This window comes from Bufo bufo, chromosome 4 (assembly GCF_905171765.1).
Source record: "Bufo bufo chromosome 4, aBufBuf1.1, whole genome shotgun sequence".
Lineage (NCBI taxonomy): Eukaryota > Metazoa > Chordata > Amphibia > Anura > Bufonidae > Bufo > Bufo bufo.
Genome location: NC_053392.1, coordinates 603,123,286 through 603,267,464, shown reverse-complemented (window position 1 = coordinate 603,267,464; position 144,179 = coordinate 603,123,286). Strand labels below are relative to the sequence as shown.

Genomic DNA, 144,179 nt, shown 5'->3' with positions numbered 1-144,179 from the left:
TCTGTATCGACCGGCTCTATAAAACTATCACATGACCTAACTCCTCAGGTGAACACTGTCAAAAAAATAAAATAAAAACTGATCCCTCTGTAATTATTTACGTGCCGTGGATGCTATTGACGGTGGCATCTAAGGAGTTAAACAGCCCAGATTGGCGCTTCTGATGGTCCAAGCCATTAGAGCAGCATAGGAAACCTGCGTAGCTCTTAGACTGGGCCACCGTAAGAATGAGGAGGCCCAGCCTAAGGCCCCTTAGTGACCACCGTAAAAAGGCGTATTTGTGGCCACTAATGGGTTAATACATAATAGACTCAAGCGCACAGACTCCAGGACAGCGATCCTCTGAGCCCTGTCAGATACAATATCGCAGAAGTGATTGAAGTCCTCAGCTTTGTGTGGAATGAAAAACACCGTCTCAGTGTGAGACGCCCAGCAGGGGCGATCATCAGATGGAGCAGAGCTGACTGCGCGCCGCTCACACTGCTCGTCTCAGAGCAGCAATTAGATCAGTAGCAGAACTTCTCCATGAAAACAAACACAGCTTGTGGCATGCGGCATGGATGGGGGGGCAAGAAGGGGTGACAAGGTTAAAGGGGTTGTCCCATCACAGACAATGGGGGTATATGTCTAGGATATGCCCCCATTGTCTGATGGGTGTGGATTCCACCTCTACACCGAGAACGGAGCGGGGAGACCGGTGGCTGGAGGACCCCGAGTTTCCTGGGTTCCGGCCACCGCCAAGCGTTCTCCCCATACAAGTGAATGGGAGCGCACCGCACTTGCCAGTGCTCGGCTATTTTCAGCGGCCCCATAGAAATAAATGGAGGGTGGCTGCGCATGCGCAGTGCACCCTCCACCACCTTTCCCCGCTGCGTTCTCGGTGTAGGTGCGGGTCCCCCATTGTCTATGATGGGAAAACCTCTTTTATGTTTTCCATACAGGCTTTTAGCAAGGACAGGCCAGATGACGAAACATGGAGGCCTATAGGTCTGCATAGGAGCTGTAGACACAAAACGGCAAATCATTTTTTACAGAGTTTCTTCACTATTTATTTTAAAAAATAATACAGTATCCAAAAATATGATCTTCTCCCAAATTTGGAGATTTGGAGTCTCGATATTGCGAGGAAATCGCATTCTTCAGTCAGTGGCATTACGTTATAGCAGACATGTCGCTTCCTCCTCCGTGGGCCACAACATCCTCCCCGCCCCCGTACCTTCTCATTATTTATCATTTATATGAGTAGTATTAATTAGGTCTCATGAAATATGTATGAAGTCCTATTATATATAATGAAGTATGAGTATGTGCACATTGATTATGCTAATCACCTAGCGCATGGTCCCGAGCAGCCTCATTTATTATGGATCTATTTGCTTGATATCACGGGCTTAACCCTCTGGAGTATGGCTGTAGCTCCGCCAACTATGTCACATTTTAATGTCAAATACCTACATTCCAATACTTATATGGCGGTCATTGAAGGGTCTTATTATGCAGTTTTTTTTGGGGACTCAAACAAACTGAGAACTGTTTATGGGGGCACTCTGACGGCCATTCTCTGGATGGCGCTATTTATGAGAATATATTACTGCTCTAGATGATCTTTCTGACTGGTACTGATAATATCGGGCACACTGCGGCGCTATTAATGAGGGTATTCTCTGGCTGAACACTAGGACAAAATTCTGTTAGTGATTTGGGATTTATTCCGTTTAAGGTGGGCACTATGGTGCCATAAAGGGTTGCGCCCCCTGTATGAAACTGTTTATAGGGGCACTCTCTGGGTGAACATGTTATGGGCATACCCCGGCACCGTTTAACGGATCTGACAACCTTATGAGGACAGTTTTTGGCTGCTGATACTGATTGTGGGGGCACTCTGAGGGCACTCTGACACTGTCAATGGGATTCTCTCGCTGTCGTCATGAGTCATGGCCATATTTGAGGGCGGGGCTCATGCTGAAAAAGAGCTTAGAACTAAAATCTTCCTGAATAAAGCCATTTTTGGAGTTGGCAACTAGTAAAGGTTGAATTTTTGTCCATGCAATGTTTTCTCCTAAAAAATTGTGTCACAAAAAAAAAATAAGTTAAATTACTGCTTTGGCATAATTAGTACACTAGTAGGATTACATGTACAATGCCGGAGCCTTTTTCCCCTGTAACAGCAGACATCCCTTAGACACTTTGGTATTGCCTTTCATCCTCTAGTGTTCGGAAACCTACTTTTTACGCATGCGTGTTCAGTCTCAGCGAATTGTAACGATCTCTCGGCTATTGTCACTAGAGGGCGCGGTGTGCTTTACAATTCTGTCCCCGGCATACGTCAGCAACGCTTCTTCACGTTAGCTAGTCACCCTGGGCAACCGAGAGAAGCGTCCTATTCACAACGGGCAGAACAGAGATGGAGGACGGCAGACGGTCTCCCTCCCTGCATCTTGACCTGACTAATTTCGAGGACTGTGGTGACAGCCGGTATGTACTCACCAGCCCCCGTTCCCTGGAAGCCTGTGCTCGGCTGGGAGTGCGGCCTGTGGATTTGCTCTACAAGTCCTATGGAGAGGTCAGGGAGGAGAAACCAGGGGCTTCCAGTCAGGAGGTCAGTGAGATGTATGAAGCCCATGAGATGGAGAGGCTGAGGAAGGTGAGGCGGTGCAGGGAGCTAAGGAAGACATTGCTGGATAGTGACTGTAACCCTGGAGGTCCCCGCTTCAACCTCCAGGACCATGCTAGGTCCTCCACTGCTTCTCAGAAGCCCTGGAACCACCGACACACCGCAATCTTCCAAGATCCCTGGGAATACTTGGACATCACAACATCCCCAAACCGTGCTACTTCTCCAAACCGTGGGGTCTCAGCAACCAAGGGCCACAGAGGTGAAGGAGAGGTGCTACGAAGAACCCTAAGTCATGGAAACCTGATTCGGCCAGAAGTACAAATCCACCATCTTACCCGTAAGGTGGAAAAAGAAATCAAGGTGTCCCTGCCCGATAGGGATAAGAAGATTGCAGCTCTGATGTTACTCAAGCACCAAGAGGAGGAAATGTCCAAGCAGAGGAAATTGCAGGCCCAACAAGCCTGGGAAGATCTCCGCAGCAAGGAGAAGGTAATCCGAGAAGCTCTGAGCAAGCACAACTGGACTGACCGAGCCCAAAACCGTAGACAAAGCCCTAAAAGCTCCAAATTTGAGTGGCAACTTGATGCCGTCCGTCATCTGACGGCTCAGAATAACAAAGAGTTGAAGACATTGACTCCTGAGCAGAGGATGCTTTTTAACAATGGCATGAAGAAGGTCCAAGAAAATCTACAGTCCAAGAGCCAATTCCAAGACTTGATGTCAAAAAGCCCCAGAGATGTGGGTGGTCGTCTTCTAGAGGAACGTATGCTGCAAGCCATCAAGGCCAAGATGATCAAAGATGTTCAGAACAAGAAAAACATCCAAAACAAGAACGAATATGAGAAGCTAAGACATTCCAGGCTCAAGGAGGAGGTGGACCACCATGTCAAAGCTGAGGAGCGCTCCAAGATGATCTCCATGCAACAGAAGGAGCACAGGTTCCAGGAGACTTATGAGCAGATCCATGAGGAACGTCTTAAGGAAATACAAGAGAAAGCTTCTAGGGAAGAGGAGATGACCATAATGGCAAAAATCCGAGCAGAACAACAGGAGAAAGAGCAAATTAGACACAAGAAAATGCTAGTTCAAGTAAGCAATCAAAAAATTCTTCAGGCAAAAGACTCTTTGGGAAAAAGTCTGCAGAGTAAAGCAGAGCGGACGCGAGAACTCAACTTCATCAAGGAGAAAGCCCACCAACTCTTAAAACAAAAGCTCCAGGAAGAAGAAGAAAACTACCGGAAACACGTAGCACATCTTATCAGAGTCAAAGATCGGAAAAGTGACAAGGTCCTCAAGGAGAAAGAAGCCACCATCGAGGTGGGGAAGAAGATCGCCAGGGCTTCCTTTCACATCCGAGATAAAATCAGAGAACAGACCAAGAGCAGAACGTTCGACCAGATGGCCCTGCAGGCCCAACTAAGTGCAAGCTTTATGAAAACCATCCCTTGAAGGAAAAGACCACCATGGGATGCAATAAATGGCAGATGAGATCATGTGCGGTAATGATGGTTATGACGTGTTTATTAGAATAGCAGACTATATGGAGCCGGTTAGAGCTCCCGAGAAGTAGCCAAGTCCAGATTCAGAGAACTTCTCTACACATGGAAGAACAAAACAGCTTTTTGGACTCAGTGTCAAAAGTTTAGGTATATCCTGACTTCTAGTGAAGAACCGGCCAAATACATGTCAGTAAATGGCTTTTTGGGGACTGTACGATATATGGCCTTCTCTGATCTGAGGGGATCCCTAGGTTTGGACTCCCAACCGTTCACACATTGAAAGCCATCAATCTTAGACATGTATGTTTTTGCCGCTGATCCAGCAAAGGATCACCAAAACGCATCCGATAAATAATACAACGCTCTGCATCCGTTCAGAACGGATCCGGTTGTATTATCTCTAAAATGAACAGTCGGGGAACTAAAACCATTGTAAGTCAATGGGAGCCGGATCCGTTTTTTTTTCGTGTCTGGATCCATCTTGATCAGTATCTCATGACGCGCACAAAAACGCTGCTTGCAGCCAGTTTTGTGTCCGGCATGGGAACGCAACAAACGGGAACGGAATGGATTCTGGTGCGTTCCATTCCGGTTTGTTCAGTTTTGTCCCCATTGACAATGAATGCGGACAAAACGGAAGCGTGTTCCTCCTCTGATGGATCTCAAAACCGGAATGGAAAAACTCGGATGTGAAAGTAGCCTTACATCCCGGAAAAAACTTTTTTAGGGCACATCCACATGGACTGTATTTTGCTGAGAAAAATCTGTGGCGGATTTTGCTGCAACGAGTCTGAGTAGAAATTTCTGCGCGGATTTCACCCTGTGCAATACAAAGGGTGAAATCAGTGGCGGATTTTTTTCGCAGTGCATTGATACTGTTCTGCGGATTCTCCACCCTTTGTTTCTCAAAAGAAATATCGCAGCATATACGCCCCATGTAGGTACACCCTTAGGGTCCATTCACACGTCCTTATTTGTTTTGCGGATACGCAAAACACGGACACCGGCAATGTGCGGACCGCACATCGCCGGCACTCTCATAGAAAATCCCTTTTCTTGTCCTCAATTGCGGACAAGAATAGGGCATGTTCTATTTTTTTTGTGGAACGGATGTGCGGACCCGCAAATGCGGAGGCAGACAGCACATTCCGGCCCCATTGAAAATGAATGGGTCCGCACCTGTCGACGAATGCGGACCCATTTTGCGGACATGTGAATGGACTCTCAGGGTATGGTTGCACATGGCGAATGCGCTGCTGTGGACTTTTTGCACCAGAGCTGTGTGTAAAAAATGGGTGACATTTAAAAAAAAAAAAAGATAAAAAATTCTCATCCGCACGCTGCGTAAAATTTCCGCAAACAGAATCTGCACCTGTAACTTGACCTGTGCACCTGTGGTGTGAATGTTAAACCTGCAGTGGGTTAATTTAAGGTGCATTCACACGACCGTATCCGCAAAGCGCGGATCTACAAAATACGGATGACGTCTGTGTTGCATCCGTTTTCTTTGCAGACCCATTGACTTCAATGAGTCCATGAACCGCGTTTTGCGGCCAAGTATAGGACACAATTCTTCTTTTCTTCATCTTTTGCGGAACAGACATACAGATGCGGAGGGCACGTGAATGTCTTCCGCGTGCTTTCTGCATCCGTATATCCGTTCCGCGGACCATAGAACATGTTCTGTTCTTGGCCGCAAATGTGGTCCACGGACCTATTGAAGTCAATGGGCCTGCAAAGAAAACGGATGCAACAAGGACGTTACCTGTATTTTGCGGATCCGCGTCTTGAGCGGTGGTGTGAATGCCCCCTTATTCGCGGATTTCATCCTTTGCCATGCAGAAGGTCAAATCTGCGGCAAATCCTCATGTAACCCCTTCAGATTCTGCCGTCTTCGGGGTTTTCTCTGCTCCAATACACGTCCCAATTCGAACGTATCCTGAAGAGGATTTCCAGTGCCGCAGACACTGCAGTACCTGGCATAGCGCCGCCCATGTCCTTGTGGCTACGTGTGGTACTGCAGCTCAGCCCCAGTTCTAAGTTGTAGTACCAGACACAACCACAAGGACGAGCATGGCGCTATCTCATGTGCTGCAGTGATGTGAGTTCTGGCGGTCTCTTTCTACTGATCGTGATGGTCCCAGGGGGTCGTACCCCTTAATGACCGGTCCAAGGACAGACCATCAATCTTACATCCAAGAATTCTTCGTCTATGAAATTTCCATCTAATTTTCCGCCTTCCCTCGTGGGGTGTTATTACATTCAGGCGCCGCTAGGGATCTGCTTTACGGAAAATAGCAAGCATCGCAAACCTTTCATGCCATTATGTTGTATTATTACGGCTCAGCCTGAGAACGGCATGCTGGGAGATTGCCTCCATGTAGCCTATCCATTTTCTGCGCCCACTATTACTAGTTTAAGTCACAGCGCTCTGCTCCAGTAGTGGCTGTGCCCGGTATTGCACCTCCGTCTTGGCCGTGCACATGACTCTCAGCAGAACCCATCAGCTATGGAAGCCTAAGGCGACTTTCACATCTGCGCTTTCCATTTCCGTAATCGAGATCCGTCATAGGATCTCAATAGCGGATGAAAACGCTTCCGTTTTGTCCCAATTCATTGTCAATGGGGACAAAACTGAACTGAACTGAACTAAACGGAGCGCTCCAGAATGCATCCCGTTCCGTTTGGTTGCGTCCCCATCGCGGACAGAATAATTCTGCAATGTGGTGCGGAGCAAGACGGATGCGTCCTGACACGCAATGTAAGTCAATGGGGACGGATCCGTTTTCTCTGAGACAATAAAAAAAACGGATCCGTCCCCCATTGACTTTTAACGGTGTTCATGGCTATTTTATAGATAATACAGCCGGATCCGTTCAGAACGGAAGCAGACGGTTGTATTATCGTGACGGAAGCGTTTTTGCTGATCCATGACGAATCCAGCAAAAACGCTAATGTGAAAGTAGCCTAAGGCCTCATGCACACGAACGTATTTTGTTTCCGTGTCCGTTCCGTTTTATCTGCGGATAGGATGCGGACCCATTCATTTCAATGGGTCGGCAAAAAAACGCGGACAGCATGCCGTGTGCTGTCCGCATCAGCATGTCCGTTCCGTTGCCCCGCAAAAAAAATAATGCATGTCCTATTTTTTTCTAGTTTGCGGACAAGGATAGGCATTATTACCATGGATCCGCGAAAAAAAAAAATGGATGCCATACGGACGTCATCCGTTTTTTTTTTTTTTGCGGACCGCAAAACACATACGGTCATGTGCATGTAGCCTTAAGGTGTACAGCCAGCTTAAGGCCTCATGCACACGAACGTATTTTGTTTCCGTGTCCGTTCAGTTTTTTTTGCAGATAGGATGCGGACCCATTCATTTCAATGGGTCCGCAAAAAATGCGGACAGCACACCGTGTGCTGTCCGCATCTGAATGTCCGTTCCGTAGCCCTACAGAAAAATAAAACGTCCTATTCTTGTCCGTTTTAGGCATTGTTACAACGGATCTCCCCCAAAAAACGGATGTCACGGTCGTGTGCATGTAGCCTAAAGGAGTTTTCTGAGACCGGAAACCAGGCAGGGTGCAAGGATTAAAGAAAAGAATAGACTCACCTGTCCCAGGACTCCGGCTCCAGGGTCACGCTCCCTTATCCACCACTTCGGGTCCCTGCTGAATCGGGAGTGTGACATGCCATCTGCACATTCGGACAGAGCGGTGACAGAGGGCTGCGCTTGCACACGTCACCGCTGAGGACGTTGCTTGGCCAGCAGCAGTGACGCACATAGACAGCACGGACTGGAAGTGGAGAAGAAGGGAGCATTGCACTGGAACCGGAGGCCCGGTGGCAGGTTAGTCTTTATTTTTTATATCAAGGGGGTTGGCGATCATGGAGAACCCCTTTAAATCAGGATCGATCACCTCTCCTGAGATATTTGTGTTTAGTAAGTAATTGCATCCTCCATGAAATAACAATTCTGGAGCATCCTTTCTGTGCCGTTCCCCTCTAATTCCTCCTAGAAATTTATAGCTCCATTTCCAGTCGGGTGTCCCCTGTCCGAGGAGGGACTCCGCACAGTGTAGCATTGTCCAATCAGTGCTGACAGTTTCCGACTCTGTAAAGACACTCCGCTTTGACAAGAGAAACAAAGACGCCCAGGTGTCATTTTATTCAGACATATTCAGGGGGAATTAAAGAGGAACAGCGCAACGCAGAATTAGGAGAGAAGATGGTTCAGGATTGGGATTTCATGGGGAATACAAAGTATTTGCTCTAATAGACATGTCTGAGTTGTAATACCAGGCACGGCCACTATCAATGCATGGCGCTGTGAAGGGGAAATGGCACCCAGGCAGCTGATCTTCCGGGCTGCTGAGAGCTGGACCCCTGTTAGGCCTTTTTTTCCATTTACGTTCCGTTTTTTTGCATTCCGTATACGGAACCATTCATTTTAACGGACCCGCCAAAAAAACGGAAGGTACTCCGTATGCCTTCCGTTTCCGTATTTCTGTTCCGTTCAAACATAGAACATGTCCTATTATTGGCCGCAAATCACGTTCCGTGGCTCCATTCAAGTCATTGGTTCCGCTAAAAAAAACTGAATGCATCAGTATGTCTTCAGTATCCGTTCCGTTTTTGCGGAACCATCTATTGAAAATTTTATGCCCAGCCCAATTTTCTTTATGTTCCGGAAACGGAAATACTACTGAAATAAAAAAAAATAAAAAAACGGATCAGTTTAAAACGGACCACAAAACCATACGGTCGTGTGAAAGGGGCCTTAATCTGATGATGATGAAGGCCATTTTTGGGGGTCCTGGAGAGAACCCCTTTAACGTTTAGAGTCTGTTAAAAGCCTGGCTTGTATTATAATGGCTTTTATGTTGCTCTTTACTGTAAAAGTCGCCATCGCCATCGATTTGTAGAAAGCTATTTTTCCACACAAGCAAAATGCAAGCCGGAGCCAAGAGTATTGACGAGCCTGAGACGTACATGGCGCTATGGACAGGCCTGTATCGTCGTGTTATTTCCTGGACACTGGCCTTTAGGATGAACCTTTGTGATAAAACATTACTCTCCTCCCGTCAGTGTGAAAACCTTCTTAGCGACTCTCTGTTTTTTTCCCTTCTTGTGATAATATGAGGATAATATTCAGCTTTACTACAGGCTGTAAAGTGAGGTGGCTCTCTACTATCAGCCTGCAGTCTAATACGCTGACATCTAGTGGACAATAATGAGCACTGCAATCACTGGATAATATGTTTTTTATATATGGATAAATTATGGCAAATAACAGTGTTCGAAAAACAGTTAGTCATTTTTATAAAATCACGTCAAAGAAATTGACTGAATAGAAGTGAAAGTGACGATAGGTTTTTGTTTGAATCTGCACTAAAATCATCAGTATTTCCATGGTACATAACCTGAAAAATAAAGGGCATCTGTCAGCAGTTTTGTCCCTATGACACTGGCTGACCTGTTACATGTGCACTTAGCAGCTGAAGACATCCGTGTTGCTCCCATGTACATATGTGCCCGCATTGCTGAGAGAAATGATGTTTTAATATACGCAAATTAGTCTCTAGGAGCAACGGGGGCGTTACCATTACACCTAGAGGCTCTGCTCTCTCTGCAACTGCCGAGTCCTCTGCACTTTGATTGACAGGACCAGGCAGTGAAAACATCATCATACCTGGTTCTGTCAATCATAGTGCAGAGGGAGCAGAGTCTCTAGGTGTAACGGTAACGCCCCCGTTGCTCCTAGAGGCTCATTTGCATATATTAAAACATCATTTTTCTCGACAGTGCGGCACATAGGACCATGGGACCAACACCAACGTCTTCAGTGCACATGGAACAGGTCAGCCGGTGTCATAGGGACAAAACTGCTGACAGATGCCCTCTGAAGTGTGATTGCAATGAACTCCAAATATCCAACTACCACACAACGATCCAGACAACTGAGATATGGGGTGCTGTTTGATGAGCTCCTCATATTGCCTGTGATGTGAAGGAAAAAGAGAATCTCAGGTGACCACAGCGTTTCCTCCATGTCACGGAGAGCACATGACAAATAACCGTGGAGCTCCAGTTATGGGTCTTTAACATTATAGAGATCGCCAGATCCACCATCGAGATCCCGCTCTGTTACAGACCAGTTACAGATGACACATGGACAGCTAAACCAGTTCTACCTCATCGGACAGCACCCCGTGTCTCAGCTTTGTGTGCTCCTGTGGGTGCCCTATAGGGCGAGGGTTATAGGGGTTAAGTGGAGTCACCGCTAAATGCTCAGGTTGTGCTGCAGGAAACCAGCAGGCCTCGTTCATACAGAGCAGATTTGCGGTGGCGCCCTCAGTGACCGTGTGATTTATTATATTATGATGCCTGATTGTGAATTGTTTTATATTAATATTAGATCAAATTATTTTAGAGGTTTATTTTTGTATGTTCGATACTTAACCAATAAATGTATTGTTATACTGCTGGTGTGAAGCTTGTCGTGTGTGCTGAATAAGAAGAGGGAAAAGGATTACAATGGAGCTGAGAGGATCTGACCTGGTAATCAGGAGCATCCATTGTAACCCCATCCAATTACCAAAAGTCTATGTCCACCTCTCAGCAGACAGAATTAACCTATAATCGTGAGTTACATCCTGTATTATACTCCAGAGCTGCACTCACTATTCTGCTGGTGGAGTCACTGTGTACATACATTACATTACTTATCCTGTACTGATACTGAGTTACATCCTGTATTATACTCCAGAGCTGCACTCACTATTCTGCTGGTGCAGTCACTGTGTACATACATTCCTTATCCTGTACTTATCCTGAGTTACATCCTGTATTATACTCCAGAGCTGCACTCACTATTCTGCTGGTGCAGTCACTGTGTACATACATTACTTATCCTGTACTGATCCTGAGTTACATCCTGTATTATACTCCAGAGCTGCACTCACTATTCTGCTGGTGCAGTCACTGTGTACATACATTACTTATCCTGTACTGATCCTGAGTTACATCCTGTATTATACTCCAGAGCTGTACTCACTATTCTGCTGTTAAAGTCACTTTGCTACTATGCCAAGTAGTTGTCATGGCAGCTTGGGGCCTCCGATGTTTGAGAACCTGTTGCACCCGGGTTAATAGACTGTAGGTAATTATCCCTTTATACTGTATTGTCTGTTTCACACTAACTGTAAAACAGATCCGGCTGGCTTGGCAAACATGCAGAGGAGCGGGCAGATGAAAACTGCTGCGTGCAGCGGTATTTGTCCGGCCGTTCCTCATCATATTTGCTGGGTTGCGGCTGGATCTCCGCCGGACCCCATTATAGTCAATGGGGCCAGATGGATTGCCAGCTGCGCCCAGCAAGGACGGATCCGACAGGCTGTTCCCGGCTGTGAAACAGCCCTAAAGCCTCTTTCTCACAGTCAGGCTACATGCACACGACCGTATGTGTTTTGCAATCCGCAAAAAAAAAAAAAAAACGGATGACATCCATATGCCATGCGTTTTTTTTTTTGCGGATCCATCGTAACAATGCCTAAAACCGACAAGAATAGGACATAAGGTGTGCTGTCCGCATTTTTTTGTGGGTCCGCATCCTATCCGCAAAAAAAACGGAATGGACACGGAAACAAACAACATTCGTGTACATGTAGCCTCAGTGTTTGGTCAGTGATTTCCATCAGTGATTGTGAGCCAAAGAGAGGATTGGGGCCTCCACACAGATAAGGTATAATATAAAGATCTGCACCACGTCTGTGCTTTTGACCTCCACCTGGCTTAGGCTACATTCACACGACCGTAAGTGTTTTGCGGTATGCAAATTGCGGATCTGAAAAATACTGACGCTGGCCATGTGCGGTTCGCATTTTGCAGACCACATGTGGCCGACGCTATATATAAAAAATGCCTAGATTGCGGACAAGAATTGGACATGCTCTATCTTTTTGCGGGGCCGCGGAACGGAACAACGGATGCGGACTCTTTCATGCATTCGTGTGAATGAACCCTTAGGCTCATAATCATGGAGATCACTGATCAAACACTGAGGGTGCTGCTGCCACATGTCACAGCTGTGTTTCTTCCAGCAAAGGGAAAGACATAGCAGACTGAGGCCTCTTGCACATGACCGCGGTCCGCAAAAAATACGGATGACATCCGTGTGCATTCCGTATTTTGCGGAACGGAACAGCTGGCCCCGAATAGAACAGTCCTATCCTTGTCCGTAATGTGGACAAGAATAGGACATGTTCTATATTTTTGCGGAACGGAAATACGGAAACGGAATGCACACGGAGTACCTTCCGTTTTTTTTTTTGCGGACCCATTGAAATGAATAGTTCCGTATACGGCCCGCAAAAAAAAAAAACGGACACAGAAAGAAAATACGTTTGTGTACAAGAGGCCTTAAATGGGGACTAGCTTTTCAAACAACTTCTTCTCGAAGGTCAGTTTACAACCTGAACAATTCTGCAATTCATTTTGATTTTGGGTTGTCATCCACCCTAAAAACATTATGGAATTTCCGCCACTTGGGGTCTCCCTTTTAGCAGTTTTCCACTCACTGTTGCAAGGTGTATCCAGCATAGACTGAAAGATATGGGTGTATCTTCCTTCTGTGGCTGGCTCCAGAGCTCAGTGCAGAGGCCCCTTCCCCATGCAGGGTTCAGAGCTCAGTGCAGAGGCCCCTTCCCCATGCAGGGTTCAGAATGCTCAGCATCTCAGCCTGTTGTTTTCTGTGCATAGACAGATGCGTCTTCCCTTCAGTACATAGTAAGTGCAGTTCTCACTCCAGTCTTCAGCGTCTCTACGTGTGTGGACTGACCCCCAATGCACGGGCAACATCCGTGTGGTTTCCGCAGACAGATGCAGGCCCATTCAACTTGAAGGGGTCCATGATCCGTCCGCACCGCAAAAAAAAAAATAGAACAAGTTCTACTTTTTTGCTGTGCGGAGGCACGGAGAGAAACACCACGATAGATAGATCCTTCTATCTACATTCAGCAGGACCTGCGCTGACGTCACCGCGCTCACCATGATGACATCAGAGAAGGTCCTTTTGCAGGTCCTTCAAGAAGAACAAAGAAGAGGATCCCGGCTGCGCGATCAAGTGGATGGGGTGAGTAATGTTTTTATTATTTTTTTTAACCCTCAATTGACATTGGACTTTGCATTCTGTATTAAAGAATGCTATTATTTTCCATTATAACCATGTTATAATAGAAAATAATACAGTAAATGGGGTCCCGGGGTTGCTCATCCCTCATCTCCTTAGCAACCATGCGTGAAAATCGCACCGCCTCTGCACTTGCTTGCGGATGCTTGTGATTTTCACGCAGCCCCATTCATTTCTATGGGGACGCAGACGGTTCACAGTCTCGGTCCCTCTTCTATCCCCAATTGCGGAGCTCACGCGAGGGGGACTGAATTCAATTGAGACCTCACAGCTCCTGCACTCTCCGGCTCTGGCGGTCACATGACCACATAGCGCTTCCTGCACTGTATACACAGCGTTCGGTGAGCGCTGTGTACAGTCGTGGCCAAATGTTTTGAGAATTACATAAATATTGGAAATTGGAAAAGTTGCTGCTTAAGTTTTTATAATAGCAATTTGCATATACTCCAGAATGTTATGAAGAGTGATCAGATGAATTGCATAGTCCTTCTTTGCCATGAAAATTAACTTAATCTCAAAAAATCCTTTCCACTGCATTTCATTGCTGTCATTAAAGGACCTGCTGAGATCATTTCAGTAATCGTCTTGTTAAGTCAGGTGAGAATGTTGACGAGCAGAAGGCTGGAGATCATTATGTCAGGCTGATTGGGTTAAAATGGCAGACTTGACATGTTAAAAGGAGGGTGATGCTTGAAATCATTGTTCTTCCATTGTTAACCATGGTGACCTGCAAAGAAACGCGTGCAGCCATCATTGCGTTGCATAAAAATGGCTTCACAGGCAAGGATATTGTGGCTACTAAGATTGCACCTCAATCAACAATTTATAGGATCATCAAGAACTTCAAGGAAAGAGGTTCAATTCTTGTTAAGAAGGCTTCAGGGCGTCCAAGAAAGTCCAGCAAGCGCCAGGATCGTCTCCTAAAGAGGATTCAGCTGCGGGATCGGAGTGCCACCAGTGCAGAGCTTGCTCAGGAATGGCAGCAGGCAGGTGTGAGCGCATCTGCACGCACAGTGAGGCGAAGACTTTTGGAAGACGGCCTGGTGTCAAGAAGGGCAGCAAAGAAGCCACTTCTCTCCAAAAAAAACATCAGGGACAGATTGATCTTCTGCAGAAAGTATGGTGAATGGACTGCTGAGGACTGGGGCAAAGTCATATTCTCCGATGAAGCCTCTTTCCGATTGTTTGGGGCATCTGGAAAAAGGCTTGTCCGGAGAAGAAAAGGTGAGCGCTACCATCAGTCCTGTGTCATGCCAACAGTAAAGCATCCTGAGACCATTCATGTGTGGGGTTGCTTCTCATCCAAGGGAGTGGGCTCACTCACAATTTTGCCCAAAAACACAGCCATGAATAAAGAATGGTACCAAAACACCCTCCAACAGCAACTTCTTCCAACAATCCAACAGCAGTTTGGTGAAGAACAATGCATTTTCCAGCACGATGGAGCACCGTGCCATAAGGCAAAAGTGATAACTAAGTGGCTCGGGGACCAAAACGTTGACATTTTGGGTCCATGGCCTGGAAACTCCCCAGATCTTAATCCCATTGAGAACTTGTGGTCAATCCTCAAGAGGCGGGTGGACAAACAAAAACCCCACTAATGCTGACAAACTCCAAGAAGTGATTATGAAAGAATGGGTTGCTATCAGTCAGGAATTGGCCCAGAAGTTGATTGAGAGCATGCGCAGTCGAATTGCAGAGGTGCTGAAAAAGAAGGGCCAACACTGCAAATACTGACTCTTTGCATAAATGTCATGTAATTGTCGATAAAAGCCTTTGAAACGTATGAAGTGCGTGTAATTATATTTCACTACATCACAGAAACAACTGAAACAAAGATCTAAAAGCAGTTTAGCAGCAAACTTTGTGAAAACTAATATTTGTGTCATTCTCAAAACTTTTGGCCACGACTGTATACAGCGATCTAGAAGGCAGGGACACCTGGGAACTGTCCCTGCCTTCTTTAAGGGTTGCCCTGCTGTCACTGACAGCGGGCCCCCTGCTCGGCACCTGCACGATTAGCGTGCAGCTGAAATCTCTGAATGGACGTTCAGGAACGTCCATACAGAGATAGAGAACCACCTCCCGGACGTTTTAAGTCTATGGGCGGACGGGAGGTGGTTAAGGAGCTAATGGTAAGTAGGTTTACTTGTACTTGCATGTAGTGGTTTGACATAGTTGAATGCAATCTAATGCTTTACTGCCATCTAGTGGACATATTACTGATGACATCGGCGTACAATAACTTATGGTCTTAGGTAGCGGAATCCATAACAGAATTCTTAGATATCCTGAACCTTTACGCCAAACTTAAAAACACAAGTTCGTTCATCCCTAGTTACCACACGTCAGTGATTCACGGATGTCACACGTCCCTATTCATTTTATGGTGTGTATTCACTCATCAGTGTTTTAGCACGGACGCATGCTCTATTTTTGTCTGTGTTTACGGATCCATCAGACCCATTATAGTCTACGGGTCCGTGAACAACACAGATGCCATCCCTGTTTTGTCCGTGTTTCACAGACCATATATAAGAGATGCTCCTAAAATAAATTTTCGGTGTTCTTGGAACATGGATGGCACACGGAGAACAAAAAACAGACTATAATGGGGACGGCGGGAGATGCGGCCACACCACGGCAAACATGCCGAGAAAAACCACACCGTTTTTTTTTTTTGGAGGTCAGTGTTTTGTTTTTCTAATACAGAGCTCCAAATCCCCTGCACAGACATGAGATTAAGAAAATTCAGCCACCACTAGGGGGAGCTTAGGAGCTGATTTTACATTCAACTCAATAGTAATACAGTAAGCTCCCCCTAGTGGTGCCTTTAGAGAGCTAGAATTATTTACTTTAAAGGGGTTGTGTCATCTTAGGCACTGGTGGCATATCGTTAGGATATGCCACCAATGTCAGATAGGTAGGAGAGTGCGTTGTGCCAGCATGGGGCTAGGTGCCCGGATGTTTTGCCCAGGGTGCTGAACATTGCGACTGCGGCAAATTCAGCTGTATTGCTGTGCTCAAGACAGCGATAAAGTTGAATACTGCGTGCGGCGTGGCTCACCATTCCCTCTAATATGCCACAGGCCACTAGGTCTGAAGCCCATTAGAGGACATAGCAGGGGATGCATATCTACTGGGGCGCTATAGGGTTCAATGGGCTGCATAACTATTGGGGCGCTGTAGCCATAAGGGGCTGCATAACTACTGGGGTGATTATAACTACGGAGGCATTAAAGGGGGCATTTAAACTAGTGGTTGGCACTACAAGGGGGCCTTATTACTACTGGGGGCACTGTAGAGGAGTCTTAACTACTGGGTGCACTACAAGGGGGCCTTATTACTACTGGGGGCACTATAGGGGCCTAATGTCTACTGGGGCACTACAGGGAGTGCAGAAATATTAGGCAAGTTATATTTTTGAGGATTAATTTTATTATTGAACAACAACCATGTTCTCAATGAACCCAAAAAACTCATTAATATCAAAGCTGAATATTTTTGGAAGTAGTTTTTAGTTTGTTTTTAGTTTTAGCTATTTTAGGGGGATATCTGGGTGTGCAGGTGACTATTACTGTGCATAATTATTAGGCAACTTAACAAAAAACAAATATATACCCATTTCAATTATTTATTTTTACCAGTGAAACCAATATAACATCTCAACATTCACAAATATACATTTCTGACATTCAAAAACAAAACAAAACAAATCAGTGACCAATATAGCCACCTTTCTTTGCAAGGACACTCAAAAGCCTGCCATCCATGGATTCTGTCAGTGTTTTGATCAACATTGCGTGCAGCAGCAACCACAGCCTCCCAGACACTGTTCAGAGAGGTGTACTGTTTTCCCTCCTTGTAAATCTCACATTTGATGATGGACCACAGGTTCTCAATGGGGTTCAGATCAGGTGAACAAGGAGGCCATGTCATTAGATTTTCTTCTTTTATACCCTTTCTTGCCAGCCACGCTGTGGAGTACTTGGACGCGTGTGATGGAGCATTGTCCTGCATGATAATCATGTTTTTCTTGAAGGATGCAGACTTCTTCCTGTACCACTGCTTGAAGAAGGTGTCTTCCAGAAACTGGCAGTAGGACTGGGAGTTGAGCTTGACTCCATCCTCAACCCGAAAAGGCCCCACAAGCTCATCTTTGATGATACCAGCCCAAACCAGTACTCCACCTCCACCTTGCTGGCGTCTGAGTCGGACTGGAGCTCTCTGCCCTTTACCAATCCAGCCACGGGCCCATCCATCTGGCCCATCAAGACTCACTCTCATTTCATCAGTCCATAAAACCTTAGAAAAATCAGTCTTGAGATATTTCTTGGCCCAGTCTTGACGTTTCAGCTTGTGTGTCTTGTTCAGTGGTGGTCGTCTTTCAGCCTTTCTTACCTTGGCCATGTCTCTGAGTATTGCACACCTTGTGCTTTTGGGCACTCCAGTGATGTTGCAGCTCTGAAATATGGCCAAACTGGTGGCAAGTGGCATCTTGGCAGCTGCACGCTTGACTTTTCTCAGTTCATGGGCAGTTATTTTGCGCCTTGGTTTTTCCACACGCTTCTTGCGACCCTGTTGACTATTTTGAATGAAACGCTTGATTGTTCGATGATCACGCTTCAGAAGCTTTGCAATTTTAAGAGTGCTGCATCCCTCTGCAAGATATCTCACTATTTTTGACTTTTCTGAGCCTGTCAAGTCCTTCTTTTGACCCATTTTGCCAAAGGAAAGGAAGTTGCCTAATAATTATGCACACCTGATATAGGGTGTTGATGTCATTAGACCACACCCCTTCTCATTACAGAGATGCACATCACCTAATATGCTTAATTGGTAGTAGGCTTTCGAGCCTATACAGCTTGGAGTAAGACAACATGCATAAAGAGGATGATGTGGTCAAAATACTCATTTGCCTAATAATATAGCACCTACCAGTGGCCATTTGGCTCCAGGAGAAGTATATGGTGGGCTCAGCGTGCATGTTGGTACTTGCATCCCTGGATCCGATGAAAGCTGTAATGGCACCGGACGGGGTTAAAATCAGAGTGTGCTTGGCGTGCACGCTGACCTGCATTCCCTGGACTTTGTGTGGCTGTCGTGGCCCATAAACAGGTAGGAACTAGTGTTAGGGACCACTCAAATAGAGGCGACCTTGACGTGGTGAGTGGCTTATTACGCTTTGGCCAAAATGTACACCAATGCCTCATCCAGCATGGAAGCAGGGCAGAATGCTGGATATAGAGTGCTATCACATTTGTATTCTCCGTTTGTATATGTATTTCGCCATAGTGATGTGCACCTATATACAGGTAGTGCTGACTCAATTCCCCAAATTTTTTCTTTATCATTCCACTGCTTGCTGTAGATGCGCCGCAATTATTAAGAGGTACATCCCTCTTAGTATTTGTGGTGCACCTGCACAGGTCCATAAGCCAAAGACGGGATCTACACCATAGATTTCCTATATAATCTAGGTCAGTTTCCTGGTGTAGATTATGATAAATGTGATGGACCTCCTACTCCGGGCACCTTCACCACCCACCGTAATACCCCAAAACAGTTGCAAAGTTTAGCGCAACAGCAGTGTGCGCCACAGTTTTGATTGTTGTATGAGAGAATATGGGAATCCAAGAAAAGGAATTGATGGAATTATTATTATTATTATTTTTTTTAAGTGTATTGTCTAGAATTGTAGCCAGAAATCCCCCTCATTGTTTGTAGGGAGTTTTTGATGAATGTAATAAGTAGTAAAGAGACTGGTACGAGGAGGACAATGCTCGGCATTCAGAACTATCTGAGTCATGGGGCATCAGTGTCCTGAGTAATCTGATGATCTTTCTATCATCTGAAGAACATTTAAGGGGTGGTCTTGGGGATTGCAGCGGATTGCAAAGTTTTGAATTGAACTTTTTTATTTTTTGGGCATATTTCCTATTTTAGACCCACCTACACTTTTTTTTTCTTATCTAGAAAGCTCCCATTAAAATAAATACCATACATCAGTGAGTTTTCCATCTGACACGTCTGGTAAAAGCATCTTTTGGTTTTCTGACTTCATTATTTAAAGAGTAACTGTCATGTTTTCATCAAAAAAATTAAATTTTAGCATATGTTACTGCTGCAGCAGCATTCTGCCTAAAGCAATCTGTAGTTTCTTCACATTCCACAGTTTTCCTTGAGTTTTTCCCTTAGTTACGGCTGTTTAAACATTTACAATATTAGGACCTTCTCAAGATGGCTCCTCTGTCAGTTCTCGGAGGCCAAAACTGCTTTCCCTCACTTCCCATACACACTTGCTGTAGCCAGCAACTCCCTGCCAGCCAATCAGATTGGATTACCGAGAGACACGCCTCCTCACTCTGAAGCCTAATGCAGGTATGCAGTGTGAAGGACAGCCACTCTCTCTTCCTGTCTTCTTAGCCAGAGGCAGTGGCGTACATACATGGGTCGCAGGGGTCGCACTTGCGACCAGGCCCGGCACTCCAGGGGGCCCGCCCCCCAGTGTTGAGTTTCTATGCTGCCAGCCCTACCCTCCCTTGAGTCTCCTCCCCGGCCGCCTGTGGACCCGCCCTGCAGTAGTGCTGTGCGTGTATAACCCGGGCGGCACACTGCAGGGGGGCGCGGCTGTCCGCTGGGCTGGCACAAGTTAAATCGAGCCTGACGCTGTGTTTTTTTTTTCTTCACACAGCGTCCGGCTACAGAGCAGAGTGAGGAGGGGAGAGGGGGCGGGGCATACACGGCAGTTCCCGATAGGCTCCGCCCACCTTCCAGGCGGGAAAGGCAGTGCAGAGCCAGTAGCCGGAGCAAGAATGAACATGCAGAACTGAAGTCCAGACTCCAGGCAGAGAGTGATTCAAGCGACCCAAAGTGAGTGACAGTCTGAGTCAGTGACTGTCCCTGAGTGCAGAGTCCCACCCTGTGTAATTAGGTGAGAGGAGGGGAGAGGCGGCCATTATATTAATAACAAAGAGGGGGACATTATAATATAGAGGGGAAATAATATTATGAGGAATGGGGGACTATCTGGCTCTAGCACAGTATTGGGGGGCAGCAGGATGAGTTGTTGAGACACCAGGAAGGAGAGGATGAGAGTAAAGTGAGGAACCTAAAAAAATTCTGTGAAACTCTGCAGAGACGAGAAGCGGCTGAAAGAAAGTATCATGACGGTCTTATCTCTGAATGAAGACGTTGAGGAAAGTCTACATCACAGGAGACGTCACTGGATGTAACAGGTATGGGGCGGCATTATACTGTAATAATAATGTCCATGCACATATCTGTTTCACAGTAGGGTTGGGGGAGGAGATTGAGAATATGGCCCACCCTGCCGCATTCGGCCCCAGACTTGAGGTCACACTGTGTGTGTTCTGAATTCTGGGGCCTCACACCCATCTACTACATTATCTGTACTCAGAGTTATCACTATGTTATCTGTGGTGTTACATAGGACTGCTAGTGATCTACTACAGTATCTGTTAAAAGGGGCGTGCCTGGGGTAGGGGGGGGGGGCGCAATTTTTGGCTTGCCCCAGGTGCTGGCAACCCACGCTACGCCACTGCCGGGGCCCGCCCCCCCAGTGTTGAGTTTTCTTGCTGCCAGCCCTACCCTCCCTTGAGTCTCCTCCCCGGCCGGCGGTGTGGCGTGCCGGACATGACGTTGAGATGCAGGGACAGGGAGAAGGCGCCGGAAAAGAAAGGGAGAGCACTGCGCAAAGAAGCCGGTCCGGCTTTCAGAGTGAGTGAGGTATGATGGTGGCTGAGAGTTGGGCAATGTATGTAAAGTTATGGCTGGTGACTTGTGCTATGTAATTTTTTTTTTTTTTTTCTGTTGTCTTGGGGTGTAGCTCTTTTGTGTAGGCACTTCTATTGAGCTTCTAGTATATGCTTGGATGTAGCAGGGCTGGTTTTGTCATGCATTTCTTTTGCCTTCATATGGTAAAATACTTCATTGGCTATCAATGGCTTTATAACACACACGCGCGCGCGCGCACACACACACACACGCGCGCACACGCACACACACGCACACACACACACGCGCACACACACACACACGCGCGCGCGCGCGCGCGACGGGGCCCCATGGATCAGTTTCACATCAGGGCCCCATGGATTGTGTGTACGCCACTGGCCAGAGGCAGACATTAATAAAAGCTGTTATTATAAGGTAATTACAGATCTTTTGACAATCATTGACAGACTGACTCAGATATACACGCCTAGCTCTAATAGACAAAATAGCAAAAAATATAAAGAAATATGACAATTAGACTTTAAAGACATGCCACGAGCTAGTGCTGAATTTCACATCTCCATGTTGTAACATGACCGCCGAGCACATGTTCAGCTGTAATAACAGACGCCACTTCCCAGTGACTGGAGACACCGGAGTGTTATATGGTATAATGGTCTCAGCGTCTGGAACTAAGAATAAATGATCATAAATTGCCATATAACAGCTGGCTCTTAGAGTGGACACCACGACCACCCATGATGCCAGGGTGCAGTTGTTTGTAGTCAGAGCTTACATTGTCTAGGTAGTAGTCTTCTGCAAAGCTTTATGGTGAGATGACCCAGACCAGAGGGGCGCCCGAGACCTGCCCTGGGTACATTACAGCGCTTACAGTCCTCTCTATATTATGACATAAGTAGCGTTGAGCGACCTTGTGTTTCAAGTTCGGCATAAAAAGTTCAGGTTCTAAGAATTCCGTTATGGATTCCGCTACCATGGACCATAGTTAAGGACCATTGTGGTATCAGAATCCATAACGGAATTATTAGATAACCCGAACTTTGTCTGCCGAACTTGAAACACAAGTTCGCTTAACACTATACATAACTCCCTTAGACTCCATGCTACAATATAAACATGAACTGTACTAAGTTCCCACTATACCCATGGGTGCAGAAGAAGATCACTGCTAAGGCCCTATTGTAAGCTTTTCTGCTCTTCTATGGCTATTAGGGATGAACGAATCGACTTCGGATGAAACATCCGAAGTCGATTCGCATAAAATTTCGGTCCAATACTGTACGGAGCGAGCGCTCCGTGCAGTACTAGAATGTATTGGCTCAGATGAGCCGAAGTTATTACTTCGTGAAATCTCGCGTGACTTCACGTAATAACTTCATAGATTAATTTTTACTGTAAAAAACCCATTTCCCAACTCAGGTTCGGTTCCAAGTGGTACCTTGGAACCGAACCTGAGTTTCGGAAATGTTTTTTTATAGTATAAATAATTTTCTGACGTTATTACGAGACTTCGCAAAGTAATAACTTTGGCTCATCTGAACCAATACATTCTAGTACTGTACGGAGCGCTCACTCCATACAGTATTGGAACCGAGTTTTATGCGAATCGACTTAGGATGTTTCATCCAAAGTCGATTCGCTCATCCCTAATGGCCATGATCTTGCAGCCACTGGCAACAACAACTTTCTTCAATCCTCGGGCTCATGGCCTTTGATGAAAACTTACAACAATGCAAGTTGCACCTACGGTCCCATCTTAGGTCTCCATAGTAGAGGACACTCTATTCGTTGTTACCCACCTGCTTACAAAGACATATTTGCATACACATCACTGACAACACAAAATGTTACCATAGGTTTTATTAGAAAAATACATTTTAGCTGCGAAAGACTCACCGGACAGTTTAATTTCAGTTCCTCAAATTTGAATAGAATGCGAAATACAACACGGATACGTACTGACACAGCCTACAGTTAGTGTAGGAATGACAACATGAGAATGTGAACAAACACTGGAATGTTACAGCCTTACTCTACTATAAACCAAAAATTCTGGAGTGATAGCAGTTAAACCCATCCCTAACCCCAACTGGGGATCTAGGAAGCTGAGATATCGGACAATACTTTGGCGGTCCCTGGTGCTTCCCCCCCCTCCTTCTGACTAACAAAAATATCAACTTCATAGGGTTAGAAAATAGATTGACTACTAACCCCAGCAGGGCACCTATTTACTGCAAGGACCTTGCAAACAGCTGCTCTCATCTCCGCTTCCTGAAAAGTGTCACATTGGGATGTTAACTGCAGCCTCCAGAATTTTTAGGTTAGGCTTTAAAACATAGTTAAGTTAGGCTTTAAGAAAAAAAACAAAAACCTGATATTCTAGGTAATTCCTATTTATAGTTGCTACACCATATCTACCCCGAGCCTACGCCTTGGTGCTCAGATACAACATAGCATACAATCTTCCTTGCTGCGTCACATTTTCCACCCATCTAACCAGTGGAAGGGGCCTACAATAATTCAATATAACATGGGAATGACTTGTACATTCGATAGGACTTCCTGCGGTCACATCCGTGCATGTAGACAGATGGTGGTCACCCAGACAGGAAGTAAGCGACTGGTAGGCAACCTGAACTCACAATATCCTGTAGAGTAAAGGGACGCTGTAAGAAGAGAAATTCAGATAGTCAGGTCCATAAATATTGGGACATCGACACAATTCTAACATTTTTGGCTCTATACACCACCACAATGGATTTGAAATGAAACGAACAAGATGTGCTTTACCTGCGGACTGTCAGCTTTAATCTGAGGGTATTTACATCTAAATCAGGTGAACGGTGCAGGAATTACAACAGTTTGCATATGTGCCTCCCACTTGTTAAGGGACCAAAAGTAATGGGACAATTGTCTTCTCAGCTGTTCCATGGCCAGGTGTGTGTTATTCCCTCATTATCCCAATTACAATGAGCAGATAAAAGGTCCAGAGGTCATTTCCAGTCTGCTATTTACATTTGGAATCTGTTGCTGTCAACTCTCAAGATGAGATCCAAAGAGCTGTCACTATCAGTGAAGCAAGCCATCATTAGGCTGAAAAAACACAACAAACCCATCAGAGAGATAGCAAAAACATTAGGCGCGGCCAAAACAACTGTTTGGAACATTCTTAAAAAGGAACGCACCGGTGAGCTCAGCAACACCAAAAGACCTGGAAGACCACGGAAAACAACTGTGGTGGATGACCGAAGAATTATTTCCCTGGTGAAGAAAACACCCTTCACAACAGTTGGCCAGATCAAGAACACTCTCCAGGAGGTAGGTGTATGTGTGTCAAAGTCAACAATCAGGAGAAGACTTCACCAGAGTGAATACAGAGGGTTCACCACAAGATGTAAACCATTGGTGAGCCTCAAAAACAGGAAGGCCAGATTAGAGTTTGCCAAACATCTAAAAAAAGCCTTCACAGTTCTGGAACAACATCCTATGGACAGATGAGACCAAGATCAACTTGTACCAGAGTGATGGGAAGAGAAGAGTATGGAGAAGGAAAGGAACTGCTCATGATCCTAAGCATACCACCTCATCAGTGAAGCATGGTGGTGGTAGTGTCATGGCGTGGGCATGTATGGCTGCCAATGGAACTGGTTCTTCTGTATTTATTGATGATGTGACTGCTGACAAAAGCAGCAGGATGAATTCTGAAGTGTTTCGGGCAATATTATCTGTTCATATTCAGCCAAATGCTTCAGAACTCATTGGACGGCGCTTCACAGTGCAAATGGACAATGACCCAAAGCATACTGTAAAAGAAACTAAAGAGTTTTTTAAGGGAAAGAAGTAGAATGTTATGCAATGGCCAAGTCAATCACCGGACCTGAATCCGATCGAGCATGCATTTCACTTGCTGAAGACAAAACTGAAGGGAGAATGACCCAAGAACAAGCAGGAACTGAAGACAGTTGCAGTAGAGGCCTGGCAGAACATCACCAGGGATGAAACCCAGCGTCTGGTGATGTCTATGCGTTCCAGACTTCAGGCTGTAATTGACTGCAAAGAATTTGCAACCAAGTATTAAAAAGTGAAAGTTTTATTTATGATCATTATTCTGTCCCATTACTTTTGGTTCCTTAACAAGTGGGAGGCACATATGCAAACTGTTGTAATTTCTACACCGTTCACCTGATTTGGATGTAAATACCCTCAAATTAAAGCTGACAGTCTGCAGGTAAAGCACATCTTGTTTGTTTCATTTCAAATCCATTGTGGTGGTGTATAGAGCCAAAATTTTTAGAATTGCATCGATGTCCCAATATTTATAGATTCAGCAAAGATACAAACGCCAAGTAGAGCACAAAATATTAGAGACCTAGAATCTACTGTGTAAAACTAGTTGCATTTTGCCTGACACTCATTCAGTAATTAAAGGGATAGAGAACTCCACCTGGAATTCTAACATTCCTTCTGATTGGCAGAGTAACTTGGCCTTGGAAGCTTCACAGGCAAGATAAGAAGGCCTTAGAGCAGGGATCAGCAACCTCCTGCTGCTGTGAGACTACAACTCCCAGCATGCACATTTGCTTGGCTGTACTTGTAACTCCCATAGAAGTGAAAGGAGGACTCTGTGAGTAGTTGTAGTCCTAGAACAGCTGGAGCGCCAAAGGTTGCTGATTTGCCTTAAAGGCCTGGGTTTGAACCACAAACTGATCACAAAAAGTCCTACTACTGGAACCCCCATTGATCACCAGCCATTGGCATGGGAACCTGGCAGCAACTGCTCGATTCACCTGCAGCGCCACCATAGGAGAAGTGAAGAATTACACTGGCTCGTGTAATGCACAGCTGTGTTGGTCCTCCAGAGTGACCGCTGCTCTTCAGCACTGATGGAGGACCTTCCACAATTAATTCTGACGTCTCTAATGGGGTATTTTGAAATAGGTGTTCTTAACTACTTCAAAGGCAACCTCCAGGTTCCTATTTTTCATCTTACATATTCGCATTTACTCTGAGGGTAAAAACACATACAGTACAGACCAAAAGTTTGGACACACCTTCTCATTCAAAGAGTTTTCTTTATTTTCATGACTATGAAAATTGTAGATTTACACTGAAGGCATCGAAACTATGAATTAACACATGTGGAATTATATACATAACAAACAAGTGTGAAACAACTGAAAATATGTCATATTCTAGGTTCTTCAAAGTAGCCACCTTTTACTTTGATTACTGCTTTGCACACTCTTGGCATTCTCTTGATGAGCTTCAAGAGGTAGTCCCCTGAAATGGTTTTCACTTCACAGGTGTGCCCTGTCAGGTTTAATAAGTGGGATTTCTTGCCTTATGAAGGTCAGTCAGTCAGCCGAAAAATTGGGAAAACTTTGAAAGTAAGGGCTATTTGACCATGAAGGAGAGTGATGGGGTGCTGCGCCAGATGACCTGGCCTCCACAGTCACTGGACCTGAACCCAATCGAGATGGTTTGGGGTGAGCTGGACCGCAGAGTGAAGGCAAAAGGGCCAACAAGTGCTAAGCATCTCTGGGAACTCCTTCAAGACTGTTGGAAGACCATTTCAGGGGACTACCTCTTGAAGCTCATCAAGAGAATGCCAAGAGTGTGCAAAGCAGTAATCAAAGCAAAAGGTGGCTACTTTGAAGAACCTAGAATATGACATATTTTCAGTTGTTTCACACTTGTTTGTTATGTATATAATTCCACATGTGTTAATTCATAGTTTTGATGCCTTCATAGTCATAAAAATAAAGAAAACTCTTTGAATGAGAAGGTGTGTCCAAACTTTTGGTCTGTACTGTATTTCAATTGAGCCTTACCTTTCAGGTCTCAGTGACCACTGCCGTGGCCTGTTCATCAATATGCCACAATGAAAGTTAACCCAGGGCCTCAAACCCCAAAATAATAGGGCAACATGGTCTAATAAGAGTCCATGAGCCCACGCCCTGACACCCCATAACCTTCTTGATATGTTGTAAGTATACCACCCATTACTATTACTACCACTACTATGAGGAGCATACGGTGAAGATGGATTTTAATATCTAGAGTGACATCACTTCCCAAGGGGCTTTCCTCCCACAGGGTCCTTTTCTTTGTTACTGCATGTGGTATCAACAAGGGGTCAATTAAATGAGCCTAAAAACATTAAATTAAAAAATAATAAGAAAACAGTCCCTCACTCATCATTTTATGCTCCCGTCCTCAGAAATACTGCAGCACTTATGTTGTTACTACACTACAACTCTCAACATGTGCATCTTAAACATACAAAAAGTCTATCCCAATGGATTGAATGCTTCATTCACCGGTCATTGTTGTGCATCTCTTAAAAAAATGGCAGCATCTACTACAGGCACTATGAATGGAGCAGACGCTCCAGACATTGTTTTCAGCCATCGTGAAGTCCTAAGGAAAGCAGAACCGGCAGGAAAGCTCCAACCACCAGCGTCATGCTCTCCAAAAGTCCTAGGCCTTGAGGTCTGTATTCTGATGCTCCTTGGTGTTGATGGTGCCCCCTGCCGCTAATCTCTGGTAACACGTGAACAGTCGCCACGTAAAGGAAAGTCCCGGCAGAGAACAACATCCCGTTTCCTGTTGCACTTAGTCTGTGCTGTAGGGAGCCCCCCGTCTGTGAAGAAAACAAGAAAAACAAAAATGAGTAATAGGTGTGGATGGAGGTATATAATAAACCTGTAATTCATCCCTATAGCCTGCTCCACCATTCTGTTGGCTGGGGAGCGCATTGTCCTCGGTGGTCTAGATGGTTATGGTTCCCATCAAGTGGTCTAGTTCTTTACCTTCCCTACCTACCTCTTCTTTCATCTTCTTTTCAGGTGATCCAGTCCTTTTGCCACTTCTGGATATCCAGGGATCAGTAGTGGTAGTCTAGTTGTTTAGGGGGTTATCATTAGAAGATTGGCCCGTATTGAGGTACATGAAAAGGTCTCGATGAGATCTGTCCCTGCGTGCAACCAACTTCTATGGTTCTATCGGTCAGAAGCTGATCCATCGACAAGAGATGGTATACCTCACTGATGGGAGGAATATCCTTTCAGGATCTGAGGTATAAATCTATATAGTAAGGCTAAGAGATGTCTATGAGTAACACCACCAATTAGAGGACAGATTATGAAACGCTCTGGATTATTGTCTGGTTGTCCTAAAAAGTTATCATCATGCAGCAGAACCTCAAGGATGACAATCAAAAGTAGAGCACTAGCACAATCTGCTCCTACCACTTGGCCTATGCTTAGTCTTCAGTTCCAGGTCTTCATTTTCCACTTACCATACTAAGAATTAAGTAAGTTGTTATTGTAAGGAGCGGAGCAGCTATTGAGAACGCCAGGAGATGCTTCTGAATTTGTTTCTTCTCTAATCCCGCATGCATGAGAAACGAGACCAGACCAAATGCTGCTGGTGCCTACAGAAGAAGAGTCAGAACAGAGTCAGCCATCTGTAATTTGATATCACACAGTGGTGTGGCTTTAAAGGACACCACCATTATTTATTTATTCTTTTTGTACAACAAATTTTTCATAAATGTATTTTGTGCACTTAGTTCCTCTGGGGTGGTCCTTAAAAGAACTACTCTTCATCCTTTCTTCACAGCATGAGAAGGTTTGCTTTGCAGCAGCTTGTCCCTGTCCTCTTCCTCTGCTCAATATTGGCCTTCTACACTTTCCTATTTTCAGTGTAAAAGCTGCTTATCTTGGTTCAGGCAGCACAATAGTGTGGTTCTTAAGCTGGCCATACACATAAAATAGCTGTCAGATGAACACTCATTCAACTGACAGCTATCACTCCTTAAGCCCTGCATAACATATGGACAAGCGGGCATGTGTTATTAATAGGAAAATGTGGGGATCTGCAGTCCGGCTCCTCTGGCAGCGGCCTATCACCCTGAAAACTAAAGGATTAGGTAGTTAAAATCTAATTGCTTGATTCTCATATCCCCCAAATCTGTTCAGTTATCTGCCGGTCAAGCATTTAAGCCACGGTGCCGCATCATAACTTAGAGTATGGTAAACAGAACATACCGGCCAAATTAAGCAAGGTGCACACAACAAACACCATAACAGGCTGCATTCACTCTTAGAATGAAATCTTTGTTACCTTGTGTAATATTACTGCAAAGAAGACAATAACTTGTACCGACACCTGAGAGGATGCAACGGCTGCTCCGAGGGCAACTCCATCGGCTATGGAGAAAAAGGGAAGGCTGTTAACTATATTATCAGAGTATGCACCCCAGACTGGTTTAAACTGAATACTAGTGCCACCAAGTGGTCAGATAGGTTTCCAGTTTGAAACTAGATAACTGGTGATGAAGGGTGGGAGAGGCTTGGCACCATGACCATCTTGTGTTGCACAGGAACATCCTTCTTGAATATAGAATATAACTACTAAAATACTGCTCCTATGTACAAGAATATAACTACTATAATACTGCCCCTATGTACAAGAATATAACTACTATAATACTGCCCCTATGTCAAGAATATAACTACTATAATACTGCTCCTATGTACAAGAATATAACTACTATAATACTGCTCCTATGTACAAGAATATAACTACTATAATACTGCCTCCTATGTACAAGAATATAACTACTATAATACTGCTCCTATGTACAGGGATATAACTACTATAATACTGCTCCTATGTACAAGAATATAACTACTATAATACTGCTCCTATGTACAAGAATATAACTACTATAATACTGCTCCTATGTACAAGAATATAACTACTATAATACTGCTCCTATATACAAGAATATAACTACTATAATACTGCTCCTATGTACAAGAATATAACTACTATAATACTGCTCCTATGTACAAGAATATAACTACTATAATACTGCTCCTATGTACAAGAATATAACTAATATAATACTGCTCCTATGTACAAGAATATAACTACTATAATACTGCTCCTATGTACAATAATATAACTACTATAATACTGCTCCTATGTACAAGAATATAACTACTATAATACTGCCCCTTTGTCAAGAATATAACTACTATAATACTGCTCCTATGTACAAGAATATAACTACTATAATACTGCTCCTATGTACAAGAATATAACTACTATAATACTGCCTCCTATGTACAAGAATATAACTACTATAATACTGCTCCTATGTACAGGGATATAACTACTATAATACTGCTCCTATGTACAAGAATATAACTACTATAATACTGCTCCTATGTACAAGAATATAACTACTATAATACTGCCTCCTATGTATAAGAATATAACTACTATAATACTGCCTCCTATGTACAAGACTATAACTACTATAATACTGCTCCTATCTACAAGAATATAACTACTATAATACTGCTCCTATGTACAGGAATATAACTACTATAATACTGCCTCCTATGTACAAGAATATAACTACTATAATACTGCCTCCTATGTACAAGAATATAACTACTATAATACTGCCTCCTATGTACAAGAATATAACTACTATAATACTGCTCCTATGTACAGGAATATAACTACTATAATACTGCCTCCTATGTACAAGAATATAACTACTATAATACTGCTCCTATGTACAAGAATATAACTACTATAATACTGCCTCCTATGTACAAGAATATAACTACTATAATACTGCTCCTATCTACAAGAATATAACTACTATAATACTGCTCCTATGTACAATAATATAACTACTATAATACTGCTCCTATGTACAAGAATATAACTACTATAATACTGCTCCTATGTACAAGAATATAACTACTATAATACTGCTCCTATGTACAAGAATATAACTACTATAATACTGCTCCTATGTACAAGAATATAACTACTATAATACCGCCTCCTATGTACAAGAATATAACTACTATAATACCGCCTCCTATGTACAAGAATATAACTACTATAATACCGCCTCCTATGTACAAGAATATAACTACTATAATACTGCTCCTATGTACAAGAATATAACTACTATAATACTGCCTCCTATGTACAAGAATATAACTACTATAATACCGCCTCCTATGTACAAGAATATAACTACTATAATACCGCCTCCTATGTACAAGAATATAACTACTATAATACTGCTCCTATGTACAAGAATATAACTACTATAATACTGCTCTTATGTACAAGAATATAACTACTATAATACTGCTCCTATGTACAGGAATATACCTACTATAATACTGCTCCTATGTACAAGAATATAACTACTATAATACTGCTCCTATGTACAAGAATATAACTACTATAATACTGCTCCTATGTACAAGAATATAACTACTATAATACTGCCTCCTATGTACAAGAATATAACTACTATAATACTGCTCCTATGTACAAGAATATAACTACTATAGAGGGGCGGAGTCTGACTGCTGACCTGAGCAGACGCATGTAAGAGAAGCTCCTCTACATGCAATCCAGCATCCTGGTTTATATCGCACCATAACCCAATAAATTATGGGGAAAGTTGGCAAATACATCCCTACAGATAAAACCGACTCTCCGAAACCGGTTAGAGGGTCCTCAGATATGGAGAAGTACCTGCAAAAGAAGACCTCCGGCGCGGTGTGTGAGGCGGCTAAGATGGCGCCGCGTGAACCAGACGAATGGTCACAAGAAACTGAAAGTGTCGCCGGCGAGCTAGAAGATGGGCCACAGCCAGCAGGCAGAGCCCCTATCTCACAGAAATTCCTCCAACAAGCTCTCTCAGCGGCGATTGCCCCAGTACTTCACGATCTCCATGAGATTAAAACAGACATCAAACAAATAGGGCACCGAGTGGAGACGCTGGAGGGGAACCAAGCAGCCATAACTACTTTTGCCCGCGCTTCAGGAGATAACACAGCAGCTTGTATGGACTCACTAGATAATGCCTTCTCTCTTATTGAAGACCAAGAGAACCGCAGCAGGCGGAAAAATATCCGGCTGCGCGGCATCCCGGAACAGCTGCAGCATGAGGAGTTACCTGAAGCAGCGGCCGCCATCTTCACCAGCCTCCTAGGATCAGAGAGCGCTGATGGCATTGAGATAGAGCGCATCCACCGGTCGCTCAGACCAAAGCCAAGGGAAGGCGAAAACCCCAGAGATGTCATCTGCGGCCTGCTAAAGTATACAGATACAGCGGCTATACTGAGAGCGGCCAGAGAGAAGAAGAATCTCACCTATGAGGGTGCTACTATCCTGTTGTTCCAGGATCTGGCGCCAACGACGCTGAACAAAAGGAGAGCCCTCCGACCCCTGACGGAGCACCTGCGCCATATCAAGACCCCATATAAATGGTTATTTCCGTTTGGCCTTACGTTTGCGGTCGGGGGCAGAAGATGCACCATCCGGGTTCCAGGAGATCTAGCTGCAGCGTGGGAGCTGCTTCAGACCGACCCGTTAGACATCCCATCATGGCTGCCATCGTCCGAGATCGGGATCCCACTGCCGGACCTGCCAGGGGTACAGAGGTGGACCAAGGCCTTACCAAAGAAGAAGATGGGCCCCAGAGCCAGGGACACATGATTCTCAAGGCATAGAAGTGAGCCCTAGAGTCACACTATTCGAGCAGTGAGTAATGAGCTTGGACTGTTATGAATATCTTTCTTCAGTTTTGCAAGCCCTGCAAATATTCATATGTTATATGTTTTATATGTTTTGTATATTTGCGGTATTGTCAAGGTTACATGAGTTTAATCGGATATTTATGCTCATGCCATGCTCAGGTACTACAAGTCCCCATATCATTATTATGTTATTATGTAATTAACATATTTACATGTTTCTTATAATGGGTTTGATATCCAGATATTTAATTGTATTGCACCAGGTTAGCTGGATCTGCTGGTTTCCCAAGTTAGGTTCAAGACCGTTAGGTCCCCCCCACATGCTATACATCAGGGGTATACTAGCGCAGTCCTGGTGTCAGCGCATTAACTGGGTGGACGACATACTGACTGTATGCTCCTTGATAGGAGTTGTCAGGTGTACCCACTCTAAGTTCTGTTATGTGGCCATGTTCCTAAGTTTTGTAAGGAATAATGGCTGGGTTCAGTTATATGGTTCCAAATCTCTTATGCACATCATATCTGGCTACGGTGGGAGGGTCTCATACATGCAAAGATGTCACTGATTAAATGTACATCCTTTAACGTAAGGGGGTTCAACACTCCGCAAAAAAGATCACAAGTTATCCGCCTGCTGAGGAAATACCGCACAGATATATGCTTTTTTCAAGAGCTGCACCTTAAAACCACGAATGTCCCCACGCTCCAGAAGGGATATTTTAATAATTGGTTCCTGAGCACTTTTGACAAAGCCAAAAGGGGAGTGGGCATTGCCATAGCAAAACGCATACCTTTTAAGATGTCAGCCACCCAGACAGATGCCGAAGGCAGGTTCATCTTTGTGAAAGGAGTAATAGGCACCCAACCTGTAACTCTGGCGAGCCTGTATAGCCCCAACAGAGGTCAGAAAGCATGGATCTCTCAGACCTTGCAGGTGCTCAAGGCTTTTGCTGAGGGGATCTGTATTGTAGGCGGAGACCTCAATGTGGCTCTGAATCCCAGTATGGACACCTCGGACGGATCCACTCAGCAAACACAGAGGACCTTGGGCTGTATCAATGCTCACATTGCTGATGCTAACTTAACTGACGCCTGGCGTTTGACGCATCCCACAGACAGGGACTATACCTTTTTCTCTGCTTCACACAATGTGTACAAAAGGTTGGATTATCTTCTGATATCAACCTCCTGTATTGACATGGTAGAACAGACAGTGATCGACCCTATCACAATCTCAGATCATGCCCCTGTTTCATTAGTTATGCATATTTCCAGCTTACCCCCCCAGTGTAAGCAATGGAGACTTAATGAAACTTTACTGGACAGGAGAGAGGCGGTAGAAGCGTTGTCAAAGAAGTTAACATGGTATTTTGAGGAAAACTTAACCCCGGAGGTTTCCCAGACTACGGTGTGGGAAGCACATAAATCTGTCATAAGAGGAGAATTTATTGCCCTGGGTTGCAAAATCAAAAGGGAGGGACAGCAAACACTACATTCCTTACTCAAACAAATTGCAGATCTTGAAGCCACCCATAAGAGGTCCAAAGCCTTGAAAATCCAACAAGAACTCCTCCTCATGAGGGTGAAACTGAAGGACCATTTAAATATATGCCACGCCAAAGCATATCAGTATGCACAGTTTCGGTTTTTCTCTCATGGGGACAGAGGTTCGAAATTGATGTCATCACTCATAAAACAACGGAAGGACACTATGTTCATCCCCAGCATAAAATCCTCAGATGGCAAATTACTGCATAGAACTGCGGACATAGCAGCGGAATTTAAAACTTTTTATCAGGGCCTCTATGGGCTAGATAAGGGCTCCAATAACCCAGATCCAACTGTAAACAATGTGATGGATGACTTCCTGACTCATTTAAAATTACCCCATCTTAGTAGCGCAGAGGGGTCCACACTGATTGCCCCAGTGACGGAGGAAGAAGTAGGGAAGGTGCTGAGGTCAATGCCCATGGGAAAATGCCCAGGACCGGATGGATTTCCGGTAGGTTATTACAAGAAATTTGCTAACATCTTATGTCCACAACTCACGAGTTGGTGTAACTCTCTCCTTACAGGCGGGCATCTCCCTACCCAATCTCTAGAAGCTACCGTGACTATTCTGCCCAAACCTGGAAAAGACCACACGCTCTGCGGGAGTTACAGGCCCATATCTCTTTTGAACGTTGACATAAAGGTTTGGGCCAAAATTTTGGCCACTCGCCTTAGTTCCTTTCTTCCTAAATTGATCCACCCTGACCAGGCTGGTTTTGTACCAGGAAGAGAGGGGAACCATAACTCCTGCAGAGTCGTCACGGCAATCCAATGGGCAAAGAAGCATGGTACCCCCCTGACCTTTTTAAGTGTGGACGCGGAGAAGGCCTTCGACCGGGTAAAATGGAGCTTCATGGAAAAGACCTTGCAGAGGTTCGGTATACCTGAACAATTCCAAAAAGCTATCATGACCCTCTACACCAACCCAAGTGCTAAAATTAGAGTAAATGGCACCCTATCACCCTCCTTTCCCATCTTTAATGGCACCCGGCAAGGATGCCCATTATCTCCTGCCCTATACATTTTAGTGATGGAGACCCTTCTCCAAGCCATTAGAGACCACCCTGGTATAAGAGGGGTTAGGGCCAAGAAAGACACAATTAAATATATTAACGTCGCCTATGCTGACGACCTCTTGGTGATGGTGTCCAACCCGGTCGAGGCCTTCCCGCATCTCCTTTCTCTATTCAAGCTATTTGGCACAGTCTCTAATTATAAAGTAAATTATAACAAGTCGGAGGTTATGAACATTACAGCCCCACCAAACAGTGTGTCTTCCCTTAAAGCTACAACACCTTTTAGTTGGCAGACTTCCCACATCACATACCTGGGAATTAATATCCCGTCTAAACTGGAAAACATTTTTAAGCTGAATTATACCCCCCTATTAGCTGACATACAACGCTTACTAAGTTCTCTTCGCATCCCATACACCTCATGGATGGGGAGGAAGAACTTGTTGAAGGCCTTTGTGCTTCCCAAAATACTCTATGTCATGCAGATGCTGCCGGTCTTCCTCCCCTCCTCCTTTTTTACACAGATCCGGAGATTATTCTCTACTTACCTGTGGGGGGGGAGGGGAGCTAGGATAGCATATAATAGACTGATTCTGAGGAAAACTCAGGGTGGATTTGCGCTACCAGATGTACAGTTATATTACAGGGCTATCCACCTTAGGCGCTGGATGCAACTACATATTCCTAACTGCGCAACGTTAGGTACTGCCTTAGAGACACTACAACTCTCTCAACCTCAGAGAGCAGCATTGTGGGGTCTGACTTCCACATCACTCCATAACCATGTACTTCTTAAAGGCACAAGTATGGTAATCAAACAACTCAATAAAGACCGCAGCTTGTTAGGAACACCCTCACTAACTATGCCAGCAGATCTAGCCCCTTTTGCAGTAAGACCTGCTCTAGTAAATACCTCACCAGCGTGGAATTCCCTAAGTGAGTTTACCATCAAAGCATATTTAGATGCTGCTCTAGGCAGTCTACCAGCTGATCATCCCCTTCACAAGGTAATGCAGTCCTGTAATTTTCTGGGTTTAGCTGATTTTAAGGCAGTCAGTAAGGCCCTAATAGATAAACAGATCCATAAACAAGATCAGACATGGTTCGAAAAAATTCTGTCCTCCAGCTCACCTCATAGTAGGCTGATATCTCTATTTTACCTAGGCATAAATACACCCCAAGCTAGGGACGCTCTTCTGTTTCTGAAAACTTGGGAGTCAGAATTAAACAGGTCTTTCACGGAGACGGAGGTTCTTAGGTTATATGCACATTCGCATGGCTTTTCCAGGTGCGTTAAAATACAAGAGCACTCTTTTAAAGTACTCACCCAATGGTATATGACACCGAGACAGCTGTTCCTCAGGGGTCTTAGCCCCAATGACCAGTGCTGGAGATGTAAAGATGGAGAGGGCACACTATCACACATTTTTTGGTCCTGCCCGCTGATTCAACCTTTTTGGGAGAAAGTTTCTAGAGCCATTAACTCAATTACAAACAAGTTGATACCCTTGTCTCCTGAGTTGGTTCTCCTATGGTTACCTACCAAGGCTCTTTCCCCCTCTAAGAATAGCTTAGCCACGCAACTGATCCAAGCGGCAAGATTGATAATTCCTCAGAGGTGGCTAAGTGCAGAACCCCCCACTCTTTCTCAGTGGATGAATAGGGTGGATCTCATACAACGCCTAGAGGAACTAGCTAGTTGGGAGAATAGAACACATGAGAAACATGCTAAAATGTGGAACCCCTGGTTACGTTATCGTCAGTCACACACGGCAGTTGCTTAATAAAGGTCACTTGACCCTTCCATTTCGTACTACCTCACTTTACCTCCATCATCAGGCTAGTTTACACTTTCTAAAGACGTGCTTAGAGATTTACATTACGGTTATATATGTTTAGTGAGGCCGTTGCCTTGCTGTTCACCTACAAGATATAATGTCCCTATAACCAAGTGACCGATGCATGTATTCAGTCATATAAGATCAAGAGATGTCTTCATAATGTTTCACGAGTGCCTAATATGTGTTGATTTGTCATACTTTACTTGCTCCACATTATGACTCCGACCTGTCTATTTGCATTATTCTTAATGTCTAGATATATGTGGGGGATGTGCCTATCCACCCTGGCTATGCAATGGTATATTTTACATGTCTTGACACTATAATGTAAGGTCTCTTGTGTAATTTACCTACTTCTTTTTAATAAAAAGAAAATTGTCAAAGAATATAACTACTATAATACTGCTCCTATGTACAAGTATATATCTACTATAATACTGCCTCCTATGTACAAGAATATAACTACTATAATACTGCTCCTATCTACAAGAATATAACTACTATAATACTGCTCCTATCTACAAGAATATAACTACTATAATACTGCTCCTATGTACAAGAGTATAATTACTATAATACTGCTCCTATGTACAAGAATATAACTACTATAATACTGCCTCCTATGTACAAGAATATATCTACTATAATACTGCTCCTATGTACAAGAATATAACTACTATAATACTGCCTCCTATATACAGGAATATAACTACTATAATACTGCCTCCTATGTACAAGAATATAACTACTATAATACTGCCTCCTATGTACAAGAATATAACTACTATAATGCTGCCTTCTATGTACAAGAATATATCTACTATAATACTGCTCCTATGTACAAGAATATAACTACTATAATACTGCCTCCTATATACAGGAATATAACTACTATAATACTGCCTCCTATGTACAAGAATATAACTACTATAATACTGCCTCCTATGTACAAGAATATAACTACTATAATACTGCTCCTATGTACAAGACTATAACTACTATAATACTGCTCCTATGTACAGGAATATAACTACTATAATACTGCTCCTATGTACAAGTATATATCTACTATAATACTGCCTCCTATATACAAGAATATATCTACTATAATACTGCTCCTATGTACAAGAATATAACTACTATAATACTGCTCCTTTGTACAAGAATATAACTACTATAATACTGCTCCTATGTACAAGAATATAACTACTATAATACTGCCTCCTATGTACAAGAATATAACTACTATAATACTGCTCCTATGTACAAGAATATAACTACTATAATACTGCTCCTATGTACAAGAATATAACTATAATACTGCTTCTATGTACAAGAATATAACTACTATAATACTGCCTCCTATGTACAAGAATATAACTACTATAATACTGCCTCCTATGTACAAGAATATAACTACTATAATACTGCTCCTATGTACAAGAATATAACTACTATAATACTGCTCCTATGTACAAGTATATATCTACTATAATACTGCCCCTATGTACAAGAATATAACTACTATAATACTGCTCCTATGTACAAGTATATATCTACTATAATACTGCCCCTATGTACAAGAATATAACTACTATAATACTGCTCCTATGTACAAGAATATAACTACTATAATACTGCTCCTATGTACAAGAATATAACTACTATAATACTGCTCCTATGTATAAGAATATAACTACTATAATACTGCTCCTATGTACAAGAATATAACTACTATAATACTGCTCCTATGTACAAGAATATAACTACTATAATACTGCTCCTATGTACAAGAATATAACTACTATAATACTGCCTCCTATGTACAAGAATATAACTACTATAATACTGCCTCCTATATACAAGAATATAACTACTATAATACTGCCTCCTATGTACAAGAATATAACTACTATAATACTGCTCCTATGTACTAGAATATAACTACTATAATACTGCTCCTATGTACAAGAATATAACTACTATAATACTGCCTCCTATGTACAAGAATATAACTACTATAATACTGCCTCCTATGTACAAGAATATAACTACTATAATACTGCTTCTATGTACAAGAATATAACTACTATAATACTGCTCCTATGTACAAGTATATATCTACTATAATACCGGCTCCTATGTACATTAATCATCTAGCTTTCTATATCTTATTATTATACACTTTACCATTCTGCAGATATTATTACAGGAACAGATAGATAAGAATAATCCGCTTTATGTGATTGTCTTATTTAGGATTTATATTTTATAGGTGACACACAAGTCGGTTATTGTTCGTCTATAAAAAACAAAACAAAAAAAAACAAAACACAAATCCTCCAAGATAAAAGCCCGGTACAGGCCCCGGTGTGATGGGAGATAATAGAGCAGATTAATGGTGCGGAGCCCGGCAGCTGTTATCAGATCGGAGACCTGTCCCTGGGATAACAGCAAGTGCAGTCATTACAGAATTAATCCACTTTGACCAGAACCTGCCCTGATAAGGGTTAATTACTCGTGTAATTCTCCCTAATTGATGAACACCAGGCCATTGCTATTCATTTTATTATATGGTCAGGTCGGGTTAATTAGGTTCTGGATTTAGAATTAGATTGTAGATTTATTCAGACCGCCACATCAGTAGCTTTTCCTTTAAAGGGATTTCCAGGGGAATATATTTAAAAAAAAAAAAAAAAAAAAAAAAAAAAAGGGGCAAAATGGGTTAAAAATACCAAATAATCATGACGCACCTCACAGACCATCCAGGGCCCGGCACTGGCTGCTCTGATCCCCCATCTGCATTACAGACAGGAAATGACTCGGACTACTCAATCAATGGACGTTGCGGGTCACTGCGGCACCCACTGCTGACTGGCTAAGTGGGCCATTTCCTGGGTGTCGGGCCTGGCACCAGGAAGTGGGGAGCAGTGGGGACAAGAGCAGCAGCAGGGGAGGAGGGGTCAGTGAGGGCAGCAGCAGTCAGTGTGGAGTGCGTCTCCACAGTTCAGTAAATAGAAGACAGATGGGCATGGCTAATGCACAAAACGGGCCACGTTACAGCTATTTAGCTAATAGAAATGTATGATTTCAGTAATTAAAGTATATTACAAAAATAGTCCCCAAAAATTATTACGGTTAGACTTGAAATTATTTTTTTTCCCTAAAGCAGAATTTCTTACTCCCAGATTGGTGGTCTTCTTCCTCTCTAGTGACCTTCTAGCACAGTCACTCCTTTTTGAGATTGTGTAGAAAAACGTTGCATCAGGAGTTCAATTGCCACCACAGGGGGGAAAAGGAATTACACGTTTCCTGCTGAAATCAATAGGTCAATTAGCGGAGTAGAGATCAGTGACATAGAGCATCTCTAATCCTGGAGGAGCTGGCATAGAGACGCTCTATGTGGCCGCTGTCTACCCCGGCTGATGGATGGGGGTCCTGAGCAGCAGACCCCCTTCCCCCTCTGTTATCTCACAGCTTGGTAATAGGGCTTCCATATGTCTGACATGTCCGTGGGAAAAATTATTGTACAAAGACTGAACCCACAAAAGATCAGACAAGACGACTGCAGAGACAGAGACATGGAGGGGTTTACTTGTATTGTGAAAGAAAACGGTCGCCCAAAAAGTGACGCCACTTCTACAGTTGTCTCCTATGGTTTAGAGACGCCCTTTATATTTTAGGGCTTGTTTGCATACGCATTGGGGGCTTCCTCCACAGACTCCATTGTATTGAATGGGATCTGTTCGGCTTAGTTCAGGTCCATTATCTGCCGACTTCGGCACTTCTGTAATTTTAATTGTTCTGCTCATATAACGGAAAACAATACCGCTGGTGCCTTATACACTGCGTGCAGAATTATTAGGCAAATGAGTATTTTGACCACATCATCCTCTTTATGCATGTTGTCTTACTCCAAGCTGTATAGGCTCGAAAGCCTACTACCAGTTAAGCATATTAGGTGATGTGCATCTCTGTAATGAGAAGGGGTGTGGTCTAATGACATCAACACCCTATATTAGGTGTGCATAATTATTAGGCAACTTCCTTTCCTTTGGCAAAATGGGTCAAAAGAAGGACTTGACAGGCTCAGAAGTGTCAAAAATAGTGAGATATCTTGCAGAGGGATGCAGCACTCTTAAAATTGCAAAGCTTCTGAAGCGTGATCATCGAACAATCAAGCGTTTCATTCAAAATAGTCAACAGGGTCGCAAGAAGCGTGTAGAAAAGCCAAGGCGCAAAATAACTGCCCATGAACTGAGAAAAGTCAAGCGTGCAGCTGCCAAGATGCCACTTGTCACCAGTTTGGCCATATTTCAGAGCTGCAACATCACTGGAGTGCCCAAAAGCACAAGGTGTGCAATACTCAGAGACATGGCCAAGGTAAGAAAGGCTGAAAGACGACCACCACTGAACAAGACACACAAGCTGAAACGTCAAGACTGGGCCAAGAAATATCTCAAGACTGATTTTTCTAAGGTTTTATGGACTGATGAAATGAGAGTGAGTCTTGATGGGCCAGATGGATGGGCCCGTGGCTGGATTGGTAAAGGGCAGAGAGCTCCAGTCCGCCAGCAAGGTGGAGGTGGAGTACTGGTTTGGGCTGGTATCATCAAAGATGAGCTTGTGGGGCCTTTTCGGGTTGAGGATGGAGTCAAGCTCAACTCCCAGTCCTACTGCCAGTTTCTGGAAGACACCTTCTTCAAGCAGTGGTACAGGAAGAAGTCTGCATCCTTCAAGAAAAACATGATTTTCATGCAGGACAATGCTCCATCACACGCGTCCAAGTACTCCACAGCGTGGCTGGCAAGAAAGGGTATAAAAGAAGAAAATCTAATGACATGGCCTCCTTGTTCACCTGATCTGAACCCCATTGAGAACCTGTGGTCCATCATCAAATGTGAGATTTACAAGGAGGGAAAACAGTACACCTCTCTGAACAGTGTCTGGGAGGCTGTGGTTGCTGCTGCACGCAATGTTGATGGTGAACAGATCAAAACACTGACAGAATCCATGGATGGCAGGCTTTTGAGTGTCCTTGCAAAGAAAGGTGGCTATATTGGTCACTGATTTGTTTTTGTTTTGTTTTTGTTTTGTTTTTGAATGTCAGAAATGTATATTTGTGAATGTTGAGATGTTATATTGGTTTCACTGGTAAAAATAAATAATTGAAATGGGTATATATTTGTTTTTTGTTAAGTTGCCTAATAATTATGCACAGTAATAGTCACCTGCACACACAGATATCCCCCTAAAATAGCTAAAACTAAAAATAAACTAAATACTACTTCCAAAAATATTCAGCTTTGATATTAATGAGTTTTTTGGGTTCATTGAGAACATGGTTGTTGTTCAATAATAAAATTAATCCTCAAAAATACAACTTGCCTAATAATTCTGCACTCCCTGTAGGACGACAAAGAGGCGTATGGTAAGATGAATTTCCTGAAAATCTGAAACAGGCCTTCCCCCCTACCATGTGGACCCTATCAGGCTCTAGGACCCATGTGCCACCCCCTAGAGCTATGCTCTTATTGGCAACCTACTGTATAATGCCAACTGGATATGTATCACTGCAAACAAGACGGATGAACGAGCCAGGAATTTGGCAAGTATGAGATAGATATGACATAGATAAATGATAGATAGATATGACATACAGTACAGACCAAAAGTTTGGACACACCTTCTCATTCAAAGAGTTTTCTTTATTTTCATGACTATGAAAATTGTAGATTCACACTGAAGGCATCAAAACTATAAATTAACGCATGTGGAATTATATACATAACAAACAAGTGTGAAACAACTGAAAATATGTCATATTCTAGGTTCTTCAAAGTAGCCACCTTTTGCTTTGATTACTGCTTTGCACACTCTTGGCATTCTCTTGATGAGCTTCAAGAGGTAGTCCCCTGAAATGGTCTTCACTTTACAGGTGTGCCCTGTCAGGTTTAATAAGTGGGATTTCTTGCCTTATAAATGGGGTTTGGACCATCAGTTGCGTTGAGGAGAAGTCAGGTGGATACACAGCTGATAGTCCTACTGAATAGACTGTTAGAATTTGTATTATGGCAAGAAAAACGAGTGGCCATCATTACTTTAAGAAATGAAGGTCAGTCAGTCAGCCTAAAAATTGGGAAAACTTTGAAAGTAAGGGCTATTTGACCATGAAGGAGAGTGATGGGGTGCTGCGCCAGATGACCTGGCCTCCACAGTCACCGGACCTGAACCCAATCGAGATGGTTTGGGGTGAGCTGGACCGCAGAGTGAAGGCAAAAGGGCCAACAAGTGCTAAGCATCTCTGGGAACTCCTTCAAGACGGTTGGAAGACCATTTCAGGGGACTACCTCTTGAAGCTCATCAAGAGAATGCCAAGAGTGTGCAAAGCAGTAATCAAAGCAAAAGGTGGCTACTTTGAAGAACCTAGAATATGACATATGTTCAGTTGTTTCACACTTGTTTGTTATGTATATAATTCCACATGTGTTAATTCATAGTTTTGATGCCTTCATAGTCATGAAAATAAAGAAAAAACTCTTTGAATGAGAAGGTGTGTCCAAACTTTTGGTCGGTACTGTAGATAAATGATATAGATATTTGTTATTATTATATGTAACACATGTTATAACCATTTATCACCTGCAGCGTGGATCACCAGTCCCAGTGTGGCCGTTATACTGGTACCAGCGGACATTCCTGTCCGGGGATCTGTAATATAATATAAACGGTACAGTAAGCGCCCAACTGTCAGAGCGGTCCAGGACACCAGCAATCACAGAGACATCACGTATATATGGAGACCCCCCCCCCACCCATCCTCATTCTGGAGATGGGGGGGAGGGGTTCATTGAAATCCACCTTCATAACCTCACCATGATAGGAGCAGTAGCTGCCGATCTGATCCACAATGAACATGAGGACAAATCCAGTCACCAGGAAGACCCCAATGAAGAAGTGCGGGGGCACAGAGCTGACCTCGGCTACCTCCTCCTCTGCAGCGGCCGTCAGGTTCACATTCACACATTTCACTGCAGAACCTGCAAAACACGCACGATGGTGCAGAATAAGACGGAGAAATCTAAACAGGCGCCGCTTATCAGATAATCGCAGGAAACTAGAACCTTGCGTTATCTTTTCCATAGGAATTATCTAATCCTTGTTCTTATCCAGTTACAAAAGCTGAAGAATAATAAAGCAACTGAAAATAATATGTTTAATCTGATCTTTATCCTGCAGGAGCTTTCTGCGCTCAGTGGCGCCCTCTGCTGCTTTCAATAAGCTGTGAAGGGGAAGAATATTCCCCCCCCCCCCCCCCCAAAACATTGTCAAAGGGAATGTATCATCAGATAATAACACTGTACTAGTCACCAGAACACATACAAAATAAGCTGCACTTCCTGTTTTATGAGATTTGCTATATAGACTGGAACAGAGTAAGCAGAGTCATAGCATTGGAGACTGGACAAGTTAATGACAGCGCTATTGTCCTGCTTGAGGCCTAGGTAACACAGGATAGTAACACTATGTATACAGATAAGGCTTGGTATGCAGCTCCCTTGTCCCTCCCTTGTCTATAGGGGAGGGGCCGCACTCCATCACTATTTCTCTTCTACTTAGGCAAGATTAAGAGCCCATAGTTATGAGAGTAAACATAAACTATACTTGTCAAGTCATGGATGGGGTACAAAATAAAAATAAAAAAAAGTGTCCCACTGTGAAGTCCTACATACACTTGGAGCCAGTCCAGTAGCTATACGATACTGACTTTTGGCTCATTGGCTTTGCTGTATAGAATGGGACAGAACAAGTAGAGTCATATTATTTGAGACTGGACATGTTTCTGACAGTGCTATTGTTCTGCTTGAGGCCTAGATAAGGCAGGATAGTAACACTGTATACAGCTAAGGCTCAGTATTCAACTCCCTTGTCCCTCCCTGGACTACGAAGGAGGGGAAACACTCCGATTACGATTTCTCTTCTACCTAGGCAAGATTGGTTGGCCATTGTTATCAGGGTAAAAATGATGGATGGGTTAAAAAAAAGGTGCCCACTGTGAGGTCCTACATCCACTTGGAGCAAGCCCAGTAGCTGTACGATACTGATACGATACTGCACTAGTCACCAGAATACATACACAATAGGATGGCACTTCCTGTTTTCTGCAGCTTTGCTATATAGACTGGGACAGAATAAAAGCAGAGACCTAGCCTTCAAGACTGGACAAGTTTATGACAGCGCTATTGTCCTGCTTGAGGCCTAGATAACACAGGATAGTAACACTATGTATACAGATAAGGCTTGGTATGCAGCTCCCCTGTCCCTCCCTGGTCTACGGGCAAGGTTCTGCACTCCATCACTATTTCTCTTCTACCTAGGCAAAATTAAGAGCCCATTGTTATCAGGGTAAACATGATCTATACTTGTTAAGCCAAGGGTGGGGTAAAAAGGCTCTCACTGTGAGGTCCTACATACAATTGGAGCCAGCCCAGTCGGTCTCTATTTTTTTAAATCCTGACACAGCACCACTCTTGTCTACAGGCCGTATCTGGTATTGCAGCTCAGATTTCTTTCAACATCTGTCATGTTTTTTTTAATATCATAATAAAACAAAATAATATAATAAAAATGTACAAGTGTTTGCTTCCCTTTCTTATTTTAATCACTTATGTCCAGGTTTAGGGTTCCTTTATGTCAGTGGTCTCCAACCTGCTGCAAAACTACAACTCCCAGCATGCTCGGAATTGTAGTTTTGAATCAGGCTGGAGACCACCGACTTAAAAAAAAGTTTGTATACAGGATTAGAAAAACATGGCTGCTTTCTTCCAGAACCAGCGCCCCACCTGTCCATGGGTTGTGACTGGTATTGCGGCCCATCTCCATTGATGTGAATTAGGCTGAACTGCAATGCCACCGACCACCTCTGGACAGTTGTGGTGGTCGTTCTGGAAAAAAAAGACGTTTATTTTTTTATTTATTTTTTATTCTGGACAACCCCTTTAAGAGTTATATATTTCTCTCTCTCTTCCCAGTCCCACGGCCGCCAGGGACTGTTTGTACTGGCTCCGACATCTTTAGATGCCAAGTGGCTGTCCAGATACAACAAAGCCGTCTGAAGCATTGGTTTTCCTAACCTTTGGAGGAGCCGTCCAGCAGTTCAATCCCTTCTGGTATAATTATAGCCAGCGCCGTCCCGCAGAGTAATCCGGCTCCCAGGACGCTCACAAACTGCAGCTTTTGCTGGAAGAAAGTTGGACAGACGTCAGTGACGGGGCCCTCGCAGATAGTTCTGTAATGTCTCCTTTCTGTCGGAGATCAGTGGCGCCGAGTAGTATGGTGGCCGCCTATCTCCAAAGTTCTGCAAAAGCGATGAAGATGTTGGTGATGAAAAGCTTCATTTAAATGCAACCTGCGGCCCTCCAGCTGTTGTAAAACTACAACTCCCACAATGCCCTGCTGTCGGCTGTTCGGGCATGCTGGGAGTTGTAGTTTTGCAACAGCTGGAGGGCCGCAGTTTGAGCATGCCTGCATTAGAGCAATAGGTTACCTTGTTTGCAATAGTATGCACGCCCTTTATGAAAGCACTTATCTAAATACCTTATGCTCTCCAGTACATAACCTGTCGAAGCTGAAAACGATACCTGTTGGAGATCAGCAGTGCCAGATAGTATGGTAGCCGCTTATCTCCAAAGTTAAAGGGGTTGGGAGAAAGTTAATACAAGCCACTTACTAATGTATTGCGATTCTCCATATTGCTTCCTTTGCTGGCTGGATTCATTTGCCCATCACATTATACACTGCTTGTTTCCATGGTTACGACCACCCTGCAATCAATCAGTAGTGGTCGTGCTTGCACACTATAGGAAAAAGTGCCGGCCGGGGCTGTGGGAGCGCACACATAGGCCGATGCTTTTTTTTTTTTTCTATATTGTGCAAGCACGACCACTGCTTATGGATTGCAGGGTGGTCGTAACCATGGAAACGAGCAGTGTATAATGTAATGGAAAAATGAATCCAGCCGGCAAAGGGGGCAATATGGAGAATCACAATACATTAGTAAGTGGCTTGTATTCACTTCCTCTACATGGTAAATGCTACTTGCTGAAGTGAGACGGCCCCTTTTAAGCAAAAGCAATGATGATGTTGGTTCAATTTAACTGCAGTGGAGAAATATACTGACAGTTTGTGCAATAGTATACACACCCTTTAAGGAGGCCATGTTCTAACGAGCATATTCTCCAGTGCCTCTCCTCTTGAAGTGGAATTTTTACCTGTTGGAGATCAGCGGCGCCGCATAGTGGGTTTGCTGCTTTTCTTCAAATTTATGGTAAAGCGATGAAGACGATGCTGGTGACCTGCTTCATTTTTTGGCATTGGAGCAATGTGTTAACTTGTTTGCAATAGTATACATACCCCTTAAGAAAGCGACTATCTAGCTGCCATATGCTCTCCTTTCTAAGTCAAAACATTACCTGTTGGAGATCAGCGGCACCGGGTGGTATGCTACCTGCTTATCTCCAAAGCTATACTGAAATGATGACTATGCTTCGATAGATTAACTTGTTTGCAATAGTATACAAACCCTTTAAAGACGGCCATGATCTAACTAGCATGTGCTCTCCTGTACATCTCCTTGTTGCCTGCTGGAGATTAGCGGTGCCATGTAGACCGTTTGCCGCTTTTCTCTAAGCTTATGGAAAAACGATGAAGACGCCGCGTGTATTAACGTGTTTTCAAAAGTATACACGCCTATTAAGAATGGCACAAGCTAAGGTCTCATGCACACAAACGTATTTTATTTCCGTGTCCGTTCCGTTTTTTTTTTTTTCGGACCATATGCGGAACCATTCATTTCAATGGGTCCACAAAAAAAAAAAAAAAACGGAAGTCGCCTCGTGTGCATTCCGTTTCCGTATGTCCGTATTTCCGTTCCGCAAAAAAAATGTCCTATTAGGGTCCATTCACACATCCGTAATTTGGGTCCGCATTCGTTCCGCAATTTGCGGACCCATTCACTTTCAATGGGGCTGGAACGGATGCAAATCCACATTTCCTGGATCCGCATCCGTTTTTTTCGGGATCCGCATCCGTTTTTTCGGGATCCGCATCCGTTTTTCGGGATCCGCAATTTCGTTCCTGGAAAAAATAGAACATGTCCTATTTTTGTCCGCAATTGCGGACCAGAAAAGGCATTTTCTATTATAGTGTCTGTGATGTGCGGATCCGCAAAACACTTACGGACGTGTGAATATTGTCCACATCACGGACAAGGGTAGGACTGTTCTATAGGGGGCCAGCTGTTCCGTTCCGCAAAATACGGAATGCACATGGATGTCATCCGTTTTTTGCGGACCGCAAAATACATACGGCCGTGTGCATGAGCCCTAACTAGCACGTGCTCTGCAGCAGCCGCTGAACACATTCACAGAATCCCATTCAGGAGGTGCAGGTGGCGGCTCTCGTACATCCACGCGGCGGGGGGTGAATATTTTCGCACAGGAGAGTCGGGGTCGAGCTTTGTTCTCCAGAAGCTGCTTTTATATTGTAATCACACAGAAGATTCCCTCCGTTGTCGCTTTCACAGCCTGACCCTTCAAAGCGGGTTTTAAAATGAAGGCAATTTCAAAGACATTTCACCCCGGGGCCGTTCTATAATATCGCTGCCGTCCGCGGAGTGTCAGCCATTGTGTCCGCGAATGGCGATAATTGGCTCATTAATGCAGACATATGGAGTCTTCTCCTTCTGAGCTTAAAGAGGTTCTCCGGTAACACAATGAATTTATTTTATCTACCTAGATCTAATCTGTTTAAGGGCTCATTAATTTCACGGGGGGCCACATAGCGCGCCGTCCGCATCCGCGCGTCCGTTCCGGACAGACAAAGAAGACAGAACATGTCCTGTTCTCGTCTGTTTTTGCAGAAAAAGGATAGGACATTTCTATTGAAGTGAAAAAGAAAAAAAATCGCAGCATCCACATGACCGTATTTTTTACTTCAATATTCGTTTCTACGGGGCCGCAAAAAACGCGTGCTGCCAGTATCCGCATGTCCGTTCCGCAGCCTCGCAACAAGAGACAGAAGGTGTCATGTTCTTGTCCGTTTTTTCTGACAAACATAGAAATTGTTACAATGGCTCCGCAAAAAAATCCAAAAAACAAAACAAAACGGATGTCATCCATACTTTTTGTGGAAGTGTTTTGCAGACCGCAAAATACCTATGGCTGTATGAAGGCGACACAATTTGACACATCCGCGGTTTCTACACTTTGTTCCGACATGCTTGACAAGGGAGCGGGTGGAGCTTAGTGGGACGGGGGCGGACCTAACGTGTGCCATTTTTAGTGTTCCTTTAAAGGCGCTTTCCGAGATTTTGATATTGATGAGCTATCCTCAGGATGTGATCGGTGGGGGTCCGACGCCCGAACAGCTGTCTGAGGCCTCCTCGCAGCTCACCAAGCACAGCGCCATTCATGGTATAGTGGCCGTGCTTGGTATTGCAGCTCAGCCCCCCCCCCGATTCACTTGAATGTGACCGAGCTGCACTTTGGCCAATGAATGACAGATAAACGTGACGTCACTGGTCTAGGAAGCTCAGCCGGGTTCCGGGAGTTGGACCCCAGCCTATCTGATATTGATGACCTAGTGTAAGGATAGATATCAAAGTGTTGGAGAACCCCTTTAATCTCCCTATAGAGAAGATTCGGCATCTTTTTTTTAGCCCTTACAAGATTGCTGCCATTATATTTTGTACTGTTAATGACCTCGCACTGTGCTGCTCCTCAAGTGCCAAGTCCATCCCCCGAGGAAGGTTAATGCATCCACCCTTGACCCAACTGAACGTGATTTACAGCCTTTTGATGGAGTTAAAGGGTTATTCCCATTCCAGGCATTCATGGCGGACACCATGGCGGACAGGTATTCTCATCACAACCAAGAATGTCAGGTTGATCATCATGGACCTGACAGGTTATGGGGTCTGTCAGTCACTGTATGGCCACCATCTACTGTCAGGACGGCAGTCAGATCTCCGATACCTCCCCATCACATGATGAGATACCTACAAGGTGCCACCCAACCTATGGCCAGCCCTATAACCCCTGTACAGCTTCTGCTTCCTGTGGACAAACCTATCACACAATCTACAGTGATGACTAGGAGGGAGTCAAAGTACAATTACTGACACAGGCTTTACAGCAGCCGCCTGACGTCATTGAGCTGGAATGGAACCATTCGATGTGGGTTGTATTATACTGGTCTGATTAGACAGATCTGAAGAGTCGGGAGGTATGGACGCAGGCATGACGTCTGCCATCCCACTGCTCAGTACGGGTGAAACTCGAAAAATTAGAACATCGGGCAAAAGTTCATTTATTTCAGTAATGCGACTTAAAATTAGAATTTTGTGAAAAGGTTCAACATTCCAGACTCTCGTCAGCTAATTAACCCATACCCCCTGAGCAAAGGGGACCTGAGATTGTGACTTTGGGGTTTTCATAAGCGGTAAACCGTAATCATCCAAATTATAACAGATAAAGTCTTGAAATCTCTCACTTTGCCTGTAATCAGTCTCATATGTTAGTTTCACCTTTTTAGTTGCATTACTGAAATAAATGAACTTTGCACGATATTCTCATTTTTCGAGTTTCGCCTCGAGTTGGACTCCAGTGCAGTAGTTAAACCAGTTTATTCTAAGGCTACTTTCACACTTGCGGCAGGACGGATCCGACAGGCTGTTCTCACCCTGTCGGATCCGTGCTTCCGCTATTTCGCCGTGCCGCCGACTCCGTCCCCATGGACTATAATGGGGGTGAAGCTCCGGCGCAGCGCGGCAGTGAACGGCGAAAAGGCCGCCAGACTAAAAGTCCTGCATGTCCAACTTTTTAGTCCGGCAGCCTCTCACCGCGAACTGCCGTACTGCGCCGGAGCTCCGCCCCGTCCCCATTATAGTCAATGGGGACGGAGCGGCGGTTCTGGCGGTCCGGCGAAATAGCGGAAGGACGGATCCGACAGGGTGAACAGCCTGTCGGATCCGTCCTGCCGCAAGTGTGAAAGAGCCCTAAGAGTGAGGCCAATTAGTCCAGGATCTAAACAAGGATCAGGAAGAAACCACAAACCGACGAGCCGCGGTCTGTTCACTAGTCATGATGTCACCTAGAGACAAGCAGGATCCTCTCATTCTCTCCATGTCTAATGTTAAACCAGTAAAGGGTGTGTATACTTTTGGAACCTTTTTTTTAATTTTATTTTTTATTGCTCCAATATTGCTGCAAATAGTTTTCCTTAAATTTTGTTCTACCGTTTTGCGCCTGCAGCTCCCTTGCAGAGCTCTGCGTCACCATGGTGACAGACTACAAGCCTAGTGTAGTCAGATCCTGCAGCCTCTTCTCCTACCATCTGTCCGTTCACCTAGGTCGTTCTCTCTTCTGGCAACGTGTCATGGTGCGGCACACGACTAGGATGTGTATACAGCAGGGAGTCGCTGAGCTGCACGACATCTGCGCTCCGCTGATTACTGTACACGGATCCATTAATCCTCCACAAGAGACACAAGCAAACATCATCAGGATGAAGCAACATTCACGTGGTTACAGTTAGACTCCGGATACCAAAGCTAATAGGAATAATACATTTCCCACCGTTTTGTGTCTACAGCTCCTGGCAGACCTATGTATCTCCATGGTTACAGGCAATAAACAAACTCTGTTTCGTCTCACCCCGCCGTCGTGTTACCCTACTCCATCTGCCCCATCTTCTACTTTCCAAAGAAGAAATCTGCCCCCTCTTACGCTTTATGTAGATGACCAAAAGAGGGCGTTGACTGCACGATCAGACTACAAAGGGCTTGTTTGTAGTCTGTTACCATGGAGACACTTAGGTCTGTATAGGAGCTGTACCCACAAAATGAGAGGCATTTTGTACCCACAAATTATTTATTTGTTTGTTTAGCAATTTGGCTTCATTTTTTTTTTTTATATGTTACATGTACTGGAGTAATAAATAAAAAATAAAACCTTGCTGCAAAAGTCTACACACCCTTAAGGCCAAAAACAGGTTTATCGGTTCTAATACGAACAGAACCTTGAAACAAACTTCTGATCTGGTTCTTCTATTTGGTCCCTTAGGCCTCCTGCACACGAACGTGTACGTCTCGAAAAATTGCGGGCCACAATGCACGAACACCAACCGTGGGGCAGCGGATCGCGGACCCATTCACTTTAACGGGTCCGCGATCCGCCCCGTTCTGCAAATAGATAGGACATGTCCTATCTTTTTGCGGAACAGAAGTACGGGACGAAACCCCACGGAGGCACACCGTAGGGTTCCGTGCCGTGCTTCCGTTTCGCACCATTCCGCATCTCCGGATTTGCGGACCCATTTAAGTGAATGGGTCTGCATCCCTGATGCAGAATGCCCACGGAACGGCGCCCGTGTATTGCGGATCCGCAAATGCGGTCCGCAATACGGCCACGGAGCGCACACGTTCGTGTGAAAAAGAGGCCTTAAGGCGCAATATTCCCCTGAGCTCCAGACGAACAGGTAGGAGGCGCTGGGCATCACCTGTCCTGTCCGGCTTCCTGGATTATGCTCCATAGAGATCATTACTATGGCGGCTCTTTCTAATAATCCCCTTGTTGTCAGCAGTAGACCTCTTCACCAGATATACTGTATGCAGACAGATGACGGTATACAGCTCGCCCTGCTCTAAGGACGGGTTTATTATACACTTGGCGGAGATCCAACTTGTGATCAGATTACTATAATTATTACAATAATTGTGAATAGTTTTGCCCACACAGCGATTATAGTATAGAGCAGGGATGCCCAACCTGCGGCCCTCCAGCTGTTGCAAAACTACAACCACCCTCCATTCACTTCTGTGGGAGTGCTGAAAATAGATGAGCGCCGGCTTGACTATTTCCGTATTTCCCATGGAGGTGAATGGAGCGGTGGCTGCGCTTGCGCTGTAAGCTCGCTCTTCAGTCGCTTTTATGGGAGATCCGTCGCGCTTGCTCGGCTCTTTTCGGAACTCCCATAGAATTGAATGGAGGGCCCACCACATGGTGTGCTCTCCTTCACTTCGGGGGTCCCATTCTAGAGGTGCGGGTCCCAGTAGTGCGAGATGGGACAACCCCTTTGAGTTACATTTTGTGATATTGTGAAGCCCAAAAGTGAGAGGATCTGACTTAAAGGAGTTATCCAAGAGAATACGACAGACCTCGCAGAGTGGCGGCTCCTCGGCGGACATCATACCCGGTCCGCGCTGCAGGGCTCGGTGTCTGACGCTTATATGTAGGAATAAATGACCGAGTCATCTGCTTCTCTGTGAGGAGGGAGCAGGGAAGCTACTGAGCATGTCCGTCCACCTCTGAAGGCAGGAGAAGGTGGACCAGAAGGATAAACAGCAGGGGGCGCTACCATGTACTGTATAGAAACAACCAAATGATATTCAGATCATATTTATAGTGCAATAATCCTTTACTTTATTCATTGCATAGTAATACTTCTCATGGGATAACCTCTTTAAGATCTCTGCTGGCTGTCAGTAAACGGATGAGAAGCTGTCCTCGGTCCTGCGGCCATGAAGCTTGTTATGGTTTTACTTGTGGCAAACCGAAAAGGACCCCCACCGATCACAATAAGGGGGGATCCAGATTTCCCCAAACGAATGGAGCTGCAGGTTGAGGATGCGTGTCCGCCGCTCCATTCAAAAGGCGGAACATGGGCTCCCGTTCTAGTGATTGGCGGGGGAAGGGGGGCCCAAAGTAGTCAGTTCAGACACTTATCGGATAGGGGATAAGTTGTCGTCGTGGGGCAGCCCCTTTAAAGCTGGGGCTACGTGGCCATTGCGGGATCGCAGTGCAGCCAAATAAAAGTGAACGGGGTCGCAATGCGACGTGCAAGCTGCCGCAACGCGACTGTCGCGGTAAATCCAGCAGGTTTGGATTTCTTGTGACTGTCGGGTCACCGCAACTTGAGGGTCAGACTGTGACCCCAATCATTTACAGCAGGAATGCCCAACCTGCGGCCCCCAACTCCCAGCATGGCCAGACAAAACTGCAACTCCCAGCATGGCCAGACAGTCTACAGCAGGGCATGGTGGGAGTTGTAGTTTTACAACATCTGGAGGGCCCCTGGTTGAACATCCCTGATTTAGAGTAATTGCAAAGCTGCAGTCAACACTTCGACCCCCAGTGACCAAGTAGCCCCCCACATTTATCGCATGGTCGTCGGTGGTCCAGCTTGTCACCGACTTGTCACAGACACAGTGATATTGATACATTGTACCAGAAACTTCTGACGGATACATTGTAACAACACCAGCAGCACAACATTCCACGACCTCTGCCCTAGAGATTAACCCCCTCCCTTCCAGCAGGAATAACACACTCACCTCCGAAAGTTTCACAACCAAAGGTATCAGACCCAAGAGAAAGCAGCCCAGGAACATGCCCAGGGAGATGAGGAAGACAACAAGCAGCCCGTCCATGCTGGCAGAGAATTCCACAAGGGAGGCAGCACACAGCTTCACTTCATCTCCAAGGGGAAGTCCACAGAGAGCTCCTCACAGAGCACAGGCTGCTCCCTCATGCTTCACACGTCGCCTCCTTCCACCCAGCAGCCAACAACTGAATGGAAACTGAAGCCTCAGCTTCAATAGAATGAGATCATAGCAAACCTCAAAGGCCGCTGCGCCCTCTGCTGGGTGCTGTTTGGGAACTGCAACTGAAAACAGTGCAAAACTGCGCCCTCTGCTGGATGCTGTGTGGGAACTGCAACTGAAAACAGTGCAAACCTGCGCCCTCTGCTGGATGTGTGTGGGAACTGCAACTGAAAACAGTGCAAAACTGCGCCCTCTGCTGGATGCTGTGTGGGAACTGCAACTGAAAACAGTGCAAACCTGCGCCCTCTGCTGGATGCTGTGTAGGAACTACAACTGAAAACATTACAAACCTGCGCCCTCTGCTGGATGCTGTGTGGGTACTGCAGCTGAAAACATTACAAACCTGCCCCCTCTGCTGGGTGCTGGGTGGGAACTGCAACTGAAAACAGTGCAAACCTGCGCCCTCTGCTGGATGCTGTGTGGGTACTGCAGCTGAAAACATTACAAACCTGCGCCCTCTGCTGGGTGCTGGGTAGGAACTGCAACTGAAAACAGTGCAAACCTGCGCCCTTTGCTGGATGCTGTGTAGGAACTGCAACTGAAAACATTACAAACCTGCGCCCTCTGCTGGATGCTGTGTGGGTACTGCAACTGAAAACATTACAAACCTGCACCCTCTGCTGGATGCTGTGTGGGAACTGCAACTGAAAACATTACAAACCTGCGCCCTCTGCTGGATGCTGTGTGGAAACTGCAGCTGAAAACATTGCAAACCTGCTCCCTCTGCTGGGTGCTGTGTGGGAACTGCAACTGAGATGTGGGAACTGCAGCTGAAGACATTGCAAGCATGCGCCCTCTGTGGGAACTGCAACTGAAAACATTACAAACCTGCGCCCTCTGCTGGCTGCTGGGTGGGAACTGCAACTGAAAACAGTGCAAACCTGCGCCCTCTGCTGGCTGCTGGGTGGGAACTGCAACTGAAAACAGTGCAAACCTGCGCCCTCTGCTGGATGCTGTGTGGGAACTGCAAATGAAAACAGTGCAAACCTGCGCCCTCTGCTGGATGCTGTGTGGGAAATTGCAACTAAAAACATTACAAACCTGCGCCCTCTGCTAGGTGCTGTGTGGGAACTGCAACTGAAAACAGTGCAAACCTGCGCCCTCTGCTGGATGCTGTGTGGGAACTGCAACTGAAAACAGTGCAAAACTGCGCCCTCTGCTGGATGCTGTGTGGGAACTGCAACTGAAAACAGTGCAAAACTGCGCCCTCTGCTGGATGCCGTATGGGAACAGCAACTGAAAACAGTGCAAAACTGCGCCCTCTGCTGGATGCTGTGTGGGAACTGCAACTGAAAACAATGCAAACCTGCGCCCTCTGCTGGATGGGGGAACTGCAGCTGAAGACATTGCAAGCATGCGCCCTCTGTGGGAACTGCAACTGAAAACATTACAAACCTGCACCCTCTGCTGGGTGCTGTGTGTGAACTGCAACTAAAAACATTACAAACCTGCGCCCTCTGCTGGATGCTGTGTGGGTACTGCAGCTGAAAACATTACAAACCTGCGCCCTCTGCTGGGTGCTGGGTGGGAACTGCAACTGAAAACAGTGAAAACCTGCGCCCTCTGCTGGATGTGGGAACTGCAGCTGAAGACATTACAAACCTGCGCCCTCTGCTGGATGCTGTGTGGGTACTGCAGCTGAAAACATTACAAACCTGCGCCCTCTGCTGGGTGCTAGGTGGGAACTGCAACTGAAAACAGTGCAAACCTGCGCCCTCTGCTGGATGCTGTGTGGGTACTGCAGCTGAAAACATTACAAACCTGCGCCCTCTGCTGGGTGCTAGGTGGGAACTGCAACTGAAAACAGTGCAAACCTGCGCCCTCTGCTGGATGCTGTGTAGGAACTACAACTGAAAACATTACAAACCTGCGCCCTCTGCTGGATGCTGTGTGGGTACTGCAACTGAAAACATTACAAACCTGCACCCTCTGCTGGATGCTGTGTGGGAACTGCAACTGAAAACATTACAAACCTGCGCCCTCTGCTGGATGCTGTGTGGAAACTGCAGCTGAAAACATTGCAAACCTGCTCCCTCTGCTGGGTGCTGTGTGGGAACTGCAACTGAGAAAAGTGAAAACCTGCGCCCTCTGCTGGATGTGGGAACTGCAGCTGAAGACATTGCAAGCATGCGCCCTCTGTGGGAACTGCAACTGAAAACATTACAAACCTGCGCCCTCTGCTGGCTGCTGGGTGGGAACTGCAACTGAAAACAGTGCAAACCTGCGCCCTCTGCTGGATGCTGTGTGGGAACTGCAAATGAAAACAGTGCAAACCTGCGCCCTCTGCTGGATGCTGTGTCGGAACTGCAACTGAAAACAGTGCAAAACTGCGCCCTCTGCTGGATGCCGTGTGGGAACTGCAACTGAAAACAGTGCAAAACTGCGCCCTCTGCTGGATGCTGGATGGGAACAGCAACTGAAAACAGTGCAAAACTGCGCCCTCTGCTGGATGCTGTGTGGGAACTGCAACTGAAAACAGTGCAAACCTGCGCCCTCTGCTGGATGGGGGAACTGCAGCTGAAGACATTGCAAGCATGCGCTCTCTGTGGGAACTGCAACTGAAAACATTACAAACCTGCACCCTCTGCTGGGTGCTGTGTGTGAACTGCAACTAAAAACATTACAAACCTGCGCCCTCTGCTGGATGCTGTGTGGGTACTGCAGCTGAAAACATTACAAACCTGCGCCCTCTGCTGGATGCTGTGTAGGAACTACAACTGAAAACATTACAAACCTGCGCCCTCTCCTGGATGCTGTGTGGGTACTGCAGCTGAAAACATTACAAACCTGCGCCCTCTGCTGGGTGCTGGGTGGGAACTGCAACTGAAAACAGGGCAAACCTGCGCCCTCTGCTGGATGCTGTGTGGGTACTGCAGCTGAAAACATTACAAACCTGCGCCCTCTGCTGGGTGCTGGGTGGGAACTGCAACTGAAAACAGTGCAAACCTGCGCCCTCTGCTGGATGCTGTGTAGGAACTACAACTGAAAACATTACAAACCTGCGCCCTCTGCTGGATGCTGTGTGGGTACTGCAACTGAAAACATTACAAACCTACACCCTCTGCTGGATGCTGTGTGGGTACTGCAACTGAAAACATTACAAACCTGCACCCTCTGCTGGATGCTGTGTGGGAACTGCAACTGAAAACATTACAAACCTGCACCCTCTGCTGGATGCTGTGTGGGAACTGCAACTGAAAACATTACAAACCTGCACCCTCTGCTGGATGCTGTGTGGGAACTGCAACTGAAAACATTACAAACCTGCACCCTCTGCTGGATGCTGTGTGGGTACTGCAACTGAAAACATTACAAACCTGCACCCTCTGCTGGATGCTGTGTGGGAACTGCAACTGAAAACATTACAAACCTGCGCCCTCTGCTGGATGCTGTGTGGAAACTGCAGCTGAAAACATTGCAAACCTGCTCCCTCTGCTGGGTGCTGTGTGGGAACTGCAACTGAGAAAAGTGAAAACCTGCGCCCTCTGCTGGATGTGGGAACTGCAGCTGAAGACATTGCAAGCATGCGCCCTCTGTGGGAACTGCAACTGAAAACATTACAAACCTGCGCCCTCTGCTGGCTGCTGGGTGGGAACTGCAACTGAAAACAGTGCAAACCTGCGCCCTCTGCTGGATGCTGTTTGGGAACTGTAACTGAAAACAGTGCAAAACTGCGCCCTTTGCTGGATGCTGAGTGGGAACTGCAACTGAAAACAATGCAAACCTGCACCCTCTGCTGGATGTGGGAACTGCAGCTGAAGACATTGCAAGCATGCGCCCTCTGTGGGAACTGCAACTGTAAATATTCCAACCCTGTGCCCTCTGCTGGAAACTGTGTGGAAACTGCAACTAAAAACATTGCAAACCTGCGCCCTCTGCTGGATACTGTGTGGTAACTGCAACTGAAAACATTGCAAACCTTCGCCCTCTGCTGGATACTGTGTGGGAACTGCAACTGTAAATACTGCAAACCCGCACCGTCTGCTGGAAGCTGAATTGGGAACTGCAACTCTTTGCGCCCTCTGCTGGATGCTGGCTGGCACTGTGGCTGGTTTTGACTTTGTGTCATCATTTCCAGCAGTGAAATCAAAGGTCAACTGGCAACTTCATGCCACATTTCTGTCTGACCGGATCCGGGATGGTTGGGAGGTATGCATATATACACACAGCACTGCTATACACACACCTAACAAACACAGTTCTGCTACATATACACCTCTCTCTCATATACACTATCATCTTTATTAAAAGATCACATTTCTGTACACTTACACCACAGTCTTCTCTTCCAGGTTCTGGCCTCTACCACTTGTGACATCATCAAAGGTCCTTCAGCTTCCAGTGATCAGCGTTTTCATCTCCTCTCACTCTACCTTAGGACCTTTCAGCATGGAGATGGCTGTGTTCCTCTTCAAGATTGTGCTTCCTCCTTCCTCCACTGATTATTGATCTAGCTGAGCGCTGTCTGAGCGCTCTGCCCGATCATTAAAGGGGTTATCCGAGAGTATAAAATTCCCCCATATGCCCGGGCCCCCCCACTAAAAATACTTGCCCCGCTGCCCACTCCCTGTGGCGCTCCTAGTCCCTGCAATGCTAGGGAGGCCCATCCGCACCTGCCATTGGCTGCTCCCACCACCGGATGTTTTCATCCGCGCACAGGGAATAGCAATAGCGCAGGGAGTGGGATAAGTATATTCGGGGGCGGGGGGGGGGGGGGGGCTATGGGGGGAATGGATAACTCCTTTAAGAAGGCTGTCAGGGAGGTCGGCCACTGCTGTTCAAATGTTTGAAATGTTACAAAATAAATCAGGAGGAGATGTTCATTGGGCCCACAGGACAGATTTTATGTTCCCTGTAGTGCTGCCAGAAATAACACCCCCTATTGTACCCCCAGTAATAATGACCCAGAACTAAAATCCCCTATAGTGCCCAAGTATTAAGATGTCCCCAGTGCCTCCAGTAATGTCTCCTATAGTGTCCCAGTATTAAAAGTCTCTGGTGACTCCAGTAATGCCCCTTACTATCCCACGCATTACAAATTCCCCCATAGTGCCCCCAGTAATGTCCCCTATAGTGCCCCCAGTAATGTCTCCTTTACTGTTGCCAGTAATGTCCCCCACAGTACCTCCCCCAGTAGTAATGTCTCCCACAGTAGTAAGCTCTCCTCCATAGTAATGTCCTGCATGGTGCCCTCCAGTAGTAATGGTGTCTCCACAGTAGTAATGGCTTTCACAGTCATCCGACAGTAGTATAGTTGCCAACTGTCCCGAATTTGGCAGAACTGTCCCTGATTTTCACAGACAGTCCCAGCAAATTCACGTTGTCCCTGGCTGAAAATAGGCAGGCCTAGCATAAACCCCATAAGTGGGTGTTCTTGGGCAGGGTTTGGGGCATTTCAGGGGGTGGGGCTTATGTGCTCACATTTTACCAAGTGAAATGTTGGTAAGTATGCCCCCACAGTAGTAATGTCCTCCACAGTGCCCCCAAAGTAGTAATGTCCTCCACAGTGCCCCCACAGTAGTAATGTCCCCCACAGTGCCTCCACAGTAGTAATGTCCTCCACAGTAGTAATGACATCCACAGTGCCTTCACAATACTAATGTCCTCCATAGTGCCCCAACAGTAGTAATGGCCTCAACAGTGCCCCCAACGTAGTAATGTCCTCCACAATGACTCCACAGTAGTAATGGCCTCCACAGTGCCCCCCCAGTAATAATGTCCTCTACAGTGCCCCCACAGTAGTAATATCCTCCAAAGTGCCCCTACAGTAGTAATATCCTCCACAGTGCACCCACATTAGTAATGTCCCTCACAGTGCCCCCACAGTAGTAATGTCCTCAACAATGCCCCCACAGTAGTAATGTCCTCAACAATGCCCCCACAGTAGTAATGTCCTCAACAATGCCCCCACAGTAGTAATGTCCTTAACAATGCCCCCACAGTAGTAATGTCCTCCACAGTGCCCCCACAGTAGTAATGTCCTCCACAGTGACTCCACAGTAGTAATGGCCTCCACAGTGCCCGCACAGTAGTAATGGCCTCCGCAGTAGTAATGGTCTCCACAGTAGTAATATCCTCCACAGTGCCCCCACAGTAGTAATGGCCTTCACAGTGCCCCCAACGTAGTAATGTCCTCCACAGTGCCCCCACAGTAGTAATGTCCTCCACAATGCCCCCACAGTAATAATGGCCCCCACAGCGCCCCCACAGTAGTAATGTCACTTACAGTGCAAACTCCAGTAGTAATGGCCTCCACAGTAATTTGGAAAAGAATGTTGCAAGAAAGGCGCTCCATGGTGAAATTGTCACGCCACTCCGGAAGGAGAGAGGGAGAGCGTGCACCCACTAGTCTGCCACCAACGCCCCTGTCCCTGCCTACTTGCACTTACCTGTCCTAGGCGATGGAGCGCAACTGGGCGGCGATCCCTAACTTGAGTAAGTGCGGGAGGGACAGAGGAAAGCAGAGACAGGCAACGTGTGGCGTCAGGAGCGTACAGCAGTCGAGAAGGGTCAGCAAACTAGCAAAGGTCACAACAAGAGGTCACGTCAAACTACGAGGGAGATGCAAAGACAATACAAATAACAAGCCAGAGGTCAAACCTGGAGGTCGCGTCAGAGTACAAGTGAGAAGCAGGAGCGTGGTCAAATAACTAGCCGTCGGTCAAATTTAATGGAGCAGAGTATCAAGAGCCTATATAAACAATATCACAGGCAACCTGTGGCCAGCAGGTTGCCTGCTTATATACTGAAGGGCTAAGGTCATGTGACGTGGCCAGCGCCACATGACCTGTCCCAGGACTGATAGCTGAGTGCCGAGTGTCCAGCTCGGCGCTCAGCCCACACAGGTATCCTGGCAACAGAGGACGCCGGCCGAACATAGAAGGAGCATGCGGCAGGGCGCACTCCGCCCTCCATTGCCATGGCAGCGGAGACGCCGAGTGGCTCCCCGCTCTGCGCGGAGGGCGCCTCCTGCAGCTACCGGAGAGGAACAGGACGTCGACGGCGCAAGGGGAAGGATGCGCGTTGCCGGCGTCCTGTGACATTGCCCCCCCTCCACGGGGGGCCTCAGGACCCCAGGACCGCGGGGACGGTTTCTCCGGATGTTCCCAGTGGAACTTTCAAACCAAAGAGGAGGCATGCATCTGATGCGCCCGGCACCCAGGACCTCTCCTCAGGTCCAAAACCCCTCCAGTGCACTTAATACTGCAAGGAGTTTCGAACTTCCTGACATCCAAGACCTTAGATAGAACAAACTCGTCATGGGCTTCTACTTCCACGGGAGAGGGAGGACCTTGTGAAGGAACCACAGGTGAAATGTACCTCTTTAACAGTGACTTATGAAACACATTGTGGATGCGGAGGGAGTCGGGCAATTTCAGTCTAAAAGACACTGGATTGAGAATCTGGGTAACCTCATAAGGTCCTACAAAACGCGGCGCAGACTTCCTGACAACCCCTTTCAGAGATAACCACACCTTATCACAGACCACGAAGTCAACGCCCTTGGAGCGCTTCCTATTGGCTTGAACTTTAAGCCTCCTGGGTCTTCTCCAGGTTCGATTGAACTTGGGCCCAGACTGTGCACAGGTCTGATGTGAAGCTATCGGCCTCCGGGTTGAGAGAGGACACAGAAACATTTGAGCTAAAACGAGGATGATAACCCAGGTTACAGAAAAAAGGGGACACTCAGGTGGAGGAATTTACCCGATTATTGATGGCGAACTCCGCCAACGGAAGATATCCCACCAAGCGATGCTGATTATCGGACACATAACATGTGAGAAACTGTTCGACTGCCTGGTTTAACCTTTCCGTCTGCCCGTTAGTCTCAGGATGGAAGGCTGACGAAAAGGATAAAGAAATCTTACACCTTTGACAGAAAGCTCTCCAAAACTTGGATACAAACTGAACACCTCTGTCCGAAAAAACATTCTCAGTAACGGCATGCAGCCGTACAATGTGGTCAACAAATAAGGACGCTAGCGTCTTGGCATTGGGTTACGAAAAGCACCATTTTACTAAAACGGTCAACCACTACCCACACCACTGACTTCCCCTCAGAGACGGGCAAATCGGTGATAAAGTCCATGGAGATATGAGACCATGGCCTGTAGGGAATGGGTAGAGGTCGAAGTTCCCCAGCAGGGCGAGTTTTAGGAGACTTGGATCTGGCACATAGCTCACAAGCGGACACGTCACGGGGTTCCGAAGGTGCACTTGGTCCCCCATTGCCCGCAGAACTGTTGCTTAGCTTTTGGAATGAGGTTCTGTGTTAGACCTCATTCCCAGGGCGGCTTTACTAGCTGGGTGGCTCCTTGCTCCTAAGTCTGCCTTGAGCGCCGAGCTGATCACTCGGTGCTCGACTGGTTGGTCTGTTGGTCATGTGACGCTGGCCACGTCACATGACCCTCACTCCCCATTATAAATACAGGCAGCCTGCTGGCTACAGGTTGCCTGTTAATTTCTAGGTTCCTGGTATTTGTTGGACTGCTGAATACTTACCTGATCCTGTTCCTTGACCATCCTTTTGCCTGATCCTCCTGTACTGCGCATCCGTCCTGGTATTGTGACCTCGGCTCCCACCTGACTACTCTCTTAGGACTCCTCTTGTACTTCTCTGCTCTCCTGGTATTTATGACCCCGGCTTCTCCTGACAATTCTCTGCTTGCTCCATTTGTACTTTGCAGCTTTCCTGGTATTGACTCGGTCCGTTCACGTCCTGTTGTTTGTCTGTCTGTCATCCCTGCACTTACTCCAAGTTAGGGATTGCCGTCCAGTTGTCCCCTGTCATTAGGACTCGCGAGGCAAGTAGGCAGGGCCAGGGGTAAGGGTGGAGCGCAGTGGTCACTTCCCTCCCCCCTGTGTGTGTGTGTACGCGACCATTACAGATTAACAGGCCCAATAACCACTGTATTATGAATCCTCTGGTGACCCTGACTGACTATGTCTCTAATCTGACGCAGATGGTGCAGGAGTTAGGGGAAAAACTCAGCTCTTTTGAGTTAGGGCAAGGCTCTTCCACTCCTCAGGCCTCCAGTCCGCATTTTGAGCCCCAGATTAAGCTCCCAGAACCCTTTTCTGGAGACCGGAGGAAGTTTCTCTCTTTTAAGGAGAGTTGTAAACTTTACTTCCGTTTGCGCCCCGTGTCCTCTGGCCCCGAGAGTCAACGCGTGGGCATTATCATTTCCCGATTACAGGGTGATCCCCAGGACTGGGCGTTCTCTTTACCTGCTGGCGCCAGTTGTTTATATTCTGTGGAGGGGTTCTTTCAGGCCCTAGGTACCCTCTATGATGAACCAGACAGGGCTCTAGTAGCCGAGACGGCTCTAAAGGCACTGGTTCAGGGCAATTTACCAGTGGAGGATTATTGCACCCAATTCAGAAGGTGGTGTGTCCCCTCAGGATGGAACGAACCAGCCCTGAAGAGTCAGTTCAGGTCAGGTCTGTCTGATAAATTAAAGGATCTTCTGGTCAGTTATCAACTTCCAGAGACCTTAGAGGAGATGATGACCCTTGTTGTCCGACTTGACCGACGGGTTAGAGAGAGACGACAGGAACAACAGTTCTCTTCCCAGATGGTGGTCCAGCCAGAGGCCTATCCCAGAGACAATGCTGAGGTCTCCACCGAGGAACCCATGCAGGTTGGCATGACCCGAGGGAATCTTCGCCGCAGACGTGGAGAATGCTTTTACTGTGGAGATTCTGACCATTGGATCAACCAGTGTCCTAAGAAGGTCCTCTCTGTCAAGTCTCCTAAGGCAAGGCAACCTAAAGACCAGGTACACCCTGAATTTTCTAAATGTAAGCTTTCGGTACCCATTACGATTTCTCTGGGAGTAGATAAATGGGCGGGTAAGGCCTTTATTGATTCTGGCTCAGCGGCTAGCTTTATTGACTCTGAGTATGCTGTTAGATTGGGTATTCCTATGTTTGCCTTACCAACTCCTATCCATGTCATGGCTATTGATGCTACTCCTCTTATTGGTGGTACGGTGAGCTTATGTACCTCGGAGATTTCTCTAACCGTGGGTGTGTGCCACTCAGAGAGATGTTCGCTTCTAGTCCTGGAGAACCTACCTGCTGAGGTGGTACTAGGGTTGCCTTGGCTCCGACTACATAACTACACTATAGATTGGTCCAATGGGGAGTTGGTGAGATGGGGGCCTAAGTGTGACTCGTGCCTGTCCGTGGTACAGGCTGGGGTCTCAGTAAAGTCTGATACTTTACCCTCTGTTGTTAGAGAATATTCTGATGTATTCTCATCACCAACCCCAGAGGTTCTATACCCCCATAGACCTTATGATTGTACCATAGAGCTAGTAGAGGGGGCCAAGTTTCCTAAAGGACGAATTTATAATCTTTCTATGCCCGAACGCAAGGCCATGGAAGATTATATTAAGGAGAGCCTTGGTAAAGGGCATATTAGACCTTCTGTCTCTCCTATGGGGGCGGGGTTTTTCTTCGTTAAGAAAAAAGATGGTGGTCTTAGGCCATGTATCGATTACCGGAGATTAAATAAAATCACTGTCCAGAATAGATACTCCCTCCCATTGATTCCGGATTTATTTAACCAGGTCCTGGGGGCAACCTGGTTTTACAAAATTGACCTGAAAGGGGCATACAATCTAATCCGAATCAAGGAGGGAGACGAATGGAAGACGGCGTTCAATACTCCGGTAGGACACTTTGAATATCAGGTGATGCCTTTTGGACTCGGCAATGCCCCAGCTGTGTTCCAAAACTTCATGAATGACATTCTTAGGGAATTCTTAGGTAAATTTGTTATTGTCTATCTTGACGACATTTTGATATTCTCTCCTGACTTCGAATCCCATGTGTCTCATGTTAGACAAGTATTAGAGGTGTTGAGGGAGAATCAGCTATCCGCTAAACAAGAGAAATGTGTCTTTGGTGTGCAGGAGATTCTGTTTCTAGGGCATGTTCTGACTCCTCACGCCTTCAAGATGGATCCTGGTAAGGTACTAGCAATTAAGGAATGGGTAAGACCTTCATCCTTAAAGGCCTTACAACGGTTCTTAGGTTTCGCCAATTACTATCGTAAATTTATTAAGAATTTTTCCGTAATTGCTAAACCGTTGACCGACCTTACTAAGAAAGGGGCGGATTTGGAGAATTGGTCTACTGAGGCCATTTCTTCATTTGAAAAATTAAAAAAGGCATTCAGTAGCGCTCCCATTCTGATCCAGCCTGATCAGGAGAAACCTTTTATTGTGGAGGTGGATGCGTCCGAGGACGGCGCAGGAGCAGTCCTTTCACAAGGTCCTGCCAGCCTCACTAATCTGAGACCATGTGCCTTCTTCTCCAGGAAATTCTCTCCCACGGAGAGAAACTACGACATAGGGAATAGGGAGCTGCTGGCCATTAAATGGGCATTTGAGGAGTGGAGGCATTTTCTGGAGGGGGCAAGGTATTGTGTAACTGTTGTCACTGACCATAAAAACCTTATGTTTCTCGAGTCTGCTAAGAGGTTGAATCCCCGTCAAGCCAGATGGGCTCTGTTTTTTACTCGTTTTGATTTTTCCATCACGTTCAGGCCGGGAAGTAAAAATGTGAAGGCGGACGCATTATCTCGGAGCTTCCAGGCTTTTCAACCTACTGAGGTACCACCTGAATCCATCCTACCAGCAAAAATCTTCTTAGCAGCTCTTACCCAGAATACCTCGGCTCGCATTAGGTCGGAACAACATCTGGCACCGGTATCCACCCCAACAGATAAGTTGTTTGTTCCCGTACAATTTCGTCTCCAGCTGTTGGGTGAGTGTCACGATTCTGCCTTTTGTGGACATCCGGGTGTTGAGGGCACTAAGGATCTGGTTTCTAGATCTTATTGGTGGCCCACTCTAACTAGGGATGTCAAGTCCTATGTGTCAGCCTGTGAGGTTTGTGCCAGGTCCAAGACACCTAGGACTCGCCCTGCTGGTAACCTACGACCCCTACCCATTCCCAGTAGACCCTGGTCCCATATCTCGATGGACTTTATAACTGACCTACCGCTGGCGGAGGGTAAGACTGTAGTGTGGGTAGTGGTGGATAGGTTTAGCAAGATGGTCCATTTCATTCCCCTGTCTAAACTCCCGAATGCCAAAACCCTGGCGTCTATTTTTGTGAAAGAAATTGTTCGATTGCATGGTATCCCGGAAAATATTGTTTCGGACAGGGGTGTGCAGTTTGTGTCCAAATTCTGGAGAGCCTTCTGTCAAAGATGTAAAATTTCGTTGTCTTTTTCTTCCGCCTACCATCCTGAGAGTAATGGGCAGACTGAACGCCTTAATCAGTCTGTAGAACAATTCCTGAGGTTGTATGTTGCTGATGACCAGCAATTATGGGTCAAATTCCTTCCATTGGCTGAATTTGCTCTGAATAACCGTGTCAATTCTTCTGCTGGGGTCTCCCCTTTCTTTTGTAACCATGGTTTTCATCCCCGTTTTCATTCTGGGTCGTCCGTCTCCTCCTCTAACCCTGAAGCTGATAAACTCTCCTCCGAACTGTGCACAGTTTGGGCCCGGGTTCAATCGAACCTAGAAAAGGCTCAATGTTCTCAAAAACTCAAGGCCGATAGGAGACGTTCAAGGGGGGTAAACTTTCAGGTTGGGGATAAAGTATGGTTGTCCTCCAAGAATCTATCTCTTAAGGTAACTTCTAAAAAATTTGCTCCTCGTTTTATTGGACCATATAAGATCACGGAAGTGATTAACCCGGTATCTTTTAGGTTGGAGCTGCCTGAGTCATTCCACATTCATAATGTGTTCCATAAATCTCTGCTTAAAAAATATTTTGAACCGGTAGTACCATCAAAAGCCTCGCCTCCGCCAGTTCTTGTTAATGATGCTGTCGAGTATGTGGTGTCTAAAATAGTGGATGTCAGGAAGGTGCGTAATTCCTTGCAGTACCTGATTCACTGGAAGGGGTATGGACCTGAAGAGAGATCTTGGGTACCTGCCAGGGAGGTTCATGCTCCTAGACTTGTTCGTAAATTTCATTTAGAACACCCTGAAAAGCCATCGCCTGAAGTCTTGGGTCCGGTGGCCCCTCGTAAAAGGGGGGGTACTGTCACGGGGTTCCGAAGGTGCACTCGGTCCCCCATTGCCCGCAGAACTGTTGCTTAGCTTTTGGAATGAGGTTCTGTGTTTGACCTCATTCCCAGGGCGGCTTTACTAGCTGGGTGGCTCCTTGCTCCTAAGTCTGCCTTGAGCGCCGAGCTGATCACTCGGTGCTCGACTGGTTGGTCTGTCGGTCATGTGACGCTGGCCACGTCACATGACCCTCACTCCCCACTATAAATACAGGCAGCCTGCTGGCTACAGGTTGCCTGTTAATTTCTAGGTTCCTGGTATTTGTTGGACTGCTGAATACTTACTTGATCCTGTTCCTTGACCATCCTTTTGCCTGATCCTCCTGTACTGCGCATCCGTCCTGGTATTGTGACCTCGGCTCCCACCTGACTACTCTCTTAGGACTCCTCTTGTACTTCTCTGCTCTCCTGGTATTTATGACCCCGGCTTCTCCTGACAATTCTCTGCTTGCTCCATTTGTACTTTGCAGCTTTCCTGGTATTGACTCGGTCTGTTCACGTCCTGTTGTTTGTCTGTCTGTCATCCCTGCACTTACTCCAAGTTAGGGATTGCCGTCCAGTTGTCCCCTGTCATTAGGACTCGCGAGGCAAGTAGGCAGGGCCAGGGGTAAGGGTGGAGCGCAGTGGTCACTTCCCTCCCCCCTGTGTGTGTGTGTACGCGACCATTACAGGACATCTCTGGACAAGGTGGGCCACCAGAAAGATCTAGACACCAGCTCCATGGTAGCATTGATACTGGGATGGCAGCAAAAAACAGTCGTGACACTCACCCAACAGTCGAAGACGGAAGTGCCCAGGGACAAACAACTTATCTGAGGGGGTTCGTGCAGGTGCGAGATGCTGTGCAGAAATAATTTCGGAAGAGAGGTCAGCAGAAACCGAAGCCACAATGATATCAGCCGGCAGGATGGGTTCAGGAGGGGTGTCAGGAGGCTGGTATAACGGGGTGCCGAAGGCGCACTCGGTCTCCCATCAGCCACAGACCTGCTGCTTAGCTTCGGGAGCGAGGATCTGTGTTTGACCTTGTTCCCAGGGCAGCTTTGCTAGCTGGGAGGCTCCCTGCTCCTAGGTCTGCCTTTAGCGCCGAGCTGATCACTCTGTGCTCGACTGGTCGGTCTGTCAGTCATGTGATGCTGGCCACGTCACATGACCCTCACTCCCCACTATAAATACAGGCAGCCTGCTGGCCACAGGTTGCCTGTTAATCTTAGGTATCTGGTGATTGTTTTGTTCCTGCATACTTACCTGATCCTGTGTTCCCTGACGATTCTCTGCCTGCTCCTCCTGTACTGCGCATCTCTCTTGGTATCCTGACCCCGGCTTCCACCTGACGATTCTTTGCGGACTCCTGTTGTACTTTGTTTCTCTCCTGGTATTTGACCTCGGCTTTTCCTGACTATTCTCTGCTCATTCCTTAGTACTGCGTAGCTCTCTAGGTATTGACCCGGTCCGTTCACGTTCCGTTATTTGTCTTGTCTGTCTTCCCAGGTACCTAGGTTAGGGACTGCCGCCTAGTTGTCCCCTGTCATTAGGACTTGCGAGGCAAGTAGGCAGGGCCAGGGGTGAGGGTGGAGCGCAGTGGTCACTATCCTCCCCCCAGTGTGTAGTGTACATTACCGTCACAGCTGGAAAGCGCAAAAACTTCGGGACAAGGCGTCCACCTTGATGTTCTTACTTCCTGGCCTGAAAGTAATGGAAAAGTTAAAACAAGTGAAGAACAAGGTCCATCTAGCTTGTCTAGGATTAAGGCGTTTGGCGGTTTCAAGAAACACTAGGTTTTTATGGTCAGTAAGAACCGTAACACGGTGTTTGGCCCCCTCTAAAAAATGTCTCCATTCCTTGAAAGCTCATTTGATAGCCAGTAGTTCCCGGTTTCCTATGTCATAATTCCTCTCGGTGGGAGAGAATTTACGAGAAAAGAACACACAGGGTCTTAAAAAGAACACACAGGGTCTTAAATTGGTGAAATTAGAAGACCCCTGGGAAAGGATGGCCCCCACTCCATCCTCCGATGCGTCAACCTCAACAACGAATGGTACCTCTGGATACGGCTGAATCAAGACTGGAGCATTCTGAAAACACATCTTGAGGGATTCGAAGGCCTTGAGAGCCTCAGGTGGCCAGTTAACAAGGTCCGCTCCCTTCTTAGTTAAATCGGTCAAGGGCTTGGCGATAACAGAATTTTTTTAAATACATTTTCGATAGTAATTGGAGAACCCCCAAAAGCATTGTAATGCTTTAAGGGAGGATGGTCTCACCCAGTCTTGAATAGCCTGAACCTTCTTAGGATCCATTTTAAATGAGTGCGGAGTAAGGATATACCCTAAATACAAAATTTCCTGTACTCCAAACACGCATTTTTCAAGTTTGACCGGCAATTGATTCCCTCTGAGGATACCAAGCACTTGTTTAAGATGGGAGACATGGGATCTCCAATCCGGAGAGAAAATCAAGATATCGTCAAGGTAAACAATAACGAATCTACCAATTAGCTCCCTGAAAATATCATTCATGAAGTTTTGGAAAACTGCCAGGGCGTTGCTAAGGCCGAAAGGCATGGCTAAATACTCAAAGTGCCTCTTTGGGGTGTTGAAGGCAGTTTTCCATTCAGCTCCCTCTTTAATGTGTATAAGATTATAACATAGAAACATAGAAACATAGAATGTGTCGGCAGATAAGAACCATTTGGCCCATCTAGTCTGCCCAATATATCTGAATCCTATGAATAGTCCCTGGCCCTATCTTATATGAAGGATAGCCTTATGCCTATCCCATGCATGCTTAAACCCCTTCACTGTATTTGCAGCTACCACTTCTGCAGGAAGGCTATTCCATGCAGGAATATAAGCCCCTTTCAAGTCAAGCTTGGAAAACCAAGAAGCCCCCAAAACCTGGTTGAACAAGTCAGGTATCAACGGGATAGAATACTGATTCCTAATGGTGATCTTGTTCAATTTTCTGTAATCGATACAGGGCCTGAGACCACCATCTTTCTTTTTGACAAAAAAGAACCCTGCACCCATGGGGGAGGTGGAAGGCCTAATATGTCCTTTTTCTAAACTCTCCTTTAAATATTCCTTCATGGCTTTGCGTTCAGGGCCAGAAAGGTTGTAAATACACCCTTTGGGGAACTTAGAACCAGCCTCTAATTCAATGGTGCAGTCATAGGGTCTATGAGGAGGGAGAGTCTCCAATTCGGATGAGGAGAAGAAATCTCGGAACTCTTCTAAATAAGGAGGAATTGACATAACATCAGAAGAAACCCCTGCCTGGACAAGGGTTAGACAGGAGCTACAATTGGGACCCACCTTTCTAACTCTCCTGTAGTCCAGTTAATGACCAGGTTGTGAAGCTGCAACCAGGGCATCCCTAACACCATCTCCACAGGTAAATTCTCGAGAACGAAGAACAGACACCTTTCTGAATGACATACCCCGACAGACAAGGTTATTTGGGGAGTGCATAATTTGAAGGTTCCTCCCAACAAGGGAGTGAAGTCAATGGCCACAATACGGATGGGAGTGGGCAGATTCAAAACCGGAATTCCCACCTGACCTGCGAACCTGAGATAAAGGCAGAACTGGAATCAATAAAAGCTCTACCTGATCCCCTGACAGTACCAAAAGTAAAAATAGGTAATAACAACTTTCTTACCACCTCCGGGAGTACCTTGCTTTTGGATCCCTCAAACTTGGATGGTCTTCCAGAGGGAGGGATTTTTGGACATTGACGAACCCAATGTTCCGAGTTGCCACAGTAGAAACAGGCACCCTGTAGTCGGCGTCGTTCTCTTCGAGTCATACCCAGCTGCATAGGCTCGTCCAAGTGAGACTCCTGGCTAGGTCTCATGGGTGCGGGTTCAGGTCTGGAGGGTCCCTGGGGAAAGAAAAGATGTTCCCGCTGTCTCTCCCTGACACGTCTGTCCAATCTAATGGCCAAGGTCATGGTCTCCTCTAAGGTTTCTGGACAGGGGTAACCCACAAGCATATCCTTGAGATTCTCTGCGAGACCTGACCTGAACTGACTTTTGAGCGCCGGTTTGTTCCAGCCAGAGGGTACGCACCACTTACGGAACTGGGTACAGTAGACCTTAACTGGTCTGTCACCCTGAGTGAGGGACTTGACATGGGACTCGGCTACAGAAGCTCTATCGGGTTCGTCGTACAGAACCCCCAACGCCTGGAAAAATGCCTCGACGGATCGAAGACAAGGAAATTCCGGGGGCAAGGCGAACGCCCACTCCTGAGGGTCGCCTTGGAGGAGGGAATTAACTATCCCCACCCTCTGCGGGTCGGAACCTGATGAGTGGGGACGCAAGTGAAAGTACAACTTGCAGCTCTCCTTAAAGGCCAAAAAACACTTGCGATCACCAGAAAAACTGTCAGGCAATTTCACATGAGGCTCAACCCGTGGCGCAGTCGGGGCAGCAAGTGGGAAGGTCCGAGCGGATTCCTGGGCCTGTAATCTTTCCCCAAGCTCCTGATCTATTTGCGCCAGACTCTGCACGTGGTCGGTAAGGCTTTGCAGAGGGTCCATAGTGAATGTAATGGCCTGTGATTTTGTCATGCCGCCCTGGAACGAGAGAGGGAGAGCGTACACCCACTAGTTTGCCACCCATGCCCCTGTCCCTGCCTACTTGCACTTACCCATCCTAGGCGATGGAGCGCAACTGGGCGGCAATCCCTAACTTGAGTAAGTGCGGGAGGGACAGAGGAAAGCAGAGACAGGCAACGGGTCGGCGTGCGGCGACAGGAGCGTACAGCAGTCGAGAAGGGTCAAAAAACTAGCAAAGGTCACAAAGAGAGGTCACGTCAAACTACGAGGGAGATGAAAAGACAATACCAATAACAAGCCAAAGGTCAAACCTGGAGGTCGCATCAGAGTACAAGGGAGAAGCAGGAGCGTGGTCAAATAACTAGCCGTCGGTCAAATTCAAGAACAATGGAGCAGAGTATCAAGAGCCTATATAAACAATATCACAGGCAACCTGTGGCCAGCAGGTTGCCTGCTTATATACTGAAGGGGTAAGGTCATGTGACGTGTCCAGCGCCACATGACCTGTCCCAGGACTGATAGCTGAGTGCCGAGTGTCCAGCTCGGCGCTCAGCCCACACAGGTATCCTGGCAACAGAGGACGCCGGCCGCACATAGAAGGAGCGTGCGGCCGGGCACGCTCCGCCCTCCGTTGCCATGGCAGCGGAGATGCCGAGCGGCTCCCCGTTCTGCGCGGAGGGCACCTCCTGAAGCTGCCGGAGAGGAACAGGACGTTGACGGCGCAAGGGGAAGGACGCGCGTCGCCCGCGTCCTGTGACAGAAATACTACAGGTCTCGAACATAAGGAATCCTGGATAAGTAACACAACTCACAGGAAAGAGTTGTGCAAATACCGACATAACCCTGGACAAGGCATGAAACACTACACAACAGAAAACCGCAGCACCCCCGATGAGGACCGAGAGGGACCCCGATCATGCAGCAAAAACAAAAGGAGAAAAAGTGGGCTTGACGGGTGCAGGATACCTGAACAACGCTTTATTACACGTATGATGCATTTCCCCCCAAGGTGGGCCGGCTTCTTCATCACATACAACAAGATAAGGGCTTGGAAACTATTTATACACATCTGGGTAAAATACAAAACCTGGAGTGGAGCACAGTATACTGTATATAAAATATATTACATATCAAATAAAATAAAATACAATAAAATGATGTTCTATATACACTCACCTAAAGAATTATTAGGAACACCTGTTCTATTTCTCATTAATGCAATTATCTAGTCCACCAATCACATGGCAGTTGCTTCAATGCATTTAGGGGGGTGGTCCTGGTCAAGACAATCTCCTGAACTCCAAACTGAATGTCAGAATGGGAAAGAAAGGTGATTTAAGCAATTTTGAGCGTGGCATGGTTGTTGGTGCCAGACGGGCCGGTCTGAGTATTTCACAATCTGCTCAGTTACTGGGATTTTCACGCACAACCATTTCGAGGGTTTACAAAGAATAGTGTGAAAAGGGAAAAACATCCAGTATGCGGCAGTCCTGGGGGCAAAAATGCCTTGTGGATGCTAGAGGTCAGAGGAGAATGGGCCGACTGATTCAAGCTGATAGAAGAGCAACGTTGACTGAAATAACCACTCGTTACAACCGAGGTATGCAGCAAAGCATTTGTGAAGCCACAACACGCACAACCTTGAGGCGGATGGGCTACAACAGCAGAAGACCCCACCGGGTACCACTCATCTCCACTACAAATAGGAAAAAGAGGCTACAATTTGCACGAGCTCACCAAAATTGGACTGTTGAAGACTGGAAAAATGTTGCCTGGTCTGATGAGTCTCGATTTCTGTTGAGACATTCAAATGGTAGAGTCCGAATTTGGCGTAAACAGAATGAGAACATGTACCCATCCTCTGATGGCTACTTCCAGCAGGATAATGCACCATGTCACAAAGCTCGAATCATTTCAAATTGGTTTCTTGAACATGACAATGAGTTCACTGTACTAAAATGGCCCCCACAGTCACCAGATCTCAACCCAATAGAGCATCTTTGGGATGTGGTGGAACGGGAGCTTCGTGCCCTGGATGTGCATCCCTCAAATCTCCATCAACTGCAAGATGCTATCCTATCAATATGGGCCAACATTTCTAAAGAATGCTATCAGCACCTTGTGGAATCAATGCCACGTAGAATTAAGGCAGTTCTGAAGGCAAAAGGGGGTCCAACACCGTATTAGTATGGGGGCACTAATAATTCTTTAGGTGAGTGTATAAAAAATATGGGGGAGATTTATCAAACTGGTGTAAAGTAGAACTGGTTTAGTTGCCCATAGCAACCAATTAGATTCCAGCTTTCATTTTCCAAAGGAGCTGTCAAAATGAAAGGCTGAATCAGATTGGTTGCTATGGGCAACTAGGCCAGTTATACTTTACACCAGTTTGATAAATCTTCCCCATTAATATGTTTATATTTCTACTCATTGGGGCACATTTATCAAGCTCTCCTGCTTTTAGGCATAAAATTAGAAAGGCGTATTTCATTCGTCTGTCTTTCTTTTACCGAGTATCTATTAAAAGTCGCACAGCTGTTGAAGAATTAGACTCGGCGTATTATTAGTCTGACCTCTGGTGGCTGTTCTTCTGTTAGGCTTAATGCACACGGCCGTAGCCGTTTTTGAAGTCTGCAAATCGCGGATCCCTAAAACACAGATATCGGTTGTGTGCTGTCTGCATCTTTTGCACGCCCACTTTTGGGCCCCCTTCCCAACCAGCACCGTACATGTACTGCGCTGGCTGGGACTTTAAACATGGCGCCCCCTCGGGCGTGCAGAGGGCACCATAACTGCCGAGTGCCTTCTGTTTCACACAGCAGACGCCCATGCTAATGCATTGGAGTGTATGAGAGAACCAATCTGATGATTGCTTGTTATAGTTTTTAATGTTTTTTAAAATAAAATAAAAAATATATAAAAATTCTAATTACCACCCTTTCCCCAAAATGTATGAAACAACATTTTTTTGGGCGCTTCACCTCCCACAAAAAATGAAATAAAAAAGTGATCAAAAAGCCCCAGATGGTAATAATGAAAAGTACAGATAACCCTGCAAAAACGAGCCCTTACACAGCCCCGTACACATAGCTAAAAAAAAGTTATGGGGTCAGAATATGGCGATGAAAAGAAAAAAAAACCAGACTATCATGCTAATTGGCTAAAACACCAATATGTGGATTATACTGCTGTGTCTTTGTTTTTTTGAAAGAATATTCAATAAAGTGAAGGATTTTAATTAGCGGGACAGTGCTGGGATTTCTACTTGTTGATTACCGAAGGAGACCGACCGCTCGTGCACCAGGCAGGTGAGCGGAATCACTTTGTTTCTTGAAGTCTCCAAATTACCTGCTTATCATGTTGAACCACTCCAAATAAATGGCCCTCTTAGTACCCCCTCAATTTGGAAGAGGAGGTAGTGAGTGAGGAACAGGGAAATACAGTAAATCGCCCCATAAAGTTAGAATAACTCAGGGTGAATAAGTCCCACAGTAATAATGTCCCCCAGTGCCCCCACCTCCAGTAGCAATGCCCCCTCCAGTATTAATGGCCCTCACAGTATCACCTCAAGTAGTAATGTCCCCCTCAGTAGCAATGCCCCTTACAGTGCTCCCCCAGTAGTGTTACCCAGTGCGCCCAATAGTAATGCCCCCCACAGTGCCACCTCTAGTAGTAATGTCCCTCAGTGCACCTCTAGTAGCAATGGTTCCCAAATTAGTAATGTCTCTTAGTGTCCCCCCAGTAGCAATGTCCCCTACAGTGCACCCCCAGTAGTGTTACCCAGTGCCCCCAGTAGCAAAGCCCACACAGTGCCACCTCCAGTAGTAATGTCTCCCATTGCTCCCCAGTAGCAATGGCTTCTACAGTAGTAATGCCCCTCAGTAGTAATGTCCCCCACAGTGTCCACTCTAATAGTAATGTCCCCCACAGTCCCTCCACCCCAGGATTATCCCCAAGTGGTCAGGAAAAAAACATAAATCAAACCAGGTCCAGGCGCAAACATTGGGATTTCTGCCCAATGGGATGTCTTTGCTTGGGGAATAGGTATCTACCCACACACTGATGATTGGAGTGGATTGTTGGGGGCGGTATAAGTATTTTACTATTTATATGTGGAATCAATGGATGTACATTGTATGCTTGACAAAGGCTGAGGACAGCCGAAACGTTGCATTGTCTGTTTGCACATATTCTTTGAAATACCACAATAAAGGAGATCGTTGGAGATGCTGCTGTAACATCTTTTTCTTCAATTGTTCTGTGTCCACGTGGGATCCGTGGTGTTTGATACAGCTGTTGCATTCCACATACAAGCTCTGGGATACCGCTGTGTGCAGCTTCTACTTACCTTGATTTACTATCCTCATGATAGGTCACCAGTATCTGATTGGTGGGGGTCCGACACCCGGGTCACCCACCGATCGGTTCACTTTAATGGATCTGAGCTGCGATACCAAGCACAGCCACTATGCAATCTACGACGCTGTGCTTGGTAAGCTGCGAGAAGGTCGCAGCGCTCACAGGAGCCCCGGTGCCTTCTCAGATACTGATGACCCATCCTGAGGATAGGTCATTAGTATCAAAATCCCGGAAAATCCCTTTAATGGTATATTTCCTGCCCCAAGCCACTTTAATTAATCTCCACACCACCACAATATTATATGCTAAATGTTCTTAGCTATTATCCATCCATTTGGTTTCAGTTCCTCACCATTTTCAAGATCTCTGCTTTCTGTCAGGGAATGGGATGTCCCCACTTATATTCAGAGGCTGAACACTTATATAGACCTAATACTTCTCATAGCTGAGGGTCGGATACAAATTGTATCCACTATAGCCAATGCTAGATAGCCTTCAGAGCCAGACAGTACAGGGTTTATTTGTAGCATGTTACCAGGGCTCGAGTCCTGCGGGAACGTGTGGGAACGGCGTTCCTCCCCCACAAGGAAAATGGAAACAACTTGCTTTTCCTTATGAAATGTTGACACATATATTCCTAAATGTTCAAGGCAACTCGCTCCTCCTCTGTCCTTTTTACTTTATGACCTCCTTTGAAGTGACCCCTGACTCCATATAATGTTATATAATCACTCCAATCAGGTCTTCCCCTCCACTCACATAGACAATCAGTCTACACTTATTTTGTTCATGGCGTATCTGCCCTACCCTGCTGTATCTAGAAAATCTTCAAAGACTTCCTCCACCAGATATTAGCTTGGACATCCCTATTTATCTCCATCCCCTAGAGGCCTTTAGAGCCGTTATGACCAGATTTTATGGTTGTCAACAACTTTTGCTTCCTTCTTTAAGACTGTCTTCTCAATGCCAGGCTGTGACCAGTGTTATGAAAGCTTTTTTATAATTCGTATCCTATCATAAAATTTTTACTGTACGTGCAAACACTAATTGCATTCTCTAATATCACAATGATCAGATCGAAAGTCAAATCTTCACAGGTTTATGCTATAGTAACGTATGTGAATAATGTCACAGTGGCTCACCTATCCTCAGCTTCTGGATTAAGGTGCACTATCCTCGGCAAACCCTCTATCGACTAATAATCTCAATTGGTATATAATATTATGGAAGGCACTCTGTTCTCTGGTGTGGCATGAATACGTAGATTGACATGATCAGTATAAACTGTATTTATTAAAAAAATATATAAAAAAAATTAAAACCAAATATCAATCCCAATATGTCCCTTAATATGTCATGATTCGTATACACCTTGATATAACACGATTATGTCACCAGCAATTTATTAATGTTGTACCTTATATATCGTGTACATGATATTAATAAATAAAAACTGTAAATAAAAATATAAATAGAAATGCAAATAAAAAAATAATAATTCCAAAACCATATAATAATTTCCTCATAAATGGTTATAGCTGCATAGTAATATATCAAGTCCCATCCTTTTGATCTATTGAATTGATGACTAGCTATAAAAATGTCCACCTTATGGGGGATTATAGCAACCTATCAAGTTCCATATTAGTAGTTTGAATTGGTATTATGTCCGTTGTTGACCATTAGATAAATGATTGGTAAAAGTCTTCTATAAAGAATTATACAGTTCCAAGGTAGTGTCACGGATTAGAGTGGGGGTAACTCTAATCCGTGTGATGTTAACATAAATGGAAGCTGCTTGACCAGGACAACAGAATTAGGGAGCAGGTCACCTCCTATCGCATCCCTAATCTGACCCTGACTCCTAGCTGTATGAGCCGACCCTGATGGTAGGAGGGCTCATACTCAGGAACCTCGCTTCCCTACTAGCCCTGGACAGATCCCTGAGCTAGGAGCTGGATAAGACCACCTGTTCCTCCTGGATACGGACGGACAGGAGTGTAAACTGGCCAAGCTGCAAAGGAAGAGAAACATCAACAGCCTATGGATATGGCAGGAGAATGAAAGACTCCCACCCCTACCTGCCACAGACACACTGACTGGATCCCGTGCTCAACTGCTGATGTCCTCACCCAACATAAAAGGACACAGCACACACACATAAACACACAGGAACCCAGATCCATAGGTGCAATAATAACAAACACCACATAAACATAAAATAACATCATGTAACATAAACTTATGACCACAAGGGTGGCCCTCACTGGCAGATGGTATATAACCAGGAGGATGACTCCAGCTAACCATGGCTGAAGTACCCCTCAGAGTCTGGCCTCCAGCAGGAGCTAAATAGCCCCAAGTGGCCACACCAACAAACACACCCAGTGTTCACACCCACAAAGAAGGGAGTTATACCTTCCTACACCAGGCAGGGTAGGGAAGCCACTAAAGGGAAAAGCACATAAACACACTGTTACCGCCGGCAACGGCATGCGTGGCAACCATGTCCTGAGGAACAGCCAGCAGACACTGCCACTACATGCACACAACACCACACGTTGCCGCGGACAACTGCAAGTGAAGGGAGGTGTCACCGTGCATACAAACATAACCTCGTGCACAACAAATAGGGAAAGTGCACACATACAAAAAGAGGTTGCCAGGTGAAACCGCATGCACTTGACAGCAAGCTGCCTAGCAACAGCTCAGGCTGCTATGCTGCCAAATACAAACATGTTGCCAGCGGCAACCACACGTGAGGCAACATACAAGCAGCCCTCACCATGTGGTTGACAACAAAACCAAAACCGCAGGCAACTGCATGCGGATAAGGAGTCACGACCATAACCATGGTCGTGACAGGTAGACCAACATATAACTGATAATGAACAGTATCGAAATTGGAATGGAGATATTAGTATTGCGGTTATATTATATTATCAGTTAGTATTGTTTAATGATATGGTTGTCCATTACCACTCCGTATTATTGTGTCAGTTTGAAGCGGGCAGCATGTTGTAGAGCAGGAGGAGCTGAGCAGATTGATATATAGTTTTGTGGGAAAAGGTTTGGTAGAGCTTGTGATTTATAGAACTAAACCATATACACTCCTCAACATGGAAATTGCAACTCCAAGAAGAAAAGTCATGGAATTATGGAAATCAACGGATTGATAGACATGATAATGGAAACAATATATTCAAAGCATCTTGATTTATTCAGTGCCTCACACAGAAATACCCACACTTACATGCCTTGGCATACTTTAAATAAGGTTATTACCGGTTGCCTGAGGAATGTTCTGCCACTCTGAATGCATTTGGGCACGCAAATCATCAAGATCTGCTTCTGGCAGCTACCTTTTCTATTGACGACCAATGATGTCCCAGATGTCCTCAACAAGTCCGGAGATACTGCAGGCTATAGTAGTATGTATAGGCCATGAAGGCTGCTCAGAGGAGCACAAGCAACATTCAGCCTGGAGTTGTCCTGTTAAAAAAAAGGCTCCTTTTTTGGATAAATGGATGTACCACCACTGGTTCCACGACTAAACCAATGCAATGCCAAGCTGTTAGTCTACCTGAAATGAAGACTAGCGGAGTCTGGCTACTGTACATTATGCCACCTCACACCATAATCCCAGGAGTAATCCCTTTGTGAAGGTCTCTTCATGGCGTTGCCCACATGGTCTCCCGACCAATCTCTGGCTATCATTGCATCCGAGGCAAAGCGAGACTCATCGCTGAAGAGGATAGACCTCCATTTCAGAACTCCATTGCCTTCTTGCTATGTCCCATGAGAGTGGTGGCGTGAGGTCAGTAGAACACCTGTAGCCGGACGTCTGGCTTGTAGGACAATGTCACGCAAATGCCGTCTGATGGTTTGTGTAGACACTGTTTGCAGCCCTAGGCTTGGGATGTGATGTCCAGTTTTACTTGCAGTACAGAATGGATCATTATGCGCCATTCTTCTAATCAGACGATCTGTCCGTGACAGGGGCATCGCACAATCATCCCAGATGACTTTTGAGGTTTCATGTGTAAACAAACTTTGCTTTCAGTCTGGATTTTATGCCCCCCACATGCCGCAGATTGGAGCTAGGTGCTTGATTGAACTTTTATTTCAATGTGGCAGGTCCCTTTATGGTGGAACAGCAACATCAGAACCCAATGTAGCTCCCAAAGTACTCCCCATATTGAGGATCATCTGCCTCTGTGGACAAGGGCTTACATATCATAGACATAGTCCTTGTGGCTGCTATGTGGCCCATGGTGGGGTGGCTCAAGCTCGAGCATCAGACTCTCCTGTCCCTGAGATGGTATGGTTGTATGAATCAACACCATGAGACATATTCTCTGTGTCCACCCCCTGGATATGGTTTAGTACACACAGACTGTTGAGTTTGATGGGAGTTGTAGTTGCACAACCACTAAAGAATCACTTGTCGGAGACAACATGTTATTGCAGATCTGACAGTTCTGAAGATGGCTCCTACGGATGTCAAGAAAAAAGAAGAACCCAAGAGGGGTAGTTTTCCTTCTATTGTTATTTATCATACTGACCTAACCTCATATGCAAGTATGTGATAAGCAATGTTTACCAGTGACAACCAAAACTACACTCCCTACACTCTGCTAGTCAGGAATTCCTCCAGCTGTTATCTCCTCCTCTATGTCCTCGAGGGTTTCCTCACACCTGGTTTACGCACTATATATAGTTAGGGCTTCTCCAATACTACTCTGTTGTCTTTAGCCTCCATACACAGAAGCACGATACTATGGCAAGTGTAGCTGCTAAGCTGGCCAAAGATTGGGCCACAGCCTCAGGGGTTGGGGCCAATGAGACCCCAAGAAAATACCTAAACCAATACTTTGAAGAGCTGAGGGCGCAGTGCTTGGCCTCCAAGACTTTATTTGAAGACCCCACATTTCCTGCTGCTCAGTCATCTCTTGGAATCAATGACCTGGGTCCCAAATCCGAGAAAGTCCAGGGAATTGTCTGGAAAAGACCCTTGGTAAGGAAACGAAACGTAGAATAGATACAGTCTATACTTGTATTTCTGATGCTCTTGCTATGCTTTATTGTATTATATGAACGTCTTATTTTGTATCTATTGTATTTGCAAAGTAATTTACCGTCCTATATCTGGGAAAAAGCAATCATCTGACTTTGAATGTTCTACAAGACTGCCTTTACTTTCTGGAAGTCTGAATGAAAGGAGTGTCCTCAGACAATCCTAGAGGACATTGTTAAGCTGCATTTACACGAACCAATAATTGTCCAGATCAAAATCGTTCCTGACAATCTGCCCGTGTAAATGTGCTGTCGATCATCCGATCAACAAGCAAAATGCTTGTTCATCGGGTGATCCTGTGCTTCATGCAGGCATCGCCGATCACAGTTTCTGGGCAGCAGATTGTGTGGTCTAAACAGCGATCTGCTGCTCAAAAACCATGATTCTGTATGAGGACGAGGTATCGCAATAGCTATCCCTCGTCCTCATACAGTGAAGGAGATCGCTGCATGTAAACGAGCAGCAGTTGGGAAGGAACGTTTCCTTCCGACAATCGGCTGCTGCATTGCCCCCTGTAAATCCAGCTTTAGTTCTCCTGGTTCCCTGATGCTGTTACCACCTACTATGTACTGTACTATGTACTTTTAGATACTAAGCTCCATACATGTCATTACTGTAAAGACTTTCGTCTCCGCTCAAAAATCATATTCTGAGTGGACACCGAACTGACCCCATTATAGTCTATGCGGTCTTTAGGCTCCGTTACGCTCAGTTAGGTCTCAGTTATCTGCAGAATCCGTCCTTTCCGTTCTCCTGCTCCTCAACGGACCTGGAGAACGGAAAGGATGAATGGTGATGTATATATATATATAAACTATTAGTTAAGGCACTGTTTAGTGATACACAGTCACCAGGACAAAGAGCCTGGGAGCTGGATTGTCCGAATATACAATTAGAAGGATGGGGGAATATCTTTGCGAATTTAGGTTCACTATCCCAGAACTTTAATCATGTTCTAGTACATTTTAATATTTGCCATAGACTATATGTCACCCCTACATGGTTGAATAAATGTGGGCTAAGAGATACATCTAAGTGCCCTAGATGTGACACCTCAGGTGCGGACTATCTCCATATGATCTGGACCTGCCCAGAACTTATAAAATACTGGAATAGTATTAATAACTTCATCACTTATAAACTTAAAATACGAATACTCTTTGAACCACAAGTGTTTTTGCTTAATAAGTTTTCCAAAATAAGTAGCCATAAGTATCAAAAGATCTTCTTAGGCCTCCTGCACACGGCCGTTTTTTCCCCCCGTTTACTGGCCGTTTTTTGCGTTCCGTATACGGTATGTATACGGAACCATTCATTTTAATGGTTCCGCAAAAAAAACGGAATGTACTCCGTATGCATTCCGTTTCCGTATATTTCCGTTTTTCCGTTCCGTTTTAACATAAAACATGTCCTATTATTGCCCGCAAATCACGTTCCGTGGCTCCATTCAAGTCAATGGGTCCGCAAAAAAAACGGAACACATACGGAAATGCATCCGTATGTCTTCCGTTTCGTTTTTTGCTGAACCATCTATTGAAAATGTTATGCCCAGCCCAATTTTATCTATGTAATTACTGTATACTGTATATGCCATACGGAAAAACGGAACGGAAAAACGGAACAAAAACGGAAACACAACGGAAACAAAAAACGGAACAACGGATCCGTGAAAAACGGACCGCAAAACACTGAAAAAGCCATACGGTCGTGTGCAATAGGCCTTAGGCTGGATACTGCTGCTATCTAGAATTTTGGCTAGTAGTCGGATCTGGTTTGCTCGACATACTCCAGAACTAAATACATGGATAAACCTAGTTAACAAGGTAAAAAACTACGAGCAAATCTTGTATAGGCAGAGAGATGCGGATGAGAAGTGGATCAAGATATGGGGCGGTTGGAAGATTTGACTGGTTGTGATCATTTCTAAAACTTTATTTATGAATTTATTATATTTTATTTTTATTTTTTTGGACGCATCACAGGTTTGGGGTGGGGGGGAGGGGGGTTGGTATAGGAAGAGGGGGAGTATTTACTTTATTATTTTGTTTATTGTAATTTGTTTTGATATATTAATAAAGATAATTAATAAAAAAAAAATAAAAAAAAGAAATGGTGATGTGAACGAGGCCTAACACAAGAAAAGTCATCGACAACTCCAGATGTAATAATGTTACAATGTTATTTTACAGGAAATAAAACCCTATCCCCAGTTCATTAATGAAGGGGCGACTCGTGCAGATGTCCGGCAAGGATCGTTAGGTAATTAGTCTTACATTTACGTTGAAAACAAGCTGACTTTTACTTTCTACACCCAGCCCAACATTTTATGAATGTTTCGTGTCAGATATGAAGGGCGGCTGGACCGGTTTACAATTCCCTTTGTATGTGTTAACATTTTACTGTAAACATTACATTAACTAACGATGTAACTAATTAACCAACCAACCTCCTTCCCATGAGGTTGACATTTAGAGGGAATGTCTCATGCACTGCATGTAACTTTGGTTTCCTTCTTTAGATATTTCTGTAGAACAGAAATAAAGTCGTTTTTTTTTTTAATTATATTGTCATTATTATTTTTATTTTGTAGTTTTAAAACCTGGGGGGGGAGGCCATATTGGAGGCACACACTTCCATCTTGTATTGTCTGTGTATACAGTACAGCAGGGTGTGTTGCTTTGTAGCAGGTGAAATGAATGGGACAAAGAAATTGCTAAGATTATTATAGTCTCCAGTCCCTCCCCCGTGGAGCGACATACACAGCCTTATCTGTGTGTATAGTGTCACTAGCCCACTTTATCTAGACCTTCAGCAGTACAATCGAGATTTCATGAACTTCCCTGCCCTATACTGAAAATGAGATGACTCTGCTCATGGTGTCACAGTCTAAACATTAAAGCTGACAAGTGAGCTACAGAAAACAGGAACCATTTAGAGTTTTTATTTTATTTAGTTTTATGTGGATCACTAGGGTGGCTTCATTCTGAAAAGTTATATACTGAAAATGAGATGGCTCTGCTCATGGTGTCACAGTCTATACAGTAAAGCTGACAAGTGAGCTACAGAAAACAGGAACCATTTAGAGTTTTTATTTTATTTAGTTTTATGTGGATCACTAGGGTGGCTTCATTCTGAAAAGTTATATACTGAAAATGAGATGGCTCTGCTCATGGTGTCACAGTCTAAACATTAAAGCTGACAAGTGAGCTACAGAAAACAGGAACCATTTAGAGTTTTTATTTTATTTAGTTTTATGTGGATCACTAGGGTGGCTTCATTCTGAAAAGTTATATACTGAAAATGAGATAGCTCTGCTCATGGTGTCACAGTCTATACAGTAAAGCTGACAAGTGAGCTACAGAAAACAGGAGCCATTTTTTATTTTTTATTTAGTTTTATGTGGATCACTAGGGTGGCTTCATTCTGAAATGTTATCTCTTTGGGACAATCCCTTTAAGGCTACTTTCACATCTACAGCATTATGATCCTGACGGTTCTGGCAGAGAATGCTGGGAATTGGCTAGACACAAATTACAGAGTGCAGCGGTTTGTTGTTGTTTTTCTGTATATTTGCCAGATTGCTGCGGGATCTCCGCCGGACCCCATTATAGTTAATGGGGCTGGAGGGTATTCTGGTCGCATCCGGCAGTGCCGGGTCCGGAGAAATCTGGCAGGCTGAAAATCCGTGCCGCAGATGTGAAAGTAGCCTAAGATACGTATTCTCTGAAAGATCAATACCCTAGAAGTAACTGATTAAATGAATCATCACCTTTAGCCTACATGCACAAGAACGGGGTTTGGTTTCCGCATCCGAGCCGCATTTTTGGCAGCTCGGGTGCGGACCCATTCACTTCAATGGGGTCGCAAAAGATGCGGACAGCTGTCCGCATCCGTTGCTCCTTTCCGTAGCCCTGCATAAAAAAATAGAACATGTCCTATTCTTGTCCGTTTTGCTGACAAGGATAGGCATTGTTACAATGGATCTTCAAAAAAAAAAAAAAAAGCCATACGGACGTCATCCGTTTTTTTTACGGATCCGCAATTTGCACAAACGTTCGTGTGCATGTAGGCTTACTGTGAGTCTTACAATCTCCCATAATCTGCTCCACAGGTGACTGCTGGTTTCTATGTTCTATCGCGTCCCTGACTCTAAATGAAGACTGTCTCCGCCGTGTTGTCCCCATGGACCAGAGCTTTGACGCTAACTATGCAGGAATCTTTCACTTTAAGGTAAGTCACACTTTTCTATGACTATAGGACCAGATTTGGACTAAGTATTAAGACTAAAACATAATTTTACAAGAAGAGAAGTTGGTCAGAAGATATCACATTCTGTTGTCCGCTCAAGTCAACCTCCCCAAAGAAATTCACCTCAATCAGTTAGGAATCACACAGATGTAGCAGAGCTGGGTTGGCTAATGCAGTCTCCTTTGAAGCTGTCACTGAGCTCCTCTTCTTGTATGACAGTGATGATGTCATCGTGACATCGGCTGACATTCAGAAGTGGTCAACGTACTAGAACAAGCCTTGACAAGCAGGTTACACCGTGTATTGTCTAAATGTCAGGAGTGTGACGCCAGCTATGGGCGAGTTCTGCAAAATCACAAGGAGGATCAGGATAGTATGAATTGATTCAGAAGAGTCTTACAGATCGAGGGGAGGTCTAGCTTTTAATATTACAGTATTGTTTACACTGAATGGGTTCTTAATATAATTGCCCCCTATTTATCCTGTGCCTCTTTTTGCAGTACAAATGACTAAACAAAACTTTGTAATAAATCTTATTAGCAGAGAGTGACATATTCCTCAGCTTCCAGCAACCTCTAGTCCCCTTTTCCTTCTTGCAGGATTCCTGGAAACATTCAGGAGCCTCCTCTTGCTGCCTGCAGCCACCACTAGAGGGAGCTCAGGAGCTCACTGCATACTGTGTTATTATTGAGTTCCATGTATAAACAACTGAAGGTCAGCTTCTAAGTTCTGCCTAGTTTGTGGATGAGGGCAGACTGAATTTATCATTTAAAAATCAGGATCAAACCTATTAGAACAGTGTGTTCATTTTTATGCAAATAAAAGCTTCAGTGCACTGAGCCAAGCCCCTCAGTGCAACTCAGCTTTCCAGTGTTGGCTTTGCCCATCTGTTAACATTCAGAATAAAAGTCTATTTGCTCCGGAACACGGCAACCGATTTTCAGAAGACGGGTATAATTTTTTTATCAGCAGGATCAACCCCACCAGATACCATGCTTGGACGAATAGGGTTGATCCTGCCTATAGGTTCTCTTTAAGTCTGTGCATCACATGCCAGTCTTAATAGATTATTCCCTTGTTAAAAGTTATCCCCCACTAATATTATAGTTGTCCCCCGTCCCAAATCTTCCCCTATGTCTATAAAGGGGATTTGATGCTCTGGCCTCTATAAAGACGCATTATGAAATTATCAGCGCAGAATTATTCACAAGATGACACCAAGTGGAGATTAAGAAAGCGGATGAATTGTTGTCATAGCAAGAACACAACCCATGACAAAATCTAAGATAGTAACACCTCTGCCTCTATGACGAGCTCCGTGACTCGGGTGTGACAAGACCACATTCACCCGTGTACTTACCTATAACCTGTTCCCCCCAGTTCTGGCAGTACGGCGAGTGGGTGGATGTCGTCGTGGACGATCGGCTGCCTACTAAGAAAAACAAGCTGGTGTTCGTCAAGTCCACTTCAGCTAACGAGTTCTGGAGCGCCCTCCTGGAGAAGGCCTATGCCAAGTAAGAACCTAAAAGAGAGGATCGGCTAATGATCTAATGAGGAGCATGAGCGTTAGCGACACGGAATGGCTCTCTCTATTGTGATCCCTCTTTGTTTGAGAGGCTTCCATGGTGGTGGACTCAAGGAATCCTCGTATTACATGAACATCCATTAATACTACGTTTCCCCTGGCTAAACCAGCTGTTTGCTGGGTAAATCCAGAGTGGGACCTCTGGCAATTAGTTAGTCTGCACTGATTAGACATTATATAAGGTTAGAATAATAGGGATTGAACAGGGTTATTGTGGCTACAAACTGCCACTAAACGTCTTACATAATTATTAGTATTTAAAAGTGCCTACATTATTTATAGGGAGAGACCAGGAGGCAGTACTATCTGTACCTACATCATTTACAGGTAGAGACCGGGAGGCAGTACTATCTGTACCTACATCATTTACAGGGAGAGACACGGAGTCAGTACTATCTGTACCTATATCATTTACAGGTAGAGACCGGGAGGCAGTACTATCTGTACCTACATCATTTACAGGGAGAGACACGGAGTCAGTACTATCTGTACCTATATCATTTACAGGTAGAGACCGGGAGGCAGTACTATCTGTACTTACACAATTTACAGGGAGAGACAGGGAGGCAGTACTATCTGTACCTACATTTTTTACAGGGAGAGGCAGTGAGGCAGTACTATATGTATTGCCATCATTTAGAGGGAATGACAGTGAGGCAGTACTATTGGTACCCACATAATGTACAGGGAGTGACAGGGGGGCAGTACTATCTGTACTTACACAATTTACAGGGAGAGACAGGGAGGAAGTACTATCTGTATCTACATCATCTACAGAGAGAGACAGGGAGGCAGTACTATCTGTACCTACATCATCTACAGAGAGAGACAGGGAGGCAGTACAATCTGTACCTACAGCATTTACAGGGAAAGACAGGGAGGCAGTACTATCTGTACTTACATAATTTACAGGAAGAGACAGGGAGGCAGTACTATCTGTACTTACATCATTTACAGGAAGAGACAGGGAGGCAGTACTATCTGTACCTACATCATTTACAGGGAGAGAGGAAGGGAGTACTATCTGTACCTACAGTGGCATGCAAATGTGAACAGTTCAGTAATTTGAAGATAAAATGATCTCCAAAATGGATAGCGTTAAAGAATTCCCTTTGAATCTTAAGCAAAAACTATTTTTATTTTTATCTTTTAAATTTTCAAAATAGCAAAAAAGGAAAAGGGCCTAACTCAAAACTTTGGGCATCCTGCATGGTTAGTACCTAATAGCACCCCTTTGGCAAGTATCACAGCTTGTAAACACTTTTTTGTAGCCAGCCAAGAGTCTTTCAATTCTTGTTTGAGGGATTTTCATCCATTCTTCCTTGCAGACGCCTTCCAGGTCTGTGAGATTTTTCCATGCACTGCTCTATCCACAGATTTTCAATTTTGTTCACAGGGGTCTATGATGGCCATGGTAAAAACTTCAGCTGCGTCTTTTGAGGTATTCTATTGTGGATTTTTAGTGTTTAGGATCATTATCCATTTGTAGAAGCCATCCTCTTTTCCACTTCAGCTTTTTTACAGTTAGTGTTATGTTTGCTTCCTGAATTTGCTGGAATTTCATTGAATCCATACTTCCCCGCCACTGTACATCATTTACTAGGAAAGACAGGGAGGCAGTACTATCTCTACCTACATCATTTACAGAGAGAAACAGGGAGGCAGTACTGTCTGTACCTATATCATTTACAGGGAGAGACAGGGAGGCAGTAGTATCAGTACCTATCATTTACATGGAGAGACAGGAAGGCAGTACAATCTGTACCAACATCATTTACATAGAGAGACAGGGAGGCAGTACTATCTGTACCTACATCGTTTACAGGGAGAGACAGGGAGGCAGTACAATCTGTAGTACCTACATCATTTACTAGGAAAGATAGGGAGGCAGTACTATCTGTACCTCCATCATTTACAGGGAGAAACAGGGAGGTAGTACCATCTGTTTTTATATCATTTACAGGGAGAGACAGGGAGGCAGTACTATCTGTACCTACATCATTTACAGGATGAGACAGGGAGGCAGTACTGTCTATACCTATATCATTTACAGGGAGAGACAGGGAGGCAGTACTATCAGTACCTATCATTTACATGGAGAGACAGGAAGGCAGTACAATCTGTACCAACATCATTTACATGGAGAGACAGGGAGGCAGTACTATCTGTACCTACATAATTTACATGGAGAGACAGCGAGGCAGTACTATCTGTACCTACATCATTTACATGGAGAGAGGGAGGCAGTACTATCAGTACCTATCATTTACATGGAGAGACAGGAAGGCAGTACAATCTGTACCAACATCATTTACATGGAGAGACAGGGAGGCAGTACTATCTGTCATATATCTTTTATATGAAGATTTTTTTTATATAGAAGATATATGACATAGATATGTACCTACATCATTTACATGGAGAGACAGGGGGGTAGCGCTATGTGTACCTACAACATTTACAGGGAGAGAGGGAGGCAGTATTATCTGTACCTACATCATTTACATGGAGAGACAGGGAGGCAGTACTATCTGTACCTACATCATTTACATGGAGAGACAGGGAGGCAGTACTATCTGTACCTCCATCATTTACAGGATGAGACAGGGAGGCAGTACTGTCTGTACCTACATCATTTACAGGGAGAGACAGGGAGGCAGTACTATCTGTACCTACATCATTTATATGGAGAGACAGGGAGGCAGTACTATCTGTACCTACATCATTTATATGGAGAGACAGGGAGGCAGTACTATCTGTACCTACATCATGTACAGGGAGAGACAGGGAGGCAGTACTATCTGTATCTACATCATTTATATGGAGAGACAGGGAGGCAGTACTATCTGTACCAATATCATTTACAGGAAGAGACAGCAAGTGGTAACACTATATGTCACATCATTATATGGAAGGACATGGAACCAGCTCTAATTCCGTAAGCAATGCACCAAATTCTAAACACCGATGGTGGTCACTTTGCTACCACGTGGGATGTTGCTATACTCAGCCATTGTAATAGTAATGTAACACTAGGGAATGGAGTAGAGTGCGACAAAATATGTTTTTTTTTATTTCTCTTTTATTTGTATATTTTCACAGGTTGAACGGCTCATATGAAGCACTCTCTGGAGGTTTACCATTAGAAGCTCTAGAGGACTTCACTGGTGGGATTGGTGAACTGTATTATTTCGAAAATGCTCCACAGAATTTGTTTCAGATAATCCAAAAAGCCTTGAGACGGAATTCGCTGGTCACATGTAGCACAGTAAGTGCGGTGGGATTTGGAGATCACAAGTGATGGAGCTTCTGCTGTTTGCACCATTCACACATGCTCATTGAGACTGCAGAGAGTTGTAGCCAGGGTGTGGGAGCTGTGTGCTCATACAGGGTGCAGTACATATCTCCACCGAATGGGGGCGCTATAACAACCCTTATCCCAATAATTGTATAGCAGTTATATTTAGACATTGCATAGCATTAGTAGATAGCTTGTGTGTGGAGTTACTTGAGCACTGTATGGAGGTATTATTTCAGCATGGTATGGTAGTACTTACATTGTGAGGTACTGCTACTGTTCAAGTCAATGGTGGGGGTCCCAGAGATCAGACAAATAGTATTTTATGCCATGTCCACCATAGATCTCCAGGTATATCAGATATTAACCAGTGACCATACTAGACCACCAATGATATGAACATTAACTACGTCATCATCTTAGACTACCATGGACATGAATATTAGCCACTCCATCATCTAGACCACCAGAGATACCAGCAAGTAAATGACTCTAGACCCCCAGGGATATTACAGGAAAACTATAACTGTCCACCACCTTATGTAAAAATGGATGAGCAATGAGCGCGCTGCCACCACAGCGCCACAAGAGCAGCCTGTACCCCCTTCCCTTATAGATTGTAAGCTCTTGCGGGCAGGGTCCTCTGCCCTCTGTACCAGTCTGTTAATAATTTCTTGTTTACTGTGTTTTTTATTTCTGTGTAACACCAGCTGGATGTTCAGCGCCAGGGAATTAATGGCGCTTTAAAATAAATGATAATAATAATAATGATGGTGTACAGTGAGTATAACAAAGTTTAGAGAGGGAATGAGGGGAATACCGCCATCTCCATCTTGGGCAGCAACACTCATGGAAACGCCCCTTTAAAGATCCTGCGTGTGCCCAGCAGTGGGTGACGCCAACATGGAAAACTACGTATAACTGGTGAGGAGAACGGAATTCAGTCACTGAGACATTTATCATTTATCACAGAAATCGGACTCTGGAACAGGAGAGATCGTTGTCAGCACCAACGTGGTCAAGAACCATGCGTATTCACTGACCGGAGCAGAGGAAGTAACTCTATCTATCTATCATCTATCTCATATCTATCATTATCTATCTATCTCATATCTATCTATTATCTATCTATCTATCTATCTATCTATCTATCTATCTATCTATCTATCTATCTATCTATCTATCTATCTCATATCTATCTATCTCCTATCTATCTTCTATCTATCTTCTATCTATCTTCTATCTATCTATCTATCTATCTATCTATCTATCTCATATCTCTCTATCTATCTATCTATCTATCTATCTATCTATCTATCTATCTATATAAATAGTCACTGTACTGTCCATTGTCATGAGCAGGTCGTCTATCGTGGTGGAACGGCCCAGATTGTGAGGGTGAGGAATCCCTGGGGTTATAAAGAGTGGAACGGAGCCTGGAGTGATAGGTAAGTGCTGTACTTCATTTATGGGCATGCCTCCCAAAGACAGAGATTGGGTTTTCCATCAGCCCAAAGACAACCAGTGATGTGATGTTTTAGATCAACCCATACCTACCCTAGGTCACCATGAGAAATTGGGCTCAGGCTCTGCTTAAAGGGGATATCCAATGTGTAGTGTAAAAAAAATGACGATCAGACATCATACAGTCAGGGGAGTATTAAGTCCATGATAGGCCCGGGGCTTTCTACCCAACTCGCCCCCCCCCCCTCCCCATTTTAGTTTTAGTTTTTTTCTGTATGAAGAGGCTGCGGTGCTTCGTAGGCTCCACAGTCTCTTTCTAGGCCATATGACATTGTTCACATGGTCTCGGTGCAGCTCTGTCCCATCTGAGTGATTGGGGCTGAGCTGTAATACCAAGTGCAGTGCTATCAAATGGACAGCGCTGTGCTTGGTAACGAGCAAAGAGGCTGCGGCGCTCACTGGGACATCGCGGACTCCTCAAACAGCTGATTGGTGGGGGTGCCAGGAGTCGGACCCCCACCATCTCATAACTCTCTGAGTACAGATGTCATAGATGTTACCTGCAGTCCTATGTAACACCCCACATGACACAGTGAGCTATTGTGTTATGTGGGGTGTTACATAGGACTGCAGGGAACATCTACTACATTATCTGCACACAGTAAGTTATCACTGTTGTCTGGGCTGTTACATAGGACTGCAGGTGACAAACTAAAATTTTAGTTGCCAAATTTAAAATACATAAGATTATAATAAAAAAAAGACTTGGAGGAGAAGAGGAGACGCAGGTCACAGTAGTGAGCAGCTCTACATATACAGCACCACATACCTGTTACATCCAGTTGGAATCTGTTGCTATGGGTAACTAAGCCAGTTCTACTTTACACCAGTTTGATAAATTACCCCAAAAGGCCGTATATTGTCTACAGCAATTATAATGTCCCCTAGAGTGCCCCGAGTAATAATAACACCCTATATTGTGCTCCAGGTAATAATCTCTGTATAGTGTCCCCAAAAATAATGTTCCCTAATAGTAATCCCCACCACACACACTGCCACCATATAGTAATTTCCCCTCACACTGCTCCATATAGTAATTTCCCCCACACTGCCCCATATAGTAATTTCGCCCACACTGCCCCAAATAGTAATTTCCCCCACACTGCCTCCATATAGTAATTTCCCCCACACTGCCCCCATATAGTAATTTCCCCCACACTGCCCCTTATAGTAATTTCCCCCACACTTCCCCATATAGTAATTCCCCCCTCACTGCCCCATATAGTAATTCCCCCCACACTGCCCCTTATAGTAATTTCCCCTCACACTGCCCCATATAGTAATTTCCCCCCACACTGCCTCCATATAGTAATTTCCCCTCACACTGCTCCATATAGTAATTTCCCCCACACTGCCCCATATAGTAATTTCCCCCACACTGCCCCATATAGTAATTTCCCCCACACTGCCCCATATAGTAATTTCCCCCACACTGCCCCCATATAGTAATTTCCCCCACACTGCCCCATATAGTAATTTCCCCCACACTGCCCCATATAGTAATTTCCCCCACACTGCCCCATATAGTAATTTCCCCCACACTGCCCCATATAGTAATTTCCCCCACACTGCCCCATATAGTAATTTCCCCCACACTGCCCCCATATAGTAATTTCCCTCACACTGCCCCATATAGTAATTTCCCCCACACTGCCCCATATAGTAATTTCCCCCACACTGCCCCCATATAGTAATTTCCCCCACACTGCCCCTTATAGTAATTTCCCCTCACACTGCCCCATATAGTAATTTCCCCCCACACTGCCCCCATATAGTAATTTCCCCCACACTGCCCCATATAGTAATTTCCCCCACACTGCCCCATATAGTAATTTCCCCCACACTGCCCCATATAGAAATTTCCCCCACACTGCCCCATATAATAATTTCCTCCACACAGCCCCTTATAGTAATTTCCCCCACACTGCCCCATATAGTAATTTCCCCCACACTGCCCCCATATAGTAATTTCCTCCACACTGCTCCATATAGTAATTTCCCCCACACTGCCCCCATATAGTAATTTCCTCCACACTGCCCCATATAGTAATTTGCCCCACACTTCCCCATATAGTAATTTCCCCAACACTGCTCCATATAGTAATTTCCCCCACACTGCCCCCATATAGTAATTTCCTCCAGACAGCCCCTTATAGTAATTTCCCCTCACACTGCTCCATATAGTAATTTCCCCCACACTGCCCCATATAGTAATTTCCCCCACACTGCTCCATATAGTAATTTCCCCCACACTGCCCCCATATAGTAATTTCCCCCCACACTGCCCCCATATAGTAATTTCCTCTACACAGCCCCATATAGTAATTTCCCCTCACACTGCCCCCATATAGTAATTTCCCCTCACACTGCCCCCATATAGTAATTTCCCCCACACTGCCCCATATAGTAATTTCCCCCACACTGCCCCATATAGTAATTTCCCCCACACTGCCCCATATAGTAATTTCCTCCACACAGCCCCTTATAGTAATTTTCCCCACACTGCTCCATATAGTAATTTCCCCCACACTGCCCCCATATAGTAATTTCCTCCACACAGCCCCTTATAGTAATTTCCCCTCACACTGCTCCATATAGTAATTTCCCCCACACTGCTCCATATAGTAATTATCCCCACACTGCCCCATATAGTAATTTCCCCCACACTGCCCCCATATAGTAATTTCCTCCACACAGCCCCTTATAGTAATTTCCCCTCACACTGCTCCATATAGTAATTTCCCCTCACACTGCTCCATATAGTAATTTCCCCCACACTGCTCCATACACTGCGTGCAGAATTATTAGGCAAATAAGTATTTTGACCACATCATCCTCTTTATGCATGTTGTCTTACTCCAAGCTGTATAGGCTCGAAAGCCTACTACCAATTAAGCATATTAGGTGATGTGCATCTCTGTAATGAGAAGGGGTGTGGTCTAATGACATCAACACCCTATATCAGGTGTGCATAATTATTAGGCAACTTCCTTTCCTTTGGCAAAATGGGTCAAAAGAAGGACTTGACAGGCTCAGAAAAGTCAAAAATAGTGAGATATCTTGCAGAGGGATGCAGCACTCTTAAAATTGCAAAGCTTCTGAAGCGTGATCATCGAACAATCAAGCATTTCATTCAAAATAGTCAACAGGGTCGCAAGAAGCGTGTGGAAAAACCAAGGCGCAAAATAACTGCCCATGAACTGAGAAAAATCAAGCGTGCAGCTGCCAAGATGCCACTTGCCACCAGTTTGGCCATATTTCAGAGCTGCAACATCACTGGAGTGCCCAAAAGCACAAGGTGTGCAATACTCAGAGACATGGCCAAGGTAAGAAAGGCTGAAAGACGACCACCACTGAACAAGACACACAAGCTGAAACGTCAAGACTGGGCCAAGAAATATCTCAAGACTGATTTTTCTAAGGTTTTATGGACTGATGAAATGAGAGTGAGTCTTGATGGGCCAGATGGATGGGCCCGTGGCTGGATTGGTAAAGGGCAGAGAGCTCCTGTTCGACTCAGATGCCAGCAAGGTGGAGGTGGAGTACTGGTTTGGGCTGGTATCATCAAAGATGAGCTTGTGGGGCCTTTTCGGGTTGAGGTTGGAGTCAAGCTCAACTCCCAGTCCTACTGACAGTTTCTGGAAGACACCTTCTTCAAGCAGTGGTACAGGAAGAAGTCTGCATCCTTCAAGAAAAACATGATTTTCATGCAGGACAATGCTCCACCACACGCGTCCAAGTACTCCACAGCGTGGCTGGCAAGAAAGGGTATAAAAGAAGAAAATCTAATGACATGGCCTCCTTGTTCACCTGATCTGAACCCCATTGAGAACCTGTGGTCCATCATCAAATGTGAGATTTACAAGGAGGGAAAACAGTACACCTCTCTGAACAGTGTCTGGGAGGCTGTGGTTGCTGCTGCACGCAATGTTGATGGTGAACAGATCAAAACACTGACAGAATCCATGGATGGCAGGCTTTTGAGTGTCCTTGCAAAGAAAGGTGGCTATATTGGTCACTGATTTGTTTTTGTTTTGTTTTTGAATGTCAGAAATGTATATTTGTGAATGTTGAGATGTTATATTGGTTTCACTGGTAAAAATAAATAATTTAAATGGGTATATATTTGTTTTTTGTTAAGTTGCCTAATAATTATGCACAGTAATAGTCACCTGCACACACAGATATCCCCCTAAAATAGCTAAAACTAAAAACAAACTAAAAACTACTTCCAAAAATATTCAGCTTTGATATTAATGAGTTTTTTGGGTTCATTGAGAACATGGTTGTTGTTCAATAATAAAATTAATCCTCAAAAATACAACTTGCCTAATAATTCTGCACTCCCTGTATAGTAATTTCCCCCACACTGCCCCATATAGTAATTTCCCCCACACTGCCCCCATATAGTAATTTCCTCCACACAGCCCCTTATAATAATTTCCCCTCACACTGCTCCATATAGTAATTTCCCCCACACTGCTCCATATAGTAATTATCCCCACACTGCCCCCATATAGTAATTTCCCCCACACAGCCCCTTATAGTAATTTCCCCTCACACTGCCCCATATAGTAATTTCCCCCACACTGCCCCATATAGTAATTTCCCCCACACTGCCCCATATAGTAATTTCCCCCACACTGCCCCATATAGTAATTTCCCCCACACTGCTCCATATAGTAATTTCCCCCACACTGCCCCCATATAGTAATTTCCCCCACACTGCCCCATATAGTAATTTCCCCTCACACTGCGTCATATAGTAATTTCCCCCACACTGCCCCATATAGTAATTTCCTCCACACTGCTCTATATAGTAATTTCCCCCGCACTGCCCCATATAGTAATTTCCCCTCACACTGCGTCATATAGTAATTTCCCCCACACTGCCCCATATAGTAATTTCCCCTCACACTGCTCTATATAGTAATTTCCCCCGCACTGCCCCATATAGTAATTTCCCCCACACTGCCCCATATAGTAATTTCCCCCACACTGCCTCATATAGTAATTTCCCCCCACACTGCCCCCATATAGTAATTTCCTCCACACTGCCCCATATAGTAATTTCCCCCACACTGCCCCATATAGTAATTTCCCCCCACACTGCCCCAATATAGTAATTTCCTCCACACAGGCCCTTTTAGTAATTTCCCCCACACTGCCCCCATATAGTAATTTCCTCCACACAGCCCCTTTTAGTAATTTCCCCCACACTGCCCCATATAGTAATTTCCCCCACACTGCCCCATATAGTAATTTCCCCAACACTGCCCCATATAGTAATTTCCCCCACACTGCTCCATATAGTAATTTCCCCCACACTGCCCCATATAGTAATTTCCCCCCACACTAACCCCATATAGTAATTTCCTCCACACAGCCCCTTATAGTAATTTCCCCTCACACTGCTCCATATAGTAATTTCCCCAACACTGCCCCCTACAGTAATTTCCCCTCACACTGCGTCATATAGTAATTTCCCCCACACTGCCCCATATAGTAATTTCCCCCCACACTGCCCCCATATAGTAATTTCCTCCACACAGCCCCTTATAGTAATTTCCCCTCACACTGCTCTATATAGTAATTTCCCCCGCACTGCCCCATATAGTAATTTCCCCCACACTGCCCCATATAGTAATTTCCCCCACACTGCCTCATATAGTAATTTCCCCCACACTGCTCCATATAGTAATTTCCTCCACACAGCCCCTTATAGTAATTTCCCCTCACACTGCTCCATATAGTAATTTCCCCCACACTGCCCCAATATAGTAATTTCCTCCACACAGCCCCTTTTAGTAAATTCCCCCACACTGCCCCCATATAGTAATTTCCCCCACACTGCCCCCATATAGTAATTTCCTCCACACAGCCCCTTTTAGTAATTTCCCCCACACTGCTCCATATAGTAATTTCCCCCCACACTGCCCCCATATAGTAATTTCCTCCACACTGCCCCATATAGTAATTTCCCTCACACTGCCCCTTATAGTAATTTCCCCTCACACTGCTCCATATAGTAATTTCACCCACACTGCCCCATATAGTAATTTCCCCCCACACTAACCCCATATAGTAATTTCCTCCACACTGCCCCATATAGTAATTTCCCCCCACACTGCCCCCATATAGTAATTTCCCCCCACACTAACCCCATATAGTAATTTCCCCCACACTGCCCCTTATAGTAATTTCCCCTCACACTGCTCCATATAGTAATTTCCCCCACACTGCCCCATACAGAAATTTCCCCTCACACTGCGTCATATAGTAATTTCCCCCACACTGCCCCATATAGTAATTATCCCCACACTGCCCCCATATAGTAATTTCCTCCACACAGCCCCATATAGTAATTTCCCCCACACTGCCTCATATAGTAATTTCCCCACACACTGCCCCCATATAGTAATTTCCTCCACACAGCCCCTTATAGTAATTTCCCCTCACACTGCTCCATATAGTAATTTCCCCCACACTGCCCCCATATAGTAATTTCCTCCACACAGCCCCTTTTAGTAATTTCCCCCACACTGCTCCATATAGTAATTTTCCCCACACTGCCCCCATATAGTAATTTCTCCCACACTGCCCCCATATAGTAATTTCCCCCACACTGCCCCATATAGTAATTTCCCCTCACACTGCGTCATATAGTAATTTCCCCCACACTGCCCCATATAGTAATTTCCCCCACACTGCCCCATATAGTAATTTCCCCCACACTGCCCCATATAGTAATTTGCCCCACACTGCCTCATATAGTAATTTCCCCCCACACTGCCCCCATATAGTAATTTCCTCCACACAGCCCCTTATAGTAATTTCCCCTCACACTGCTCCATATAGTAATTTCCCCCACACTGCCCCCATATAGTAATTTCCCCCACACTGCCCCAATATAGTAATTTCCTCCACACAGCCCCTTTTAGTAATTTCCCCCACACTGCCCCCATATAGTAATTTCCCCCACACTGCCCCATATAGTAATTTCCCCCACACTGCCTCATATAGTAATTTCCCCCCACACTGCCCCCATATAGTAATTTCCTCCACACAGCCCCTTATAGTAATTTCCCCTCACACTGCTCCATATAGTAATTTCCCCCACACTGCCCCCATATAGTAATTTCCTCCACACAGCCCCTTTTAGTAATTTCCCCCACACTGCTCCATATAGTAATTTTCCCCACACTGCCCCCATATAGTAATTTCCCCCACACTGCCCCATATAGTAATTTCCCCTCACACTGCGTCATATAGTAATTTCCCCCACACTGCCCCATATAGTAATTTCCCCCACACTGCCCCATATAGTAATTTCCCCCACACAGCCCCATATAGTAATTTCCCCCACACTGCCTCATATAGTAATTTCCCCCCACACTGCCCCCATATAGTAATTTCCTCCACACAGCCCCTTATAGTAATTTCCCCTCACACTGCTCCATATAGTAATTTCCCCCACACTGCCCCATATAGTAATTTCCCCCACACTGCCCCCATATAGTAATTTCCCCCACACTGCCCCAATATAGTAATTTCCCCCACACTGCCCCATATAGTAATTTCCCCCACACTGCCCCATATAGTAATTTCCCCAACACTGCCCCATATAGTAATTTCCCCCACACTGCTCCATATAGTAATTTCCCCCACACTGCCCCCATATAGTAATTTCCCCCCACACTAACCCCATATAGTAATTTCCTCCACACAGCCCCTTATAGTAATTTCCCCTCACACTGCTCCATATAGTAATTTCCCCCACACTGCCCCCATATAGTAATTTCCCCCACACTGCCCCCATATAGTAATTTCCCCCCACACTGCCCCCATATAGTAATTTCCTCCACACAGCCCCTTATAGTAATTTCGCCTCACACTGCTCTATATAGTAATTTCCCCCGCACTGCCCCATATAGTAATTTCCCCCAAACTGCCCCATATAGTAATTTCCCCCACACTGCCTCATATAGTAATTTCCTCCACACAGCCCCTTATAGTAATTTCCCCTCACACTGCTCCATATAGTAATTTCCCCCACACTGCCCCAATATAGTAATTTCCCCCACACTGCCCCAATATAGTAATTTCCTCCACACAGCCCCTTTTAGTAATTTCCCCCACACTGCCCCCATATAGTAATTTCCCCCACACTGCCCCATATAGTAATTTCCCCCACACTGCCCCATATAGTAATTTCCCCAACACTGCCCCATATAGTAATTTCCCCAACACTGCCCCATATAGTAATTTCCCCCACACTGCTCCATATAGTAATTTCCCCCACACTGCCCCCATATAGTAATTTCCCCCCACACTAACCCCATATAGTAATTTCCTCCACACAGCCCCTTATAGTAATTTCCCCTCACACTGCTCCATATAGTAATTTCCCCCACACTGCCCCCATATAGTAATTTCCCCCCACACTGCCCCCATATAGTAATTTCCTCCACACAGCCCCTTATAGTAATTTCCCCTCACACTGCTCTATATAGTAATTTCCCCCGCACTGCCCCATATAGTAATTTCCCCCAAACTGCCCCATATAGTAATTTCCCCCACACTGCCTCATATAGTAATTTCCTCCACACAGCCCCTTATAGTAATTTCCCCTCACACTGCTCCATATAGTAATTTCCCCCACACTGCCCCAATATAGTAATTTCCCCACACACTGCCCCAATATAGTAATTTCCCCCACACTGCCCCCATATAGTAATTTCCCCCACACTGCCCCCATATAGTAATTTCCTCCACACAGCCCCTTTTAGTAATTTCCCCCTCACTGCCCCATATAGTAATTTCCCCCACACTGCTCCATATAGTAATTTCCCCCACACTGCCCCCATATAGTAATTTCCCCCCACACTAACCCCATATAGTAATTTCCTCCACACAGCCCCTTATAGTAATTTCCTCTCACACTGCTCTATATAGTAATTTCCCCCACACTGTCCCATATAGTAATTTCCTCCACACTGCCCACATATAGTAATTTCCCCCCACACTGCCCCATATAGTAATTTCCCCCCACACTGCCCCATATAGTAATTTCCCCCCACACTGCCCCCATATAGTAATTTCCCCCACACTGCCCCATATAGTAATTTCCACCACACTGTCCAATATAGTAATTTCCCCCACACTGCCCCCATATAGTAATTTTCCACACACTGCCCCCATATGGTAATTTCCCTCACACAGCACCATATAGTAATTTCCCCCACACTGCCCCATATAGTAATTTCCCCCACCTCCCCATATAGTAATTTCCCCCACACTGCCCCATATAGTAATTTCCACCCACACTGCCCCATATAGTAATTTCCCCCCACACTGCCCCCATATAGTAATTTCCCACAATGTGCCCCATATAGTAATTTTCCCCACACTTCCCCATATAGTAATTTCCCCCACACTGCCCCATATAGTAATTTCCCCCCACACTGCCTCCATATAGTAATTTCCCCCACACTGCTCCATATAGTAATTTCCCCCACACTGCCCCATACAGAAATTTCCCCTCACACTGCGTCATATAGTAATTTCCCCCACACTGCCCCATATAGTAATTATCCCCACACTGCCCCCATATAGTAATTTCCTCCACACAGCCCCATATAGTAATTTCCCCCACACTGCCTCATATAGTAATTTCCCCCCACACTGCCCCCATATAGTAATTTCCTCCACACAGCCCCTTATAGTAATTTCCCCTCACACTGCTCCATATAGTAATTTCCCCCACACTGCCCCCATATAGTAATTTCCTCCACACAGCCCCTTTTAGTAATTTCCCCCACACTGCTCCATATAGTAATTTTCCCCACACTGCCCCCATATAGTAATTTCTCCCACACTGCCCCCATATAGTAATTTCCCCCACACTGCCCCATATAGTAATTTCCCCTCACACTGCGTCATATAGTAATTTCCCCCACACTGCCCCATATAGTAATTTCCCCCACACTGCCCCATATAGTAATTTCCCCCACACAGCCCCATATAGTAATTTCCCCCACACTGCCTCATATAGTAGTTTCCCCCCACACTGCCCCCATATAGTAATTTCCTCCACACAGCCCCTTATAGTAATTTCCCCTCACACTGCTCCGTATAGTAATTTCCCCCCACACTGCCCCATATAGTAATTTCCCCCACACTGCCCCATATAGTAATTTCCCCCACACTGCCCCATATAGTAATTTCCCCCACACTGCCCCATATAGTAATTTCCCCCACACTGCCTCATATAGTAATTTCCCCCCACACTGCCCCCATATAGTAATTTCCTCCACACAGCCCCTTATAGTAATTTCCCCTCACACTGCTTCATATAGTAATTTCCCCCACACTGCCCCCATATAGTAATTTCCCCCACACTGCCCCAATATAGTAATTTCCCCCACACTGCCCCATATAGTAATTTCCCCCACACTGCCCCATATAGTAATTTCCCCAACACTGCCCCATATAGTAATTTCCCCCACACTGCTCCATATAGTAATTTCCCCCACACTGCCCCCATATAGTAATTTCCCCCCACACTAACCCCATATAGTAATTTCCTCCACACAGCCCCTTATAGTAATTTCCCCTCACACTGCTCCATATAGTAATTTCCCCCACACTGCCCCCATATAGTAATTTCCCCCCACACTGCCCCCATATAGTAATTTCCTCCACACAGCCCCTTATAGTAATTTCCCCTCACACTGCTCTATATAGTAATTTCCCTCGCACTGCCCCATATAGTAATTTCCCCCAAACTGCCCCATATAGTAATTTCCCCCACACTGCCTCATATAGTAATTTCCTCCACACAGCCCCTTATAGTAATTTCCCCTCACACTGCTCCATATAGTAATTTCCCCCACACTGCCCCAATATAGTAATTTCCCCCACACTGCCCCAATATAGTAATTTCCTCCACACAGCCCCTTTTAGTAATTTCCCCCACACTGCCCCCATATAGTAATTTCCCCCACACTGCCCCATATAGTAATTTCCCCCACACTGCCCCATATAGTAATTTCCCCAACACTGCCCCATATAGTAATTTCCCCAACACTGCCCCATATAGTAATTTCCCCCACACTGCTCCATATAGTAATTTCCCCCACACTGCCCCCATATAGTAATTTCCCCCCACACTAACCCCATATAGTAATTTCCTCCACACAGCCCCTTATAGTAATTTCCCCTCACACTGCCCCCATATAGTAATTTCCCCCCACACTGCCCCCATATAGTAATTTCCTCCACACAGCCCCTTATAGTAATTTCCCCTCACACTGCTCTATATAGTAATTTCCCCCGCACTGCCCCATATAGTAATTTCCCCCAAACTGCCCCATATAGTAATTTCCCCCACACTGCCTCATATAGTAATTTCCTCCACACAGCCCCTTATAGTAATTTCCCCTCACACTGCTCCATATAGTAATTTCCCCCACACTGCCCCAATATAGTAATTTCCCCCACACTGCCCCAATATAGTAATTTCCCCTACACTGCCCCTTTTAGTAATTTCCCCCACACTGCCCCCATATAGTAATTTCCCCCACACTGCCCCCATATAGTAATTTCCTCCACACAGCCCCTTTTAGTAATTTCCCCCTCACTGCCCCATATAGTAATTTCCCCCACACTGCTCCATATAGTAATTTCCCCCACACTGCCCCCATATAGTAATTTCCCCCCACACTAACCCCATATAGTAATTTCCTCCACACAGCCCCTTATAGTAACTTCCCCCACACTGCTCTATATAGTAATTTCCCCCACACTGTCCCATATAGTAATTTCCTCCACACTGCCCACATATAGTAATTTCCCCCCACACTGCCCCATATAGTAATTTCCCCCCACACTGCCCCCATATAGTAATTTCCCCCACACTGCCCCATATAGTAATTTCCCCCACACTGTCCAATATAGTAATTTCCCCCACACTGCCCCCATATAGTAATTTTCCACACACTGCCCCCATATGGTAATTTCCCTCACACAGCACCATATAGTAATTTCCCCCACACTGCCCCATATAGTAATTTCCCCCACCTCCCCATATAGTAATTTCCCCCACACTGCCCCATATAGTAATTTCCACCCACACTGCCCCATATAGTAATTTCCCCCCACACTGCCCCCATATAGTAATTTCCCACAATGTGCCCCATATAGTAATTTTCCCCACACTTCCCCATATAGTAATTTCCCCCACACTGCCCCATATAGTAATTTCCCCCCACACTGCCTCCATATAGTAATTTCCCCCACACTGCTCCATATAGTAATTTCCCCCACACTGCCCCATACAGAAATTTCCCCTCACACTGCGTCATATAGTAATTTCCCCCACACTGCCCCATATAGTAATTATCCCCACACTGCCCCCATATAGTAATTTCCTCCACACAGCCCCATATAGTAATTTCCCCCACACTGTCTCATATAGTAATTTCCCCCCACACTGCCCCCATATAGTAATTTCCTCCACACAGCCCCTTATAGTAATTTCCCCTCACACTGCTCCATATAGTAATTTCCCCCACACTGCCCCCATATAGTAATTTCCTCCACACAGCCCCTTTTAGTAATTTCCCCCACACTGCTCCATATAGTAATTTTCCCCACACTGCCCCCATATAGTAATTTCTCCCACACTGCCCCCATATAGTAATTTCCCCCACACTGCCCCATATAGTAATTTCCCCTCACACTGCGTCATATAGTAATTTCCCCCACACTGCCCCATATAGTAATTTCCCCCACACTGCCCCATATAGTAATTTCCCCCACACAGCCCCATATAGTAATTTCCCCCACACTGCCTCATATAGTAATTTCCCCCCACACTGCCCCCATATAGTAATTTCCTCCACACAGCCCCTTATAGTAATTTCCCCTCACACTGCTCCATATAGTAATTTCCCCCACACTGCCCCCATATAGTAATTTCCCCCACACTGCCCCAATATAGTAATTTCCTCCACACAGCCCCTTTTAGTAATTTCCCCCACACTGCCCCCATATAGTAATTTCCCCCACACTGCCCCCATATAGTAATTTCCTCCACACAGCCTCTTATAGTAATTTCCCCCACACTGCCCCATATAGTAATTTCCCCCACACTGCCCCATATAGTAATTTCCCCAACACTGCCCCATATAGTAATTTCCCCAACACTGCCCCATATAGTAATTTCCCCCACACTGCTCCATATAGTAATTTCCCCCACACTGCCCCCATAGAGTAATTTCCCCCCACACTAACCCCATATAGTAATTTCCTCCACACAGCCCCTTATAGTAATTTCCCCTCACACTGCTCCATATAGTAATTTCCCCCACACTGCCCCCATATAGTAATTTCCCCCCACACTGCCCCCATATAGTAATTTCCTCCACACAGCCCCTTATAGTAATTTCCCCTCACACTGCTCTATATAGTAATTTCCCCCGCACTGCCCCATATAGTAATTTCCCCCAAACTGCCCCATATAGTAATTTCCCCCACACTGCCTCATATAGTAATTTCCCCCCACACTGCCCCCATATAGTAATTTCCTCCACACAGCCCCTTATAGTAATTTCCCCTCACACTGCTCCATATAGTAATTTCCCCCACACTGCCCCAATATAGTAATTTCCCCCACACTGCCCCAATATAGTAATTTCCTCCACACAGCCCCTTTTAGTAATTTCCCCCACACTGCCCCCATATAGTAATTTCCCCCACACTGCCCCCATATAGTAATTTCCTCCACACAGCCCCTTTTAGTAATTTCCCCCTCACTGCCCCATATAGTAATTTCCCCCACACTGCTCCATATAGTAATTTCCCCCACACTGCCCCCATATAGTAATTTCCCCCCACACTAACCCCATATAGTAATTTTCTCCACACAGCCCCTTATAGTAATTTCCTCTCACACTGCTCTATATAGTAATTTCCCCCACACTGCCCCATATAGTAATTTCCTCCACACTGCCCACATATAGTAATTTCCCCCCACACTGCCCCATATAGTAATTTCCCCCCACACTGCCCCCATATAGTAATTTCCCCCACACTGCCCCATATAGTAATTTCCCCCACACTGTCCAATATAGTAATTTCCCCCACACTGCCCCCATATAGTAATTTTCCACACACTGCCCCCATATGGTAATTTCCCTCACACAGCACCATATAGTAATTTCCCCCACACTGCCCCATATAGTAATTTCCCCCACCTCCCCATATAGTAATTTCCCCCACACTGCCCCATATAGTAATTTCCACCCACACTGCCCCATATAGTAATTTCCCCCCACACTGCCCCCATATAGTATTTTCCCACAATGTGCCCCATATAGTAATTTTCCCCACACTTCCCCATATAGTAATTTCCCCCACATTGCCCCATATAGTAATTTCCCCCCACACTGCCTCCATATAGTAATTTCCCCCACACTGCCCCATATAGTAATTTCCCCCACACTGCCCCCATATAGTAATTTCCCCCCACACTGCCCCATATAATAATTTTCCCCACACTGCCCCCATATAGTAATTTCCCCCACACTGCCCCATATAGTAATTTCCCCCACACTGCCCCATATAGTAATTTCCCCCCACACTGCCCCATATAGTAATTTCCCCCACACTGCCCCATATAGTAATTTCCCCCACACTGCCCCATATAGTAATTTCCCCCACACTGCCCCATATAGTAATTTCCCCCACACTGCCCCATATAGTAATTTCCCCCACACTGCCCCATATAGTAATTTCCCTCACACTGCCCCATATAGTAATTTCCCCTCACACTGCTCCATATAGTAATTTCCCTCACACTGCCCCATATAGTAATTTCCCCTCACACTGCTCCATATAGTAATTTCCCCCACACTGTCCAATATAGCAATTTCCCCCACACTTCCCCATATAGTAATTTCCCCCACACTGCCCCCGTATAGTAATTTCCCCCACACTGCCCCGTATAGTAATTTCCCCCACACTGCCCCCGTATAGTAATTTCCCCCACACTGCCCCCGTATAGTAATTTACCCCACACTGCCCCTATAGTAATTTCCCCCACACTGCCCCATATAGTAATTTCCCCCACACTGCTCCCATATAGTAATTTCCCCCTCACTTCCCCATATAGAAATTTCCCTCACACTGCTCCGTATAGTAATTTCCCCCCACACTGCCCCATATAGTAATTTCCCCCACACTGCCCCATATAGTAATTTCCCCCACACTGCCCCATATAGTAATTTCCCCCACACTGCCCCATATAGTAATTTCCCCCACACTGCCCCATATAGTAATTTCCCCCACACTGCCCCATATAGTAATTTCCCCCACACTGCCCCATATAGTAACTTCCCCCACACTGCCCCATATAGTAATTTCCCCCACACTGCCCCATATAGTAATTTCCCCTCACACTGCTCCATATAGTAATTTCCCTCACACTGCCCCATATAGTAATTTCCCCTCACACTGCTCCATATAGTAATTTCCCCCACACTGTCCAATATAGCAATTTCCCCCACACTGCCCCATATAGTAATTTCCCCCACACTGCCTCCATATAGTAATTTCCCCCACACTGCCCTATATAGTAATTCCCCTCACACTGCCCCATATAGTAATTTCCCCTCACACTGCCCCATATAGTAATTTCCCCCACACTGCTCCATATAGTAATTTCCCCCACACTGCCCACATATAGTAATTTCCCTCACACTGCCCCCATATAGTAATTTCCCCCACACTGCCCCATATAGTAATTTCCCCCACACTGCCCCCATATAGTAATTTCCCCCACACTGCCCCCATATAGTAATTTCCTCCACACAGCCTCTTATAGTAATTTCCCCCACACTGCCCCATATAGTAATTTCCCCCACACTGCCCCATATAGTAATTTCCCCCACACTGCCCCATATAGTAATTTCCCCAACACTGCCCCATATAGTAATTTCCCCCACACTGCTCCATATAGTAATTTCCCCCACACTGCCCCCATAGAGTAATTTCCCCCCACACTAACCCCATATAGTAATTTCCTCCACACAGCCCCTTATAGTAATTTCCCCTCACACTGCTCCATATAGTAATTTCCCCCACACTGCCCCCATATAGTAATTTCCCCCCACACTGCCCCCATATAGTAATTTCCTCCACACAGCCCCTTATAGTAATTTCCCCTCACACTGCTCTATATAGTAATTTCCCCCGCACTGCCCCATATAGTAATTTCCCCCAAACTGCCCCATATAGTAATTTCCCCCACACTGCCTCATATAGTAATTTCCCCCCACACTGCCCCCATATAGTAATTTCCTCCACACAGCCCCTTATAGTAATTTCCCCTCACACTGCTCCATATAGTAATTTCCCCCACACTGCCCCAATATAGTAATTTCCCCCACACTGCCCCAATATAGTAATTTCCTCCACACAGCCCCTTTTAGTAATTTCCCCCACACTGCCCCCATATAGTAATTTCCCCCACACTGCCCCCATATAGTAATTTCCTCCACACAGCCCCTTTTAGTAATTTCCCCCTCACTGCCCCATATAGTAATTTCCCCCACACTGCTCCATATAGTAATTTCCCCCACACTGCCCCCATATAGTAATTTCCCACCACACTAACCCCATATAGTAATTTTCTCCACACAGCCCCTTATAGTAATTTCCTCTCACACTGCTCTATATAGTAATTTCCCCCACACTGCCCCATATAGTAATTTCCTCCACACTGCCCACATATAGTAATTTCCCCCCACACTGCCCCATATAGTAATTTCCCCCCACACTGCCCCCATATAGTAATTTCCCCCACACTGCCCCATATAGTAATTTCCCCCACACTGTCCAATATAGTAATTTCCCCCACACTTCCCCCATATAGTAATTTTCCACACACTGCCCCCATATGGTAATTTCCCTCACACAGCACCATATAGTAATTTCCCCCACACTGCCCCATATAGTAATTTCCCCCACCTCCCCATATAGTAATTTCCCCCACACTGCCCCATATAGTAATTTCCACCCACACTGCCCCATATAGTAATTTCCCCCCACACTGCCCCCATATAGTAATTTCCCACAATGTGCCCCATATAGTAATTTTCCCCACACTTCCCCATATAGTAATTTCCCCCACACTGCCCCATATAGTAATTTCCCCCCACACTGCCTCCATATAGTAATTTCCCCCACACTGCTCCATATAGTAATTTCCCCCACACTGCCCCATACAGAAATTTCCCCTCACACTGCGTCATATAGTAATTTCCCCCACACTGCCCCATATAGTAATTATCCCCACACTGCCCCCATATAGTAATTTCCTCCACACAGCCCCATATAGTAATTTCCCCCACACTGCCTCATATAGTAATTTCCCCCCACACTGCCCCCATATAGTAATTTCCTCCACACAGCCCCTTATAGTAATTTCCCCTCACACTGCTCCATATAGTAATTTCCCCCACACTGCCCCCATATAGTAATTTCCTCCACACAGCCCCTTTTAGTAATTTCCCCCACACTGCTCCATATAGTAATTTTCCCCACACTGCCCCCATATAGTAATTTCTCCCACACTGCCCCCATATAGTAATTTCCCCCACACTGCCCCATATAGTAATTTCCCCTCACACTGCGTCATATAGTAATTTCCCCCACACTGCCCCATATAGTAATTTCCCCCACACTGCCCCATATAGTAATTTCCCCCACACAGCCCCATATAGTAATTTCCCCCACACTGCCTCATATAGTAATTTCCCCCCACACTGCCCCCATATAGTAATTTCCTCCACACAGCCCCTTATAGTAATTTCCCCTCACACTGCTCCATATAGTAATTTCCCCCACACTGCCCCCATATAGTAATTTCCCCCACATTGCCCCAATATAGTAATTTCCTCCACACAGCCCCTTTTAGTAATTTCCCCCACACTGCCCCCATATAGTAATTTCCCCCACACTGCCCCCATATAGTAATTTCCTCCACACAGCCTCTTATAGTAATTTCCCCCACACTGCCCCATATAGTAATTTCCCCCACACTGCCCCATATAGTAATTTCCCCAACACTGCCCCATATAGTAATTTCCCCAACACTGCCCCATATAGTAATTTCCCCCACACTGCTCCATATAGTAATTTCCCCCACACTGCCCCCATAGAGTAATTTCCCCCCACACTAACCCCATATAGTAATTTCCTCCACACAGCCCCTTATAGTAATTTCCCCTCACACTGCTCCATATAGTAATTTCCCCCACACTGCCCCCATATAGTAATTTCCCCCCACACTGCCCCCATATAGTAATTTCCTCCACACAGCCCCTTATAGTAATTTCCCCTCACACTGCTCTATATAGTAATTTCCCCCGCACTGCCCCATATAGTAATTTCCCCCACACTGCCCCATATAGTAATTTCCCCCACACTGCCTCATATAGTAATTTCCCCCCACACTGCCCCCATATAGTAATTTCCTCCACACAGCCCCTTATAGTAATTTCCCCTCACACTGCTCCATATAGTAATTTCCCCCACACTGCCCCAATATAGTAATTTCCCCCACACTGCCCCAATATAGTAATTTCCTCCACACAGCCCCTTTTAGTAATTTCCCCCACACTGCCCCCATATAGTAATTTCCCCCACACTGCCCCCATATAGTAATTTCCTCCACACAGCCCCTTTTAGTAATTTCCCCCTCACTGCCCCATATAGTAATTTCCCCCACACTGCTCCATATAGTAATTTCCCCCACACTGCCCCCATATAGTAATTTCCCCCCACACTAACCCCATATAGTAATTTTCTCCACACAGCCCCTTATAGTAATTTCCTCTCACACTGCTCTATATAGTAATTTCCCCCACACTGCCCCATATAGTAATTTCCTCCACACTGCCCACATATAGTAATTTCCCCCCACACTGCCCCATATAGTAATTTCCCCCCACACTGCCCCCATATAGTAATTTCCCCCACACTGCCCCATATAGTAATTTCCCCCACACTGTCCAATATAGTAATTTCCCCCACACTGCCCCCATATAGTAATTTTCCACACACTGCCCCCATATGGTAATTTCCCTCACACAGCACCATATAGTAATTTCCCCCACACTGCCCCATATAGTAATTTCCCCCACCTCCCCATATAGTAATTTCCCCCACACTGCCCCATATAGTAATTTCCACCCACACTGCCCCATATAGTAATTTCCCCCCACACTGCCCCCATATAGTATTTTCCCACAATGTGCCCCATATAGTAATTTTCCCCACACTTCCCCATATAGTAATTTCCCCCACACTGCCCCATATAGTAATTTCCCCCCACACTGCCTCCATATAGTAATTTCCCCCACACTGCCCCATATAGTAATTTCCCCCACACTGCCCCCATATAGTAATTTCCCCCCACACTGCCCCATATAATAATTTTCCCCACACTGCCCCCATATAGTAATTTCCCCCACACTGCCCCATATAGTAATTTCCCCCACACTGCCCCATATAGTAATTTCCCCCCACACTGCCCCATATAGTAATTTCCCCCACACTGCCCCATATAGTAATTTCCCCCACACTGCCCCATATAGTAATTTCCCCCACACTGCCCCATATAGTAATTTCCCCCACACTGCCCCATATAGTAATTTCCCCCACACTGCCCCATATAGTAATTTCCCTCACACTGCCCCATATAGTAATTTCCCCTCACACTGCTCCATATAGTAATTTCCCTCACACTGCCCCATATAGTAATTTCCCCTCACACTGCTCCATATAGTAATTTCCCCCACACTGTCCAATATAGCAATTTCCCCCACACTTCCCCATATAGTAATTTCCCCCACACTGCCCCCGTATAGTAATTTCCCCCACACTGCCCCGTATAGTAATTTCCCCCACACTGCCCCCGTATAGTAATTTCCCCCACACTGCCCCCGTATAGTAATTTACCCCACACTGCCCCTATAGTAATTTCCCCCACACTGCCCCATATAGTAATTTCCCCCACACTGCTCCCATATAGTAATTTCCCCCTCACTTCCCCATATAGAAATTTCCCTCACACTGCTCCGTATAGTAATTTCCCCCCACACTGCCCCATATAGTAATTTCCCCCACACTGCCCCATATAGTAATTTCCCCCACACTGCCCCATATAGTAATTTCCCCCACACTGCCCCATATAGTAATTTCCCCCACACTGCCCCATATAGTAATTTCCCCCACACTGCCCCATATAGTAATTTCCCCCACACTGCCCCATATAGTAACTTCCCCCACACTGCCCCATATAGTAATTTCCCCCACACTGCCCCATATAGTAATTTCCCCTCACACTGCTCCATATAGTAATTTCCCTCACACTGCCCCATATAGTAATTTCCCCTCACACTGCTCCATATAGTAATTTCCCCCACACTGTCCAATATAGCAATTTCCCCCACACTGCCCCATATAGTAATTTCCCCCACACTGCCTCCATATAGTAATTTCCCCCACACTGCCCTATATAGTAATTCCCCTCACACTGCCCCATATAGTAATTTCCCCTCACACTGCCCCATATAGTAATTTCCCCCACACTGCTCCATATAGTAATTTCCCCCACACTGCCCACATATAGTAATTTCCCTCACACTGCCCCCATATAGTAATTTCCCCCACACTGCCCCATATAGTAATTTCCCCCACACTGCCCCCATATAGTAATTTCCCCCACACTGCCCCCATATAGTAATTTCCTCCACACAGCCTCTTATAGTAATTTCCCCCACACTGCCCCATAGAGTAATTTCCCCCACACTGCCCCATATAGTAATTTCCCCAACACTGCCCCATATAGTAATTTCCCCAACACTGCCCCATATAGTAATTTCCCCCACACTGCTCCATATAGTAATTTCCCCCACACTGCCCCCATAGAGTAATTTCCCCCCACACTAACCCCATATAGTAATTTCCTCCACACAGCCCCTTATAGTAATTTCCCCTCACACTGCTCCATATAGTAATTTCCCCCACACTGCCCCCATATAGTAATTTCCCCCCACACTGCCCCCATATAGTAATTTCCTCCACACAGCCCCTTATAGTAATTTCCCCTCACACTGCTCTATATAGTAATTTCCCCCGCACTGCCCCATATAGTAATTTCCCCCAAACTGCCCCATATAGTAATTTCCCCCACACTGCCTCATATAGTAATTTCCCCCCACACTGCCCCCATATAGTAATTTCCTCCACACAGCCCCTTATAGTAATTTCCCCTCACACTGCTCCATATAGTAATTTCCCCCACACTGCCCCAATATAGTAATTTCCCCCACACTGCCCCAATATAGTAATTTCCTCCACACAGCCCCTTTTAGTAATTTCCCCCACACTGCCCCCATATAGTAATTTCCCCCACACTGCCCCCATATAGTAATTTCCTCCACACAGCCCCTTTTAGTAATTTCCCCCTCACTGCCCCATATAGTAATTTCCCCCACACTGCTCCATATAGTAATTTCCCCCACACTGCCCCCATATAGTAATTTCCCACCACACTAACCCCATATAGTAATTTTCTCCACACAGCCCCTTATAGTAATTTCCTCTCACACTGCTCTATATAGTAATTTCCCCCACACTGCCCCATATAGTAATTTCCTCCACACTGCCTACATATAGTAATTTCCCCCCACACTGCCCCATATAGTAATTTCCCCCCACACTGCCCCCATATAGTAATTTCCCCCACACTGCCCCATATAGTAATTTCCCCCACACTGTCCAATATAGTAATTTCCCCCACACTGCCCCCATATAGTAATTTTCCACACACTGCCCCCATATGGTAATTTCCCTCACACAGCACCATATAGTAATTTCCCCCACACTGCCCCATATAGTAATTTCCCCCACCTCCCCATATAGTAATTTCCCCCACACTGCCCCATATAGTAATTTCCACCCACACTGCCCCATATAGTAATTTCCCCCCACACTGCCCCCATATAGTAATTTCCCACAATGTGCCCCATATAGTAATTTTCCCCACACTTCCCCATATAGTAATTTCCCCCACACTGCCCCATATAGTAATTTCCCCCCACACTGCCTCCATATAGTAATTTCCCCCACACTGCTCCATATAGTAATTTCCCCCACACTGCCCCATACAGAAATTTCCCCTCACACTGCGTCATATAGTAATTTCCCCCACACTGCCCCATATAGTAATTATCCCCACACTGCCCCCATATAGTAATTTCCTCCACACAGCCCCATATAGTAATTTCCCCCACACTGCCTCATATAGTAATTTCCCCCCACACTGCCCCCATATAGTAATTTCCTCCACACAGCCCCTTATAGTAATTTCCCCTCACACTGCTCCATATAGTAATTTCCCCCACACTGCCCCCATATAGTAATTTCCTCCACACAGCCCCTTTTAGTAATTTCCCCCACACTGCTCCATATAGTAATTTTCCCCACACTGCCCCCATATAGTAATTTCTCCCACACTGCCCCCATATAGTAATTTCCCCCACACTGCCCCATATAGTAATTTCCCCTCACACTGCGTCATATAGTAATTTCCCCCACACTGCCCCATATAGTAATTTCCCCCACACTGCCCCATATAGTAATTTCCCCCACACAGCCCCATATAGTAATTTCCCCCACACTGCCTCATATAGTAATTTCCCCCCACACTGCCCCCATATAGTAATTTCCTCCACACAGCCCCTTATAGTAATTTCCCCTCACACTGCTCCATATAGTAATTTCCCCCACACTGCCCCCATATAGTAATTTCCCCCACATTGCCCCAATATAGTAATTTCCTCCACACAGCCCCTTTTAGTAATTTCCCCCACACTGCCCCCATATAGTAATTTCCCCCACACTGCCCCCATATAGTAATTTCCTCCACACAGCCTCTTATAGTAATTTCCCCCACACTGCCCCATATAGTAATTTCCCCCACACTGCCCCATATAGTAATTTCCCCAACACTGCCCCATATAGTAATTTCCCCAACACTGCCCCATATAGTAATTTCCCCCACACTGCTCCATATAGTAATTTCCCCCACACTGCCCCCATAGAGTAATTTCCCCCCACACTAACCCCATATAGTAATTTCCTCCACACAGCCCCTTATAGTAATTTCCCCTCACACTGCTCCATATAGTAATTTCCCCCACACTGCCCCCATATAGTAATTTCCCCCCACACTGCCCCCATATAGTAATTTCCTCCACACAGCCCCTTATAGTAATTTCCCCTCACACTGCTCTATATAGTAATTTCCCCCGCACTGCCCCATATAGTAATTTCCCCCAAACTGCCCCATATAGTAATTTCCCCCACACTGCCTCATATAGTAATTTCCCCCCACACTGCCCCCATATAGTAATTTCCTCCACACAGCCCCTTATAGTAATTTCCCCTCACACTGCTCCATATAGTAATTTCCCCCACACTGCCCCAATATAGTAATTTCCCCCACACTGCCCCAATATAGTAATTTCCTCCACACAGCCCCTTTTAGTAATTTCCCCCACACTGCCCCCATATAGTAATTTCCTCCACACAGCCCCTTTTAGTAATTTCCCCCTCACTGCCCCATATAGTAATTTCCCCCCACACTGCTCCATATAGTAATTTCCCCCACACTGCCCCCATATAGTAATTTCCCCCCACACTAACCCCATATAGTAATTTTCTCCACACAGCCCCTTATAGTAATTTCCTCTCACACTGCTCTATATAGTAATTTCCCCCACACTGCCCCATATAGTAATTTCCTCCACACTGCCCACATATAGTAATTTCCCCCCACACTGCCCCATATAGTAATTTCCCCCCACACTGCCCCCATATAGTAATTTCCCCCACACTGCCCCATATAGTAATTTCCCCCACACTGTCCAATATAGTAATTTCCCCCACACTGCCCCCATATAGTAATTTTCCACACACTGCCCCCATATGGTAATTTCCCTCACACAGCACCATATAGTAATTTCCCCCACACTGCCCCATATAGTAATTTCCCCCACCTCCCCATATAGTAATTTCCCCCACACTGCCCCATATAGTAATTTCCACCCACACTGCCCCATATAGTAATTTCCCCCCACACTGCCCCCATATAGTAATTTCCCACAATGTGCCCCATATAGTAATTTTCCCCACACTTCCCCATATAGTAATTTCCCCCACACTGCCCCATATAGTAATTTCCCCCCACACTGCCTCCATATAGTAATTTCCCCCACACTGCCCCATATAGTAATTTCCCCCACACTGCCCCCATATAGTAATTTCCCCCCACACTGCCCCATATAATAATTTTCCCCACACTGCCCCCATATAGTAATTTCCCCCACACTGCCCCATATAGTAATTTCCCCCACACTGCCCCATATAGTAATTTCCCCCCACACTGCCCCATATAGTAATTTCCCCCACACTGCCCCATATAGTAATTTCCCCCACACTGCCCCATATAGTAATTTCCCCCACACTGCCCCATATAGTAATTTCCCCCACACTGCCCCATATAGTAATTTCCCCCACACTGCCCCATATAGTAATTTCCCTCACACTGCCCCATATAGTAATTTCCCCTCACACTGCTCCATATAGTAATTTCCCTCACACTGCCCCATATAGTAATTTCCCCTCACACTGCTCCATATAGTAATTTCCCCCACACTGTCCAATATAGCAATTTCCCCCACACTTCCCCATATAGTAATTTCCCCCACACTGCCCCCGTATAGTAATTTCCCCCACACTGCCCCGTATAGTAATTTCCCCCACACTGCCCCCGTATAGTAATTTCCCCCACACTGCCCCCGTATAGTAATTTACCCCACACTGCCCCTATAGTAATTTCCCCCACACTGCCCCATATAGTAATTTCCCCCACACTGCTCCCATATAGTAATTTCCCCCTCACTTCCCCATATAGAAATTTCCCTCACACTGCTCCGTATAGTAATTTCCCCCCACACTGCCCCATATAGTAATTTCCCCCACACTGCCCCATATAGTAATTTCCCCCACACTGCCCCATATAGTAATTTCCCCCACACTGCCCCATATAGTAATTTCCCCCACACTGCCCCATATAGTAATTTCCCCCACACTGCCCCATATAGTAATTTCCCCCACACTGCCCCATATAGTAACTTCCCCCACACTGCCCCATATAGTAATTTCCCCCACACTGCCCCATATAGTAATTTCCCCTCACACTGCTCCATATAGTAATTTCCCTCACACTGCCCCATATAGTAATTTCCCCTCACACTGCTCCATATAGTAATTTCCCCCACACTGTCCAATATAGCAATTTCCCCCACACTGCCCCATATAGTAATTTCCCCCACACTGCCTCCATATAGTAATTTCCCCCACACTGCCCTATATAGTAATTCCCCTCACACTGCCCCATATAGTAATTTCCCCTCACACTGCCCCATATAGTAATTTCCCCCACACTGCTCCATATAGTAATTTCCCCCACACTGCCCACATATAGTAATTTCCCTCACACTGCCCCCATATAGTAATTTCCCCCACACTGCCCCATATAGTAATTTCCCCCACACTGCCCCCATATAGTAATTTCCCCCACACTGCCCCCATATAGTAATTTCCTCCACACAGCCTCTTATAGTAATTTCCCCCACACTGCCCCATATAGTAATTTCCCCCACACTGCCCCATATAGTAATTTCCCCAACACTGCCCCATATAGTAATTTCCCCAACACTGCCCCATATAGTAATTTCCCCCACACTGCTCCATATAGTAATTTCCCCCACACTGCCCCCATAGAGTAATTTCCCCCCACACTAACCCCATATAGTAATTTCCTCCACACAGCCCCTTATAGTAATTTCCCCTCACACTGCTCCATATAGTAATTTCCCCCACACTGCCCCCATATAGTAATTTCCCCCCACACTGCCCCCATATAGTAATTTCCTCCACACAGCCCCTTATAGTAATTTCCCCTCACACTGCTCTATATAGTAATTTCCCCCGCACTGCCCCATATAGTAATTTCCCCCAAACTGCCCCATATAGTAATTTCCCCCACACTGCCTCATATAGTAATTTCCCCCCACACTGCCCCCATATAGTAATTTCCTCCACACAGCCCCTTATAGTAATTTCCCCTCACACTGCTCCATATAGTAATTTCCCCCACACTGCCCCAATATAGTAATTTCCCCCACACTGCCCCAATATAGTAATTTCCTCCACACAGCCCCTTTTAGTAATTTCCCCCACACTGCCCCCATATAGTAATTTCCCCCACACTGCCCCCATATAGTAATTTCCTCCACACAGCCCCTTTTAGTAATTTCCCCCTCACTGCCCCATATAGTAATTTCCCCCACACTGCTCCATATAGTAATTTCCCCCACACTGCCCCCATATAGTAATTTCCCCCCACACTAACCCCATATAGTAATTTTCTCCACACAGCCCCTTATAGTAATTTCCTCTCACACTGCTCTATATAGTAATTTCCCCCACACTGCCCCATATAGTAATTTCCTCCACACTGCCCACATATAGTAATTTCCCCCCACACTGCCCCATATAGTAATTTCCCCCCACACTGCCCCCATATAGTAATTTCCCCCACACTGCCTCATATAGTAATTTCCCCCACACTGTCCAATATAGTAATTTCCCCCACACTGCCCCCATATAGTAATTTTCCACACACTGCCCCCATATGGTAATTTCCCCCACACTGCCCCATATAGTAATTTCCCCCACACTGCCCCATATAGTAATTTCCCCCACACTGCCCCATATAGTAATTTCCCCCACACTGCCCCATATAGTAATTTCCCCCACACTGCCCCATATAGTAATTTCCCCCACACTGCCCCATATAGTAACTTCCCCCACACTGCCCCATATAGTAATTTCCCCCACACTGCCCCATATAGTAATTTCCCCTCACACTGCTCCATATAGTAATTTCCCTCACACTGCCCCATATAGTAATTTCCCCTCACACTGCTCCATATAGTAATTTCCCCCACACTGTCCAATATAGCAATTTCCCCCACACTGCCCCATATAGTAATTTCCCCCACACTGCCTCCATATAGTAATTTCCCCCACACTGCCCTATATAGTAATTCCCCTCACACTGCCCCATATAGTAATTTCCCCTCACACTGCCCCATATAGTAATTTCCCCCACACTGCTCCATATAGTAATTTCCCCCACACTGCCCACATATAGTAATTTCCCTCACACTGCCCCCATATAGTAATTTCCCCCACACTGCCCCATATAGTAATTTCCCCCACACTGCTCCTATATAGTAATTTCCCCCACACTGCCCCATATAGTAATTTCCCCCACACTGCCCCATATAGTAATTTCCCCCACACTGTCCCATATAGTAATTTCCCTCACACTGCCCCCATATAGTAATTTCCCCCCACACTGGCCCATTTAGTGATTTCCCCCTCTCTTCCCTTATATAGTAATTTCCCCCACACTGCCCTATATAGTAATTTCCCCCACACTGCCCTATATAGTAATTTCCCCCACACTGCCCCATATAGTAATTTTCCCCACACTGCCCCATATAGTAACTCCCCTTACACTGCCCCATATAGTAATTTCCCCCACACTGCCCCATATAGTAATTTCCCTCACACTGCCCCCATATAGTAATTTCCCCCACACTGCCCCATTTAGTGATTTCCCCCTCACTTCCCCATATAGTAATTTCCCCCACACTGCCCTATATAGTAATTTCCCCCACACTGCCCCATATAGTAATTTCCCCCACACTGCCCCATATAGTAATTTCCCTCACACTGCCCCATTTAGTGATTTCCCCCTCACTTCCCCCACACTGCCCTATATAGTAATTTCCCTCACACTGCCCCTATATAGAAATTTCCCCCACACTGCTCCGTATAGTAATTTTCCCCAAACTGCCCCCATATAGTAATTTTCCCCACACTGCCTCCATATAGTAATTTCCCCCACACTGCTCCATATAGTAATTTTTCCCACACTGCCTCCATATAGTAATTTCCCTCACACTGCCCTATATAGTAATTTCCCCCACACTGCCGTATATAGTAATTTCCCCCCACACTGCCCCCATACAGTTATTTACCCCACACTGCCCCATTTAGTGATTTCCCCCTCACTTCCCCATATAGAAATTTCCCCCTCACTTCCCCATATAGAAATTTCCCCTCACACTGCTCCATATAGTAATTTCCCCTCACACTGCCCCATATAGTAATTTCCCCCACACTGCTCCATATAGTAATTTCCCCCACACTGCCCACATATAGTAATTTCCCCCACACTGCCCTATATAGTAATTCCCCTCACACTGCCCCATATAGTAATTTCCCCTCACACTGCCCCATATAGTAATTTCCCCCACACTGCTCCATATAGTAATTTCCCCCTCACTTCCCTTATATAGTAATTTCCCCCACACTGCCCTATATAGTAATTTCCCCCACACTGCCCCATATAGTAATTTCCCCCACACTGCCCCATATAGTAATTTTCCCCACACTGCCCCATATAGTAACTCCCCCTACACTGCCCCATATAGTAATTTCCCCCACACTGCCCCATATAGTAATTTCCCTCACACTGCCCCCATATAGTAATTTCCCCCACACTGCCCCATTTAGTGATTTCCCCCTCACTTCCCCATATAGTAATTTCCCCCACACTGCCCTATATAGTAATTTCCCCCACACTGCCCCATATAGTAATTTCCCCCACACTGCCCCATATAGTAATTTCCCTCACACTGCCCCCATACAGTAATTTCCCCCACACTGCCCCATTTAGTGATTTCCCCCTCACTTCCCCCACACTGCCCTATATAGTAATTTCCCTCACACTGCCCCTATATAGAAATTTCCCCCACACTGCTCCGTATAGTAATTTTCCCCAAACTGCCCCCATATAGTAATTTTCCCCACACTGCCTCCATATAGTAATTTCCCCCACACTGCTCCATATAGTAATTTTTCCCACACTGCCTCCATATAGTAATTTCCCTCACACTGCCCTATATAGTAATTTCCCCCACACTGCCCTATATAGTAATTTCCCCCCACACTGCCCCCATACAGTAATTTACCCCACACTGCCCCATTTAGTGATTTCCCCCTCACTTCCCCATATAGAAATTTCCCCCTCACTTCCCCATATAGTAATTTCCCCCCACACTGCCCCATTTAGTGATTTCCCCCTCTCTTCCCTTATATAGTAATTTCCCCCACACTGCCCTATATAGTAATTTCCCTCAAACTGCCCCCATATAGTAATTTCCCCCACACTGCCCCATTTAGTGATTTCCCCCTCACTTCCCCATATAGTAATTTCCCCCACACTGCCCTATATAGTAATTTCCCCCACACTGCCCCATATAGTAATTTCCCCCACACTGCCCAATAAAGTAATTTCCCTCACACTGCCCCCATACAGTAATTTCCCCCACACTGCCCCATTTAGTGATTTCCCCCTCACTTCCCCCACACTGCCCTATATAGTAATTTCCCTCACACTGCCCCTATATAGAAATTTCCCCCACACTGCTCCGTATAGTAATTTTCCCCAAACTGCCCCTATATAGTAATTTTCCCCACACTGCCTCCATATAGTAATTTCCCCCACACTGCTCCATATAGTAATTTTTCCCACACTGCCTCCATATAGTAATTTCCCTCACACTGCCCTATATAGTAATTTCCCCCACACTGCCCTATATAGTAATTTCCCCCCACACTGCCCCCATATAGAAATTTCCCCCTCACTTCCCCATATAGAAATTTCCCCTCACACTGCTCCATATAGTAATTTCCCCTCACACTGCCCCATATAGTAATTTCCCCCACACTGCTCCATATAGTAATTTCCCCCACACTGCCCACATATAGTAATTTCCCCCACACTGCCCTATATAGTAATTCCCCTCACACTGCCCCATATAGTAATTTCCCCTCACACTGCCCCATATAGTAATTTCCCCCACACTGCTCCATATAGTAATTTCCCCCACACTGCCCACATATAGTAATTTCCCTCACACTGCCCCATATAGTAATTTCCCCCACACTGCCCCATATAGTAATTTCCCCCACACTGCTCCCATATAGTAATTTCCCCCACACTGCCCCATATAGTAATTTCCCCCACACTGCCCCATATAGTAATTTCCCCCACACTGTCCCATATAGTAATTTCCCTCACACTGCCCCCATATAGTAATTTCCCCCCACACTGCCCCATTTAGTGATTTCCCCCTCACTTCCCTTATATAGTAATTTCCCCCACACTGCCCTATATAGTAATTTCCCCCACACTGCCCCATATAGTAATTTCCCCAACACTGCCCCATATAGTAATTTTCCCCACACTGCCCCATATAGTAACTCCCCCTACACTGCCCCATATAGTAATTTCCCCCACACTGCCCCATATAGTAATTTCCCTCACACTGCCCCCATATAGTAATTTCCCCCACACTGCCCCATTTAGTGATTTCCCCCTCACTTCCCCATATAGTAATTTCCCCCACACTGCCCTATATAGTAATTTCCCCCACACTGCCCCATATAGTAATTTCCCCCACACTGCCCCATATAGTAATTTCCCTCACACTGCCCCCATACAGTAATTTCCCCCACACTGCCCCATTTAGTGATTTCCCCCTCACTTCCCCCACACTGCCCTATATAGTAATTTCCCTCACACTGCCCCTATATAGAAATTTCCCCCACACTGCTCCGTATAGTAATTTTCCCCAAACTGCCCCCATATAGTAATTTTCCCCACACTGCCTCCATATAGTAATTTCCCCCACACTGCTCCATATAGTAATTTTTCCCACACTGCCTCCATATAGTAATTTCCCTCACACTGCCCTATATAGTAATTTCCCCCACACTGCCCTATATAGTAATTTCCCCCCACACTGCCCCCATACAGTAATTTACCCCACACTGCCCCATATAGAAATTTCCCCCTCACTTCCCCATATAGAAATTTCCCCTCACACTGCTCCATATAGTAATTTCCCCTCACACTGCGTCATATAGTAATTTCCCCTCACACTGCTCCATATAGTAATTCCCCCCACACTGCCCCCATATAGTAATTTCCCCCACACTGCCCCATATAGTAATTTCCCCCACACTGCCCCATATAGTAATTTCCCCCACACTGCCCCCATATAGTAATTTCCCCCCTCACTTCCCCATATAGTAATTTCCCCCACACTGCCCCCATATAGTAATTTCCCCACACTGCCCCCATATAGTAATTTCCCCCACACTGCCCCCATATAGTAATTTCCCCCACACTGCCCCATATAGTAATTTCCCTCACACTGCCCCATATAGTAATTTCCCCCACACTTCCCCATATAGTAATTTCCCCCACACTGCCCCATATAGTAATTTCCCCCACACTTCCCCATATAGTAATTTCCCCCACACTGCCCCATATAGTAATTTCCCCCACACTGGTCCCATATAGTAATTTCCCCCACACTGCCCCCATATAGTAATTTCCCCCACACTGCCCCATATAGTAATTTCCCTCACACTGCCCCATATAGTAATTTCCCCCACACTTCCCCATATAGTAATTTCCCCCACACTGCCCCATATAGTAATTTCCCCCACACTTCCCCATATAGTAATTTCCCCCACACTGCCCCATATAGTAATTTCCCCCACACTGGTCCCATATAGTAATTTCCCCCACACTGCTCCCATATAGTAATTTGCCCCACACTGCCCCATATAGTAATTTGCCCCACACTGCCCCATATAGTAATTTCCCCCACACTGCCCCATATAGTAATTTCCCCCACACTGCCCCATATAGTAATTTCCCCCACACTGCCCCATATAGTAATTTCCCCCACACTGCCCCCATATAGTAATTTCCCCCACACTGCCCCCATATAGTAATTTCCCCCACACTGCCCCATATAGTAATTTCCCCACACTGCCCCCATATAGTAATTTCCCCCACACTGCCCCATATAGTAATTTCCCTCACACTGCCCCATATAGTAATTTCCCCCCCACTTCCCCATATAGTAATTTCCCCCACACTGCCCCATATAGTAATTTCCCCCACACTTCCCCATATAGTAATTTCCCCCACACTGCCCCATATAGTAATTTCCCCCACACTGCCCCCATATAGTAATTTCCCTCACACTGCCCCCATATAGTAATTTCCCCCACACTGCCCCATATAGTAATTTCCCCCACACTGCCCCATATAGTAATTTCCCCCACACTGCCCCATATAGTAATTTCCCCCACACTGCCCCCACATGGATCCAGAGATCTTCATGTTGCCAATTTCAGGAGCCCAGGGGCATGTCAGGAGATCAGGAGATGTGCCCTGTGTGCTGCAGCTTTCTCCTCATCACAGCTCAGGGGGCATTTTCTTTCTGCTGCAGCTCTCTCCTTGCAACCGTCACAGCTTCTAACAGTAGATGCAGCTGGTGATCATGTGCAACCACTTCAGCGAGGTGGACCGAGAAATAAGAAAAATAGGAAACAGCAAATGCATGAAATAGCAAATGAATGAAATTTTTTGCGAGCCAAATTTTTGTGGATTTAAAAAAAAAAAAAATTCACTAAACATTACTCTTTAGTGCAAATTTGCATGAAGGTGCCTATGCCTAGGTGCCCAGGTACTTGATGGCATTTCCTAAATTTATCATCAGCTGCCTACTTTCAGAAAGTATATGGGAATGGGGGAGTATAATATGATTTTCTTATAGCATTTTTTTTATTTGAAAATTGTCCTGAAACCATTGGCAGTGAAAGGGTTAATCATTCTTCAAGTGCATTGAACATTTCTATTTTGTAGACACAGAAAATTCTGAACATTTAATGAAACTATTTCGACAGTCATCTTACACATTGTTTTGATGTTTGCATCTTGTCTTCCTCTAACTGGGCCATTTTTTTCCCCGACGACCATGATGCATCATTTTTACCGATTTTTTTTCCCCATCTTGCAGTGCGCCAGAATGGGATGAGATTGACCGAAAGGTGAAAGCCGATCTTAAAACTGAGTGTGACGATGGTGAAGCCTGGTGAGTAAATTCCTGTGGGTTGTGTCCACTGCACACGTCATCTGTCAATAGTTTATATATTTAGGTGTTGAAATTCTTCCCTCGGGTCACTGCCGGTATTTGGGGCTCCTGCTTTGATGTGAAGGGCTCATGTGGGTGCAAGGCGGGGTGTGTAGAGCATGTAGTGGTCAGCTCCTGGTGATGTAGGAGCCAGTAAACCCGGCCAGCTTTAAAAATAAGAAACATCTCTCTTTACTTAGTGAAAAATGAGAGTTGTAGTACATCCAACAACAAGGAAACACAGTGTCATCTGTCAATAGTGCAACTCCTTTCCCAGATAGCAGTGTGTGGAAGTTATGGCCCTCTTTATATACTGCACTATCATGCTAAAGTCTCTCTCCGTAGAATCTGTGGCTGGCGACTGTATTCTTGCAATAATGCCTGCAATTCGCACTGCAGAAGGCAGGTCCAACTGACTACAATTGGCTAAATGTTATCCCTTCATGGCAGCAAAGTCTGAATGGCTGTAATTGTAGGTTACCTTGCTGATTGACTACTCCTCACTCGGCCATACAGATTCTCTAATCTCACCACTTTCCTTCCTTCTCTCTCTCTCTTGTAGATCTTGTGGCAAGTCACAGATCTATGGAGAGGAGCACGTGGTGTCTGCTCCCTCTCCTTTACTATATCTCCCACTAAGGCCTCCTGCACACGAACGTATTCGTTCCGTGCATTGGGGACCGCAATTTGTGGTCCCCAATGCACGGGCAACCTCCGTGCGGCCGCCGGGACGGATTCAACTTGAATGGGTCGGCATTCGTCCGTTCCGCAAAAAGATAGAGCTTTTTGCGGAACGGAAATACGGAAAAGAACTCCACAGAAGCACTCCATAGTGCGTCCGTGGGGTTCTGTTCCGTGCTTCGGTTCCGCATCTCCGGATTTTCGGGCCCATTAAAGTCAATGGGTCCGCAACCATGATGCTGAATGCACACGGAACGGTGCACGTGTATTGCGGATCTGCATATGCGGTCCACAATACGGCAACTGGACACCTATGTTCTTGTGCAGGAGGCCTAAGACTGACTAGTCTGGAGCTAGGGGTGGAGCCAGCACACGCCCTAAGTTCCTAAGAGGGCTGGTCCAAGATTAGTTAACCCTGGCTGTGCCTACACCATGCATAGCTATACCGGGTACAATACATACTGTAGCACTGTAAATCATTGCAAAACTTTACAGTACTCTCCTGGGGTACTACATTTTGACCACTGAAGGAAGAATGGAGAGTTTTTTCTGTGATGAATGGGTGAATGAGGAATCCTGCTGTATGTATTTGGGGGAAGGCAATGATGTATCTACTAGGGGCGGGGCCTATCTACCACTAAGAACCTCAAAATAGTTTATTATATCATTTGCATTTTCTTCAGGATGCCATTTTCTTCCTTTCTTGTTGAATTTTATCGAATGGAAATATGTCATCTAACTCTGGACAACGTATGCTGCAATGAAAACCATAAGTGGTGCCTAACAGAATTCTCAGGCTCCTGGACCGCTGGGTGCACTGCAGGAGGATGCAAGGGCAGCCGTAAGTATTCTGGATTGCTAGGAGTTATGGATTACAACTTTGCAGATTTTTCAGACACACTTCACTTCTCTGCCCTTTCTTTCACAAATAGCAAACTTTTGGACCAACCCTCAGTTCCGGATCACACTGGAGGAACCTGATGAGGATGACACGGGGATTACAGATACACCATTGTGTACAGTCATTGTGAGCCTAATGCAGAAGGAACGAAGAAGGAAGAAACCTGAAGGAGGATGTTTGTATAACATTGCATACTATATATACAAGGTTAGAATGACGATGGTTTGCCTCATTCGGGCCCTGGGGTGTTGCATTTAGCCCCATAGGCTCTTAGGGCTTCTAATGTGGGGTACACTAGTGCCCAATCTTCAAATCAGAGCCCTTTGGTCATGTTGACCATGGTGATCAAAGGTTTTAAACCTGTTGCTCTGAGGCTGCACAGGACAGCCATGCAGAGCTTATTCTACTGTACCATAAAAAGGTGTACCAGTGGATCATTAAAGGGGTTCTCTGGGAATGAAGAAAATTTAAATACTTAAATATTACTTTATTATAAATACACTGCTCAAAAAAATAAAGGGAACACAAAAATAACACATCCTAGATCTGAATTAATTAAATATTCTTCTGAAATACTTTGTTCTTTACATAGTTGAATGTGGTGACAACAAAATCACACAAAAAATAAAAAATGGAAATCAAATTTTTCAACCCATGGAGGTCTGAATTTGGAGTCACACTCAAAATTAAAGTGGAAAAACACACTACAGGCTGATCCAACTTTGATGTAATGTCCTTAAAACAAGTCAAAATGAGGCTCAGTAGTGTGTGTGGCCTCCACGTGCCTGTATGACCTCCCTACAACGCCTGTGCATGCTCCTGATGAGGTGGCGGACGGTCTCCTGAGGGATCTCCTCCCAGACCTGGACTAAAGCATCTGCCAACTCCTGGACAGTCTGTGGTGCAACGTGACGTTGGTGGATAGAGTGAGACATGATGTCCCAGATGTGCTTAATTGGATTCAGGTCTGGGGAACAGGCAGGCCAGTCCATAGCATCAATGCCTTCGTCTTGCAGGAACTGCTGACACACTCCAGCCACATGAGGTCTAGCATTGTCTTGAATTAGGAGGAACCCAGGGCCAACTGCACCAGCATATGGTCTCACAAGGGGTCTGAGGATCTCATCTCGGTACCTAATGGCAATCAGGCTACCTCTGGCGAGCACATGGAGGACTGTGCGGCCCTCCAAAGAAATGCCACCCCACACCATTACTGACCCAATGCCAAACCGGTCATGCTGGAGGATGTTGCAGGCAGCAGAACGTTCTCCATGGCGTCTCAAGACTCTGTCACGTCTGTCACATGTGCTCAGTGGAACCTACTTTCATCTGTGAAGAGCACAGGGCGCCAGTGGCGAATTTGCCAATCTTGGTGTTCTCTGGCAAATGTCAAATGTCCTGCACGGTGTTGGGCTGTAAGCACAACCCCCACCTGTGGACGTCGGGCCCTCATATCACCCTCATGGAGTCTGTTTCTGACCGTTTGAGCAAACACATGCACATTTGTGGCCTGCTGGAGGTCATTTTGCAGGGCTCTGGCAGTGCTCCTCCTGTTCCTCCTTGCACAAAGGCGGAGGTAGCGGTCCTGCTGCTGGGTTGTTGCCCTCCTACGGCCTCCTCCACGTCTCCTGATGTACTGGCCTGTCTCCTGGTAGCGCCTCCATGCTCTGGACACTACGCTGACAGACACAGCAAAGTTTCTTGCCACAGCTCGCATTGATGTGCCATCCTGGATAATCTGCACTACCTGAGCCACTTGTGTGGGTTGTAGACTCCGTCTCATGCTACCACTAGAGTGAAAGCACCGCCAGCATTCAAAAGTGACCAAAACATCAGCCAGGAAGCATAGGAACTGAGAAGTGGTCTGTGGTCACCACCTGCAGAATCACTCCTTTATTGGGGGTGTCTTGCTAATTGCCTATAATTTCCACCTGTTGTCTATCCCATTTGCACAACAGCATATGAAATTGATTGTCACTCAGTGTTGCTTCCTAAGAGGACAGTTTGATTTCACAGAAGTGTGATTAACTTGGAGTTACATTGTGTTGTTTAAGCGTTCCCTTTATTTTTTTGAGCAGTGTATATTCTCAAATACCTTTTATTATTTATAATGGCTCGTGTTTTCTGGGGAGCAATAATCAGGGGAAACAATATGGCTGCTGTCCCATTAGTTCACACAAAACCTGTCCTGATCACACATGAGGACAAGTTACTTTACAACACTGAGATAAAGAGCTGCCTCATCCTCATCCTTCTCTCTACTTGTCAGGTATTATGATCCTGAATTACAGATGATAAGAACTTTAGCTGAATCTCTGTAGAAATGGAGTTCATGAGGAGACATGAAGTACAGAGAGGACAGACAGGACAGGCTGTGGTAATGGAGAATGTAAACAAGTGCTGCTGATCATTAGCCACACCTCACCCTCCACTCATGTCTCCTCATCATCTCCATTCCCACAGAGATTCACTTGTATTCAGGATTATGATTCCTGACAAGCAGAGCAGAGAGGAGGATGAGGCAGCACTCAATGGCTCATTGTCCTCCTGTGTGATTAGGACAGGTTTTGTGTGTACTGATAGGACGGCGGCCATTTTATTTCTCCTAATGTTTGGCCCCTAGACAAAACAAGCCATTCTAAGTAATGAAAGGTATTTGTGAATATATTTATTATAAAATACTATTTAAGCATTTTCATTTTTTTAATTCCTGGAGAACCCCTTTAAGAAGTTAAAGGGGTCATCCAGATTTCTTTTTAAATTGACGGCCTCCCCTGATACATAACTCCAAATCCACATCTTCACTACAAAGCCATAGAGATATAGAGAATGATGTGATCAAATTCTGCCTGTCTGCAGTCACCACTAGGGGGAGCTGAGGAGTTTGCTGAAATAAGATTAATGAATGGGCGTAGTGGACTGTTAGCCTATACACAAGTTTATTAGATGTGATGGTATTTGGACACTGATCTCATGTTTTATTATAATTTCTTCTACCTTCTCTTTTGCAGATCCCCAGCAAGGTATGAAAAAGGAAGACCTGATGCACTGGACACATTTTTCTCCCAATTCATTCCTCTTTCTAACTCCGTACATACAGATGATTTACTTTATGACCAGTATATATCTCATTACATACTAACCATAGAGAAATGAATGAGGCATCTTATTGAGCCAAACTATAGGCACTTCTTTTGAAATTAAAAGGATTTTCTGAGATTTTTTTTACTGATCGATGGGAGTCCAACACCCGGTACGATGAATATGATGTCACTTGGCCTAGGAAAAGCTGAGAGAAGGCCACAGTGTTCACAGGAGTGTTGCTGCCTTCTCAAACAGCTGATCAGTGGGGGTTCTGGGTGTTGGGCCCCCCCGATCAGATACTGATGACCTATTCTGAGGATAGGTCTTCAAAAACAAAAAATCTCGGACAATCCTTTTAACTTGAGGTAAAAGGGTGTACAGACTTTTGCAATAATTTTATTAATTTCTTCAATGCATGTAAAATGAAGCAAATTTGCAAACCGTCTTGATACAAAAATCTCCTATTGTCTTGTGTATACAGTAAATATATGGCTAGATATAGTAGACAATGGGAGCACATGTTCTGCCTTCAAATGAAAAGGGGTCAAAGGGGTTAGCTCATCTCAGATGTTAGTGGCATGTCGCTAGGATATGCCGTAAATGTCAGATAGGTAGGGGTCCCACCTCTAGGACCTGCTTCTTTCAACAGAATGGTGCCCCTGAAGTGAATGGTGAGCAGCCACGCATACATTCACCGCTATGGGAGTTCTGAAAACAGCCAACTTGGCTTGGCTATTTTTGGCACTCCGACACAATGTTGAATGGAGCGTTGGCCGCTCCTGCGTGGTGTGCTCTCCATTCAACACTATAGGACATCCGAAAATAGCTGAGTGTGCTCACTGCATAAGAGGTGTGCTCTCCTTCAATTTTTGCGGGCCCTGTTCCGGTCATAGGAGCAGGTCCCAGAGGTGGGACCTGGATCTATCTAACATTGATGACATATCCTAGCAATATGCCATCAACATGCGAGACAAGCCAACTCCTTTAAGAAATGTATTGGCCAGAATGTTGAACCTAAATAAAACCTAGTGTTAAAGGGTGGATGTTCACTGAGCCACGCCTTAAATGAAGATGTGGCTACCATTTGTACTGAGCTGGGCCTACGTCATTAAATTACCAGTATGTTTAAAATTATGTGTATTATCATGTCTCTCTTTAAGACGCCATCCAATGTTCAAATGGGGAAAGATTTCTTCAAGAAAAACAAAGACGTTGCTCAAGCCGATACCTACAAAAACCACCGCGAGGTGTGCAAACGTTTCCAGCTCCCGGTCGGAAACTACATGATTGTGCCGACAACGTATAATCCCTCTGAAGAGGCCGATTTCTGTCTACGTGTCTTCACAGAGAAAAGAGCTGAACCTTCGTAAGTGAGACGAGTGTGTGGTTTGGTATAACCTTTACCAACAACTTCCTGTCAGATAATTAATGTAGTGTTAAAAAAATAGCAGTCAGTTTAAAAAAGCAGAATCATTATAAAAAAAACTTTATTTCCATAAATGCAAATATCCTGGATGTACTAGAGAGAGAGAGAGACATTGATGACTCATCTAGACAGAGCTCCTGAGATGTTGACTCATCTAGACAAAGCTCCTGAGATGTTGACTCATCTAGACAAAGCTTCTGAGATACTGACTCATGTAGATAGAGCTCTTGAGATCTTGACTTATCTAGACAAAGGTCCTGAGATATTGACTAATCTAGACAGAGCTCCTGAGATGTTGACTCATCTAGACAAAGCTTCTGAGATACTGACTCATGTAGATAGAGCTTTTGAGATCTTGACTTATCTAGACAAAGGTCCTGAGATATTGACTCATCTAGACAGAGCTTCTGAGATGTTGACTCATCTAGACAAAACTTCTGAGATATTAACTCATCTAGACAGATCTACTCAGATATTGACTCATCTAGATGGAGCTTCTGAGATAATGATTTGTCTCATCTAGACACACAAGTAACCACTGAGCCACCCAAAATGTATTCAACCACTTGACCAGCAGAAAAATGATAATTTGCTAGGTTGTTCAGGATTTTAAAAAAACATGGATGCTTTCTTCTAGAAATAGCACCCACCACACCTGTGCATGGGCTATGTCTGGTCTCGTAGCTCAGCTCCATTAAAGTGATTATGACAGACCTTCAACAGGTGTGGTGCTTCTACAACTCATATAAATGTGCCAGCAAAACCCATACATAGGAAATAGAATTTATATAGTGTTTTTATAAAAAAAATTTTTTTTTTATTATTTCTTAATAATCATAGTTTTTTTAACATTTTATTTCAGAGAAATTGGTAATATGGTGGATGCTAAACTATATGAGGTAAGACATGAATGTCATGATTATTCTATGTTGTTAGTATAATGGTATTTAAAGGTAACCCGTCAGATGGTTTATATCTCCTTAACCATCACCAGAGCATTATTTTGAGACAGACCATCAGCTCACTGATGGATCAGGTTACAGATGCACACACTAGAAGTCTACAGAGAGGGAGAGGAGAGTGCTGTCACAAGACATGTGCTGTAAGGCCTCAGCTTCATTGTTGTACTGCTTATGTGCAGACATTCTTTCCCCTGTGCATGCGCAGTGTACAGATGAAGCCAAGTCAAGTACCTGGGAGACAACCTCAGCCCACACTGTGCGACTATTCCCCAGAATGGCAGCTCCCAGGTGACTAGTAGCTGGTAATTTGTAAAAGCATGATGCCAAAGCTACTAAAGTTTACAATAAGAGTTGCACCTTTAAAAATGATCTAGGAGCCCCCCAGGCATCAGAGTCCAGGTGCAATTGCAACCTCCACACCTCCGATAGGTTTGCTCCATGAGTCTTTTGTCTGTTGCAGTCTATTTTTAATAACGTTTTTTGTGCATTTTTCCCTTTGAAGCCTTTAGTGATTTCAAGCCCAGATACCGAGGCCCAGAATGGAGCAGAGGAGCAGCATGAAGAGGTAACATGGATGATATCTACTGCGATAGGCCACCTTCTTATAAGTGTAGTATTAGAATCCATAATACTGTGTCAGTATCCAATACACCCTGCAGTTCTACTAACTGGACTTAAACTGTAACCATTGTTTCAACAAACTTTGCAGGAATCAATAGATCAATTGAAGAAAAGAAACATTGTAATATATCTTATTTAAAAAAAATGCCTCTTTCTCCATTCTTACCACATTCCTCTTTCCCCTGCTTCCTAATGTAAAAAAAAACCCTAAAACTAATCAGCTCCTATACGGATACAGTATATAATGAAATTGATCAGTGCAGAGTAATAGACCTATAAAACAATGGTGGACAGGGGTCTGGGATAGTGATTTACCTCGTTATATTGTTGTATTAGAACCATAATCCACAGCAATGATTCTGTTAATGGTTTTATTAACACTATTTTCTGTACTTTTCCCCAGAAAGCTGAATTCAAAGCTGAGGATCTAAAAAGTATCTTAAATAAGTTATTATCCAAACGTAAGTTATGTCCTGTTATATCTTGTTCTTTCTTTCTTTTCTCTCTAAGTAGCTATCTATCTATCTATCTCATATCTATCTATCTATCTATCTATCTATCTATCTATCTATCTATCTATCTATCTATCTCATATCTATCTATCTATCTATCTATCTATCTATCTCCTATCTATCTATCTATCTATCTATCTATCTATCTATCTATCTATCTATCTATCTATCTATCTTATATCTATCTGTAAGTCATAGACGGGGAGGGCTCCCCAGTATACAGCAAGGCCACACGGGTTGATAAGTAAACTTTGTACTTTTATTCCTAACAAATCAAATCTGGGAAACACCACAGAAACAACAGTATGGAAATATACAGTCAGGTCCATAAATATTGGGACGTCTACACAATTCTATCATTTTTGGCTCTATACACCACCACAATGGATTTGAAATGAAACAAATAAGATGTGCTTTAACTGCAGACTGTCAGCTTTAATTTGAGGGTATTTACATCCAAATCAGGTGAACGGTGCAGGAATTACATCAGTTTGCATATGTGCCTCCCACTTGTTAAGGGACCAAAAGTAATGGGACAATTGGCTTCTCAACTGTTTCATGGCCAGGTGTGTGTTATTCCCTCATTATCCCAATTACAATGAGCAGATAAAAGGTCCAGAGGTCATTTCCAGTCTGCTATTTGCATTTGGAATCTGTTGCCGTCAACTCTCAAGATGAGATCCAAAGAGCTGTCACTATCAGTGAAGCAAGCCATCATTAGGGTGAAAAAACACAACAAACCCATCAGAGAGATAGCAACAACATTAGGCTTGGCCAAAACAACTGTTTGGAACATTCTTAAAAAGAAGGAACGCACCGGTGAGCTCAGCAACACCAAAATACCTTGAAGACCACGAAAAACAACTGTGGTGGATGACCGAAGAATTCTTTCCCTGGTGAAGAAAACACCCTTCAAAACAGTTGGCCAGATCAAGAACACTCTCCAGGGGGTAGGTGTATGTGTGTCAAAGTCAGCAATCAAGAGAAGACTTCACCAGAGTGAATACAGAGGGTTCACCACAAGATGTAAGCCATTGGTGAGCCTCAAAAACAGGAAGGCCAGATTAGAGTATGCCTAATATCTAAAAAAGCCTTCACAGTTCTGGAACAACATCTTATGGACAGATGAGACCAAGATCAACTTGTACCAGAGTGATGGGAAGAGAAGAGTATGGAGAAGGAAAGGAACTGCTCATGATCCTAAGCATACCACCTCATCAGTGAAGCATGGTGGTGGTAGTGTCATGGCGTGGGCATGTATGGCTGCCAATGGAACTGCTTCTCTTGTATTTATTGATGATGTGACTGCTGACAAAAGCAGCAGGATGAATTCTGAAGTGTTTCGGGCAATATTATCTGCTCATATTCAGCCAAATGCTTCAGAACTCATTGGACGGCGCTTCACAGTGCAGATGGACATTGACCCAAAGCATACTGCAAAAGCAACCAAAGAGTTTTTTACGGGAAAGAAGTGGTATTTTACGAAATGGCCAAGTCAATCACTGACCTGAATCCGATTGAGCATGCATTTCACTTGCTAAAGACAAAACTCAAGGTAAAATGCCTCAAGAACATGCAGGAACTGAAGACAGTTGCAGTAGAGGCCTGGCAGAGCATCACCAGGGATGAAACCCAGCGTCTGGTGATGTCTATGCGTTCCAGACTTCAGGCTGTAATTGACTGCAAAGGATTTGCAACCAAGTATTAAAAAGTGAAAGTTTGATTTATCATTATTATCATGTCCCATTACTTTTGGTCCCTTTACAAGTGGGAGGCACATATACAAACTGTTGTAATTCCTGCACCGTTCACCTGATTTGGATGTAAATACCCTCAAATTAAAGCTGACAGTCTGCAGGTAAAGCACATCTTGTTTGTTTTATTTCAAATCCATTGTGGTGATGTATAGAGCCAAAATTTTTAGAATTGTGTCGATGTCCCAATATTTATGGACCTGACTGTATGTATTTACAGTTCTGGGAGCACTCACACTCGTGCTGTACCACTCGCCGGAATATGTAGTGAAAGTGTTTTTCCATTTAACTATAGGCAAGACCGTGTGTACGACTGCCAGAACTATATTATCTCCCCTTAGCGTTATAGATCCGCTGTAGTGTCTGCAGAGCCATCCGCCGGTGGCACAGCACAGGGTTCACAAACTTATCACCCGGCAGAGTGTCAGACACAAACCTGCCGGAACCTCTATAGACCAAAACACCACACAGCAATACAGAGATACACAGATTACCTTATACTCCAAACGCGAAGTCGCTGTTCCTGTCCAGCCGGACGAACCTAGCGCGGTGGCGTGCACAGCAGGGCCTACAAGTCGATACTGTGCCGTGAGAAAGAGCAAACCTAACTGGTGTCGCGCACAGCAGAGCCTATAAGTCGATAGTGTGCCGCTGAGTCACCGGTGTAGGCCTACACAGAAACAAGTTGATCCTCTACCTTTAGCGTGCACGCTGTTCACAACTCTCCAGATCCGGATCTGCTATGGCTTGCGGTGCCGGCAGAACCCTTCTTTCCTGAAGTTGTCACAGGGAAGCTCCTGCTACTGGTATCAGTTGCTGTACGGATCCGGAACTCCAGCACAGCATCTCAGAGAAACAATCCTTTACACTGAATAATCTCTCTAAGACTCCTGCACAACAGGTCCTTGTCTTTTCTTACCATATAGAAGAAAATCTAAATCGCACATCCTCATTCCTATGCTTTTGATATAACACTGTTAAACAATACAGCATGATGTGGCGGTGAAGCACTATTATCAATATGTTGCTGTGCACTAATAGGAGGCATTAGTATACAGTTTGATCAACGAGCATAGGCCCACTTACCACGACAAGGTCGCCTCATTCAAGTGTGAACCTACTCTAACTTTGGCGCGGTACCGTGTGGCGACCATCGCGGCTCCACACCGCTCCAGCAGGCAACGGGACCCAGCAGCCACACAGTGGCTCCACTGTGCAGCAAAGCCATTTTTAAACAGCCATTTTTAAACAGTCGTTATATCAAAAGCATAGGAATGAGGATGTGCAATTTAGATTTTCTTCTATATTGTAAACATTGTATATTCTATTCCCCCCCCCCCCCCTCTGGATCAGCACTCCTCCCCATTCGGCTTAGGTGCTTTTAATTAGCAGAAGTCTGCAAAGGGTCAATAAATTCCTACTACCTCTCGGTTGGAGTTCCTGAGAGGCTGTGAACAGGTGAGCTCTTAGCACCTGTTCACATTATGCGGTGCTGGACGGTGGCCATCGCTGCTTTTGTGCTGTGCTGGTGGAGTGATGGGGCCCAGGGCCTAGGTGGCTTTGCTGCACAGTGAGGGTGCTGTGTGGCTGCTGGGTCCCATTGCCTGCTGGAGCAGCGTGGAGGTGCGATGGTCGCCGCACGGTACCGCGCTAAAGTTAGAGTAGGTCCCCACTTGAATGAGGCGACCTTGTCGTGGTAAGTGGGCCTATGCTCTTTGATCAAACTGTATACTAATGCCTCCTAATAGTGCACAGCAACACATTGATAATAGTGCTTCACCGCCATATCATGCTGTATTTTTAAACAGTCGTTATATCAAAAGCATAGGAATGAGGATGTGCGATTTAGATTTTCTTCTATATTGTAATCCTTGTCTTTTCTGTTCCGTTCATCGAACACCCTTTTCTCTTCCCCGCAGCATAAACAGAGTTTCTTACTTCCTGCAGCCTTAGAACACAGTCCAGCTCAGCTCACAAGGGGCACAGCGGCATCTAGTGGCTGGAGGTAGTACTACTGGCAATAACAGTCGATAAGTTCCTAACACTGAAGTGATGCAGCCTGTGTGTTTCATAGGAGCACCCTGCAAATAATCCCAGTTCACATGTAGGTCCACTTAAGGGTATATCCTAACCCTCTCACATATCTGTCATTGCAGGTCATAACATCAAGTCAGATGGATTCAGTCTGAAAACTTGTAAAGAAATGATTAATCTTCTGGATGTATCCTTTCCATAAATGTCCTTGATGTTCAGTAAACGACTCGGTTTCCACCCTCTATTTCAGTTTTGGGGAGGATAACAGTCCCTTGGTTGTTGCTCTGCTCAAATATCTTCCCTTGAAACATGTGCTACGCATAATGTAGGGTCACTGGGGGATATCACGGCATATATATTCATACAGCTCCTATTGAGTTCAATACTAGTTGTATAAATCCATAGGCAGTGAGCTCCCTCTAGTGGTGGCTTCAGGAACCCTGATTTATTTCATTTATCAAGGCAGTAAGCAGAGCTCCCCTATGCAGATAGATTAGATAGGATAAGATAATACTTTAATTGTCCCACCATTGGGAAATTCACTGTGTTACAGCAGCACAAAAGCTTCAAGATAAAGGCATTACAGTGACAGTAGATTACAGATAAAAAATTTAAAAAATAAGGGATATACTGTAGATATCACAGCTGATAGAATTCATAGAAACAGAAACAACCGGCACTCTGATTATCAGCATCACGGTGCTCGCGTCCAGCGTCCCATAAATCAATATGAAGTAAAGGACCGGCACTCTCAGTAAGGTATGATCTTCAATCTTTCTTTATTTCGCCATGTAGAGGACTTAAAAAAACAACATGTTTCAACTCACATACTGAGTCTTTGTCAAGTATAATTTAAACAAAAAATATGGGATTTAAAGGGAACCTGTCATGTGGATATTTGATTATAATCTAACTAATTATATACAATCATTAACTACTAAAAAGTACCTTAGATGTATTCACTTACTGGTGTGACAGATGGTTACCTCATAATATACACACAAAGATGCCGCATGCTAATGAGCTGATTTGAGTCCAGCGTGATGTCATTGAGTCCAGCGTTTTTTTAATTCAGAGCTATAGCCACTCCCCTGCCCACCTGCTGCTGATTCATATGGGAAATAACTGTCATTCAGCAGCAGGTGGGCGGGGAGAGTCAGGAGCTCATGAATATTCAGGACTCATCATTATCAGCTGGAGCTTTTCAATACAAGATGTTGGCAGATTGACTGGGTCAATTAAAGAAAGTGACCCAGCATTTTGCTAAGAGAATCAGTCACTTATTTATGTTGCCCTTAGTTAGGACACCATAAAACTGGTCACAGGCTCCCTTTAAATAGTCCACCACTGATGACGTCAATAACACGTGACAACAGGGTTGTCATGGAGACAAAATACAAACAATAAGTGGCAGACTACATAGGCATGGAAAACAACATGCTGACAATATAAATGTGGATATATATATACACACACAGTGAACTAAGGATGTTAAATCACAAACATAAAGAAAAGAAACATAGACCTAATAAATTGTCTGTGCACATTGAATAAACGACCTGCAGTAGATTTTTCAAAAATTCAGGTTATCTAAAAAAATAGAAAAAGTTATAAATACATAATAAAAATTCAAATAAATACATATATATTGGATATAAAATATCCTTACAAAACAACTTATGTTTTATATTCGTATTTTACAAAAAGGCACTTAGTTCATATTCACGATTGAGTCCCTTTGGTTCCAGGGTCTGCAACCTGTGAATCCAAAAGGCCTCACGTTTTTTTAAGTATCTGTATTCTATCTCCACCCCTGCGTGGTGGCAGTACCTGCTCTATCACCTGAGAGCGGAGCTGGGAGATGTTGTGGCCACATCGATCAAAATGAAAAGGAACAGGTAACAACAAATTTTTCTTTCTGATAGTAGGATTTATGTTTACAAAATCTGTCCTTCATCCTGGTTGAGGTCTCCCCAATATATACCAGCCCGCATGGACACTTCAAAAGGTATACAACAAAATTACTATTGTTAGTGAAAAAGGAAATTTTTGTCCTGTGTGCGGATGAGTAAAAAATTCTCCCTTTATAACGCTGGAACAATGAATACAGCCTAAACAGGGATATGTACCTCTCTTTGGTTCGGATAACAACATCTGACGTGGTAAGTTTCTGTTACTCCCAATATCAGCATTCACAATGATATCCCTAATATTTTTAGATCTTTTATAGCAAACCATTGGTCGTTCCTGAAACTCCATGATGGTCGGATAGGCTCTCTGTAATATATTTACAATCATATATTTTTTGTTTAAATTGCCCTTGACAAAGACTCAGTATGTGAGTCGAAACGCGTTGTTTTTTTAAGTCCTCTACATGGCGAAATAAAGAAAGATTGAAGATCATACCTTACTGTGAGTGCCGGTCCTTTACTTCAAGCTGATAGAACTCAGTCTCTGGAAGGAATGATATCCGCAGGAACCTGTAGGCGATGAGTGTAGTCTATCTTCAATTGGGTCGGTGTTGGTTTTTACAGCCTAACCGCAGCAGGGAGGAATGACTGTACTGACCAATGCTATCACTGTCTCATGCATGGGATGGGAGTTATTCTCCAGCATAGAGATTGGCTTGGGTAGTATCCTTCTCTGACCTACCACCTGCACTGGTTCTAGTGAGCTTCCCAGGACGGAGCTGGACCTTCTAATCAGTTTGTGAAGTCTCTTCCTCTCCCTGGTTGGGATGAGATACAGAATGTTGTAGTCACTATTAGCTTTGCATCAAGGAGTAACTTGAGATTGTTACAAGAACCTTATCTACAGAACTACAGGTGGACAATACTGCGACCCTGAGCAATGAAGAAGTCAGCATTCTCCTGAAGAAGCTGGAACACTACATGGTATTTCTATACTATTAACTCTTTTTTTTAGACTGCAAGGGCTAGCCTCATCATGACAACCCCATATCTGCAAAAGATCCATCCTTGCAAAGATCACTGTAGATCCTGCAAGAGAATATAACTGGTGGACAGTGTCTACTGGGATCTCCTGCTTTGAAGCTGACCATTCTAGCTTACGAACGTGGTTTCGGAACGAAAGAACAAAACAGAACATATGGACAGGAGATGGTGTTGCTAATAAAATGAGTTACATTTTAATGATTTATTGTTGTCATAAATATGGTTAATTTGTAATTTTTGCCACAGAAAATCTTCCTGGAAGCCGACACCAACTTCTCTGGATCCATTGATGCCCATGAAATGCGGAACGCCCTACAGAAAGCAGGTGACTGAACTCATCATGGTTAAAATACTACAACAGGCAACTTTAAATTGCAATGCAGGGTTAAAACCTAAAAGAACATTCCTGGCAAAGCTTGTATGCCTAGTTCAGGGACTAAGGGGCGGAGCATGACAATTAATTCTTTGAATTCCTAGTGTTAGGTACCGCCCCCTCAGGTCCTGAACTGAGGATGTTGCATTTAACAGACTAATCCCATCTGATCCCTCTTTTTATTTTTGTATTTGATCTGAAGAAATTGGGGCAGAAATCATCAACTGGTTCATTGATACATTGACGATGTAAACCTTGGTTTCTTGACAGGTTTTAGCCTTAATAACAGGATTCAAGAAGTCATCGTTCAGCGTTCCATCTCCGCTGACTTGTCTATTAACTTTGAAGACTTCATTGCATGTATGATACGTTTGGAGACCCTGTTTAGTAAGTAGCGAGACCCTGTTATGTATAATTCTGCACCAGACACCTTATATTTTCTAATCTTAGCGATCAGCGATAATCGGCAGTCTTCTCTTCCGGGTGTAGTGTGACGTAATCGGCGCAGGCGCACTGAGGAAGGAGCTGGCAAGCGCGCGTCCTTCACTCAGTACGCCTGCGCCGATCGAGGAACATTACGGCGCAGGCGCGGGAATTCAGCAGCAGACGGGGCCAACGGGAGGAGGAGAGCGCTCGCTGGTCCTGTCTATCAAGAGGAGATGGGGCGTGTCTAGAAGCGGAAGATGCGGTGGCTACCAGCAAGTACACGCCCAACTTGCTGGTAGTGAAGAAATTTGCATATGATAAAAGTATGATTTTTACAAGAAATAAGCCACAGACAAAGGTTGGACATGTATGATTGCACTCAGCTGACATTAGCAAATAGCTAATGTCGGCTAATGAAAATTGCACAATTGGGTGACAGAAGCCCTTTAAGAAGAGACTATTGGCTCTTTAACCTGATAGGAGTGGTTTCAGCAACTTCAACTCTGAGTTCATAGGTAGATTTGAAAACTGCAATGTAATCCCCATTTTCCCCCTCCCCTATTGACTTTAAACAAAAGAATGCACACATGGCTCATACATCTGGTTTGCGGCCATCTAGTGGACAAAAATGTGCACTACAGAAAAATGTGTACTACAGAATGTTCACACCACATACACATAGAGAAACAAAGCCCATCTCTCACACTATCTTCTCGCCATTGCTCCTTGAGGCCAGGGCAGTTCTTTCTTCCCTAAGGGCATATTCTGGTTCTGGGGGCTCCTGTCTGATGGTAGTTGGGGTGCTTGTGATGTTAAGTGTCTGTATGGGTACAAGGCAGAATCAGTAACCAGATCAGACATAGCAGAAAAAATATAATTATTTTACTTAAGTGCAAAATAGAAGTTGTAGTACATCCATTTATAGAAGACACAGTGCAATTATCTCCAAGATAACAATGTATGGATTTAGGCAGTCTATCTGTCTCAAATCTCTTGCAGTAGAATCTATGGTGAGCAATTGTACTCTTGCAATGGTGGTTGTAATGTCCACTGATGGATACAGGGTTTTGGAGGTACAACTGGCCAGGACGTGTCCAGGTGTGATGACGGGTGTCTTAACAGTGCCCCTCACTGCAGTAAAGTCGTAGCAGCTTTTGGTAGCAGGTGACCTTACTGACTCCAATGCTTGGCCATGAAGACTCTATGTTTTCTAGTTGTCACCTTTTTCTTACCCCTGCTTGCTTTTTGCAGGGGTCTGTATCAAACATTTTATAGTACATGTTGGTAGTCACTTCTGAACTAGTTTCTTTAACAACCCAGATTTCGCTGGAAACTTTGGCCATAATGCCCGGGATTTATCTAATGTCTATGACGCCTTTACATCAGTTAAACGCAAACTGGCACTGAGTAGACGGATGGTATATCAAATGTTTTCTCTGCGTTGCTGTAATAATTATCCTTTCCTTTTTGTTCAGAAATGTTTAACATTCTGGATACTGATGAAGATGGAATCATCAATCTATCATTATCCGAGGTAATCTTCTGCCTTTTGGGCATTTTCACAAATACAATTTTTTCCATGTATTGACCTCTGCAGTAATGTACTGTAAATGTTCTGTTGAAGGGAACAGTTTTTTTAAACAACCTACTTTGTTTTCTCTGGAAACAGAGCCATTGCTATCTTTGTCTGGAGTCTGACATTCAAGTAAATGGGGGGCTGATCTGCATCACCGGACACAGTCTATGGACAAGGGTGGCGCTGTTTATACGTAACTTGATATGGAAAGAGATCCATTCAGGGTGCATCAGGATGTCTTCCGTTCCGTCACCATTCCGTTTTGTGACCAGACTCAAAACAGATGCAAGCTGCGGTTTTGTGTCTGGTCATAAAAGTGGAAAAAAACTTATCCTTCACTGAAAACAATGTAAGTCAATGGAGACAGATCTGTTTTTTTTAGGAGCCTAAAATACTGATCCGCCACCTATTGACTTTCAATGTATTTAGCAACGGATCAGTTTTTTTCTGTTTTGATTTCCCACAACCACATTGTAACGGAACGGATGCAACCTGATGCGAAAAATAAAAATGGATCCGTTTAATTCCGGTATTGAGATCCTCTGCCAGAACTCAATACTGGAATTAACAATGCAAGTGTGAAAGCAGTCTTCGTTGGTTTTACAAGATTTTCACACTAAAGTGGAAGAAATATATTTCCTTCATGAATAATGTAATGTCGGCTAAATAATGTCTTGTCTCGAGAAATCGCTGCTGGTCTTCCTCCAACCATTTAACCTGATCATCTCTGCTCTCCTCACAGTGGATCTGGACTGGATTGATTTAAAGAACAAAGAACAAGTAATTGGAAACCATAGCTGGAATGGGGGCCCCTGTGACAGCAGAGAACAAGTTCAGTCTCAAACACACATATGTATAATGCACATATATAGGGCGCCACCCTTAAGAAGAATTCACATGTGGTGGAATATTGCTGTATATACATATTATATGCAGATTCTATCCTTTCTCCAAAGGAAAAACATGAAGCTTCTGACACCCAATGTAAAATCTGTACAAGCCCCACACCTACCATGTGCCATTTATATACTGGTGTCTTCTTATGTGGCAGACATGGCCTTAGGGTCTCCTCAGGCACCAGGACCAGGGTGCACCACTGTTTCCTCTTCACCCTCTATACCTACATCCCAGTGATTCAAA

At 45.1% G+C, this 144,179-nt stretch overlaps 3 protein-coding genes across 3 annotated transcripts; 2 read left to right on the top strand and 1 right to left on the bottom strand.

Annotated features, from left to right (window-relative positions):
- The first annotated feature begins 2,386 nt into the window (after nucleotides 1-2,386).
- Nucleotides 2,387-4,530, top strand: LOC120997537 (coiled-coil domain-containing protein 177-like). Its single transcript, XM_040427624.1, has one exon. The coding sequence runs from the start codon at nucleotides 2,405-2,407 to the stop codon at nucleotides 4,064-4,066; it is 1,662 nt and encodes a 553-aa protein (XP_040283558.1). The 5' UTR covers nucleotides 2,387-2,404; the 3' UTR covers nucleotides 4,067-4,530.
- A 22,352-nt stretch (nucleotides 4,531-26,882) lies between these two features.
- On the bottom strand, nucleotides 26,883-54,723 carry LOC120999600 (zinc transporter ZIP9-like). The gene is made up of 7 exons (XM_040430557.1): nucleotides 54,456-54,723; nucleotides 46,198-46,303; nucleotides 43,939-44,103; nucleotides 43,706-43,774; nucleotides 29,192-29,277; nucleotides 28,365-28,499; nucleotides 26,883-27,707 (listed from the first exon to the last, which is right to left on the bottom strand). The coding sequence occupies exons 1-7, from the start codon at nucleotides 54,549-54,551 to the stop codon at nucleotides 27,468-27,470; spliced, it is 897 nt and encodes a 298-aa protein (XP_040286491.1). The 5' UTR covers nucleotides 54,552-54,723; the 3' UTR covers nucleotides 26,883-27,467.
- Nucleotides 54,724-81,511: 26,788 nt separating this feature from the next.
- Nucleotides 81,512-143,917, top strand: LOC120999350 (calpain-8-like). The gene is made up of 20 exons (XM_040430217.1): nucleotides 81,512-81,748; nucleotides 83,998-84,067; nucleotides 85,920-86,038; nucleotides 87,437-87,570; nucleotides 90,744-90,909; nucleotides 91,912-91,995; nucleotides 92,302-92,387; nucleotides 125,622-125,696; nucleotides 127,100-127,257; nucleotides 127,349-127,524; nucleotides 131,562-131,767; nucleotides 132,690-132,726; nucleotides 133,292-133,354; nucleotides 133,814-133,871; nucleotides 137,833-137,897; nucleotides 140,536-140,604; nucleotides 140,911-140,989; nucleotides 141,308-141,424; nucleotides 142,939-142,997; nucleotides 143,782-143,917. The coding sequence occupies exons 1-20, from the start codon at nucleotides 81,512-81,514 to the stop codon at nucleotides 143,803-143,805; spliced, it is 2,082 nt and encodes a 693-aa protein (XP_040286151.1). The 3' UTR covers nucleotides 143,806-143,917.
- The last annotated feature ends 262 nt before the right edge of the window (nucleotides 143,918-144,179 follow it).

Bases quoted from the DNA above. Each gene is read 5' to 3' on its own strand.
- LOC120997537 (XM_040427624.1), top strand. From the start codon at position 2,405: ATGGAGGACGGCAGACGGTCTCCCTCCCTGCATCTTGACCTGACTAAT.
- LOC120999600 (XM_040430557.1), bottom strand. From the start codon at position 54,551: ATGGACGGGCTGCTTGTTGTCTTCCTCATCTCCCTGGGCATGTTCCTG. The intron at 44,104-46,197 runs GTTAGGAAAACC...CGTGTTTTGCAG, and splicing joins GCTGGACGGCTCCTCCAAAG to GTTCTGCAGTGAAATGTGTG. The intron at 27,708-28,364 runs GTAAGTGGAAAA...TTTTCTTCACAG, and splicing joins CTTACTTAATTCTTAGTATG to ACGGGGGGCTCCCTACAGCA.
- LOC120999350 (XM_040430217.1), top strand. From the start codon at position 81,512: ATGGCAAGTGTAGCTGCTAAGCTGGCCAAAGATTGGGCCACAGCCTCA. The intron at 84,068-85,919 runs GTAATTAGTCTT...TCTGCTCCACAG, and splicing joins TGTCCGGCAAGGATCGTTAG to GTGACTGCTGGTTTCTATGT. The intron at 131,768-132,689 runs GTAAGTGAGACG...ATTTTATTTCAG, and splicing joins GAGAAAAGAGCTGAACCTTC to AGAAATTGGTAATATGGTGG.